Source organism: Lacerta agilis, chromosome 10 (assembly GCF_009819535.1).
Source record: "Lacerta agilis isolate rLacAgi1 chromosome 10, rLacAgi1.pri, whole genome shotgun sequence".
In the NCBI taxonomy this organism is placed as follows: domain Eukaryota; kingdom Metazoa; phylum Chordata; class Lepidosauria; order Squamata; family Lacertidae; genus Lacerta; species Lacerta agilis.
The window spans coordinates 56523911-56668089 of NC_046321.1; the positions used below are offsets into that span (position 1 = coordinate 56523911).

General features: G+C 43.8%; 1 protein-coding gene across 1 annotated transcript; it reads right to left on the reverse strand.

Moving 5' to 3' along the window:
* Positions 1 to 9939: 9939 nt before the first annotated feature.
* Positions 9940 to 113208, reverse strand: LOC117054565 (metabotropic glutamate receptor 8-like). Its single transcript, XM_033163523.1, has 3 exons — positions 112434 to 113208; positions 11191 to 11407; positions 9940 to 9965 (listed from the first exon to the last, which is right to left on the reverse strand). The coding sequence occupies exons 1-3, from the start codon at positions 112941 to 112943 to the stop codon at positions 9940 to 9942; spliced, it is 753 nt and encodes a 250-aa protein (XP_033019414.1). The 5' UTR covers positions 112944 to 113208.
* Positions 113209 to 144179: the final 30971 nt, after the last annotated feature.

Sequence of the window (144179 nt, forward strand, 5' to 3'; positions counted from 1 at the left end):
TCAACGGAATAAAAGTGGGAAGGCATTGCTATAAAGTCAGGGCATATGCTGATGACGTGATAATAACAACAGAATCACCATTAAAGAGCATCCCCAAAGCATTGGAAAGAATGAAAGAATTTGGTAAATGTTCAGGCTTCAAATTAAATAAAGAAAAATCGAAATTATTGATAAAAAATATGGGAGAGAAAGAGAAAGATGAATTGGAAAAGGTCACGGGAATAAGAATAGAGAATAAGGTAAAGTATTTAGGTCTATGGATAACGAACAAAAATACGAATTTATTTAAAGACAATTATATCAAGAAATGGAGAGAAATCAAACAAAATTTAGGGAAGTGGGATAAACTAAAATTATCTCTATTAGGTAGGATATCCATGATTAAAATGATGGTTCTTCCCAAAATTTTATTTCTCTTTCAAACAGCACCAATCATAATTGGAACAAAATACTTGAAGGAATGCCAAAAAGACCTTGCAAATTTCATCTGGCAAGGGAAAAAAGCTCGAATTAAATTTGAAATGATGATAAGCCCTAAAGAGATAGGAGGGTTCGCGGTCCCAGATCTGAAAACTTATTATGAAGCAGCAGGCTGGAGCTGGTTAAAAGAATGGATAAATCTAAAAAATAATGAGATCTTAGAATTAGAAGGTTGGGACAAGATCTATGGGTGGCACGGGTACCTAATGTACGGGAAATTACAGGTTAACAAAAGATTTACAAATCACTTAGTAAGAAAGGTCTTACTGGAGATTTGGGAAAGAACAAAAGACAAAATTATAGGCAAAACACCATGGTGGGTATCCCCAGTTGAAGCAACCTCAACACTTAGAAATGACGCAAGGAAATCATGGCCAACATACAAAGAACTAGTGGTAGAAATGAAAGAAAGTCCAACATTAAAACAATATGAAAATTTAAAAGAGAACGGAATGAGTTGGCTTGAATATTTTCAATTAAAGGCGACTTTTGAGAAGGATTTAAAAAACAGAGGGTTTGAAAATAAATCAGGGAAACTAGAGGAATTTCTACAGAGTAAGCAAAAAACATTAGCAAAAATATACAAAATATTAATCAATACCCAATTAGATCAAGAAAGTAAAGGGGAAAACATACTAAAGTGGGAAAGAGACTTTGGCTATGAAATCGAACATAATAAATGGAAGAGGTTCTGGACAAGGGATATTCTTTTTACAGCGTCTTATCAATTAAAAGAAAATTTTATGAAATTACACCACAGATGGTACATGTCACCGGATAGGATTGCAAAAATAAACAAATCAGAGAATGACAAGTGCTGGAGATGTAAAAATATGACCGGGACACTGTTCCATATGTGGTGGACGTGTCCCGCAATTAAAAAATATTGGAATATGATTCATGAAGAAATTAAAAAAGAAATTAAAAAAATAATAAAAACAGCACATAGTAAGAAAGCAGAATCATACTTATTAGGAATAGTTAATGGGGAAATACCCAAAGAGAAAGTGGATTTTTTCCTGTACGCGACAACCGCGGCGAGAACATTAATAGCCCAACATTGGAAGGATAACTACATCCCAACCAAGAAAGAGTGGCTGAGTAAGTTAGCGGAATATCTGGAATCGGCAAAGCTGACCAATATAATAAAACAAAAGCCAAAAAAGGTAATTCAAGACCAATGGAATTGTTTTAATGAATATTTGAATAAACAAGGATCTAGAGAAAGGTTTTGGTTATGTTTAGAATAGCATTTAAGTGGATTTATGGTAACTTTGATGTTAAAGGGAAGAATGGCAAAAATGTTCAGATAGTGTAGGCAGTGAAATGCAGCAATGGAAGTTGATTATTGTAACTTTAACAATAATTTACTTTTCTTTTTCTTTCTCTTTTCTGCTTTTCTTTCTTTCTTTCTTTCTTTGGCCTCTTACTTTTTTCTTTCTCTGTATTTTCCTCTTTCCTTCTTTTCCTTTATTGTTTGTAATGTAAACTGTTTTTTTTTATTGTGTGTAATGTGTATTTGTAAAACTTGTAAAAATTTGTAAACCATTTGGAAATAAAATAAAGATTTTCTATTTTTAAAAAAACAAAAAAATTAAAAAAAAAGACGCCCAACCTTTCTCCGCCTCTGGCCACATCTCTCAGTCTCCTCTTTCCCAGGCTAAGCATACCCAGCTCCTTCAACTATTCCTCATAAGGCTTGGTTTCCAGACCCTTTGTCATATTGGGAATTACTGACACAGGCTGCATCCACTGTCAGGATATTATTACAAGCCGAGCTGCAAAAGCTGCAGCAGCGAGGCCAGCATGACTGTGTCTGTTTTTATCCTGTGGGAAAGCTACCAGTTCTACCAGCTTTCTCACACACGTGATGTTTTTGTACTGTACTATTGTCTTTTACTTTCGTTTCTGGCTCAGAGATGCTGGACACCCTAATGCACAGCTCTGACTTACTGAGCTTGCAAGCAGAGACATACTCTGCATTTTATCTGCAATAAAGTAGTTTTTAGCCTTAATGGCTTGTGTGTGTTCTTCACTCTGGGGAACAATCGCATATTATCAATGTGCCCCTGGACTCGAGTAGCCAGGAGGGCACACAGGCTTCGTCCCTACCTGGGGGTCAGTCTCACAACTTGCCCCCGCGGGACGTTTCATAACATTTAAAGCACAAACACACACCACAAGAATCCTGATAACTGCAGTTTACCTGTCCCAGGGCTGCAACTGTCAGGATCCTAAACAAACTACAGTAATATATAGTGCTCACTTTAAATTTTATCAATTTTTTATTTAATATAATGCACATACCTATTGACTTGGGGGGGGGATGCACACATCAAAACTGTTTACAAAAAGAATTCAGCAATGAAAATAAACAGAAGCAAAGATAAGCCCCTAACCAGATTACAGAACATGTCAGCATTCTATATATCCGAATGTGCTCACCTGAACTGAAATGTTTTTAGCAGGTACCAAGAAGAGTAAGGTAAATGTGCTGGTCTGCTGTCAATAGGCAGTGAGTTCCAAAATGTGGTGCTTGCTGCCGCACCAAAAGTATCAATTCCTTACAAATGTGGAACGAGTACAGTCGTAACTTGGAAGTCGAATGGAATCCGTTCCGGAAGTCTGTTCGACTTCCAAAACATTCAGAAACCAAGGCAGTGAAGGAATTTCCGATGGTGCAACAGAACGTGTTCCCTCTCCTATACCTCTCTTTGCCCTGGGTCCTCCCCATATCTGGTCCGGAGGATTAGGGAAGACTTTGGAACAGATTTAGGGGGTGTCAAGGGGACACACTGGCAGAGGAGAAGGAGGGAAAGTTGTGTTGGGTAGACCAAAGCCTCTGCACTGAAAGAACAAGTGTGTTGAATATTGAATTTAAAAATTAAATTACCAGCTTAAAATAATGAAAAATTGGACAGTCCTAGCTACATCAACAGATTCTGCTGGCACAACAGCATTCATTGACTTGCTTTGTGACAGTGTAAGTAATAGTTTAACTTCAAATTCAAGCACAACAAATTCATTTACAACAGGGGGTAGCAAGGTAAATTGGTACCCGGGGGCAAAAAAAAAATGTCACCCCCCCAGAGGCGTAGGAAGGTCAGGTGGTACCCGGTGCGGAAAAATTCTTGTCACCCCTCCCCATTGATCCCCCCCTGCAAAAGTGGTTTTACGTTATTTCATATTTTCTTACAGAGGAATAATAACAAATAATAACAAAAAAACCTTTTATTTATATCCCGCCCTCCCCGGCTGAAGTCGGGCTCAGGGTGGCTAACATCAGATACACTCACCTCACAGTGTTTGTTGTGGGGGAGGAAGGGAAAAGGAGAATGTTAGCCACTTTGAGACTCCTTCGGGTAGTGATAAAGCGGGGTATCAAATCCAAACTCCTCCTCCTCCTCTTCCAGCACTCAACAGTTAGGTAATGGTGGTTCATGATGGGAAGAACCTGGTGGAATTGCCTCTTCCGAGAATCGCTAAGGTCTAGGATCTGTAGCACCCATGGATCGGAGTACATTGGATGTGTGAGACCTTGGACCATGAAGTGCTTCACTGGACATGAGTTTTGGCTGGGTATACTTGAGGGCACAAGGAGAAGGGGATGACAGAGGACGACATGGTTGGACAGTGTTCTTGAAGCTACCAACATGAGTCTGACCAAACTACGGGAGGCAGAGGAAGACAGGAATGCCTGGCGTGCTCTGGTCCATGGGGTCACGATGAGTCAGACATGACTAAATGACTAAACAACAACAACTTTACCTGAGATTTCCCTGCTATTCTAGCTTAAGCAACAAATAATCTCTAGGAGACTTGACCATGGTTTATTGCACCAGTAGTGCTGATTTTTTTAAAAAATGTTTTTATGGTTATTGCTGTTTTTCCCTTTGTTCCCCCTGTGAATGATACCATAGCGTAATAAAGTGAATGAATGGTGTGGCTGGGGAGAGGGTGTGGCTAGGGGACAGTCCCAAGAGTCAGATGGAAAGACATTCATCCTGCAGGCTTCAATTTCCTCACTCCTGTTCTAAATGCAGGTCGGGGTGGGGGGAGGAATGCCTGAAGGACAACGTGTTGAGCGTGAGATCTGGACTGGCTCGTCGTAACTGCAGAATAACCCCTTTCTCAAACAACTCTAAACTTTCCAAACCACGGAACAATTACACACGCACACCCCACTCAACCCCTTCCCACTGACAGATGATTCGGTTTCTTCGTATTATGAGCAGAGAGTAAGCGAGAGTTCAGAAGGTGCTAAATGTTTCCCCTCCATAATAAGCCACAGCGTTCTGCCTTGTCGTTTTTTATTCTCTCCCTTAACTGCCTGTCAAAAGAGGCAGCTACTTCCCATCAAGACTCGTGTTGATGCTTCACTGGCCACTAGCAGGGATAAAACCTGTCCTCCAGCATTCCACACATCCCATTAAGGGGACGGATTGGATTTTGTAATAAGAATGTTGCAATAACCGAACCAAGCAAAAAAAAAAGCCGGCACCCTAGAGAGACTTTGTTTAATCATTCTCCGCTGCCAGACTTTGAGAAATGAAAGGCCAGCCGCTGCTCTTTTCCCTGCTTGCGGCTCAGGCTCTCTGGCTGTCACTTCCTTGGGACACATGATGCTCAAACGAGGCACAAAAAAATATATATATGAGAAAGATTAGGGAGAAGGAAGCCTCAATTTACCAACAAACATTTTGATAAACCGGGGAAAGGGGGGAAATGCTGAAAAAGGAGCAGGGCCGGCAACCCAAGTGAGAGCTTGGTAAAAATGCCATTCGTCTTCAGGGATGTCTTGATCATGGCAACTCTTCCTTGTTCCCTTCATGTCAGTGGAAGAGAGATGGTCCTGATGTTGCAGATTGCTGCACGCTGAATCTTCCTCCTTTGGCAAGAGCCGTTGTGTGTGTTTCTGTGTGTAATTTCCCCCCCATAATGTAAGTTACTTTTGTTACTCAACCATTACATTCCAATTCAACAAAACTACTGTATTGACTTCCCAGCTCACCCAAAATCGATGTTTATAACTCAAATTACATACAATTGTGTTTTATGGTTCCGCCTTATCTAATTCCATCCTCTCTAACAAGTCTCTTGATATACTCTGCTGTTTTCTTACACTTCAAACCCCGCTGTAGTCTTCGCTTATGGGAAATAACTTTTTATATGGGCTAGAAAGGGTTTCCAGTCTTCTTTAAAAGATTCTAAATTTGTATCTTTTGTCAGTGCCATCCATTTCGCCATCTCTGCATATTCCAAGATTTTCACCAACCATTCTTCCTTTGAGGGTGTTCTCGCCTCCTTCCATTTCTGAGCATAGAGAATCTTTGCCGTTGTAGTCACATATATAAATACCGTTGAGGCATTCTTTGGGATTTCGCTGTATAGCAACCCCAGGAAGAAGTATTCTGGCCTCTTGGGAAAAGTCACTTACTTTTTATTCTTAATTTCATTAATGCTGATGGGCCCTGCTGCCCATTTTTACCCCCCACCCACTGGCCTGGCCCTCCAAGCATCACCAGAAAGCTCAGTCTAGTTCAGGGGTGAGGATCCTTTCTCACACCGAGGGCCACATTCCCATCTGAACAACCTTCTGAGGGCCACATGCCAGAGATGGGTGGGGCCAGAGGCAAAAGTGGGTGGAACAACCAATTTATATAAAAAAACATTCTTTGTACAGTACTGCGTAGTTTCTACACACACTCCTCCCAACCGTCTATCCAGAGAAGCAGGAACCATTATCAGAGTTCAAGGAGACATACCAGACAGGCAAAAAATGCCTAGGATGAGAAGCAATGTGCTCTATGTGGGGCTACCTTTGAAGGTGACTCAGAAACTACAACTAATCCAGAATGTGGCAGCTAGACTGGTGACTAGGAGCAGCCACCGGGACAACATAACATCAATCCCAAAGGATCTACACTGGCCCCCAGTATGTTTCCAAGCACAATTCAAAGTGATAGTGCTGACCTTAAAGCCCTAAACGGCCTTGGCCCAGTATAACTGAAGGAGCATCTCCATCCCCATCATTCAGCCTGGACACTGAGGTCCAGTGCCAAGGGCCTTCTGGCAGTTCCCTCCCTGCGAGAAGTGAAGTTACAGGGAACCAGGCAGAGGGCCTTCTCAGTAGTGGCACCCACCCTGTGGAACAGCCTCCTATCATATGTCCAGGAAATAAACAACTGTTTGTCTTTTAGAGGACACCTGATGTCAGCCCTGTTCGGGGAATTTTTTAGTGCTTGGTGTTGTATTGTGTTTTTCATATTTTGTTGGGAGCTGTCCAGAGTGCCTGGGGCAACCATATCAGAAAGGATTATTATTATTATTATTATTATTATTATTATTATTATTATTAGAGTTCTGAGGAGAGGAAATGTGGCCTGGGGAGAGGCCTAACACTCCACACCCCTGTTTTATTACAACTTCACATTTGGGCATTTTTAGAATCAGTACTTTCTCACTTCCGTTTGCCACCACTGTCTCAGGAAATATTAATATTCAGCTCAGATGTGTACTACATGTGATCTTTGCAGATGCCTAATATAAACCTGTGACATGTTATTGTGGTACTGCGTTGACCTTTTCATTATGCTGCGTTTCAGCCGACAGTCCTTTCCTTTTTCTCTTCCGCATAGTTAAGGAAGTGACAAGGAGAAAGGACAGTCAAATGCATTTGCAAAATGTTTAAAGGCTCGGATTATCATAACCTAAAGCAATACGGAATTTATTCATCTTTTACTAAGAGCTGGGTTTTTCCTTTAAGTCACCAGACCAGTCCTTCAAACAGTTCCCATTCTGTTCATCAGCAAGCTGTTAAATACCTGGAAGATCCCAAAATCTTTCCAAAAATTGCATAGTGTTAAAGTAGGGGTGAGGAACCTGTTTTAGCCTTAGCTCTGTCTTCCTTAGTAGGCAACTATCTGGAGCCTGTTGGGAAGAGGGGAAGGAGCAAAAAAAAAAAAAAGTGACTTTTGCCCTTGCACTGTAGCATTCCAGCCTTGCAAATGCCAGGTGTTTCTTTCTACATGCAGATAAATGCCTTTCCATCCTCTACCCAGAAATCATCAAAGGACACGTTGCAACCAGGCAAAAGCATGCACAGATGTCATTGGCTCAGAGATGGAAAGAAGATAAAGTCCCGACCAGAGAAGAATGGCAGATCAAGTTGATGGAATATGCCGAAATGGCCAAAAGGACCGGGAAAATCAGAAATCAGGAAGACCAAAATTTCAATAAGGAATGGGGAAAATTTATAACTTATCTTAAAGACCACTGTAAACAGTCAAAATCGTTAGTAGGATTGGAATATCATTTGTAGTTTAATGGTGAATTTTGCACACAATGGAGAGGGAAGAGATTTGGATTATCATAAAAGATGCAGGATGTTATGTACTGAGTTGAATAGGATCCAAAATGCAGCAGTCTGATTGGTCCTAGAACAACAGGATCCAGAATGCAGCAGTCTGGTTGGTCCGCAGGAGCCACCCAATCCAGCTCCAGGGCCCATTGTGTAAATAGTGTATATAAAGCAGACGTTTTGGGGAAACTCCCATTCCTCAGTACTATGAGCTGAATAAAGAGCATGAAATTTACACTTGACTCCAAGTATATTTCACAGGAAGAAATGATTAAAAATAGGACCCACAAAGGGGAGGAAGGTAAGTCCAGGGGATTCCTTGGAATCTTGTTTTTATGTTGTAAGATGGATAATGTGACTGTGGAATTTTGATTTGAAAAACCAAATAAATAAAATTTAAATAAATATATAAGCAAGTGAGAAAGGCGAAGGTAGAGTAAAGCCAGGGATGGGTGTACCTGATAGAGAAGGTGCTGCCTGGACAAAAGCCTGAGAGCCTGACCATAGAGTCCAGAGAGAGCTAAAGTTTCCAACCCTTGCTTTTAAAAAGCACACTTTTCCAATAAATATCCCGAGGAACGTCTGCATTAGTTGAGAGTATGCTAAGAATTGTGATGAGAGAACTGTGTTCTTAAATCTGCGTATGAAGAGGAATACAAGTGACTGGGCAATTGAGATCTCTGAGACACCACTTTTCCAGCTGCCGAACCACACTTCGGCTGACCTCGACTCCTGTTTCCTTTGCTCATGGCAACTTCAGTGATGCAGAGGCACCAACCAACCAACACCAACATTGCAGGGTGGTGGCAAGGTCTGAGCTGTGTGGGTGCAACCATGGGATCAGTGGATTGGCTCCACCAGTGCACTCGCATGGCCACAAGTTTGTTGCTCCCACACCACACCAGAAACGCCACAGTCTAGAGGGCAGCTTTGCACTCCTGCTACAAAACAACCAGCTGCTCTTGGTCACCTTTGTTGGACACGATTATCCAACATTTGCAGTCAGTCAGGTGACTGATACAGAACCTACTCAAATTGACAGGTGGACATATCATTTTCAAGCATACGCAGCATAGATATGATCGGTTCCTGGTGAGTCTGATATGGACCGTTTCAAGCATGTTCCACAGTCTACCTATTTGTGCTTGTATGCATTGAGCATAACCTATGGTTAGCTTTCGTGTAGAACTCTAATTCAAAATGTAGTATAACGTATTTTTCCATGTATAAGATGCCTCCATGTATAAGATGCCCCCTACTTTTGGGGACCCCAAATGTAGAAAATGGGCATCCATGTATAAGACTCCCCCAGATTTTTAACCTTATTTTAAAGTTGTTTTTTTTTAAAAAAAAAAACCTAGTCTTATACACGGAAAAGTACAGTAAGTCTCTGAGCATTCATAGATTCCCACCCCACCCATCTCTGCACCCCGCCCACCTCTTTCCCCCTTTTCTTCCTAATGTCTCAACAAAGGTAACTGATTTGTAAAAATGTTACATGGAAAAAAATATGAGAGAGACATTACACATACCTTTGTAAATCAAGAAAACCTTTAATAAAAAATATTTTTTTAAAAAAAAATGCATAGTCAGGATTACTCAAGGAGAAACACACTTAATTTCATCCAGTACTTCATCCGAATGAAATTGTTTCTATACAACTTTAAGACATACTGCCACCATAAGAACCATGATGGTATAGTTAATGGATAGTGGAGTTGGGCTAGGAGGTTGGGCTTCAAATGTCCACTCACCCATAAAGGTCACTAGGTAACCTTGGCCTCTGGGCTTTCTCAAATTGGTCCACCTCACAAGGGATCTCCAACACATGTCACCCTGAAGCAATTGGAAAAAGGGCAACTTGCCCAAGACTTCCCCCACCCAGTCAGGGGTGGCCCGTCCCATATTGGTATCTGAGGCAAAACAGGAAGGTGCCACCCTTCTCCACACACACACTGCCTAATTTACTTGAGTTACACAGTAGCAGCTTCCAGTGAGATCTTGCAAAACCATGCCAGAAGCAGTGATGGCAGCAGGGGTGTGTGGGGCACCCACGGGGACACTGCCCCATAGGATTCCACCACCCGAAGCAGGATGCTTCACTCCACCTCATAGGCCCTAGGTACTGCGGGTGGGAAAGTAGCAAGTATGTTGAGTGATTCTCTGTAGTGAGAGTTTCACAGAGAATAGGTTGCAAGAGTGACACTGAGCAAATTAAACTTCACGGCAGCATATTTCAGGATGCCGCAACCACCACACCCACCATTCCCTGTTCTCTTTCATCATTTAATGGAGACATTAAAAAATCCATTGTTCTTCAAGAAGACCCAATTTCCCAGACAAAAAGGAACAACTCTAATGAGCACAAGGTAAAGATCAAAGAGATGGCGGAAGCAGGGGGCGCCTCATGCTAATGACTTAAGAACTAGGGTATGTTAGGAGTTAGTCACGTAAGGGGGAAATGGATGGAGAATATTAAGAACTTCATAAAATGCCATGGAACAGGTATACCAACTGTAGAGCTTAAACAACTAAAACTCTTGATTATCACACAATGCATATTTTTCTTCCTCTCCTTGATGTGTGGTATTGCCCAAATAGTGTTTGAGGTACCATTTGCATTGAAAGGCAGGCTCACAGTGTGTGCTGAATGCGAGGCCTGCAAGGTGGTTGGGTGTAAGTTTTGCCACCTTATGGGATCTGCAGCCCACTGAAAGCTCAAGTTCAGAATCCAGAACACAACAAAATATAGTCAACATGTCATATATCCTCGAGAACACTACATTCTTACACCCACTCTCTGGTATAAAGGTACGTAATGGCCCTGTCTCATTGCACACTGAAGCAACAGGAGGAACATACACAGTCTACGTCAAGGCTGAGGAACCTGCGGTCCTTCAGGTTTTGTTGGACTACAGGTCCCATCATCCTTGACCACTGCCTGGGTTGATGAGAATTGGAGTCCAACAGAGAAATCGGAGACACCACAGCATCCTCATCTCTGCTGTATATCACTTGTTAACCATCAAAGATTTAACTACCACTGCTACCTTCCAAACCAGGCCTAGGAATTAGCTTGCCTTTTTTGATAGCCACTTTTAAATTACCTGGGTTCCTGGTCAAAACATTTCCTTCCTAACTGGTCACAAAAATGTCACACTGAGAGACAAATGAGAAACAAAACCAGCCACCACATGCACAGCTTCCCTCAAAAGGTATCTGCAGAGGCTAATTATTCCTTGCAGGTCTAAGCAGGCAGAACCAAGCTCAACAGTTTACCAACTTGTCAGCTCTAAACACATTTTTAAAAAACAACAAACAAACAAACAAACAAACTGATGTCCACTTACCAATTTCCCTCGAGATCTGTGTAAATGCTTCGACTCCGCTCTCTCCGTAGTTCCCCTCTGAAGCCAGCGTCGAAACATAGTTCCATCCAAGTGCTGTCACAATATCAACCATGGCTTGGGCTTGATAAGAGTCAGGTGGCACCACCCGAGAGAAAAAGTCATACCTGGTGTTATCACTTAACTCTGGTGCTGTAGATGCATAGCTGATTTGAGGTATCTGCAGGGGGAGGAACAGAACAAAGGTAGTTTTTACATCTCTGAAGCATAAATTTAAAACCAAGTGTGATCTCCAACGTAAGTCATCCACAAAGGAAGTGCCTTGATTTCAACAGGTCTACTCAGGGTATCACTGCCTTGTCATGGTGAAAAGGCTTGAATAACTCCAAGAAGCTATGAGCTATGCTGTGCAGGGTCACCCAAGATGGACAGGTCATAGCCAAGAGTTTAGACTAAATGTGATCCACCTGGAGAAGGAACTGGCAACCCACTCCAGTATTTTGCCATGAAAACTCCATGGACATAAAATAGGAGAAACTTTGAGAAGAAAGTGAGAGTTTCCAAGGAATGCTCTGGTTCATGGGGTCACAGAGAGCTGAACTCGACTAAGATGACTAAACAACAAACAACTCAGGGTATAAGGTAAAGATAAAAGATCCCTGGATGGTTAAGTCCAGTCAGACTTCATTATGGGGTGTGGCACCCAGCTCCTGTCAACCGAGCAGTTCGAAAGCATACCAATGTAAGTAGATAAATAGGTACCACTGCAGCAGGCGTTTCTGTGCACTCTGGCACTCATCACGGTGTCCTGTTGTGCCAGAAGCAGTTTAGGCATGCTGGCCACATGACCTATATTGTTCCCAAAGGGAATGACTAAGTACATTTCAAGAAGGGTTTTTTTTTGTCAATAATGTGTGCTGTCGGTAATGTTACTAAATAAAAATTACGACTTAAAAATTATGACTTTCGCTCGGAGCTGTAAATTTTATGAGTTTATCTTGACAGTAACAGTCCTATAGCCCCCTGCAAAATATTCCAGTGCATTAATCATGAACCTAAGGCAATCGAGGGACCCATGAAAGTATAACTGAGCACTGTCCAAACTGAGCCGTGTCCATAAATGAAATACAACAAACCTATATATGGTTCTTGATTTCTGGACCCCATAGCGCACAACAGGGCTGGGGCACGTCTGACCTGGCAGCTGATTTACAAAGCCCTCCCCCCCCCAACCCCCCCCCACATCCACCTACCCGACCCCGATATCACATGGGAAGTCAGGTGAAATGCAGGTAAAAGTTGTGACTACCATCACTTTGAGGTTTGTTTGTATTTAAACTACTTTCAAAAGGCAAAGCCCAGTCATCTGATCAGATGATTGGCAGGTGGGAAGCCTCATACAAATGTAAAGGTTGACATTCATGAGGGGAGGAGATCTGGCCCCACCCTAGTACAGAACCTGAAAAACCAGAAACCAGAGGCTAATATGCTACTAAACCCAAAGAGTTTGTAATATTTTTCGCGCATTCACATTTGTTCACTACCAAGGGAAGGCAATAAAGTTTCTCCCATTGGCTAGAAAGGAAACACCCATTCCAAACAGGCCAGGTGCGCAATTGCCCTAACACCTCCATAAGGCCTACTTAACTGTGTCACAACAAGGGAAAATAATAGGAGCAGAAATAAACTTTAGTAAGTCTGTTAGTCCCATACCTGCCATTGACATTGCATGACCTTAATCAAATCTTTCCTTTAGTGACTCATTTGTTTTCTATGCCATTCTATGGTCTAGTTTGCTGTGTCAGCTGTTGTTGGGAGATGATTGTGAAGGGCGTCAGGAGTCCACATTAAAAATATATATAGGATGCCCTCAAAGACCCGAACCCACATTAAAAGCATGGGATGGGAATCCATCATTAAGGATAAGTCATTTTAGGCTATCTCCTTAAGCCACAAATAACGATTCCTCCAGTTCAAACATTGGTTTATTACTTTATAGATTGATTACTTTATAGTTGACATTTTTAGTCTTTCTTCCGAATGTGGCATTTTTCCAAAGGAAGCAAAATTGTCCCCTAAATGCTAATTTCTGTCACGCTGGTCATGTCATCCTGCAGTTCCTTGGGGGATGCCGCTATCTGGAACGCTAGCCTGGTGACAATGGTCACGGCATCCATAGAAGCTTTTCCCTGTAGTTTTCATAATGGTTTTCCTTGTTACAGAGGATGAGGCTCGGATGAATGGTTCCCTATTCATTCAGACTCTGACTTGACTAGGAACAACAGGTCCACGCAGAGCCCCGCAAATAGGACTGAATCAGGTGCCTTATAGGGCCAATAATGTCCTATGCATATTCATTAACCCGTACGTCAAATGTTTTAAAACTGCCATCAAATGTCCTTGCCCTTGTAAGAAGCTGTTGCAGGTGAGGGCCTATGAGCAACATCATCGGTGAGGTGTTTCTAGGATTAAGGTGAAACCGTGAAGTCCCCTTGTTATTTTTGCCAATAGATGCTGCATGCTGTTTAAGTATTCCTAGCAAACTACAGTTCCCAAGATACATTGGAAGGAAGACATATTTGTTAAAGTGGTCATAGAGATCATTTAATTGTAGAGTTAGGGTCTGAGGATCATCTAGTCCATGGGTAGGCAAACAAAGGCCCGGGGGCTGGATCCGGCCCAATCGCCTTCTAAATCTGGCCCACGGATGGTCCAGGAATCAGCGTGTTTTTACATGAGTAGAATGTGTCCTTTTATTTAAAATGCATCTCTGGGTTATTTGTGGGGCCTGCCTGGTGTTTTTACATGAGTAGAATGTGTGTTTTTATTTAAATTTTATTTGTGGGGCATAGGAATTGGTTCATTTTTTCCCCAAAATATAGTCCAGCCCCCCACAAGGTCTGAAGGACAGTGGTCCGGCCCCCTGTTGGAAAAGTTTGCTGACCCCTGATTCTAATCCAACCACCTGCAATGCAGGAATATGCAGCTGTCCCATACCCTGATTGAACCTTCAACCTTGGCATTATCAGCACCATACTCTAACCAACTGAGCTATCTAGGCCGATATATGAGTGCTTTTAATGTATGGCATGAATGTGACCTTATATTCCTTATGATAGTGAAACCGAACCCAAAACATAGACAGAAAATAAGAGTGGCCCGGAAACAGATTGGATTAAAAATAATAATGCATGGATACAGATTCAAAGTGAATCTTGGGGCTGTGTACACCCTGAGTATAATATAACACAGGCATTAAATGCACATAGAGGTGAGTAGATGGCCTGATAGACCGTCCCCTATGTGCACTTGGCATAATGTCAATAAAAGCCTAGGCTTGCACAAATTGTGGATTCGTGAGCTCTTTCAATTGGGACCCTGCCTGTTCAAAAGTTGTCTGAACATTCATGGACAGAACCTATATGTGCAAGCTACTTGCACATATCTTTTCCGACTTCACACCAAACATAACATCAGCCGCAAGCAAAACCTATTTGTTCGGAAGAACATCTGAATAGTGTCCATCTCCTTATAAAATATAAACCTAACCAATGTGAAATCTGATAGCAATGAACTATCGGGGGAAGGGAGGGGGAAATAACCAAAAGAAAACAATACAACATTGTGCGCGTGTAAGATCAAAAGAGTTACTCTCCCTATTTTGTTACAGTTTTCTTCATTATTTTAGCAATTAATTGGATTGGAGTCTCTCAAGGAAACGCTTGGAGTGAAGGGCCTGAGGGAATGACAAAATAGCAATTTCTCCAGTTTTCAAAAAAGGGAGGGAGGGAGGGAGGGAGGGAGGGAGGGAGGGAGGGAGGGAGAGAGAGAGAGAGAGAGAGAGAGAGAGAGAGAGAGAGAGAGAGAGAGATTTCTAGAGAAATGGGAAATAAGTACAAAAGGAGATCTTGCATCTGAAATTATGCCATAACGATGCTGCTCAACTCAGATCTCCTGTAAGGTGCCATTCTAAGAGAATGAGGGAGGCATTCATGATGAGGTCTGGCACCTACTGTATTTTTCTAGAAAAATAGCACTGCTTATTAGATGGGTATGCTGTTCCACAGAGCACTAAATGAGTGCACCCAGAACAAGCAGCAGTGGGCGAGTGTTGAGGGTCATAGAATGACTTTTCTTATCTCTGCAGCTACAATCTTCTGGGTGACATGGACACAGTTAGGCAGTTGAATGTGCCTGTTTCCTCCATCTGTTTTCCCTCCCACCCTCTCTGCATGGCCCCGGATGTTGGCAACCCATGCTATGCCACCGGTTGCAGGGGCAAGCCTAAAATCACCCTTGAGCATAGCTGTCAGCTTTTCCCCTTTTTAAAGGGAAAATCCCTTATTTCGAATAGGATTCCTCGCAAGAAAAGGGAAAAGTTGACAGCTATGCCCTTGAGCACTTAGTGATTAGAGATAATGCACTTACTTGGCAGTGCTGGTAAAAAAATAAAGAAAGAAACCCTGACTGCTGGTCTTTCTCTATCAATATCAGTGCCTCCTCACCCAGAATGAGAGGAACAATAAAATCCTCAAGGCTTTCACACTCAGAGAGCTGCATCATCCAGTGCCGCATCCTCCAAAATGAGAGGCACGCCACAATCCTCAAGGCTTTCACACTCAGAGAGCAGGAAAAGCATATTGCTTCTTTCACTGACTGGCTAAAGGGAGACCTCTCTTGCATGCAGCTGCCTCTAAAAGAAGTGAAACTGATCTCTTGGCACTATCAGCAACACCTGCACCAGTTTCCCACCAAGGAGGGAGCCAAACACCCACCAATTTATTGGGAATCTTTTGTAGATGCTACTGTTTCCTCAGCCAGAGTCTGTAATCATCTATGTGTCACAGTCTCCAAATGCCATCGTTTGGATGACATCCCCTATCCTGTAACATGGGACAATAAATTAGGAGGGTTTTTTTAAGGGAGACAATTAATGCTCTATCCCAGTCTCTTTGCATACTTATCAGTTGGCACAAATACAGAGGAATCCTAAAGCAAAGCCTTCATAAGATTAAAAGAAGAACCTTTTTGGATCAGGGCAAAGACCCATCTTGTTGAGCATCCTATTCTCACAGTGCTCAAGCAGATTCTTATGGGAAGTCTGAAGACCTGAGTGCAACAGCAGGAGATAGATTATTTATTACCAGTAGGTGTCATAGAAAACCCTCACCTAACATTGCCAACAGGGAATTGGACTGACTGGTTTATACTTTCACTTTGGGTGGGAATGTCCATCAGTGTGGGTGTCCCAGAATACGGTTGCCAATTATGGCCAAGAATTGCCTCTGATTAGACTGTCTGTAAAAGGTAAAAGTGTATCTGAAGAAGTGTGCATGCACACGAAAGCTCATACCAAGAACTTTTTTTTTTTTAATAGAGAATTTATTGGTTTTTCAATACAAAGAACAATATAACACATACGGCTACACAACACATCAAACACAAACCCCACCATCAAAGCACAACAAAACAAAATACACCAACAATTCTTATTCTTGTTTCACACAAAAAAAACTTTTCTTGTTCACGTCACTACTTAGCGACTTCCCCCGTTTTCCTCTCCTTTGGTTCCAGATCAAATTTACTTTGGTAACTCCTCATCACTAAAATTAAATCATTAATAAATCTAAACTAAACAAGCTTCTTATAATCTTATTTTTACTCCAAAATAATCTATCACTTCTTATTTTATATCAGATCTATTCCAAATATTACTTCACAATAATTAATAACACAACTTTATAACATAACATATTACTTCTTATATCATATCAAACATCTTCTTTCACTTAGACTGCTGCTAATAACACAAATATTCAAATATCTCTTCTCTAGTTCAAAAGCTTAAAATCTTAACACGCCAACTTCAGGGTACCATAATAAACCATCCTAATTTTTATCCTTAATATATTTCACCCTATCCCTTTTCTGACCATTTTCTTACACCATCTCGGGACTTCCCCCCAGATGCTTCTCCAACTTATACCTCAACCAATTTCCAGAATGTCCTCTTTTCCTGTAGATCCACAAATCCAGACACAGTCTATTACAGTCTTTGCAGGGAGTATCAGGGTACACCGATCCTCATTTTCCAGCATCTCCGCTTCGAAATTCCATTCATCTTTTGATTGTAAGCGATATAAATTGTTTCCTAATCCTGGGACTCTCACTCCAACAGGACGTTCCATCTCTTCGGAGTTGCAAAAACAGTGTATTTTGTACTTCAATAATCCCCTTTAGCTCCCTGTCAAAGGTCTCTTCCAATTTAGCCATGTCCGCAATAGTCTGTTCTGTGGGATATAACTGTCTTGCCATATCCTGGTTCAACAAAGTTAATTTCTGGTTCAACAGTTCCAATTTCAAAATAAAAGTCCTTTGCTCATGCGTGAGACCAGAGTCCAAAACCAACTTGAAAACAAAGCCCAACATGGTAGAAATGGGCACAGGGTATCAGATTACAGTATTTGCCATCTTAGTCACAGTATTTTTCCATTTCTAACACTGATCTCCGCAGCCATTTTCCCTGAAGTCAGGGCGAAAAGATTACATTCCATCCTTTTTAAAAAGAAATATTTCCACCAACTTTGATCCCTTAAAGGGGTCTGACTGATCTTGCCTGTTAAGTTTGAAACATTTGTATCCTCCATTGTCACAGCAGTCGCCATTGATACAGTTACTTTCTCTTTCTCCAAAGGGAGTCAAAACGGGCTTCCTTTTCGTCATTTCTCCCGGAGAGCCATTATCAGGATAAATCCACTGTTAGAGTACTCACGGCCAACGGGCTTCCTCTGTCTTTCTTTACCAGGTAGAACGATATCGCTCACCGCGAGCGGCGGCCACCGCTTCGCCGGCCCGGTTGGGGCATTCCTCCTCAGCCCAGCTCCGTAGTCCCTTCACCCCCACTCCCCCTTTACAGGGGGAACGAGGGAAGGGTTCGGAGCTATAGTGGGCTCGCCGGAGGGCCCAAGCCGCGGGACGCTCGACCCGCGGCTTACCGGAGCCCCGCTTAGCGGTAGCGGGGCTCCAGCCCCCGGGTCGGCCTGAGTCGCTTCGCTGCCGAAGCGACCCACGACCGCCCACGATGGCGTGCTCGCCGGAAGTCAGCTCATACCAAGAACTAACTTAGTTGGTCTCTAAGGTGCTACTGGAAGGATTTTTTTTATTTTATTTTGATTGTAAAAGGTAAAGGTACCCCTGACCGTTAAAAAAAAACAAAAAACAACCCCTCATGGTAGAGTCACTCAGAATCTAGCTTTTTCTGTATTAGTCTATTCTGCAGTTTCCCCCCTAACAAATTAAGCCAATAGTATTAGCAAAGAACATCGCCACCCTAAGGAATCAGAGAGCACATCTTCCTAGATGGGACAAAGCTGCAAGCACATTTCACGACAGGCGGTCCTATACATAATAAATGTTCTTATTTATTTCAGGCTCAAAAGTAATCAGATGGATTAAACAGATGATGCAGTCTTCTTCCAGTGACAGACAATTAAACATTTGCACCATGTTTTGTCCATTCCCCCTTGTTTGATGTTATTCCGATAGACAAAGGGATTGCATGAACACGCCGCCCATGATTCCTTTGGTGTTTAATGTGAAAATGAGAGGAGAATGAGGAGGTTTTGGAATGGACAATCAAAGGACCTCAACTGAGTACACGTTGAGTAAGAAACCATGAAAGAAATTATGACTTTTATCAGAATTCCTGAAAATGTTTGGTTGGTAAAAGGGAAAAAACCTGTTATGGTTTACAAGCTCTGTTACATAAGGATAAGGAATTTAGGCATTCAATTTATGGCTTTTATATTACAAAAAAAACCACTAAGTGCATTTTTATGTTTATGGAATATAATGCTTCCTAAGTAGAGTAACTGCAACAATCTAGTAAATTCGGTAATGTGTATTTTATTTTACTTTTTAAAAACTCACTAAATTCTGGCTACATACCCAATATAGATCTTCAGCTACTGAGATATAAACTGGCACAGGATTTATTTATTTTTACTGTCATTTTGACAACCAAGTTTCACCATGACAGTGCTTTTACACAGTATGTTTCTCTTGCTCAGTGTTCCTGATTTCAGGGAGGTTTCCGGGCATTTTCAACTAAACATGCCTAGAAACTCTCTGAAGACCTCTGTGTTAAAGACATGAAGGTCAAAAGATGAAGCCAACACACCTGGGAATGTCGAGGGCAAGGCTTCTGTGCACACCTGTACGGTACCCCAATCCACCTTTATATTAAGCCCTCTGGTGTTCAAGTCATAATCTGAACAGGTCTTACACATCTACATTCTTAAAGGTGGCATCAAGGGATGTTGGAAAATATGGAAACGGGAGCAGCAATTGCCGGTGTTCGCAACATTTCTGTTCTGTCCAGAGCAGAAATCAATCCAGTGACTATGACTAGTAATTGCAGTTGCTGTCAGTCCATAAATGATATTCAATTGATCCTATCCAATCTTCTACCCAAGTTGCATTGTGTTTCCTTTACATTGAAACAAATGGGTTGGGACAATGTAATGACAATTTAATTTATGTTGCTTAATTGTGTAAATGATGCAATTTTGCTGCAGCACACCGTGAGATGAATAACGAAGTTTTTGGAGGAATATGAACTGTAGCAGAAAAGAAACAGTACTGCGTGTGAGGAATACAGAGAGTAAACAGTAGACAAACCCTAGTGACAGACATATTGACAAAGGGCTAACCTGGAAGAAGAAGAAGAAGAAGAAGAAGAAGAAGAAGAAGAAGAAGAAGAAGAAGAATAATAAGAAGAAGAGGAGGAGGAGGAGGAGGAGGATGAGGAGGATGAGGAGGAGGAGGAGTTTGGATTTGATATCCCGCTTTATCACTACCCGAAGGAGTCTCAAAGCGGCTAACATTCTCCTTTCCCTTCCTCCCCCACAACAAACACTCTGTGAGGTGAGTGGGGCTGAGAGACTTCAAAGAAGCGTGACTAGCCCAAGGTCACCCAGCAGCTGCATGTGGAAGAGCGGAGACGCGAACCCGGTTCCCCAGATTACGAGTCTACCGCTCTTAACCACTACACCACACTGGCTCTCACCAAGACACCTTTAAAACGTTCCCAATGTTTAGCCATTCTACCATTGTTTCTCTTTTTGTCTTTCTTACTCCTCTCACTCTTCCATCTTCTTTGGCCCAATTAATAGCTGTGAAATACCTCCGACCTTATTTTAGTCAAGCTCAAGCCGACACAGGTAAAGCCGACACAGGAGGCGGGGAGGAACCGTGCCTGAAGATTTACAGTACAATAGGCCTATGATAGAATTTTTATACTCAATTTTCTTTCTTGTCAGAGTTTTGTAGTAATTTACGGCAGATTTTGTTGGGAAAGTTCCTTGGTATTTTTCCGCTCCCGTGGTGTGGGGTAACACTTTAAAAGCCCTTAAAGAGTTGGGCTTGCATGGTTTGAAACATGTTTAATAACTCCCGGGGGGAGCAGGGCAATCTTGGCACCATATTAAAGGAAAGTCAAAGCAATAACTCCCTGACACCAGAAAAAGGCTTTTTAAAATAATAACATAAAACAAAACAAAACACTGAGCTTGCAGTTACCAGTGTTTCAAAGGGTGAGCAGGAGTTTAGGCAGGCATTAGCATTCACAAAACAGAGCACTGGGGAGGAGTTCTGGTGGTATAAATATCTGAGACAACCGAAGAAAACAAGAATGGGGAGTTATCTAGAATGGGGAAAGAGCTTTGTGTCACTTCAGAATTGTGGCACAAGCCAACTTCTCACATCCCCCACTGTCAGGTTTGTTTGTGTTCTCAGGGGGTACTCAGAGGTACGCAGTACCGGCACCTCTTTTTGTTGTTGCTAAAAAGTGTGGAACTTACTGTAACAACTTCATGGTGAGTAAAGGTAAAAGTAAAGGTACCCTTGACCGTTAGGTCCAGTCGCGGACGACTCGGGGGTTGCAGTGCTCATCTCGCTCTATAGGTGGAGGGAGCCAGTGTTTGTCCACAGACAGCTTCTGGTTCATGTGGCCAGCATGACTAAGCTGTGAACCAGAGCAGCGCACAGAAACGCTGTTTACCTTCCTGCTGGAGCGGTATCTATTTATCTACTTGCACTTTGATGTGCTTTCGAACTGCTAGGTGGGCAGGAGCTGGGACCAAGCAACAGGAGCTCACCCCATCACAGGGATTCGAACCATCGACCTTCTGATCGGCAAGCCCTAGGCTCAGTGGTTTAGACCACAGTGCCACCAGCGTCCCTTTCATGGTGAGTACCAACACCTATTTTTCTAGAGAGAAAAAAAGCATTGCCCACCATACATTGTATCACGGCAATGACGGGCATGCGATTGTAAAAACTGGCCTCACTCTTTGACCTCTCTGCTACCACCATCCCTGCCTTCCACACACTGGCTGCAATGTACAATGTAAAGCTTTATTGGGGGCATTTGAAGCCTCTACACAATTAGAATTGCATAAAGGAGCACAAGAATGAGTGGACAAGCTCCTCCTCCTTCGGCTGCTGTTCTTGTTGTCCTGCACAGGATGTAGCTTTGAGAAGAAAGTTGTTCCAGCACTATTTCATTTTCAATCTACGTTTCCACATTCAATCTAGGCATAAAGAGGCTGTCAAAATATCCTGCATGCTTCTCGGCAATGTTTTCTCCGCCCAAAGCTATAACAGACCAGATGTGAATTGCTAATAAGTCGTTCCGTATTTACGCTCGCCATCCTTGGCTATCTTTGGAGACCAGTGCTATCTCCTCATTCACGCAAGTACCTTTTGTCATCTGATGGTCCAAAAATGAAAATTGCTTTTTTCGTCAGAAAAAGCAGGAAACCAGCCAGTTTGGTTTTAATGTTTCAGGTCATGAATTTCCACTAGCAGGCCTTGGGGTAGAAGTACAGGCTTTTTCTCGTGTTGCTGAAATGTTGCCTTATTACATATTTATCACCAATTATTCAGAGCCTTAGTGTCCTGAGATATTTACCACCTCCTCTTGTACAACAGCAAGTTCTTTGTGAAGATGAGAGCTTCGCTGGAATCAAATGGATCCTAAGGGTCTTGAAATGAAACACTTCCATGGGGCAGAGCACAGGTCACCATTCCCAGCTGTTTGTTAGATCTCTAAAGTGCCATCTTTGTCTGCCTTCACCATATAGAGTTCTGTAAGTGAAGTGATGTTTTAGTGCATGTAACACAGATGGACAATGATCAAAGCAGGCTTCTGATGCTGTCATATTAGTGTTGTGGTTCTAAGCATTAAAAGCCTGTGCTATATTAACACTTTGCTTTTTTAAAAAAAAGATTTCAAATTAGATCTTTGGCACTGCAACAATTTGTACTGGTGGCACTAAGACTACCAGATTCAATACTCTTGCAATTAATAGTATATATCAAGAATGTATAACATGATCTATATGTTCCCTCACTAAAGTGAGAGAACACCCACTTTGGAATGGTAATATTGCTGAGATTTAGAATGGAAAGGGAGAAGTAGGATTTGACCAACGCCTTTGCATGACCACATTGCTTGCAAATAATGAACTCTTGACGATACAAGACAAAATCTTTCTGCATTTTGGCTAGTTTCATAAATAAGCTGTGGCCAATCCACAGCTGGTTCTGTTGCTTCCTTCCCCCAATATTTAACTTGCATGAGCAGCATGATGGATGGGCCAGGTTTTTCTGAACCTTTTCTGGGAATTCACTGGTAAAAGTTCAAGGAGGACTATTTTTAAATGGGACTTAAAGACCTGGGTGTTTCATGGCTACTTTTAAATAATAATAATAATAATAATAATAATAATAATAATAATAATAATAATAATAATTTATTTGTACCCCGCCCATCTGGCTGGGTCTCCCCAGCCACTCTGGGCGGCTTCCATCAAATATTAAAATACATTTAAAATATCACAGATTAAAAACTTCCCTAATTGATGCCAATATTCACTTATTTTTTATTTTACAGTTATGGTGTAATGCAATGGGTTGTACCTACCTGCAAATAGCTTGGCTCCCTCTGGAATGACAGGGAGAAGCTAATTGGGGTGGGAAACCAGAATTGTAGAAGGTTTCAGAAGTTTTACTCAGAGTAGACCCATTGCAATTAATGGGGCTAAATTAGTCCTGCCCATTAAATTAAATGGGTCTATTCTAAGTAGAAAGTACTTGGTGCATATATTTATTATGATTATGATTGTGATTATTATAGATTTTCTTGATTTGCAAAAGTACATGCCTTGTCTCTCTTTTCAAATCATACAATCTTCGCTACAGATCAGTTACATTTCTTATGAGACATTAGTGTTGAGTACAGTATAAGGTCAGGACGATGAGGGGGGAGAGGAGGGGTGGGGGTGAAATTTATATTTATTGCAGTGTACGTGTGGGGTTTTGTGTCAGTGTCAACTAGACAGGTTCTCTTTCCATTTGCTTGTTACGCTTCCTTAGTAGTGAGAAAGGTTGGGAGCACAGGGTATGGTGGGTTGTCTGTGGGTGGCTGCAATGGGGTTTGTTTGCCTTTGGGGGGGGCTGGGCTTGTTGGGTCAAGTAAGCCAGAGTCATCTGTATGCTGGTGGCAGGGTCTTATTGTCTTATTGGGCTGTGTATGTGATAAAGGGGAGCCATACTGGGCTGAAGGCATCCTCTTCTATTTGTCCCCATGCCACTTTCAGTTTATTGCAGGCTTCCTCAACATCGGCCCTCCAGATGTTTTTGGCCTACAACTCCCATGATCCCTAGCTAGCAGGACCAGTGGTCAGGAATGATGGGAATTGTAGTCTCAAAACATCTGGAGGGCCGAGGTTGAGGAAGCCTGGTTTATACTTGGTGCATATATAAAATAAAGAATGGGACCAAAAGAAAAATCACTTGAACTGACAAAATCTCTTTACCAAATCTTTGTAACCATAAAAAAGAAATTTAGCAACTGCTCCTGTTAATGTTTTGTACATGACCCAACAAGCAAGCCAAATGTCACTCTGTGGTCCTGCAGTTTCTGACCAGCCTCACCACCTTCTTTGTGGGATCCAGCATTGGACCCCAACACAACATTTCCTTAGACCAACACTTCCTGCCAGGACCCACTAATGATGCTTTCTCTGGGCACCCCATTCATCCCTGCCCCCCCAGTCCACTGTTATGATGACCCCCCCCCCAAGGTGGCTGAATCTAGCTTCCACACCTTCATTTTGCATATCTTGTTCAATGAGTGTAGGAGTTCCACAGAGTTGGTGCTTTGAAGTAGATTGCAGCAAATTTAATTCTGGCCCAAGAATAGAGACAACATTTATCGCCACATTCATTTTTATCAACATCATGTGTAACATAGGGAACTGTTAGGTATGCCGACACGTTCAGCAACCAAGTACAAAATCAGTCCACTCTTCTTCAAAGAAATGTTGCCCTCCATTTCCTTTTTTGCAATGGAAAAGGAAAACTGACAAAGGAATCCACGTTCAGTCTTAACTATCAAGTCAAAATACAGTAGCTGCAACGGGAGTTGAGGCAAACCAGAGTTCTTGCAAAGCTATCATCAGGTAGTGATTTAGGGCCAATTGACACAGCTTCTCATCTCAGATGGCTTACAAATTTCTACAGGCATGCAAGGCCCAAGTGTTCAGGAAATGTGCTATCACTGTATTCCTTATGTGACATTGCTTCTGCTCCACTAATATCATATTTGGAAGACAGAAAGGTGCAGATAACGCCTCTGTTTTCAGGTTCTCCAGTCTAGGTGAAATGGACACAGCTCTTCTCAAAGAACTAGGTGATGACCCTATGAGCAATCCTAGGCTTTCCACCACAACCACCCCAGGAAAGGCAGGGCTTTATGAGTACCGCCTCTGCAGCCATGCCACTCATGGCAGCCAGGGCAGGAGGTGTGAGGGCAGGCAGTTCGCTGTACTAAGCCAGATCTGGTGCACTGATCAGGACCAAACTCGATCAGATGCCAGAGGGCCATGACTCCAGAATTACCTGCATTCCACGGGCAGAAGGGGATGTGCCAGTAGGGTGACACTGGCATCACTCTGCAGCCAGCAGCTAGGGGAGACTGACAGAGGTGGACAGAGGGACATCTCAGCCCAATCTCCCGACTCCAGTCTGGTTCAAAGGGTGCTTTGATTGCTCCGTCCAATGCTGTTTATCCAAAGGAAAAATAATACTTTTCATTCCTGGCTCATGGGGTGTATTCCCAGTGTTCCAAAATGAAATTCAGAAGCAATTGGAAGCACACATGAGTTTCCTCCTGTAGAGACTGCTGTAACTCCTTGCTTATGTACTGAGTGGAATAGGATCCAAAATGCAGCAGTCTGATTGGTCCTAGAACAATAGGATTGAGATTGCAGCAGTCTGACTGGTCCCAGAACAATAGGATTGAGATTGCAGCAGTCTGATTGGTCCGCAGGAGCCACCCAATCCAGCTCCAGGTGGAAGTGAATCCGCACTCCGATTGGCATACAGGAGTATCCCGGAATTAGCCAATCACGTGGGGCCCATTTTGTAATAGTGTATATAAAGCAAACGTTTTGGGGGAACTGCATTCCTCACTACTATGAGCTAAATAAAGAGCATGAAATTCATACTTGACTTCGAGTATATTTCATCCTTGCTTATTGATGCAACTTCTTGCTTATCAAGAATCAATTTGGTGGTTCATTTCCACCAAACCCTGAACCAAGTTTTGTGCAGGAACCTGGCACAAAATGATTTCGCAAGGCATGTGCATCACAGAATAAGACACCACTTGCTTTTCAGTATTCACCAGCTTGGAACATTTTTATTATCATACTGCATGAAAAAGAGAAAGCACAGATGCATATTGGGCTAGTTTAGCGACAATGCTAAGCCATGGTTTAGCATTACAATATGAAACCTAGCATTTCCCCGGCTTCCGCATTTCTCTTTCCTCCTCCTCCTCCTCCTCCATTTTAACCACAGTCATGTCATCCAAACCCAACAATCTGTGGCCTTAGTAAAGCTAAGCAGGGTCCGGTATGGTTTCAAATTGGATGGGGGACCACTTGTTGAAATTCCTGCATTTCAATGACCCTCAGGGTACCTTCAAATTCTACAAATCTATGATTCCATGAACCTAACATGGGATTATTAGGACAAAACAGGGGAATCTTAAGATCCTTGGAGGAAAGGTGGGATATGAATGCCATGAATGGATGGATGGAAGGATGGATGTTCGGCTAGATGGATAAACAAGTTTGAGCATAATTGGGTACTAAAATGTGGAAGCTTCTGAACATGCAGAAGATAATTCTACTGCAGTAACCAACATCTCTCGAAGATGCTTGTCAGCAGCTGTGTTTTACTCCAATCAGTTCTTAAGTGCTAATGAACAGACACTTCTCTAATCCAATAAGTGATCGGTCTCTATCACAGTATGTTAGTTTGCATCCTCTCTTGTGTCAATATACCAGTGTAAATATACTAGATTTTTTTAAAAAAAGATATTGCACACTGTGGGGTACTAGAAATTCAGTGTTGGTGCTTCTTCTTTTTTAATAGGGTAAGGGCATGTGAAAGTCTCATTAAAAAGTCCTTTTTTAATGAGAGCTGTTGCAAAGGAATGTAATCTTTGATTGCAGAATTTAGAATCTCATGTTAAGATGTGGGGTGAATGGAACAAAACGGAAGAAACATTCCGCTCCATACCCTGCAATGCTACACTTTATGGCAAAAAGACATTAAAAGGCACTGTATGCATTATGCAATATTTTGCATTTAACACTCATCTTGTCACACTGTGCACTGCTTTGGAAGTCTGGGAAGATGAGGCTGCACCTAAGGACAGCTTGGGCTGTCGGCACGGTTTTTCTCCACAAGGCAGCCAACTGATAAATGTTTAACAGTTGCCTTTTCCCAACAAGGGAGCTATGCTATAATACTTCCATCACTTTTAAATCCAGCTTCTTGCTTCTCTCTTTTTAAAAAAAAATTAAATAAGCCAAACCAAACCAACTACATTAAAACTGCTGCACATTAAATTTCCCACCATCTGTAAGCAACTTTTATCTAAATATTTTAAATCCAGGCAAGGTCCACATTCTGCAGTGGAAGATGAAGGAGCTGAAGATCAAATGAATGATATTCATGGGAAGAGTGGAGAAAAAGAGAGTGGAAAGTTGAGTTTGTGAAGAGCTTTTGGACTCTTCCTTTATAGTTTTAGAGCTCTCCCAATCAGCAGATCAAAAGGAGAGCAAAGATGATCAGGCAGCCTAAGGGATTTCTTGAACCATTAAAATTCTGTTTCTACTTATTGTGGGGGAACTCTGATATCATGACATCACTCGCTTTGCCTGGACTTCGAATCTTACTCAGTCTGTGCATGTGTGTACAAAGGTTCTAAAACACACCTGTAACTTCACCGCTTGAACAAAACAGGCTTTCCATTTAACTTGGCCTTTCAGGATCAGTTTGTAAGCTTCTTCATTAGTTGGTTGAAAGTTGACAGCTGAAGCAGCCCACCAGGTAAGGCGCAGCTGCTATACTAGTTTCTCAGCAACTGGCAGAGAGAGGGGAAGGGTATTGGAGAGGGCAGCATGGTGCAACTGCAATGCAATGGCAGGAGCACTGGGTGGATTGCCTCTACCAGTGCACTTGCACACATTGGAATGAAATCTGGTGCATACATTCTAAATTTTCAGTTTGAACACCAGCACCTATTTCATAACTCACCATTTTACTATTAGCTGTCTCTTCAAATTTGATCCTCCCCAATACTAGGCACATTTAAAGCACATAAAAAGGTAAAGGACCTCTGACAGTTAAGTCCAGTCGCAGACAACTCTGGGGTTGCGACGCTCATCTCGCTTTACAGGCCGAGGGAGCCGGCGTTTGTCCACAGACAGTTTTTCCAGGTCATGCTGCCAGCATGACTAAGCCGTTTCTGGCACAACGGAACACCGAAACCAGACCGACACACGAAAATGCCGTTTACCTTCCCGCCGGAGCGGTACCTATTTATCTACTTGCACTTTGATGTGCTTTCGAACTGCTAGGTTGGCAGGAGCAGGGACCGAGCAACGGGAGCTCACCCCGTCGCGGGGATTCGAACCGCCAACCTTCTGATCGGCAAACCCAAGAGGCTCAGTGGTTTAGAATCTTGAGAACTCTAGTTTACCCATCACAGAGCACCATTAACAAACTATGCTTCCCAAGTTTCTATGTACTTTAAATATATGGTATGCATGCAGTCAGCGTCTTACATAGAGCTTTAACCAAAGTACATGAAACCAGGGTCACTCGCTACTGAAGAAGGGTTTGGATTTGATATCCCGCTTTTCACTACCCAAAGGAGTCTCAAAGTGGCTAACATTCTCCTTTCCCTTCCTCCCCCACAACAAACACTCTGTGAGGTGAGTGGGGCTGAGAGACTTCAAAGAAGTGTGACTAGCCCAAGGTCACCCAGCAGCTGCATGTGGAGGAGTGGAGACACGAACCCGGTTCCCCAGATTACGAGTCTACCGCTCCTAACCACTACACCACACTGGCTCTCACTGAATGCCAATTTCAGTCACTGATTTTGAGTTCAGGGGAAGTCCTTTCTTGTACCCTTTTTTAAAACAACAACAACAGTAATAGTTTCATTAGAAGTAAACAATGACTTCACTTGAAACAACTGGAATGAACAGCTGTCAGGTGTGCAGTACATAATTTCCCATCTTTCCTGTGCTTACACGAAAGCCCAGCTGAGGATGCCATGGAGATTTCAGGAAAGGCAAGCACCCAGGAAGCCTGCAGAGTACTGGAGAGGTGATTTGTAAAACTGAAGAACGGTTCCTCACAAACACTCCGTGGCCAGATGAAAATAAGCTAAGTGCAACAACAGCAACAACCAAACCCTCATTGCATCCAACACATGAGAATTTCTTCACTGTTTTGGCACAGAGCTAAGAAAAGGGGTAGAGCTTTTCTTCTCTACTCTAGGGTAAAAATAGCTAGTTACTTCAACCTCAATGAACCTAAATTAATCCTTTCAGTTCCTGATCCTTTTTTCCTACCATTTTTAGCAGCCTTTGCCTGCCAGTTGTGAATCCACTCCTGCAGTAAAGCATTTTGCTACCTTAAAAAATCCAGTGGCAGGCATTGTATTCCTGCTGTGGAATACCGAAGTAGGCTTTTCTAGCAAGTGAGTCAAGGAAGACCCCTGACTGTGTATCTGCAACAATTACTGCAGCTAACCTCCTTGTTTTCTCAGTTGGGTGATACGAAAAGGTACTGCCCACCGCAAATGACTGTGTTATTCTGTGTATCCTCTTGCATACAACTACTACCTTTTTCTTGGTTGCCAGGATCATAGAGTCCACGTTCAGGAGTAGCAAGAGATTGAAGGAATCTGGCTCAGAATGATGAGGTTGCAGAGTCCTTGTATGCTACTTTTCAAGGGGGAGGAAAATGTTAAGGCTTTGTTAATTTGATATCGTCTCCCGCAGTAAGCTCTCTACTATTGCTCTAACATGGATCAGTTGGTAGAGCATGAGACTCTTAATCTCAGGGTAATGGGTTCAATCCCCATATTAGGCAAAAGATTCCTGCATTGCAGGGGGTTGGACTAGATGACCCTCAAAGTCCCTGCCAACTCTACAATACTATGATTCTATTCTTCCACCTAGAAATGATAAGAAGCAGAGAAGATCCATCTCTTTGCACTTCAGAGATGACTACACACTTCTATTTCCCACTGAAGTTTTTAGCTATGGGCGGATGCAGAACCTCCCGGTGGTTTTTGCAGGATTTTGCTACCATTATTACATTGAATTGAATTGAATGTGCAAAAACCAGCGTCTTGCTTGAATTCCTCAACATTCTAAATAGAAGCGCAATTGATAAGAATCATAATAAGCTGGACATACTGACTCCCACAAATAAAATGACACAGTGCCGCCACAACTATATAAAATAAAATGGTTCAGACACAAATGCAGTAATCAGCCTTCTTCAACTTGCTGCCCTTCAGGTGTTTTAGACAACAGCTCCCATCATCTCTGACTATTGGCCATGGTGGTTTTGGCTGATGGGAGTTGTAGTCCATGAGAAGGCTGCCCTATTTTATGCTAAATTTCCAAATGAGATCCGGTCGCAGGGGGAAATGGATTAATTTGCAACTGACATTGTTACAAATACGTGCATTGCTCCAAATCTTTACAAATCCACATGACTGCTGATTCAAAGCTTTTCACTTAAAAAAAAATCCCACACAATTATAATAATACCTATCCTTTGAAGGGACTTAATTTGCCTGCAATACAGTGAAGCAACGATTAACACGAAATTGCTAAGAGAAGATTGAAATGCTGGCTTTATATGCACAGATGTCACAACAGTCGGAAGCTAACAAAAAGGCTGGTTGGCTTTAAACATACATCTTAGCATTCAAGCTAACAGATGAACACAGTGTGCAGCGTGGGAGCATAAAAACAGGGCGATGTGGCACTAATCTCATTCCATTCACTGAACTGCCTACCCAGGATTACCTGCAAGAGATGAATAAGTCACTATTATGCATTGCGGACATTTAAACTATATTTCCTTGTGTATAATTAAACCTACATATTGAGGTCATTATGAGATTTGCCTCCTACTGGAGCAATTTTTTTTTTTTTGCACCAAGTTCCTTGAGACATCTTATCCAGACAGGAAGGTCTCCATATTCTTTTTATTCAGATCCATGGTAACCTTTTAATTACTGTATTTTTCGCTCCATAAGACGCACTTTTTTCCTCCTGAAAAGTAAGGGGAAATACCTGTGCGTCTTATGGAGCGAATGGTGGTCCCTGGATCTGAATTGCCCAGGGGCCAAAAGCAGATTGTGTTTTTTATTTTACAAAGAGAAAAGGGAGTGTTGAAAGGGCTCAGCAGCTGATCAGCAAGAGATCGGGAGAGAGATAAGAGTCCCGGCTCCCTTTCAGCCCCGCCCTCCATTGTTGAATGTGCTGCAGAGGGAGGCTGTTTGTTTCCCCAGGACATGTGACTGGCTGATTAGATTATCTGTCTGGAAACAGTAGAAATGGCTCCCTTTCCTTTAGCAGCTGCAGAAATGTGAGTTAAACCCCATAAAAATGGGGCTTTCCCTCTTTGCTTTTCCCCCTTTGCAAAAAAAAGCTGCAAAACCTTTAGCTGATCCTCAAAAAACAACAACAACCCAGGGCTTTTCCCTTTGCAAAAAAAGCTGCAAAACCTTTAGCTGATCCTCAAAAAAAGGCCTTTTGCCTTTGCAAAAAAGCTGCAAAACTTTTAGCTGATCCTCAAAAAAGCCAGGGCTTTTCCCTTTGCAAAAAAGCTGCAAAACTTTTAGCTGATCATCAAAAAAACAAAAAAAACCAGGGCTTTTAGAGGAGGAAAACCAGAAAAATATTTTTTTTCTTGTTTCCTCCTCTAAAAATGAGGTGCGCCCTATGGTCCGGTGCGTCCTATGGAGCAAAAAATACGGTGCTTGCCTGGGTCTTATAATAGTCAGATTTCAAGTATCTATTAGAATGCATTGCATCAGTCTACCCAGTAGCAGCTCCCATGTCACCTCTTTAAGCTGCCAGATAAGGGGAGGAGGGAAGAGTTTTCCCAGCTAGGGGTGAAGGATGAATTCATCCAGTTCACATTTTAATGGAAACCTGCCAAATTTGCACATCCCACTGTGCAAACTGAAAAACGCAGCTCTCCTCTGAAATTCACACTATTTCCGAATCTTGTGGTACAGTTCCCCAACCCAAGAATGCATAGAAAAATACATAAATGAGTGAAGAGTGATCAAATGGGGAATCTGTGCTCTCCCCCCCCCCCGGAATGCTGTTGGACTCCAACTCCCATCATCCACTGCCAGCAGGATTGGCCGGAGTTGTATTCCAACAGCATCTCCAGGGCCATAGGTGACCCAAACGTATAGTAAAAAAAACTTTTACCCATAATAGCTCCTTACAAGAAAGCATTACAATCAAGCCTATTCTTGAAACTTGGAGGTTGCACAGTGTTTAATGTAAAAATTCTCTAAGACTTCGCATGGCAGTAACGAGTTACCCATGTCTAAACTCTTAAATGAGTGTGATCATATTTGTTCCAATCAGCGTTACTTTTCTAGAAAAAGAGGTGCCGGAACCAGTGGTGTGCGGCGAAATTTTTTTTGTAGGGGAACAGTTAAGGCCAGAGGTGCCAGCTTGCTAGGGCAATTGGGGGAGCTGATGTTACATGCGTAACGTCCTGCCATTGAGCGTGTGAGCATCACATCTCCCTCCCTAAGCCAGCCAGAAGCTTCCTGGACTTTGGGAAGCAGGTGTCAGGGCTCTAGCAATATTCTGGAGCCAGGGGAGCTTTGGAAAGGTGGCAGGAGGGCTCTTGGACTCTTGTCAGAGCATCATGCCTCCCTCCCTAAACCAGGCTTTGGGAAGGAAGTGCCAGGGGAACATTTAGGAGACTAGCCTTGCCCCCTAGTCCACTAACTGCACACCACTGGTCAAAACTCACCATGAATGCCTCCCTCGTTTCTTATAATGGTAATGGCACCCACCTGAGCTGTGCCGGAATTGTTCTTTGTCGAGTTCCAGCTGAAAAAAAAGCCCTGGTTCCAGTGCTCGAAATCTATCCAAACCAAACTTTAGTTTATACTTCACAACATATTAAAGTACACGGGCTTCTGAAACTAAACTTCTCATTTTACTTTTGTGTTCCAAAAAATGTGAATTTTAAGTGCATGCTGTGTTTTGTTCAGATAAAACATACTGTATTTGCATATCATCAAACAAGCCACATTCCCACTAGAGCAATTGCAAAATGTGCTTCCTACCATCATGAGAATTTGTAAACATTTTGGTTTCAAATGCTTTTTAGAAACAACAATTGTGGCATTTGAAAAAATGTCCATGTAAAACTGGGCCATCTGTAATTGTAACGAAATCCAAATGAACCAATTCAACTTTCATGTTTCCCATTTTATATAAACCATAGAATTGGGAGCCTAGAACAACCTGGCATTGTATCAAGAATATGTTAGTAATGATATATTACTTTCCTAAGACCATTCATCAAGGGGGTATCGTAAAAAACAAACAAAAACAAACAAACATTTTTTACTTCTGTGATTCCTTGGGGTTATGCAGCAATTACCGTATTTTTCACTCCATAAGACGCACTTTTCCCCTCCTAAAAAGGAAGGGGGAAAGTCTGTGTGTCTTATGGAGTGAAGGCACTGGACGGCAGCGGGATCCCTCGGCTGCCGCTACAGTCGCAAGCGGAGGGATGCCTCTGCCGCCGGAGCCATAGCTCCTGTCAGCTTTTGGGCTGCTCATTCCTCCTCCGCAGCCACCACCAGCAGCAAAGGAGTGGGGGACGAGTAGCCCGAAAGCAGCCCTTTCGGGCTGCACGTTCCTCCTCCGCAGCCTAGATTTACTACGGCCTGGTTCAACCACAATGCTAAGCCATGATGCGCTTCGTTTATAACTATCATTTGTTTCAACTTGTGAACCCAGCCCAGCGGACTAATCATGGTTTATTTTCCACTAACAAACCATGATGTGAAGCCCAGTTTTGCTGCAGGTTTTCAAACCATGGTTTGTATTGCTGGCATTATGACAAACTTCAAAATCCTTGCTTAACCATGGTTTTTTTTCATCATCCCCAGACACCTGCCAAACTACAAAGCGCAAAACAAGAACAGATAGGAAACAAACCAAACTTTGGAGGAACAAGCCATGGTTAAAATAAACCATGGCTTGGCATTACGTATGAACGCTGGCGATAAATGTCACTTGTGACTACCTGCATCATCTCACCACGGATACAGCCTAATTCAAATGGAATCTGCAAAGGATGTAGATACAATATCAACATTTTCATCAAAGCTACCATTTCTATTAAGAGGGATAACTGGCTAAACAGCACATCATGTTTCAGATAAAGGGAATTAAAACTACCATAGAGCAAAATAACATTCTTGTTAATTGGTTTTGGATACATGTAAACTGTGAGTTTTCCATTTTGACTGGGCACCATTAAAATCATATCTAAAAAAGAAATGGGTAATCTCAGATGGCTAGACTGAATTGATCCACCTAAAAAAAAAATGTCATTTATTTGTATAACCCATGAAAAAAGACCAAAAGGTCATCTGCAGTTTACTGTAGTAAACTACAATATCATGTTACAGGTGGGTAGCCGTGTTGGTCTGCCATAGTCAAAACAAAATAGAAAATTCTTTCCAGTAGCACCTTAGAAACCAACTGAGTTTGTTCTTGGTATGAGCTTTCATGTGCATGCACACGATCTGAAGAAGTGGTCTCTAAGGTGCTACTGGAAAGAATTTTCTATTTTGTTACAATATCATGTGTCATGACTCATCACCTAAAACTTGTAGTGTGTAGTGAGAGCTGTGACGAGGACAGTGCTCAGGCTATGTCCTTGAGGAGTAGGGGAGAAGAGAACCACCAGAACATTTTGGGGGGTCCTCCTGGCCAGAGGATACAGCCCTGCTATCATACCCTGAATCAGTGGGTGACTGATTCGGTGTCCCCCCCCCAGCCTCACAAAAGCCAAAGACTACAAAATCAAGCAGGGGGCCTTTAAGCAGGTGGAACCCAGCACACTCCAGTTCTTGGAAGCTTACACGAAGCTTCAGTTTGTTCCAGCTCCTTGCAGAGCATCTTCTCTGGTTGCAGCAGAAGGACAATGCTTCAGCCAGCAGGGTCCCTTTAGAGCCACCCAAGTGCCTTTTCTTGTCTGAGCTCCACTTTGACTTGATGCAGACTAGATGATGCCCACTTTCCCTGAGAGCCTCAAGCTCCCATCATTGCATCATGGTGTTAGAAGGTACTTCATCTTGTCCAAACCCCACTTGCCTCATTTCACTGATTGGTAGATGTCCTTATTATGAAGCACCCCCAACCCCCATGAATAATTTGCAACATTTAGGATGAAAGCTAGCTGGTTGCTTTTATTGATAGCCTATGGAGTATCAGTCTCTAAAATAACTCAACCTGCAATACATTAAAGCTCATTTCTCCTGCTATGACGTTTAGATTTGCTCTCTGTTGTATCCTTGACATTTTGTTTTATACATACATTTGAGCCATCTAATAAAAATAAACACAGGCAAAACTGAACCATTCAGCAATTCAATAAAACCAGAAATCAATGGTTTTATGGGGCAAAAGTGGTCTACGCAAGGACTGTGGCATTACCACCAGATCTCAACTTTTTCCATCAGTAAGGCCAATCTCATCAAAGCTCATCGCATATTGTCAGTGGAAGATTCCATTGAAGAAAGGGAGTTGCACTCATAGAGAAGAGGAGGAGATATCATCCCACCCCTTTGAGTTGTAGGTTAATGTTGAAATCTGTGTCCTTTGAAGAGAATGTTGTTTCCTTCAACTGGCTCAGTATTTCCTATTTGAATATCAATGTTTGACCAGCTGAGAACAATCTGGGTTAGTGTCCATGCATCAGACACACACACACACACACACACACACAAGCTGTCTTTTGCTATTTACCAGATTGGCACAAAGACTAGCTAAGTACCCAGTGCCATCCATTTCTTTTTCACTTCTAAAACACACTCGCACAATATTCTCAGGAAATGAAAGTCACTTGAGAGCCTCCTCAAACTGCATCAAGCACTTAATTGCATCGATTTCCACACTTCATCCCCCCCATCACCACCACTTCTTCATATCTGTGATAGGAACAAACCAAAGAATAAATAAAATGTGTCAAAACTGTCCATGTAATAACCAGTCCTGACTGCATTTATTCATTTTATGCAAGATATTTCAGGCTGAGATGGCATCAGGCAAAATGATGTCAAATACATTCTTTTGATAAAGTCAGAATATTGCAATTATATATATATATATTCCCCTTACCAACTATTAAAATTGTCTCCAGGGGAATTGTGAAATTGCAATATTCACCCTGACATGAACCATGGGAGAGCCCAATGTGTTTTTCTCCTGATCTTTGATAGCTGGTGCCAGTAACTGGAATAAAATATACATAGCTCGTGTCAGTAATTCTGAAACCACTCCCTCTGTAGATCAAAGCCTTTTACATCTAGGGATCATTCAAAGGATCATTTCATCATTGCAGCCCACAGATCTCACCAATCCCAGGCACCATAGTTAAAAAACAAACAAACCCAAAATTGATTTTAGTAGAAAATTGAGTGCGTTTCACTTTCTCTGGGAAGAATCTGCATTCTCCTACACCCAATAATTGAAATAAATTAAACAGCATGTGGCAATTTCCCTAATGTGTGTTAATTTGCATGCATTCTGTAAACGTGGGCACTTTGGAAGATGTAGAATGCTTACACAAGGGTGTAGATAGCAGAGACGGGGGGGGGGGAAGCTGGATGGGATTCACAGGACATTAGTAGGCATGAAGTATGTAAGTGGGGAGTGACAAACACTACCTGAAAGGAGATTAAGGAGCTACGCGCTAACTATCAGAATTGTAGTAAAGTCAGTTGTTCATTTAGTTAATTTCAGACTCTGGACTTAATGTTCTTATGCAGGGTGGAGGAAGGTGTTCTTTAGATGTTTCACTTCAGCTACTTCAATGTGCTGTGAGTCAACCCTGTGGCATTTAGAGACCATCCTGATCAATGGGGACTCATCCTGATCAATGGGGGCTGTAATGATCTCAGACAGGCAAGCAAGCTCCGATAAGAATTAATGGGTCTCTGGCAGTTTTATGGACGTTTATTTACAATTTATATCCAGAGAACGGCTCCGAGCCTGCCGCCATTGCTACAAGTTGGTCACTCTGAGTCTCCGCCCCATTCACAGCACAAAGGGCACCAGAGTCCAGTCCTTCCTCTCTTGTACTGCCATTGCATTTTAACCCCTTCAGCTCTTCTAGTTTGGAGAGAAGGTGGATTAACTCTCCCTCCCCCACTATGAAAAGAAGGACCCTCTAAATGCTGCCTTTCTCCTGGTTGCATAGCAACCCCCTCAGTGCCACCTATCTCCTCCCCTCCCTCTGTCTGTGACAGTGGTACCTCAGTTTACGAACTTAATCCATTCCTGAAGTCCGTTCTTAAACTAAATCCATTCTTAAACCGAGGCATGCTTTCCCTGATGAGGCCTCCCACTGCCAGTGCCCTTCCACTGTTTGGCTTCCATTCATAGACCGAGGTAAAATTCGCAAACCGGAACACTACTTCTGGTTTTGCGGACTTCGCAAACCGAATAGTTCGTAAACAGGACTGTTTGTAAACCGAGGTACCTCTGTATATATATTTAATATTCAATCTTTATTCATTTATAAATGGCATACTCACAAAAAGCACACAACATAATTCACAAATAAAAAGAAGGAGGGGACAAAAAAAACACAAAACAATACAACTCGAAAACACAGAAAAAATTCAGCCACTGACTTCTGAACAGCTTAGTGTGGGTTCTTTGTTTCCATATTACTTGCCTCTATTTTTCAATAAACTTGACCTGTATTAAATCTTATTTGTGTTCTTTTTACCTTATGTCATTCCAAGAGTTATTCAAAGCATTCAAAAGTTTTGATATGGGGACAATGTTCTGTTAAATATTGTCTATAAATCTCCCGTTCCTTTTTAAACTTTTGGGTCGGTCGATCCCTGATCTTCCCCGTCATATCTACCAATTCCGAGTATTCAAACAGTTTAACCTGCCACTCCTCTTTTGTTGGAATTTTATCTCCTTTCCATCCCTTGTCTGTCAGTGTTCTCACTGCAGTTGTTGCATACATAGAAACCCTTTATGGCACGGAGTTCCACAGTTTAGGGGCTGCTATAGAGAACGTCCTCCCCTGTGCTGCCATCCCCAACAAAGTTTCTGAGTGCAACTGAACTACCAGGAGAGCTTCCTTGGGATGGAGGTGAGCTTTCCAATATTTGGGGCCTAGTCATTTCTGGCTTTCAATGCCAATGTGAGCAAATGCAGTTCTTTGTCTTCCACCTCCCAAGGAAGACTTCAAAGGCTCTTACGTCACACAGCTGGCACAAAAGCAATTTAAGATGCCTGGTTCTGTTCATTTCCAATCATTACCCTGGATTTTTAACACAGGTACCTCGGGACCTGTAATGAAGCTGAATCAATAGATCTCTTGTTTTCCTAACACAACATCTCATACTTGCTCTCTTACAACAGGAACATATGCCTCAATCAATAATGCGTCCTTAGGAGACATATTTATATTGAATGATTGTGTTAATACACATCCTCAATGGAGCAGGAAGAAACACATTTCTCAAAGCAGCTCTGGAATATATATGTAGTAATAGTAACAACAGCACTTAGAATTTATATAGTGCTTTAGTGAGATCAAAGGTAAGGTTTGGTCACACCGCTCTCCACCTCACCTGCACACTCACATCACAACAGATTCAGATTTTCTGAGATCCCTGGGATAATTCTTGGTAAATGTTCAAGACTTTCCAAGGAAAACCAATACAGGGTGGTCCTCCTTTGACCTTTCTGCCATTGCTTTCGTTTTCATGAGTCAAGTTATCCCTGTAAAGTGGGTGAATCAATTTCCTGGAGAACTTTCTGGAGACAGGAGAGGCTTTGTATGTCTCTTCTGAATTTGCCTGGGTCCTTTGGTGCATGAGCTTATTTCTTGCCAAGCAACATGAGAGATATAGTTGTTGTTTTGATGTTTACTTGTACCATTCCTCCTGGTCCTTTGCTTCTACAACAGGGATGGGGGACATGTGCCCTTCCTGGTGTTGTTGGGCTACAACTCCCATCATCCCTGGCTGTTGAGGCTGATGGATGTTGGAGTCCCACAATAGCTGGCGAGCTACATGTTCCCCATCCCTAATCTACAGAATATAAAGATTGACAGCACAAGTATGCTTAGAAGAGGAGACCTGCTGAATGGATCTTCCAAGTATGTGTGTGTAGAATTGCAGCCTTAATCCTGGTCTGTAAATAGGAGAATTATCATGCTTATTGGATACTTTGGGCAAATTAACCTCTAAAAGTCAGCTTCTAAAATGTGCTACAAAGCACTATCAAGCTCAAGTAGCCACAACTAATGGCGAAAATCATGAGGATGTGAGAAACACACTGAAAAAGAGGGGACCTCTACTTCTCATGGCAGCAAACATATCAGCTGCATCCACACCATCCATTTAAAGCACATTTAACCACAAACAAGTCTGGGAACAGTAGTTAACCTCTCACAGAGATACAATTCCCATCACCCTTAACAAATTACAGTTCCCAGCATTCTTTGGGGGTGCTTTAAATAGATGGAGTGTATGCAGGCATAGTTTCTGATCTATATATCTATTTAAAGAGGAACTTTACTATGCAATGGTGGCCACTCACACAAATATTCATTAACGCCGCCAGCTGTTATTTAAGACCACTTATTGTTGTCCAAAGCTGATTTCAGTTCTCACTGACTTTGCTGGCATTCCAGTGCAAAGCAGATCTGCTCAGGGAACTGGGGTCAGTTTAGCTATGCTTAGCTGCAGCCCTAAATCCATTGACCTAGAATTAAACCACGGTGAACACAGCCAGAAACATACAGTGGTACCTTGGTTCAAACTTAATCCGTTCCGGAAGTCTGTTCCAAAACCAAAGCGTTCCAAAACCAAGGTGCGCTATCCCATAGAAAGTAATGCAAAATGGATTCATCCATTCCAGGCTTTTAAAAACAACCCCTAAAACAGCAATTTAACATGAATTTTACTATCTAACGAAACCACTGGTCCATAAAATGAAAGAAATAAACCATGTACTGCAGTCACACAATCAATCCATCAATCAGTAGCTGAACTGGGTTCCACACAGTCACAAAAACGAAACAAAAAGAGCCACAAAAACAAAAATGCAAAATAAATAGCAAAAACAGATAGACCTCAGTGTAACACTCAAAACGGAAGTGTGGCACTCAAAAGAGAAGTGTGGCATTCAAAACGGAGCACGTTTGGCTTCCGAAAAAAGTATGCAAACCAGAAAAGTTGCTTCCGGGTTTGCAGTGTTTGGTTCCAAGTTTTTTTTAGTACCAAGGAGTTTGAGAAGCAAGGTACCACTAACTGTATATGACATATATACAGTTGGGCTGCCTATGGGTGTTTTGTTGAAGAAAAAATAAAATCCTTGCTTCATTTTCCCATTTCAGCTAAAACCAACTACTAAATAGTTCCTTTCCTTTGTTCAAATGCACCAATTAAAAACATTAGAAAGCCTACATAACTGTAAGGCTTGTGCACAATTTCCTCCCAGAATTAAGGGTGAAAGTGGAATAAGAAACAGAAACCATAGAGAAATACAACTCAGTGGTTCCAGAAGGCAGGTGGTAGGTGATTCATTTCATGTAATTCTCTCCCATGTTTGACCATTAGTGCACAAGGCAAATGATAGCACCAGATGATTAATCCTTCGCAATTTCCGCAGCAGCACCAAACCGGAGCAAGTTCACCTGAAGTTCAGGCATGACTTGACAAACTAGAATAAGTGTTTCATAGAAAACCCTCTGGATTCACAAGCAGAAAAGGAGTACACAACAGGAAAGATAGGAAGTCTATTTATGTATCTATTTATGTATTTGTATTTGTTAGTGATGTAAGTATTAATTTGGATTTGGGTTATGCGTAGATTTATGTAAATAATTGAGGTTTATAAATTTATTTATCTTTTGTTTAGTTATTACTTTTCCCTATATATATGGATTATATACTGGCTACAATACTAGTATGATACTGTTGATGGAGAAATATGGCACCAAAAAGTTTTGTACAAAGAGGCACACAATTATGTAACTGAATAATTTATTTGTATGAAATGGGAGAAAGTTAAAATATGTAAAACGTGTTAAGTTATGTAAATGATTGTAAAAAGATGAATATCTATAATGACAATAAAGCAAAATTTAAAGAAGAAAAAAAAGAAAACCCTCTGGAGGGGCAAAAAAAAAAGAAGCCCCACAGCTTGTCGTAACTTCCTTGCAGCTTCCCAAACCAACAACTGCATGACGTTCATTACCATGGTTCAGCAAAGTAGATACATATTCAGAAGCAGACTTAGACATGGAGATGTAGTTGTGAACTTGGATTTGTTTTCAGGATAATACACATTCAGATGCAACTTGTTGGATGGGGCCGAGCTGCTGGGCCAGCTTCCCGGCAGGTTAGTCACTGTTGCTTGCTGAGAGGGAGATGGGTGAGGCAACAAGGATGCATGCATGGTGCAAATGCACTAGCAGGGGAACAGAATTGGCTCCACCACTGTTTTCACTGTGCTGACTTCCTGCCTCCTCCCTCCCTCTCTGTAAACAACTGCGACTCACCTGCCAGGAAGCCAGCATAACAAGCCACTTCTGTTCACATTGCAATATTCAGTACGTTTCCGAGCACAATCGGTGCTGACCTGTCATGCCCTAAATGGCCTTGGCCCGGTATACCTGAAGGAGCATCTCCACCCCCATCGTTCAGCCCGGACACTGAGGTCCAGCTTCGAGGGCTTTCTGGAGGTTCCCTCACTGCGAGAAGTGAGGTTACAGGGAACCAGGCAGAAGGCCTTCCCGGTAGTGGCACCCGCCCTGTGGAATGCCCTCCCATCAGGTGTCAAGGGAAAAAACAACGGCCTGACATTTAGAAGACATCTGAAGGCATCTGTTTAGAAAAGTTTTTAATGACTGGTGTTTTAATGTACTTTTAATCTTTTGCTGGAAGCTGCCCAAAGTGGCTGGGGAAGAAATAATAAATTATTATTATTATTATTATTATTATTACCACCACCACCCAGATTGGTATAAATAATAAAATATTCATTCATTCATTCATTCATTCATTCATACCCCACCCATCTGGCTGGGTTTCCCCAGCCACTCTGGGTAGCTTCCAGCAGAATATTAAAATACAATGATTCATCAAATGATTCCTCAAATGTTAAAAGCTGCCCTAAACAGGGCTGCCTTCAGATGTCTTCCGAAAGTCAGATATTATTATTATTATTATTATTATTATTATTATTATTATTATTATTATTATTATTATCATCATCATCATCATCATCTAGGTCCCACTGAGCTGGCAGAATGCAATGCCTCTTTCAATGGGGACAAAGATTCAAATCCTGACCCAAGGTCGCTAGCCATGGCTAGAGCTGGACCATCGTGACTGAATTTATTGAGCTTCATTCTTGGCTTTTATAACCCACTCAGTTCCTCCAAGCCTCTGAAGGTTACTCTTAAATAGAAAATATAAATGAAATTAAACACTGTTAAATCAACCCCATACTTACTCACAGCTATTATATTCCTAGCCAAGGAAGAGAAGAAGCTACGCCCGACATGAGCAATTAAATCTGCACAGAAGCACCTGGCTTTGTGTTTTGCCCTTCTCCGAGTCTTTTGCAATGGTAAGTGCATATGACTGGATCTTCCATCTGCCCGCAAAACCGCTGACCCTCTGCAAGCTGCAGGTGTGTCATCCTTTACGACTGCACACTCAGGACTTTAATCCAAAAGGGCATTTTCCTCCCAAGTTCTTCCAGCGAGGCAGGAGTAAGTCAAATACGATTCAACAAGACATAATAGTTCTGGAAAGGGAGGGGGGGAAGGAAGCGTAGCAGGTGCATTATAGCATGAATAGATCTCTAGATGAGACAGAAATCCGAGCTCTGCAGCCGTTTGCATGCGGCACTTAGCCACCCTGAACGAAATGTGCTTGTCAAAGGGAATCCACACACAGAGGGATTCGGAGGGGGTGGGGAAGGGAGACCTGCCATTACTGTACTAGTCAAAGTGCCACCATTGCGACAGGGGCTCAGAGAAGGCCAAATGCATTGCATTTGGGTTGCTGGGGGGGGGGAGTTGTAGCCACCACAATGGTGCCCCTAGCTGCAGAGTTTCTTCTTCTTCTTCTTCCTCCCCTCCAATTCCGTAAGAGCAAATGACAGCCTCCAAAGACCCAAACTTGCACCCTCATTTGCAGCCTGTTCTCCACACACAGCATGCAATGTCTTTTCTTTAAGATCTGTAGGATAAACTAGAAGAGCTGCTTTCACAAAAAAGGGTCACAGAGGGAGGTGGGGTGAACCCTCTCAGACACGGAAGCAGTCTACCTCCTCGGCAAAGGCTGGAAGCGGTTTTCCACAGGCAGAAGCTGCAACGGCTTTTGGATGTAAGGTAAAAAGGTAAAGGGCCCCTGGACAGTTAAGTCCAGTCAAAGGCCACTATGGGGTTGCGGCGCTCATCTCGCTTTCAGGTCGAGGAAGCTGGCGTTTGTCCACAGACGGCTTTCCGGGTCATGCTGCCAGCATGACTAAGCCACTTCTGGCACAACGGAACACCCTGACAGAAGCCAGAGCACACGGAAAAGCCGTTTACCTTCCTGCCGCAGCGGTACCTATTTATCTACTTGCACTGGCGCACTTTCGAACTGCTAGGTGGGCAGGAGCTGGGACAGAGCAACGGGAGCTCAGTCCATCGCAGGGATTCGAACTGCCAACCTTCTGATCAGCAAGCCCAAGAGGCTCAGTGGTTTAGACCACAGCGCCACCCGTGTCCTTGGGTACACACACACACACACATACACACACACACACACACACACAGAGCATCTTTTCCTTAAGGACTACCAGATGTAGTTACATCTAATGTGTGCTCCTAACAAATCTGCTAGGCCAGGGGTGGCCAACTCCCAAGGCACTGGCAGTGATCCACCCCCTTTTTGGGGGTTCAGGTCAAAGTTGTTGAGCTTTTTTTAGGAAGGAGGAAGGCCCATTTTGGGGGGGTTCGGAAGGGGGTAAAATGTTGATTTTTTTTTTTTTAGGGGAGCCACAGTTGTTCAACTTCTTGGGGGGGGGAACCAGTGATCTACCGCAGATGTCCTGTGATCTACCGGTAGATCACGATCTCGATCTACCTGTTGGACATGCCTGTGCTGTGCTAGGCCAATGAATCAGTGCAATGAGATTAGCCAAAGGGAACGGAAGTTCGTGATGCCCCATTCTTCCCAACCCCAGTGCTTTTTTTCCTGGCGATACACGCCAGTACACAGTACCGGCACCATTTCCCCCCCCCCTAGAAAGTTTATCATGTTCATGTTTCATTAGTATTCTGTCCCTTTCGATGAACTGAGTCCTGCCACAGTCACCCCCCAGGTTCAATTTTCAACCCTGACACTGTTCCGCTATTGCACACAATTATCCCAAATCTTTCTTATGCCCAGTCCTATCTGACTCTAGTGCAAGCACAATGGAGAAAAAACAGACAGTCTGAATGCACTTCCAGGGACAAATTGGAATACAGATCTGAGCTCATGTGCACATCCGAAGCACATGAGCTCTGGCTTGTTAATATTGCGTGAATCAGTTGCTACAACTGCTTTCTAAGGGGGAAATGAGACCCTGCTTCGAAAACAACTCTGCAGAAACAACACTGCAATGTTTGGCCTGCCTGTCAGTTCATTTTGCTGGCTAATTCTGTGGCTCTGTTTAACTTTTATCCGCTGCTTGTTTGTTAAGGTTTTTTATTTATCTGATTTGATTGTGTTGGTAGTTTTTTGTTTGTTCTCTACCTTGAGCAAATTGCTTTTATGTTAGAAAGGCAGGCTATAAACGTTTGAACGAAAAGGAAAAGAGCATGAGGAGGCATAGCAGAAATCGCTGTAAAAATAAGGGACGGGCTTATGCATATCTTTACATGTTTTACCGTGAACTGAAGGTGTTATCAAAGCAGAGCTGAACCTGGCAACCTCTACCTCTGATCTTTCCCCCTCTTCTTCTTTTATGTTACAGCTGGTCTGCTCAAAGGACACAGCAGCCATAGCCATAAAGGTTTTTCCACAGCCCTTTTGGCTGCTTTGGTCTACCTGTGCTGCCATCAGCCTTGGGTAACAGTACTTAGGTGGCTTTTGAGATGGTGAAACCTGAATTATGAGGCCCCTGATTGACCAACATGAACTCCTGTATTTGCCTAAGTACCATATTTTTCCGTGTATAAGACGATGCTTTTTTGCTTTAAAAAAAGAAGGCAAAAATTGGGTGTTGTCTTATACACGGATAGTGAATGCAGAGGGGGGGGGGTGTGCGATCAATGGCAGCAGCAAGCAGGAGATTGGCAGCAGCGATTGGGCGGGTGATTGGTGGCTGCGGCAAGGCCTGCTGGCGATTGGCTGTGGCTGCGGCAATTGGGCAGGCGATTGGCGGCTGCGGCGAGGTGTGCGATCGGCGGTGGCTGTGGCAAGCGATCGGCAGTGGCGGGCAGGCGGGTGAACGATTGGCGGGAGTGACCTCCCCCACCCCAACCCCAAAAGCTAAACAACTTAATTTCTTAATTTTGGGTTAACCCCCCCCCCCCCCGTGGTCGTCTTATACATGGGTCGTCTTATACACGGAAAAATATGGTGTACTTTGGGATGACACTGTGTTGGTGCAGTTTGCATTACTGGTCTTGCAACCTTTAGATGGCAACACAGAGCACTCAGTGTTTCTCTGTATACTGTTGCACACCACCCCCAATCTCTGAGCGGTGCAAGATTCCAGGCACTTACCCAAAGTTGAGGTTCCTTGGAATGAGGGGCAGTGGAGTCTGTGGTTTATTTACGCATATATACAACCTGAGCCTGTGATAGAGTGTATTGCTTCTTCCATAGCCACAGCCTTGGGTTCAAGCAGAAATCAGGAACGCCTCTGACCCTCTGCCTTCCCAGCCTTACATCTAGCATCTACTTCTATAAACAGCTCTGGCCTTTGTCTTTCTAACTTCCAGCCAGTTGAAGGAAAGGACCGCACCCTCGTGTTCTGGCACAGAGCCACTTCCTCTGTTACTTTAATGGCTCATACTTACAAAGCCATTACATCACCAGGAAGCTAGCCTGGCTATTCCAGAAATTGAATCCATGCTGGATCCAGGAATTAGAAGGGTGCTCAGGCATATTGCCTATTTGTTGTTGTTCAGTCGTTCAGTCGTGTCCGACTCTTCGTGACCCCATGGACCAGAGCACGCCAGGCACGCCTATCCTTCACTGCAAAAAGATCAAACTTATCCATCCTTAAAGAAATCAGCCCTGAGTGCTCACTGGAAGGGCAGACCCTGAAGTTGAGGCTCCAGTACTTTGGCCACCTCATGAGAAGAGAAGACTCCCTGGAAAAGACCCTGATGTTGGGAAAGATGGAGGGCACAAGGAGAAGGAGACGACAGAGGATGAGATGGTTGGACAGTGTTCTCGAAACGACTGGCATGAGTTTGGCCAAACTGCGGGAGGCAGTAGAGGATAGGGGTGCCTGGCGTGCTCTGGTCCATGGGGTCACGAAGAGTCAGACACAACTGAACGACTGAACAACAACAGCTAGGCTACTTTAAACAGTCATGGCTTCACCAAGGGGAATTCTGGGAGCTGCAGTTTGTCAAAGGGGCTGAGAGTTGCCAGGAGACCTCTGTTGCCCTCCCAGAACTACAATTCCCAGAGTTCCCAGTGAAGAGGGATTGATCTGGGTTAAACCACTGTGAAAATTGTAACTCTGGGAGGGTGCAAGAGGGAGTCTCCTAGCAACTCTCAGCACCCTTAACCAACTACAGTTCCCAGAATTCTTTGGGGGAAGCTATGACTGTTTTAAGTGGTATCCTAGTGCTTTAAATGCATGGTTCGAACGGGGCCTAAAACCAACAACCAGAAATATATGTGCAAAGATCTGCAGGGTGCATACATGGTTCCAAGCTTTGTTGTGTGTTTGTGTCACATACATTGTAAGTAGGGAGGGAGCAGGCAGAGTTCTTGAATTCCCAGACATCTTTGAAGTTCTACTAATCTTTTTGAGGACCCAGAGTATTATCAATGCCATTTGATAGTGGCATTGAGGCCAAAAGGGGAGGGGGGGTGAGGGGTGGGAGGTTGAGAGAAACTTAGTAAATTGCAAATCCTGCCATAAAATTGATTGCTGGGGGAGAAAAATGAAGGGAAATTGAAACATTATCCACTAATGTGCTAGCACAGAAGGTCAAGCTTTTTGAAGGAGCAGTCAGATTGCCAGTCTGAAAAATCAACAAAGATTTCAGCTATTTCCATTCCTTGAGGAAATTCCATTAAAATGTCAAGTGTTAATTATTGTTGGTTATGCCTAATTAAAAGAGTAATTTATTAACATGTGGATTTACTGGTGCATAGTATATAGATTTTTTAATTTTTTTAAAAAAAATTGCCAGCCATGGAACTGGACTTTGGCTTATCCCAATAGTGAATGCTACTGGGCCATTTTATTTAGTTTTGAGAATGCCCTTCAACTCAAATTATTACCCTGGATAATTTGTCATTTATTATCCTGAAAGAGGTAATAAATACCCTATTAAGCGGCCATGGTGGCTGCATTTACACATCTCAGGTTCTCAATACCAGAAGAAGACGAAGACGAAGAAGAAGAAGAAGAAGAAGAAGAAGAAGAATTTGGATTTTATATCCCACTTTATCACTACCCTAAGGAGTCTCAAAGTGGCTAACATTCTCCTTTCCCTTCCTCCCCCACAACAAACACTCTGTGAGGTGAGTGAGGCTGAGAGACTTCAGAGAAGTGTGACTAGCCCAAGGTCACCCAGCAGCTGCATGTGAAGGAGCGGGGATGTGAACCCAGTTCACCAGATTATGAGTCCACTGCTCTTAACTACTACACCACACTGGATATCCCCATACAAAACAACCCTGACTCTGCATGTTTTTCATTATTGATGTTCTGTAATGTGAGTGAGGAGATTGCTGTTGTGTGGACTTCCTATTGTCATCTGAGGCCCTTCTCTATGTTCTCCATCCCAGAGAGGTTCAGACTGTGGCAACATGAAAATGGGCCTTTTCTGTGGTGGCTCCCCGACTGTGGAATGCTCTCCTCAGAGAGGCTCACCTGGCGCCATCACTACATGTCTTTAAGCACCAGGCAAAAACATTTCTCTTTACCCAGGCCTATTGCTACTAAATAATCTATGGCCTGTGAAAGTGAAAGGGGAAGAGGACTATTATTTTGTTATTTGTCTATCTGTCAGTATGCTTTTTATTATGTTTTTCATTATTGATGTTCTGTAATGTGAGTGAGGAGATTGCTGTTGTGTGGACTTCCTATTGACATCTGGGCTGGATCTGCACAGCTATAAAACAACACTGTGGGGAAAACCCGTTTTAAAGCCCACAATGGAAATTATCATTGACTTTGGATTTCAGCTCTACATCGCCATCTGGTGTTACATTGTTATAATGCATTTATAACGTTATAAATAGACTAACGTAGCTGAGTCCCTGGGCTGTATGCTGTGAAAACAGAGAGCTGAACTAGATGACTCTTTCCCATGCTCCAGAAGGGCTCTTCCTGTGTTCTGATGAGGGTTGTTTAAGTCCCTCCAAGTGATTGTGCTGCCTTGCGAAGCCTCCACTTACTCTCTTCAATAGGGAGAGAAGCTCTGAAGGCTTATTATGCAACGTGCAACAGACTGATCTTTTAGATATCTGAATCATTCAAATATAAGCAATGCAGGAACCAATCATATGTCTGGCCGTCGTGTAAAGGGGACAGTTCATAACATATAGCATGCAACCAGTTTCCACACGGGGACAGCCTTGTCTCCCACCCCCACCCCATACAATATCCACTGAGAGCTATACAATGTCCCCCAGGCCTGTTTTCCAAAAACCCAGCACCAGACTGCCCCAGGCTGTGGGTGGTTGGATGACTTCCTTTCCAGATTTCTAAATAGAAAAGGGTTTTTATTTTTACCAGACAGAAGCAGCACTACAGCCCTTGAACACCTTGTAAAGGGATCTGCAGGAAGCAGAATGGCATGCCATTTATTCATATAGGGCAGGGGTATCCAACAGGTCGATTGCAATCTACCTGTTGATAGTGGGATGTACCTGATCCCCTCCCCGAAGCTCAACAACATTGGTTGATTCTTCCCCCAAAAAAGCTCAACAACTTTGGCTGGTCCTACCTCCCCACCACCACCACCAAACTATGGGATGCGGGTGCCGCTGTAGGTTAAACCATTTGGGCTTGCCATGACTGGGTGAGCTCCCGTTGTTTGGTCCCAGCTCCTGCCAACCTAGCAGTTCGAAAGCACACAGTGTAAGTAGATAAATAGGTACTGCTCCGGCAGGAAGGTAAAGGACATTTCCGTGCGCTGCTCTGGCTTTGCCAGAAGCGGCTTAGTCATACTGGCCACATGATCCGGAAAAACTGTCTGCGGAAGTGGACAAATGCCAGCTCCCTTGGCCTGTAAATTGAGATGAGCACTGCAACCCCAGAGTCGTTCGTGACTGGACTTAACTGTCAGGGGTACCTTTACCTTTACCTGTACCCCAAGAAAGCTCAACAACTCCGGTCAATCCAATACGTAGATCATTGTCAGTTTATTTATAGTGGGAGTAGATCGCAGTCTCTTAGAAGTTGGGACACCCCTGATATAGGGGAAAGTCAAGTGCTGTACTTGGGAACCGCACTGTGCTGATAGTCAAATCCACCCCAAAGCCCTGGACTGGTGGGCACAAGCAACACTCAGAGACAGAAGCAATGGACTGGGTGGAGCAGAGCTGCTACATTAGCTTCTCAGCACGTGGGCTGCTGTAGCTTACTAGGAGAGAGAGGCAGAGGAGCCAGGCAGCAGGAAGGTCAGTGCGGTGCAAACACACTGACAGGAGCATCAGATTGACTCCACCAATGTGTTTGCATTGTGCTTGTCTCTCCCGGTAAGCAAAAACACCCCACCTTTTAGAATAGCAACTACACATCACCCAGCAAGCCACTTCTGTTCGCAGACCCCCAACAGGTATGGAGAGAGATGCACTGCAACAGGCAGTGGCATGGGTCCTGTTTTCAGCCATCGGTGATACTACTTCCCTTTATTTAGCATCAAACCCATTATTTAGTACCAAGTCGTTGCCATTTGCATTGGTTCGGTTCATTTCTTTTGTGGCTGCGAGGATACAGAGGCTGAAATAAAGTACTGTACAGAAAAGCTTTGCAATTACAAACCCAGCAGATGACACTTAAAGGCAATAATTAAATGATCCCTGAAGGTGAAAAAAAAATCCACTTGAAGTAATGAATTAAATATTTTCAAGCATATGTTTGTAATATAAGTACACATGTTCTGATTACACCGTCCTTCTGTTGACTCAATGCATTTTATATTTCTTAATTTGCAGGAATTATTCATTCATCTATCTTGCCAGCAATTTTAACCTGTATTCCTAGTACGCATCAAACTAAATTAGAAACAGTCAACTTTAGTGACTCACATTAATGGCATTTCTCTTTATAGTTTTTCTAACCTTAAAAAAAAAAGTGGGGATTAATTTATTTGAGAGCCCATAGCCATTATCTCAATATAAACACCAGACCACAATAATCACAAAGCAAATACCAACTTATTAAAAGCGTATGTCGTTAAAAGTCAGAGACTAATATATACCTTAGTAGAAAACACTGCATACTTAAGCTACCCATTAGGCAAACATTTCTAAAACCACTTTATGTTTTGCTGTTTCATTAAATTATTAACTATATAATAAACGTAAAGCTTCATACTTTGGACCTCATGTGGTTTGCTCATACTGGAATCAGATCTCTTTCGTGCCAGATATGGGAAAATTAAGCGCTGTAATCTATTTGCAGTGTGTGCCAACTACATGGATACCCTTGGTATGTGGAAACTGTCAAAAACCTCAAGCAGCTTTCTATAAATCCCAGCACTTTATTGTGGCATTTACAAGAAAGAACAGAGCAAACAGCTATTGCAATCGGCAAGAGAAGTCGAGAGGGAAATGCAAAGCCTCTGTGTATCTTCACACTTAACAGCGGCAGTATGGGCCATACTGACTCATGCTGCAACTCTTCAGCATAAAACTCTTCAGAAAAAAATTCTAATAAATTTCCCCCAGTTACTCTCTTCATCGCAATAACCAGGTTCACTTGTCATGCTCAGTCAAACCCATGGCTTAGCATAAACAAGCAAGAACGTGGAGATCACTGTCACTTCACGGTTGCTCCACTGCTGCGCTATATTGCATTAAGCCATACTACGACTGCAATGCCATCCAAACCTTTGCTCTTTTCTGACTAACCATGAGCCATAACCAAGGTTTGTCCTTGGCTTGTGATTAGCTTAGAGAGAGCTACATCAGGTTAGCACAATGCGGCACAGCAACACAACAGCTTCCCCAAACTAGTGTTTCCAAAGAACGGAGAGCAAACATATACATGTGTGCATAGATGTAATGAAGATGTGTTGAAGCAATGATTATTCAACATCAACTTTGTTGGACTGGACATGTGCGGATGCCTGATTATCGTCTTCCAAAGCAACTAAAGGTAAATATAAAGGGACCCCTGACCATTAGGTCAAGTCGTGTCCGACTCTGGGGTTGCAGCGCTCATCTCATGTTACTGGCCGAGGGAGCCGGCGTACAGCTTCCGGGTCATGTGGTCAGCATGACAAAGCCACTTCTGGCAAACCAGAGCAGCACACGGAAACGCTGTTTACCTTCCCGCCGGAGTGGTACCTATTTATCTACTTGCACTTTGACATGCTTTCGAACTGCTAGTTGGGCAGGAGCTGGGACTGAGCGACAGGAGCTCTCCCCGTCGCGGGGATTCGAACTGCTGACCTTCTGATCAGCAAGCCCTAGGCTCTGTGGTTTAACCCACAGCGCTACCCATGTCTGTTCCAAACTTAAAAATGGAAAGCGTAATGCTGTTGGTCAACGAAAGAGGTTTAAAGACAGTCTCAAGGCAAATCTAAAAAAATGTAGTATAAACACCAACAATCGGAATAAATAAAAAAATTGTCCAGTAGCACCTTAGAGACCAACTAATTTTGTTCTGGGTATAAGCTTCCGTGTGCATGCACACTTCTTCAGATACCCTCTTCAGCACATGAAAGCTTATACCCAGAACAAACTTAGTTGGTCTCTAAGGTGCTACTGGACAATTTAATTTTTTAATTTATTTCGACTGCGTCAGACCAACACAGCTACCTACCTGAACCAACAATTGGGCAGCACTTGCCTGCGAGCGCTCCAATTGGAGAACAGCCTTTACCAAAGGTGTCATGGGCTTTGAACACAAACTCAGGACGCAAGGGAGAAACGCGCTAAGAGGAAGGCACGCTTGGCAAATCCACACTGTGATCAACTCTCACCCGGAAACCAATGTCCCCACTGTGGAAGGACATGTGGATCCAGAATTGGCCTCCACAGTCACTTACGGACTCATTGTTAAAACCGTGTTTATGGAAGACAATCTTACTCGGCTAGAAGAAGAAGAAGAAGAAGAAGTAATGAAAGCATTAAACACATTTGTTCTGGATATTGGTAGGATGCACTCAATCACTGAAACCTGATATTTATTGCAGTGACTAAGAAAACAAACATCTTAAATTCTTATAGCAAAATGTCTTGGCTTCTGCCTTCATCAGTTGCTCGGATAAAAATGATGCTGTTTGCAAGGCGGCAGTCACAGGGCTTTGAGGATCGAATGGTCAGAAAGCCTTCATTCTCTGAAGCTAAGTGATGCTGGTTTCTGTTTTGTTAGTCTCTGTAACACACACACACACACACACACACACACACACACTTTAAGGCAAGACACCATACCTTATTCCGCCGAGCACATTATTTGGAGTAGGTTCTTACCCCCACACCCCACCCCACCCCAAAAAACCTCAAAGATCACAGAGGCCATCAGAAAACAACTCAACATTACTCTTCCAAGTTCGGCTTCAGTACCCTAATCATTATTATACCTTGCCTCTTTCTGGCTGAGGACTTACATTAACACCTTTCCATGTTCATGAAACAGTCAGTGGTTACACTTTTACTTGCCAATGTCTTTACACAAAAGACTAATCCTGGCAAGGGAAGCTTAACAGCACCTGGTCCCGCTGTGTGTGCACCTGTGTCCCACTGTGGGGACTTAATAAAAGCACAGTGGCATAGAGATGCATACTGAAGCACAATAATGCACCGCCCCAAACAGCACAGAACACAAACACACACCCAGGTTGATGTAGACAATAGCAATGTGGCAAGCCGAGAGACATGGGATGAAGGGAAGCCGCAGTAGAGGGTCTACATGCTATGAGAGACAACACCAACTGTAGATGTGGAACTTCCATTTCATGCAGCTCAGTGTGGTGCCTTCCATAGTTCCAGTTACAGGTAGGTAGCCGTGTTGGTCTGCCATAGTCAAAACAAAAAAAAATAAAAAAAAAATCCTTCCAGTAGCACCTTAGAGAACAACTAAGTTTGTTCTTGACGGGAATTCACTTTGGAACGTGCAGATATATGCACAAATGTACATACTCTTTTCCAACAAACACACAAAGAAACATATTCCAGGTTTTTTTATTGGGGGGAAAAATCTAGTTTATAAACCTTCAAAATTCTAAGATACGTAAAACAGGTAAAATACAAAATCCACATTTGTCCCTGCTGCTCTGCTAAGAGTAACTATCTGGTCTTTTATAAACTTTTTTCTAATGCACATGGCAACTGCTAAAATATATATATATATATATATTTCCTGTAACCTGGTTATCTGCCAGTAACAATGATATACAGAATGCTGAAGACCCCTGTAAAGAGTTAGCCAAAAGATTATGAATCACCATCGTAAATCCTTATAGATTTACATCTGAAGGCAGCCCTGTTTAGGGGAGTTTTTAATGTTTAATGCTGCATTGTGTTTTTAACATTCGGTTGTGAGCCGCCCAGGGTGGCTGGGGAAACCCAGCCAGATGGGCGGGGTATAAATTATTATTATTATTATTATTATTATTATTATTATTACTAGTAGTAGTAGCCTGATAAATCATGTGCCACTCTTCCGAGGCAACACTCTTCAGTAAATTTCACAAATTAATTGCACAATAAATTATACAAATATTCAGCTGCCTGATAACGCAACAGGCAGCTGTCCAGACTGAGACAAGTAACTGAATTTTGTCAATCAACAAACACCTTTGATTCTTTGGACAAGGCCTAACTAGGCCATAACGAGACCTTTCATCCCAATTTATTGCATCGAAAAGCCAAGGGTGAAAATCTGACCATGTACTGTTTTCATCCATTTATTTGTACATGATTGCAACATAACCAAAGGTAGTGAATCACGTGAAACATGGAAGAAGTTTGCCCCAAACCAGTATATAACCAGCCATCCATTGCTTCCATTGAAATCGTACCAATTTCAATTCACAGGTGAGATGACAAACTAAAGACCAAACTAGATATTGGCTTAATTTGAACGAGGGTTCAAATCCTGACTCAGCCATGAAGCTCAGTGGATGACCTTGGGCCAGGCACTATCTCTTAGGCTGACTTACCTCAAAGTGTTGTTGTAAAGATAAAATGAGTGAGCAAAGAAGTGTGCTCATCTCCTAGGAGGAAAAGTGTAATAGAAATGTGGGAGATTAACCTATTTGGGGGGGGGGGGCTGTGTGTAAGATCAGGATGACTTAATAGTGACATATCATAACTTTGTGGGAATAGCGCCCTCAGTAATTTTCCAGAATCACCAAACTATCCCCTTCTCATTTCTCCGATTCGGTTACGTATATAGGCTGCAATAATTTGATAGCATGAGGAATAAGGCACACTTGCTATGGATCAAACAACATTCATATGAACTATGAAAATTCATTTGCTCCACATAACAAAATTAATCAGTCCTCTAGACTGACAAGAGCGTCCTGATCCTAAGGACATGGGGGGAAAGATTTGAAGTGTCTGACTTCAAACGCTTTGAAGTGCATCTGAAAAGACTGTAAGTAGATTTGCTGACCATCGTTCCCACTGCTATCTCTAAGAGCTCAGTTGTGGTAGCTTGTTGGCTAAATCTTGATTCTAGAATGTAAGTTGCTTTAATCGGAACACGCATTAACAGCCTTGCGTTATTTCCACTGGAAATCAAGATGTTCTACATCTTGCCACTCGAAAAATAAAACGGAGACCGGAACATTCGCTCAGTACATCGGAATGATACGGGTTTTTTGATATAGTCAGTTAGGCAGCGCATATAGAACTAGGCATCCCCTGCTGTAAAGGAATCTGTAAGAGGAAAATGTAGATGATAACCTTGTAACGAACCAGGATCTAAGTTAAGGGATGTTCAGAAACCCACGGTGTTTTATGAGTTAATGGGCACTACAGTTTGAGTGGCAGGTATCTCATGGGAGGCGGGACATTCCGCTCTTTAAAAGGAGGGAGCAGCCGTTAGTGAGAGTGTGTGGTGACTACAAGAAGGAGGGCGTGGGGCCAGGATAGTGGTGGGTAGGTTAGGATAGGTTAGGATCGTTGAAGATGTGTATTTGATGCTGAAAGAAAGAGTTTACACTGTTATGAAACAAAGCTTATAAACCATTACTGAAACCGTTATGTTCGGAAAGAAATAAAGACTTCTTCTTGTTGAGCTAAGAAAATATCGTCATTCATTTGGTCCAGCGAGTTATGTATGCTCATGAGGAGCTGAACTCAGGGAAAGGACAAAACTGACCTGCAGGGTGATAGTTTGTGTCTTAGAGTTCCCTCAGGAGGGGCTAGTGGGCGGAAACCTTGGCATTGCCACAGAGTTGCTAAGAGGGCTTAGCTAACTGATATAGTGAGGGATCTAATGAAAGAGAGACCCCGAACTGTAGGCAAAGGAGAGGTTAACCCCTGAAGCCCAGAGCAGAGGATATAACCGGCCACGGCCGCTGGACAGGAAAACTCCCGTTACTAAGAGATTCCCAGATTATTAATAAAAGGGGATTGAAATAACAGACGGAGCTCAGAGGGACAGGTGGGGTGGATTGAAATTTGACCCAGAACACCTGATCAGAAATTCACTTAGTAACAAGGGGAGAGTGGGAAGTGGAGGTTCGTCGCAAACCTTCTAACCCTACAACTGTATGATTCTATAATTCTACTTGCAGGAAGCATGTTTCACCTAGATAGATATTGCACACACTGACAAAACAGCCTCCATGCTGCCACACTTTGTCCTGGCCTTTCAACTTGGACATTGGGTGGGACTGTGTCTTGGCAGGAATTAAACAGGTGTAGCTTTCCCTCACACTCCTTAATGCATATACTGTATAGAGAATTTCTGCCTGAGACATCTGTAAAAGCCACAGTGCCCCCCAAAACAAGAGACTGCAACAAGGACACTGAATGTCCTGCTAGAAATTCAGTGGTGCAACAGCTTCCTCAGTCCCTTGTGCATAGCCTCCTAAGATCTGCAAATGTTGATTTCCATATAATCACTAAGATACACACCAAGCAGCTCGTGGTGTCTAGAGTGAACCTTGCTCTTTTCTGATGAGTGCTCTACTTTTGAATTTCTTAGCATGGAAGTTAATATCTCATAGATATGTACTAATCTTACTGAATGTTCATTTCTCAGTACCCACCATTCTAATTATCATCCTCCTAGTTTCGTTCAATTTCAGAACTATATTTTCCCTCTCTCCTTTTGAGGCATTCAATCTGGTTTATGCATGCCATCAATCCATCACCCTGTTTCAAAATGATACATCCGTTTTCTCATTTCCTCGCTCCCCACTCCCCAATCTGATCAGCAATCCCACAGAGACATTCCCACTGCTTTCCATTTCAGTTACTGGTGTCTGTGGTAACACAGACCTGTATTCTTGCTTTTTCTTACTAAGCTTAGGTTACAAAACAACAGACTTCCCCCAAGAGGAGGGACTTCAGGGATTGCAGAGAGTTTCATAAAGGAACCCATTAACGCACAAACCCAAAAATAAAACTCCAAGGATTGCAACAGAGTTCTGTCAGCACAAACAAATCCATCGGCTCACCGTAAGGTATTATGACTTAGAATGGCTTCATAGAAAATTTGGTTATTGCATCTAACCATAAAAGCCATTTCCCAGTTGTGCTCACATTCCATCAATCCAGCATACAGAACGATGCCAGGATTGTCACACTCTTGATGGTAGGGTGGGGAATAAGGGAATGTTTCCAAATACCGATCCAAATACTAGCCTGCCCCTTAACATCTTGGGCTTCTAGTGCAGTATGCCTTACTCAATGGACACCACTCATTTCTATGAACAAAAGTAATTTATACCAGTCCTACTAAAGGGCACTTTGCTACTCATAAGATATCACAACATCGCAGTCCCCTCTAACAGCAAACTTCAATGATCAAATGCCATTCAGTTTGGAAAGAAGGCTTGCTTATGTAGTGATTTCGACATATTCAGGGGATTCTCTAGATACACAAAATAATATAAAATTGTTCCATCTAACTTGGCTCTTATTTTATGTGAAAAAAGGACCTGGAAGTTCCATAGAGGGCTACCAGACTCCTGTTCCATGCTGACCAAGGCCCTGGGAGCTAATAATAATAATAATAATAATAATAATAATAATAATAATAATAATAATAATAATTTATACCCCGCCCATCTGGCTGGGTATCCCCAGCCACTCTGGGCGGCTTCCAACAGAATGTTAAAATACAATAATCTATTAAACATTAAAAGCTTCCCTAAACAGGGCTGCCTTCAGATGTCTTCTAAAAGTCTGGTAGTTGTTTTTCTCTTTGACATCTGGTGGGAGGGCGTTCCACAGGGCAGGTGCCACTACCGAGAAGGCCCCTGCCTGGTTCCCTGTTACTTGGCTTCTCGCAGCGAGGGAACCGCCAGAAGGCCCTCGGAGCTGGACCTCAGTGTCCAGGTAGAACAATGGGGGTGGAGACGCTCCTTCAGGTGTACTGGACCGAGGCCGTTTAGGGCTACTCTGCACCATGCTGTTGCATTTCTCTCCTTCTCGCCTTAGTTACATGTCTTTAAGCACCACCACAACAACAACCATCACCCCCCTGCCCGGATCTAGAATTCAAGCAGCATTCCAACCATGACAATCTCCACTTTGGTAAGATTTGGCACTGATATGTGGCAGTGGGCTCCAATGACAGCATAAATGTGCGAATGCAATCACCGTTTCTAACAGGTGCTGCCGAACGAAGTGAGAGCAGGTAAATCATTCCAACATCCTGTTGTCTGTAATAAACTAAACAAGCATGCCATTACTAAAACAGGCACTGGAAAATTTGCAAAAATTATCACCGCGCACCGGAAAAATGACAACCCAATCTCCTTTTTTCAAAGGCTATGTAGTATATTACAGCTGGGGAAGCTCCATTACTTGAGTTGGTCGTTCCAGGAAGGGGGGCAAAAAAGGAAACAGAGGGGGGGTGTGGAATCCATATGTACTCAGATGAACATGCCATCAAAAATACTGGCCTTTGTGCAACAGCTTACAAGAGTGAGCTGTGACAGTTAGTCAGAAATGAACATCCATGTACGTAGCTCCGTCTAACGCAGAAATTCAGCCCTGCCATCCCGTGGCTATTGGCCTGTTAATCAGAAGAGCAGGATGCCAGAACTGATAGAGCAAAAATAAGTACACAGATCAGCCAGACAGAAAATGAAGCAAAGCAAACAAATCATTTATGTTACTGAAATCGTTGTTACATTATGACACACTGGTTTAGTACTGGAGCAAGATCACTTCAAGTACAGCTTTCCCCCCTTGCATACCAAAAAGGTATACGATGCTTCTAAAGTGAAGCTCTAGCCCCATGTAGTTCACTTGACGAGATTTCAGCCAAAGGTTCGAACAATGCATCTCTAGCTCAGAGACGATGGCAACCAGAAGTTTAAAAAAGAGTGGGAATCATTTTAGAAGACATCTGAAGGCAGCCCTGTTTAGGGAAGCTTTTAATGTTTGACGCACTATCGTATTTTAATATTTTGTTGGAAACCGCCCAGAGTGGATGGGGAAACCCAGCCAGATAGGCAGGGTATACATAATAAAGTTATCATTATTATTATTATTATTATTAGCAAAAATACTGTAAACAGGTTGATACATTGGCAGGGTTTTAAGTAAACCCTTGCAACTAGCAGAAAATTAGATAAAATTAAGGGAAATAATAATTTGAAAAGTGTAAGTATGGAAATGCAGCAGAACTTTGTTTATACAGTGGTACCTCTGGTTAAGAACTTAATTCGTTCTGGAGGTCCGTTCTTAACCTGAAACTGTTCTTAACATGAGGTACCACTTTAGCTAATGGGGCCTCCTGCTGTAACTGCATGATTTCTTTTCTCATCATGAGGTAAAGTTCTTAACCCGAGGTACTATTTCTGGCTTAGCAGAGTCTGTAACCTGAAGCATTTGTAACCCAAAGCATTTGAAACCCGAGGTACCACTGTATAAGGAACCCGAAGAGGGTATGGAGGGAAGTCTAGAGATTCAAAGAATCAAGAAAGGGAAGGTTTGTGACACTGTATTTGTATAAATCTAGATCTGGTAGAAATGTGAGTTTTTACTTGTGAAAACGTAATTGTGGAAAATTAATAAAAAATTATTCACAAAACAAACAAATAAACAATGCATCTCTAAGCAGTTGAATTCATTGGGGCTTGCTTGGCATCAATCCCTCGCGAGAGGAACATAGGAAACTGCCTTGAACTGAGTCAAACCACTGGTCCATGTAGCTCAGTATTGCCTTCACTTAGTCATAGAAGCTCTGAAGTTCCTCATGCAAGGCAGATGCTCTTCTCCTGAGCTACAGGCCTTAAAACTCAGTAAAAATGAAGTGCCTCGCCACATCAAACAAAGAATAAAAAACTTTGTGGTGCGAGGTAGTGTTCCAGTGGGTTCCTGTCTATGGATTAATTCCAGTGGAAGAAACGAATTTGATGGTCCACATTTGTCCTAGTAAATTAAACTGATTGCAACATACGTCTTTAAAGTAAATCTCAAACAGCCTAGAGGTCAGTTAGGCCTATTTTTTTTAATGAATATTAATTCTGACTTCCAATTTGTGTTCTTTCCTAATTAGGTTTTGTTTTCCAAAAGTGAGGGAAGTGGAATGGACAGATTAGAGTATTAAGGTTTGCTTAGAAGTGCCTACAACCTTACCACAAATAACTTCCGTGTATGCAAGCGGCAAGGGTTGCCCGTTCGCAGCAAAATGTTCTAAGATGGCTCAACCTATTTGGACCAACAGATTGTCATCCATGGTACAATGCGTATTCTGTTTAATTGAGTACATTTTCTAATGTGCTGCAGAATTCAGATTTTAAGGCTTCCCCGTTCTCTCTAAATGGCAGACTTCATGTCCCTGGCCTTGTTTTCGATGCCACCACTGGGGACTGTCTACTTGGTTGTGAGAAAATCTCCCTGCTGAAGTGCGCTGGTCTCCATCATCAGTAACTTTTGGGAGGATCTTGAAAAGGTTTCTGTTTACCCAGGCATTTGATGGCTGAAGAATACTGTTCCCGGCAACCCTGTGATCATTAGAATGTGTTGATATGCATGGATTAAGTATGTAAAGTATAGATGAGAACAATAATTAGAAAGGGTTATAAGAGATGCATTATCCAAAGAATGCAATGACAATATTCAAATTTGAACCAAAGGAAGTCGAGTAGTGGTGGAGGGAAGCCACAGGGGTATGTAGGATTTGTGTTTGTACTATAGGGGATATATGTAATTTTTTTTCTTTTTGTATCAGTATATGTTAGTTTATTTTATTTTCATTTTTTGTATCATTTATTAAGAATAAAAAAAATAAAAATGAACTTTTTAACTGTAATGGCTTTCAGGTGTATTTGATTGTAATTGTTCTCAGAATGTTTCGACTGTTTTAGATTGTTTCTGCTTTGCTTTTAAGTTGTCAGTTTGTTTGCTACTCTGGGCTCCTTGGGGAGGAAAGACGGAGTATAAATTCAATAAATAATAATAATTGGTGCCTGGCTTAAATGTCAACTCTATAAAAATATGAGTCACTTCTAGGGCAGGGCAATATATTGATATATCATCCAAAACTGGATTTGAAATTTTTCCATTCTTTTTCCACTGCGCCGTCCCTCTGGTCACGGAGTTTCCCGGTCATTTCTGCGAGCTCCATATAATCCATCATTTTCATCTGCCATTCTTCTATTGTTGGTAATTCTTCTGTCTTCCAGTTCTTAGCTATCAAAACTCTAGCCTATCACTTTTACTAATATCCTGGCCTAGGATGCCCAGTAAAAAGGCTTCTTGGTTTCTTCTTAAATGTGTTTTTCAACACTTTTTAAATTTCATTGTATATCTTTTCCCAGAAGTCTTTCACCTTAGGGCACCTGAAGAAACTAGCCTGAAGAAGAAGTGTGCATGCACACTTCTGAAGAAGTGTGCATGCACACGAAAGCTCATACCAGGAACAAACTCAGTTGGTCTCTAAGGTGCTACTGGAAAGAATTTTTGATTTTGTTTTGACCTTAGGGCACGTCCACCACATATGGAAGAAGGTTCCTTCTGTTAGTTTGCATTTCCAGCATTTATTACTCTGACCATGGTATATTTTGGCTAGTTTCACAGGGGTTAAATACCACCTGTACATCATCTTCATAATATTCGAATGTTAGCTGCTTTGAGACTCCTTCGGGTAGTGATAAAGCGGGATATCAAATCCAAACTCCTCCTCCTCCTCCTCCTCCTCCTCTTCTTCTTCTTCTTCTTCTTCTTCTTCTTCTTCTTCTTCTTCTTCTTCGATGCTGTCATGCAAAGGGCTGTGAAGGGGCCATTGCTTGGTGATGGAACAGACATTTAGCCTGCAAAAAGTGCTTTGCAGAGCTGGAAAAGACCCTTCCTAGCCACTTCCAGTAGATGGAGCAATCACTGAACTCAGCACAAGGCAATGTTTGGTGAGTGCATCAGGTGGGTGTGTCCAGTGGATGCCCCTATAGTGAAAAACAGAGTTCTCAAGAGAGATGCTTCTTTCATCACTTAGCACAGAAAAGCTTACATGACGAACAGGCTTTAAAACAGCCTGATTGTTTTTTTCCACACCTCCCTCCTTCCCTTTCTCTCTCCAGCTCACTCTGCTTTCAGTTAAGAGTCTGCTGGGAAGGCAAATATATCTTATCTGAACTAAACCACTTGAAGGAGAATATAATTCAATGGCTTGCATACAATTTCCCTTCCGTTTCAGTCCCAGAGGGAAAGTCAAGTCAGTATTTGATTTGGAAAAGTTTGAGAGGCACAGTAAGAAGAAAGACTATAAATATAGACTCAGGGAGAAAGGAGACATATTTCCCAGCAAAGAAAAGATCCTTGATTTTGAGACAGCAGGTGCTTTCGTTGTGCGGGGGGTGGGGGGAGCTTAAGCAATTGGCACTTAGAGGAGTTTTTCATCTTCCAGCCTTGGCATTTCTTCTTGTGATCAATTGCAAAGTTTCTATTTGCATCTACTCCCTTTCTTTAGCTTTTTATTTTGCATTGAGAGGCAGGAGCCGATTAGGCAACTTAAATGGTTTAGGAATTAACTTCTTAAGAATTAAGTTCTTAAGATTTAACTTCCTAAGACCACACAAATTTAGAGTCTCTCTGCTTTGACGTTCCCCCGATAACTCTCTGAAACACAAACCATTTCATCATTATACAAAGGTGCACTCATCACCATCCACTATATATTTGTAGTTAGGAATCTAAAAGAAAAAAGACCAGGCATGTAATTCTTTCCCAAATCTCACTTGAGATATTTCATTCAGAATCTCCTTCTTATTAGCAAAAAATAACAGAGAGCCAAGAAAATGAGTTGTAAGACTATCCCATCCTTGTTTCAGCCAAGCTCTAGACACTGGGTCATTAAATAATGAGAAGTGCAGAGTCAACAGACCCTTTCACTTCATCAGAAGTCACAAATTCTCTTTTAATCTGCCACTAGCATGCATATACCTTTGGCATGGAACTCCTTTAGATTTCTTACTAGACTATAAAAAAAATGCAAGCTCAGCAGAGGCTTGGATGCTCCCGAATGATAAATTATCCCATGCTGAGTTGTTTTCAGTTGCAAATGCATCCAGCAAATTATATATTTTTGTAAAGAAGTGCTTTAATTTCTTTTAGAGTCTGATTTGAAATTTGGTTTTTATTGCCCTGTGGATACATCTCCTACATAAGAAAAAAAAAATCTGCTAAGCTTTCTTGGGGAGCTGCCATCAGCTCAATGGAAGTGCAAACATCTTGTTCAATCCCTGGCACTGCTAGCAAAGGAAAAAAGAGCCCAGGCAGCAATGGGTTTGGAGAGTCTCTACCAGTCAGAAGGCAATACTGGGATAGGTGAACCAATGAACAGTTATCAGAGGGTAACTTCTAACTTAGAGTTAGAAATTAAAGCTATCTTGGGGTGCAGCTGAACATGGATTTTGCCTCCATTCGATGGTCATTTGTTGGCTTATATGATAAGCCAATTTCAGGGATGGCAAGTCCTAATGAAATATGGCTTTATTTGGTATACAGAACATGTGTTCTGTATTCTTCCCATCTCAGGCCAGTTTTATTGTCTCATGAAAATGCAGTTTATTTTATCAGGTAACAGCTGTGAACCTGTTGTTGCTGTCATCTTATACACAGTTTTCATCTGTTTGTTTGTTTGTTTGTTTGTTTGTTTGTTTCTACCCCGTGCATCTGGCTGGGTTTCTCCAGCCACTCTGGGTGGCTTCCAACAGAAGGTTAAAAATATGTTAAAACATCAGTCATTAAAAACATCCCTATTTTACTTTGTATTTCTCTCTGGATTGTTATTTTGACTTCATAATAAAGTCTTGAAAATTTTAAAAAGCAGGGAGGGTTACCAGAGCATGCATTAAAGCAGTCAAATTTCAGTGTTCGAGGAAGGGGCATATTTCATGTACTAATTGAAGTTGGTAGGCCATGTTTCTGGCCACTGGCTCATCCTAGGAATTTGGAGTGAATCCTGGAACCAGAAGCACTTCCCAATGATAACTGTGTTTCTTCTGACACACTGTGGTGACCACATGTAGATAGATATCCACCACATCACCAGAACTGACATTGCCCACCATGCATAACTCCCTCTGGTCGCCATTGAGTTCCAACTTATACATCCTCAGCTAGTCTACTAGAGACTTCAGACACAAAATCACCATGCCTGAGCCAGATAGCAAGGGGGAAAAGATCTAGGTTTCTCATTCCAAAGCTCTGGATGATTTCCTCCAGCAGTTCGTGTGATGCTGAAATGCATTAGAAACAGAATAGCCCCTAGGGGGCACAGAAGAGAACTTCTCCTGGGAACAACTGTTGTTGCTGATATGGTTTTTATGATGCTGTTTTCCTGCTGTTGTTTGTTTTATTTTATTGCTAGGAGCATTTAATTGTGCTGTGATTTATATATATTTTTTATTTGCAGGCTGCCTTGAGTTTGATTTCATAATAGAAAGGTATAAATGTTCAACAAACTAAATAAAACCATTCTCCAGCATCATCTTTCAAAACTTCCCAGTGAGAGACTTTAACCACTGGAAAACACAGTGCCAGCAACCCCACAACCTTACTCTTCAGTCAATGGACAATGAGCTACACCAGGGTTGTGAAATCCTTTCTCAGCCCAAAGGTTGCAATCCCTTATATGACAGCCTCTCTCAAAACCTCGGGCCCCCAGATGTTGTTGGACTACAACTCCCATCATCCCTGACTACTGGCCCTGCTAGCTAAGAATGATGGGAGTTGTAGTCCAGCAACGTCTGAGAACCCAAGGTTGAGAAGGATGCCTTACGTACAACCTTCCAGAGACCACATACCAGCGAAAGATGGGTCCTGAGGCAAAAGCAAAAGTGTACAATAGACTAGTTTCTACCCCATCCTCCATCCAAGCAATCCATCCATCCTCCATCCAAGCAAGCAAACAGCACTATCAGAGTTCAAGGACCAATAAGGTTGCAGAACAGGGCTGGTGAAGAGTGTGGCTTGGGATAGTCCCAAGGGCCATGTAAAGTGGCTCTGAGGGGTCTGAGCTTCCCAATCCACAATTTTTATCTGCTAAAGGGTTCAGGATTCCTTTTGCTCCTGGCAGGAGAACAAGTATCTTCCTTCTAGTTCCAATGGGATCCATTTTGTCTGTTAGGATAGCTTAAGCAGAGCCTGGGCTGTATAGGACAAAGCTCATGGTCTCTCTCTGCCAAATGAAGAGATAAGAGAATGATCCCGACCCACCATGCAACTAGCATGGGACCTCTTCAGACTGTAAACAATCTACGTGTCTCCAGTTCCACTCTCGTCAAGCATCATAGGAAGCTGCATTATACTGAGTCAGATCATTGGTCCATCTACTGTAGCTCAATAGTGACTATCCAGGGTTTCAGGGAGAGGACATTCCCATCTCTACCATGTTGACAGCAACTTTACGATACAAAGCTTCTTGGATTTGCTAAGGTATTAATAGAAAGGCATCCATCAGAAAGGGTGAGAAAGAGCTTTCGCGTTTTTTAGAAAAAATCAGAGAGTTAAAAATAATTGGCTTATTTAGTAATACACATACCAGATGACTGAGCTCGCAGTTATGTGTGGAATAGTAATATAAATGAGAAAAGAAATCCCTTTTATAAAAAAGAAGGCTAAATATTTCAGTGATTAACTCTGAAATTCAAGTGACACCCCACCACCACTACAATATATTTCCAAATGTGTTATGTTTCATCTACAATTTTACTTTTTTAAAGAAGAGTGTAGTTTGAAAAGCACTTTGGGGAGGGAATTATCCATTTCTATCAGACCAATTTCTAAGCAATTCTTTAACCTGCTAAAGAATCTTAGAGGCATCTCAAAAACTGACAAGAAATGTACGTATTATGATATGATGATCAGGCAGAAAGAAATTCTCTATCATTTCTACTTGAGTTCTAAATTTCAAATTATTATTCCGTGCCCTTATATTGGTCCCATTATTCCCGTATGCCCTGGATTTCTTTCTAATTATCTTACTTAGGCCTTCCCAGGTCTTCCCTTGTGACTTTCATCAGTCAACATGTAAGTTAATATGAAACAGACAGGATTTCAAACATTGCCCCCTTTCACATCTTAAAGCCCTGGGGAGTCTCGTGCCACTAAATAGGGAAAGCTGTCTTTGACTTATGTGCCCTCTTGGACATTATCCTAAGCATGGTTCACTTAAGAGCTGAGGCTCACCAGAGCTTACTCCATGTAGCTGGTTTTCATGCCAACACATGCAAACAGTAATCCATCTCCAATCAAGTAAATGACTCAGTACACTCGATACCCTCCGATATTTGATAAACAAAATTAGACCCCCCCATCACTAACTAAAAGATAATAGTTTTTTTTTTATACACACCCCTCATATACACAGAGTTGTGGGGAACGTCTCTGAAGAGTTTCAAACTTGTAAATGACATTTGCGTGTTGAGGTCCCCAAGACACCCCCCAAGAACTCAGACTAGAGACATAATATTTGTTTGGGTTTTTGGCAATGATTTAGGCCACAACTTTATTCAAATACAAGTTATGTGAGTGGTTGCGTAGGCATTGGTTCAGACTAGCTGTCCGCCAGGACAGAGCTGATTTTCGGTCAGCGTTGGGAGAATGCCACCTGGGGAGCATTAAGGAGACCGGGAGCAGGGCCCTCCCTCTCCCCAGGGGTCCCAGGGGCTCTTGCGTGGCCCTGTCCCCCTACCGGGGGTTCGGACAAAAGCATCTCGAGCCCCTGGATTCCTTTAACGGAATTCCCTGCACCATCATCATTCTGGAAGGGGGGGGGGGCACCCTTCCAGTAACCAACACAAGAACCAATGCCTAACCGCCAACCTTACAAGTTGTGACTAGTTGCTACTGCAGTAGGCAAAAACCAAATGGCAACAGCCAATCAGCCAAATGGACAAAATTCCTACTGGTCCCCTGCCCCAAAAGCAGACGACCCCATGACAGGCAGTTGCAAGGTCAAATGCAGAGGCCTAAATAAAGGGAGGGAGGGTGGGTGATCCGAAGCACATAGCCAAGAGGAGGATCTCCCTGCATGCAGGGCAATATAAAGGACGCTGGGCTGTCCATCACAACATTGATACATTCAGTTCTACTCAGCAACTCACAGGGACCTATAGGAACTGTGGCCAGCAAGCCAGCCCGTCCAGCTACCAGGGAGGTGTTTCTCTGACCCCCCACCACAACGCGTGCTCTCACAAGTGAGAACCCAATTTATCACAATAATTGTCCCACCTGCAGCTGATATAAGTAAAATCGAGTGAGCTTTATCCCAATATACTCAAAGGTCATTGTTTGATGTGCCCTTACAGAAATTGCAAATCATTAGCAACCTCACCTTTTTATTTTATATTTAGGGAAGTCTAAAATGGAGAGCTGGATTCATGTATCCCTTTATTTATGAAGCTTACAGGGTCACCATGGACCAGTCGCTATTGCTCAGTCTACCCTACCTCATAGGGTTGGTGTGAGCATAAAAAGGAACTTATTGTTGTAGGAAAGATGGAATACAGGTATATCCAATATGCTTCCAGACTTCTTTCTCCTTCAGCTCATAGTCTTAAATTATGTAATTTTCTAAAATGATTATGCTCTACAGTGATTTTCATACATGATTAAACTCTTATGGTTCAATCTAATGTTTAAATCAAAGGTCACTGAGAGTGGAAAAATACTACTACAGCTACTGCGGTTAACTGGGCCCATAAAAGAAGCCTTTAATAACCCTATGTTTCATTTAGGAAGACTGATGGAACTCGATGTGTGAATCAAAAGATTAGGCTGCCAAAAACATACATCTACAAATGAAAAAAGGTTATTTTGTATTTGAAAAATTCCCACAATGGTGAAATGTAAAGCAAATAAAGAAACCTACTTCTTTATTTAAATAATAATAATCTGGGACTTAATATGAAGTATGTACATTTAGTTACAGGTGGGTAGCCGTGTTGGTCTGCCATAGTCAAAACAAAATAAACAAACAAAATAAAAATTTATTTCCAGTAGCACCTTAGAGACCAACTACTGTAAGTTTGTTCTTGGTATGAGCTTTCGTGTGCATGCATGGTATCTGAAGAAGTGTGCATGCACACGAAAGCTCATACCAAGAACAAACTTAGTTGGTCTCTAAGGTGCTACTGGAAAGAAATTTTTATTTTGTTTTGACTATGTACATTTAGGTACAGTTAGCTCCACAAAATAGGGGCACAGGTGGCGCTGTGGGTTAAACCACAGAGCCTAGGGCTTTCGAACTGCTAGGTTGGCAGGAGCTGGGACAGAACAACGGGAGCTCACCCCGTTGTGTGGATTCAAACCGTCAACCTTCCAATCAGCAAGCCCAAGAGGCTCAGTGGTCTAGACCACAACGCCACCTGCTTGCCGAGGGAAAGGACATACAACAACTAAAGTCCCTATTGCTCTTATTGTCTCCATTATCAGAATCAGTGTTGTCTGGAGAGCTAATGTGGAAGTATAAAAAGCACATTGGAAACACTAGGAAGACCAGAGTTCAAATTCCCACTAAGCAAGGCATGAACTGCCTGGGGTTCATGGGAGGATGCAACAGGTTAATTCGATGTAAACTTTATCTGAGTTCCTAGGAGAAGAAAGGCTGGCTAAAGATGTAGAACACATTCACCAGTTGTGGCAAAGAGAGTGGTTTCCTTTTAGACAAGCCAAGTGGTTTAAACTATAGCTCCTATCAGCTGGCTGGGACTGATGGGAGTTGCAACCTGGTGCCACGAGGTTGGAGAAGGTTCCTTTGGACCTTTATTTACTTACTGTCTGAGAGCAGCCTCTTAAATCTTCTTATCAGTGCTGTTTCTCATAAGCTACTGCCAGTCCCAAATGCTGCCAATTGTCAGACACCTTGTTTATGTAGCCAGTGATTCATTGCCCAAATCCAGAAATCACTTGATTGATATTTAGCCAAAGGAAAAAGGGGCATCATTATATTCAAGTTAATGGGAACTTGTGACTTTGGGATCTAACTTTCTGTGATGTGTCTGATTTGTTGTTGCTGCTGTTTAATCTACATCCATATGTAACCTGTAGGCAAGCACCCTTAAATAGGTTAAGGGGGAAGAGCGGAGGTCACATTTGGCCTTAACTTCTGCTGACAGCCCTGACTAGGTGCTTGCTGTTAGCCAATGAAATGGTTCAGATACAGTCATCAATATGAATAGGCTTTTTTGCAGCTACTTAGCAGGTCAAGACACCTGTCAAGGTGGTTAGTTTAGGTTTCTTCATCATGCAGCAGAATCAGAAGCTCTCTTTGGCTCCCTGCATTTTTTTTTATTTTTTAAAGCAAACCTTGCACAGTCAAGAATAGAAGACTGAAATCAAAATCTGATGCTTGCGAAAGGGACTGGGGGAGGAATATAGCTACTTCCTTCTCTTTTCTTCATTCATGCAAGGCGAGCTGTAATCCATCTTTCAGATCAGATGAAAACAGCAGTAGTTGAAATATGGTAAGATTTTCATATGAAGCCGGAGTGAGTCAACAGTGTGCAGCTCATGTTTTAATCATATTTTTTTTTTGCAAAGGCGCCCGCTATATTACTGGATAAAGCACTTTGCATTTTTTGTACCTGCGGCAGGGGTTTAGGCGTTGCCCTCCAGTCTCGGGTTGATATGGTTAGTCTAAAACCAAACCTTTGTAAAGATCAATGCAAGGATACAGTAGGGCAGACAAACCAAGCTAGGATGGAAAGGAACAGCCAGTGGCTAAACAAAAGGAAAGAGTGTGTTAGATCTGGTTTCTCTCTCTCACCTGTCTGGTGCCTTTAAAACTCTCTCTCTCTCTCTCTCTCTCTCTCTCTCTCTCTCTATATATATATATATATATATATATATATATATATACAGTGGTACCCCGCTAGACGAATGCTTCGCTAGACGAAAAACTCGCTAGACGAAAGCATTCGTCTAGCGGGAGGCTGCCCCGCTAGACGAAAAAGTCTATGGGGCTGCCTCGCAAGACGAAAAAATTTCGTCTTTTTTTTTTTTCGTTTTTGCGGAGCGCGGCTCCCATTGCCGCTCCGCAAGACGAAAACCCCGCTAGACGAAAATTTTCGCGGGACGAATTATTTTCGTCTAGCGGGGCACCACTGTGTGTATATATATATATTCCTATGAATAACTGAGGAATACAGCCTTTCATGCCTCTACAGGAGGGATTGCTAAAGATGAATCACAAATTAAGGCCTCTCCAGAGGCCTTAAGAGAGAACGTAAGGAGAGCTTTGCTGGCTCAGAGTAACAGTTCTTCAAGACCAGCCTTCTGTTTCCAACAGTGGATAGCAAGATGCTCATAAGAAGCCTACAAGCAAGGGGGGGGGGGTGTAACAGTCCTCTCCCATTGTTTGTACTCCAGCAATTTCCCATAAACATTAAAACTACATTGAAAGCCATAGCTAACAGCTGTTGGATGGCCTATACTCAGAAACTGTTCTAGACCACCATTCCCTGAAACCATCTAAGCAATTGAGCATCCCCACATCTTCACAGAAATCATAGAGTCGTAGAGTTGGAAGGGGCCCTGTTCAACTCCCTGCAATGCAGGAATATGCGGCTGTCCCATATGGGGCTTGAACCTGCAACCTTGGCATTACCAGCACACGCTCTAACCAACTGAGCTATCTTGTGACAGATAACTCCATAGGTAAATTGTGTGTTGTGTGAAGAAACGCTTCCCTTTATCAGCCCTGAATCTTGTGTCAATCAATTTCATTGGGTGACCCTGAGTTTAAGTATTATGAAAGAGATAATGCATCTATTCTCTCCATTTCTAATGTTTTCCCCCACTTAGTCATTCACCTCCTACACGAAACAAGCCCAGCTTAAATGCTTTCGCCTTCCCTCGTAGGGAGCATGCATAATTCCCTGATCGTTTTGTATTCGGTGAGATCCTCTGTGAGATGGGAAATCAGAATTACACCAAGTATTCCAAATGTGGCTGCATCAGAGATTTCTATAAAGACATTAGGATGCTTGGCCATTTAGTTTTCAGCCCATTTCCCAGTAATCCCCAACATGGGAGCTACCTATTTTCATTGCCATTGCACATTGACTTGAGATTTTTAATTTGAGCTCCCTGTCCACCATGGTCACAGAGCTCTTTCCTAGATGGCCTCAGATCTCATTAGCGTACATATGAATATGAGCTTGTAACTATGTGCATTTTCAAAATCTCTTTTGCCATTTTGTTGTCCATTCACCCAGTTTAGAAATGTTGTTTTGGAGCACTGCACATTCAGCTTGAGTTTTCTCCATCCTGGATACAGATCCTTTGGTGATCGCATTGCTTGCATCTCTCATTTGTGAAAATTACTGCTACTTTTGGCTTACTTTCAAACAAATTGGGTCTGCTACCTTTCAAACAAATTGGGTCTGCTACCTAAATTTCAGCAGTGGGGCCAAATCAGTACAATCGATTCACCTTCAAGAGGAGCATGCTCATTTTCACAAAACCCATAAGTGATATAGTGACAGCAGCTATGGAGATATTAGGGGGAGGGCATTCAGGCATTCAAACATCATGTGATCAGGGCAAATGGGAACGAGACCATTGTCCCCACCCCTTCCATCCGCATCACTGTTACTGGCCTTATCACATTCCATGTGTTGGGAAGGTGAACTTCTGCAATGGGGAGTCAATATGAGTATAGGGCCGGCCCATCCATGAGGCAAATTGAAGCAGCCAACTCAAGGGGAAGAATCTGTGGGCATGCCGCCGCTGCCATGCATGCAAAACCCACTCGGGCTCAGAGGACCAGGGGGTTGGATTGCTCTGCTCATGCCTACCATTCAGGAAGCTTTGAAAGGTTCTCACTCAAGTCATATTATGCGACTGGACAGTTGCTACCTATGTGGCTGGACATTTGCTACGTTTGAATACAATTACTGTAACCTGTTAACGCAAGCTCCTAAGAGTGGTGCCATCATTACGAAGATTTATGAGCAGACCATGAAACATAAAACTGTGGTAATTGCTTCCAAACTGCTGGGCTATTCTCCCAGTTAATATACATTATATAATTCCCAGAGTAAGCCACCAGAAAGGCATTATGCTTAATTCAACTCCTCACCTGCCTCTCTTGAATATTTCCACTATAAACATGATGAAGAATATGTTGTTCAGCAATACATATGAGCACATATTTCTGGGAGGAGGTAGGATTCTGTTACCTCCAGCAGCCGGAACAATCTGTTATTTTGCTTTGTTGCCACATTACATTGATTTAGGACTGCAATTTTCAACTCTTTTATAGAACAGAAACTGATAATTTATTAATTTCCCCCACTACTAAAATTCCCACTTGTTCAAAATTCTGAAGAGAGTTAATCAAACTTGTGCTTATTTTACTTGAGTTTTTTTTTTTTTAAAAAAAAGATACGAATAAGCAAGAAATTAAACAGTTGTAAACGGGGGGGGGGGGAGAATGCAGAGTTCCAAACCCACATGGATTATGTCTTGAAATAAAATAGCTGTAACTATTGTAAGAGGTTTAGAAGCATTAAGAACATAAGAGTATAAGAAATTATTATAAGCAAAAGTTATCGTTGGCATCCCTATCTGAGTGCTGGGCAGAGATGTTTAAACCTTTCTTCCCACCCTAGAGTTGTGAATACAGTGGTACCTCGAAAGTCGAACAGAATCCATTCCGGAAGTCGCTTTGACTTCTAAAACATTCGGAAACGAAGGCACGCCTTCCGATTGGCTACAGGAAGCTCCTGCAGCCAATCAGAAGCCACGGAGGTTGCGTCGGATGTTCAGGTTCAAAAAACGTTTGCAAACCGCAACACTCACTTCTGGGTTTGCAGCATTTGGGAGCCAAAACGTTTGACTCGCAAAGCATTCGGGATCCAAGTTGTGACTGTACTTGGATTTATTTTTTTCTGCCAGATCAGGCCCCTAGGTTACAGCTTAACCACTCCCATATTATGCTACATTTTATCACAACTTCTCATTGTGGGTGCTGGAAGCAATGGGGCAGATCCAAACCAAGGGTAAGTGAGGGGTAAGTGAGATCAAACTTATCCATCCTTAAAGAAATCAGCCCTGAGTGCTCACTGGAAGGACAGATCCTGAAGTTGAGGCTCCAGTACTTTGGCCACCTCATGAGAAGAGAAGACTCCCTGGAAAAGACCCTGATGTTGGGAAAGATGGAGGGCACAAGGAGAAGGGGACGACAGAGAGTGAGATGGTTGGACGGTGTTCTCGAAGCGACTAGTATGAGTTTGGCCAAACTGTGGGAGGCAGTGGAGGATGGGGGTGCCTGGCGTGCTCTGGTCCATGGGATCACGAAGAGTCGGACACGACTGAACGACTGAACAACAACAACAAGTGAGGGGTGGGCACTTTGCTCACCATAAGAGATTCAGTCCCAGCTTTGGGGTCCAACTCAGATGCAACAATTCCAGGTTGCATGATGGGCCCACCATATCAGTTTGCACCATGGTTTATGCAACTCACACCAAAGGTTCATGCAACTTTCATAAATTGCGTTTCCGTACTGGCCATCATTTGGACTGCCTGGTGACAGTTGTGGCCATGTTGACCCCACTACATCTTCCATGACATTATTTCCTCCATCCATCCACATGACACAAGTCTAGTACCCACATATACATGTGTGGACATATTTCCAATATCCCTCCCCCAAGACAAAAGCAGGGAGCACAACATTTTACCAGGGGCAGGCAGGAGAAACTAAGAACTGTATTTGGTAAACAGGAACAGTTGGAGTGCCAAAGATTCAGAAAGCTTTGATTCAATCAGAGATTTGCCTAGAATTGCACAATACCATTCAAGTGCTTTTTGCGTTCAAGGCAAATGGTGCTCGGATACTCTAAAATAAAGTACACTGCTCCAAGACTGCATATTGAATGGAGATTCTAGGCACGCTTCATTGTGTTGGTTCAAGTTTAGTCAGCTCATTGACAATATGAGCTTCGAAAGCGTCAGAGGCCCCCTCAGCACTTTAACTACAACCTTATACCATTTCTCATGCTGAAGTGTTTATCACCTGAAACGTATCATTTTGAAATGTTTCAAGTGTCACTCAGAATGTTTACTCATTCAGCGATCAAGGCCAGACGTAGGACTTGTGCTTGAAAAACAACAGCGCTGCCAATTCATTGTTCCGTGAGGGGGAATGGGTGATACACAATTGTGGCACTGGAGATACGTGTCCAGGAAATGTGCATCTAAAGTGCTGGTACATGCTTTCACATTATTCACTCAAAAATACATCATTTCAATGTGACACCTTTGCTTTTGTTCATATGCACTCCCATACAGCCTGTAGTAGTAGTATATTTAACAAACAACAGCAACAGCAACAGCAACAGCAGCAACAACAACAACAACAACAACAACAACAACAACAATAATAATAATAATAATAATAATAATAATAATAATAATAATAATAATAATAATATATTATTTATACCCTGCCCATCTGGCTGGATTTCCCCAGCCACTCTGGGTGACTTCCAACAGAATATTAAAATACAATAGTATATTAAACATTAAAAGCTTCCCTAAACAGGGCTGCTTTATTAATTGGGAAATAAAATAATAACAATAGCAATAATAATAATAATAATAATAATAATAATAATAATAATAATAAATTAATTAATAATATGCTGCCCATCGGTCTGGGTTTCCCCCATCCACTCTGGGTGGCTTCCAGCAAATTAAAACATCAAACACAGTAAATCATTGAACATTAAAAACTACCCTATACAGTGGTACCTCCGGTTGCGAACGGAATCTGTTCCGGAGCCCCGTTCGCAACCTGAAAGGTCTGCACATGTGTGCGGCACGATTCGGTGCTTGTGTGCATGTGCAAAGCGCAATTTAGCGCTTCTGCGCATGCGCGTGTGCCGAAACCCAGAAGTAACCCATTCTGGTACTTCCGGGTTTGGCGCGTTCGTAACCTGCAGCGGACGCAACCTGTAGCGAATGCAACCCGAGGTATGACTGTATAGGGCTGCCTTCAGATGTCTTCTAAAAGTCAGATAGTTGTTTATTTCCTTGACATCTGATGGGAGGGTGTTCCACAGGGAGGGTACGACTACCAAGAAGGCCCTCTGCCTGGCTCGCTGTAACCTCACTTCTCAGAGTGAGAGAAGAACCAGAAGGCCCTTGGAGCTGGACCTCGGTGTCTGGCCTGAACGATGGGGGTAGAGACACTACTTCAGGTATACAGGGCTGAATCCAAAATAAAGTAAATCCCAGTGCTCCCGGTGAGAAATCAGGGAGAGATGATGGGATGTTAGACTCCAGGCCAGGAGGTTGCTCCTCTAAAGCCCTGAATACTTCAAAAGGTATGTGGAGAGAAGTAGCCAAAATAGCCCCAGAAGTGTGAAGGTGCTCAAGCCTGAGGGCTGAACTACATGCTATGTGGACCAGCATGGAGGCCCTTAGTTGTCACCAGGCATACAGCTGACACCTGAACAAAAATCATCCTTCCAGATAGAATTAGCTGAGGCAACTTCTACTGGGAGATTGTTGCAAGTGACGGAAGGGTTAACCTGTGGTTTGCCCAATGAAGATTAGGGCAACTAGGAAAACCTGTGCCTTTACTACTAGTTGTGTAATTAATTGCAATAAACAGAGCATATTGTTTGATCCTCTGAGCGCTCATAGGAAGCATTCATCTGCTCCATGAGCTCTGTCCAAGGTTCTGAAAGGCCATGCTCTGACAGGTCTTGTTTACTGGTGTTCTGATCGGAGATTTCACCCTCTGTACCAGATTTCCTCTCCCTCTGCCCCAGGCTGGTGTGACTGGACCTGTAACCTCCTGATCCATCCATGGGATTCACCCCATGAGATCTGGGCCCTGGAAAAAGCCTGAGAGTCTCTCAAAAGCAGATTGTGTCATGGTAAAAGGAGTCTCTTGCTTTTTACAAACCATAAATCCCACTAGCTGTGCCCCCCCTCTTTACAGTATCTGAAGTAGCTCTCTGGATCTTAGCCAGTGCTTGTTCCATGATACTACATTCCAAATCCTAATTCATATTGGTCTCATGGAAACATAAGTACTCTCAACTATAAACCATTGTTCTCTAGATCTGAGGTGGACTACCTGTAGTCCAGGAGTTATATACAATCACTGACAACATTTTGTGTGGCCACTGATATCCCCTGAATCTTCTACATTATTCCATCAGTGCTCCTTTTCCCTGTTCTTCTCTTTGTTATTTTTCCTGTCATTTTAAAAACATTCCTTTCCTTTTATGTAGTTTCAGAACAATTGGAAGTGGCAGTATTATTTGATGGAAATAAATCTATGATGGTGGTTTTTAAAAAAGAAAGAAAGAAATCCTAGTTTTATGACTTAGGGGAAAGAAGTTTTCACACAAAGATGACAGAGAACAATTTGATAGATATTTGCACACTGACATCAGAAAGTGATTGCTTTATCTTGCTTTCCAGAATAATAGCTGCATTGGTTTAGTCTACTTTTTAAAAAAGATCCTCTGTCTATGAGTAACCCCATCAATCCTAGTGGGACTTACTTCTGAGCAGACCTTGCTAGGATTAGGAATTCTGCCCTGGTGAAAATTGAAGCAGGGCAGTCTTTAATTCTGGATTACTTAATCCATAATACTTTTATCTCTTGCTTTGCCTGTTATTAGTTCAAGCTTTGGCCATGCCTGACATTTGACTCCCAACAGATTACCCCGAAGGAATGTGCCCTCCCCACATGACAAAAAAGTCTGCCCCTGCTTTAGACATATTATGAATATGAATTTGTGACTCTCATAAAGAGTGATCCAATTCAGGCAGTATACCTGTAGCTATTTCACATACTATGAACAAAAGGACCCAGGGGCATAACATGCCGGGGGGGGGCTGCCAGGGCAATGGTCCTGGCACATTTTTGGGGGGAGTGCTGCTCACTCCACTCTGCCAACCCTGTGCTACTTTACGAGGCTGGAATCTGATCTGAATGATTCGCCTCATCATTCAGAGCGAATCATTCAGATCAGATCCCAGCCTCACAAAGTGGCTCAGGGCTGGCCGGGTGGCATGAGAAGGATGCAACAGCCATGAGCTCTTTGATCCCAGCGAGGGTGAGGTTGGGATTGAAAGGTGCATGGCTGTTGCATCCTTCTCACGTTGCTCTGCCAGCTCCAAGTCACTTTGTGAGGCTGGGATCATTCTAGCCTCACAAAGTGGTTCGGGGCTGGCGTTGTTCTGTCAGCGGCGGCAGTGAGGGCTGGGCTCTGTTCACCCTCCGTGCTAGCCCTGGGCACCAGCAAACCATGCTACGCCACTGAAAAGACCCCATTATCCTGACAAATAAGCAGGTGCGCCTGGTGGTAGAAAATTCTCTCTCTCTCTACTTCAAGGGTGGGTGTTTTTTTTTTTAAAGGAATAGAAATGCAGTGGGTAATTCCAAAATAACTATAAATCTGCTATCATTATTTTGACATGAAGGAAAGGAAAACAAGGCCAATTCATCAAACTTTCATAAACTGATTGCCCAAAAGCAAAACAAAATCTGTGTTGAAGTTCATAGGATTATTTTTATATAGAAAAAAATCACCATGACAATATAATTTTAACAAGGAATATTCCATCCCATTCAAACTTGTGGTGTGTGTAATTTCTTCATTAAGGACTGGGCAGATAGTGACATTGATAGATGATGCCCTTAGCTCTTGTGCACTGGTGGGAGTTGATTGCATAGATTACAGGAGATAGGAAATGAGCATGTTTTAAAATGAATGGTTATGCTGAGCTAAATTCCAGGAGTTTGGAGCTTTTTCAAAGTTAACTTTGTGCTGTGCAAACTGAACTACTACAGATAACCAGAAAATGTATCCCTGTTAGATGTACCATTCATAGAAAAAGGGAGATATATATCTTCCTCCTTTCTATATTTCAAAGGTTCTTTTGTTCCTACCATCTTCAGCAGAACTGGAATGCCCATTTACTCCCATGTTTTGAATCGTGCAGACAAGCCACTCCAGTCCCCAGAGTCCTCTAATGGAGCATCCCTAGGCAAAGCAAGTAAGATTGTAGGCTACTCTGAAGATGGGATGAGGGAATCTTTGTGGACTGAAAAAGAAACACCGGGGGGGGGGCAACAACATCTGACAGTCCCGAGAGCCTTTTCATTTAGTAAATATTGTCTGCAAGTGTTTAATATAGTGGAACCTCGACTTAAGTATGGCTCTACTTACGTACGATTCCAGTTACGACCTTCAGTAGGTGCTTCGACTTACGAACTTTCCTCTAGATATGAACAGAGGCCTTGTCGGCTGCCCGGAGCTTGCCCGGCCAGCTGAGGAGCAGTGCTGGGGCCTCCGCTGCTGGGGAGAGGGCCCCCATCCCACCCATGAAGCCGTGGAAGAGGTGCCACCTGCAAGAGGCACAGCAGGGCACACAGCAGCCCCAAACCCCGCCAAGGAACTAGCCTGAGGAAGTCCATAGAAGAACCTGGCCTGGCAAGGAAAAAAAAGTGACCCTGGCCAAAGTGAATCAGCTCTTTACTGACCCTTGCCTCCCGCCAGCTTGTAGCCAGGTATGCCCACCCAACCTCAGTGCACGTAAGGGGGGGGGAAATGTTTAAAAAATTCATCTACAATACCTTCTTATCAGTCCCGTATACCTGAAGGAGTGTCTCCACCCCCATCGTTCAGCCCGGACACTGAGATCCAGCGCTGAGGGCCTTCTGGCAGTTCCCTCATTGCGAGATGTGAGGTTACAGGGAACCAGACAGAGGGCCTTTTCGGTAGTAGCGCCCACCCTGTGGAACATGCTTCCATCAGATGTCAAAGAAATAAGCAGCTATCTTATTTTTAAGAGACATATGAGACAAACGTTTAGGGACGTTTTTAATATCTAACGCTGTATTGTTTTAACATTCGTTTGGGAGCCACCCAGAGTGGCTGGGGAAACCCAGCCAGATGGGCGGGGTACAAATAAATTATTATTATTATTATTATTATTATTATTATTATTATTATTATTATTATTTTATAGTACAGTACATTGATTATTGCCTTCATTTTATGGATCTATGGTCTTGTTAGACAGAAAAATCTGTGTTAAATTGCTGTTTTAGGGGGTGTTTTTCATCGTCTAGAAAGGATCAATTCACTTTTCCATTACTTTCTATGGAAAAGTGTGCCTCTACTTATGTACGTTTCTAGTTATGACCGGACCTCCGGAACGGATTATGGTTGTAAGTAGAGCTTCCACTGTATTAAAACTACAGTTCTACAGTCTGGAAACTTGATTTTTTTTTCCCTTAAGGACCTTGCATTTTCTTTGGAATCTGGTTAATACTAATCTGTAAACTAAATCCCACAATTTGTGGCTTGACAGGAGTCCCACAATACACGAAAGGCATACGGCCCCATTGATAATCAAATTACCTCTGTGCAATGGCATGCCCACTTTTCTTCTCTCTTCAAACGGTCTACCTTGGAACCTCCTTGAATTCCCATTATTACATAGATACACACGTGCTATCTTGCTGCCCTGAATGGGACCCAGTAAACTGGTGGTGAAATAAATGTCTTGATTAATTCCCTCCCTACCAAAAAAAAAAAAGCTCCTGGAGAAGATATGCTCCCTGGAGAATTATTCAAATCAAATCCCACTTGGTGGTCCCCAGTCCTTGCTTCATCGTTTACCCATATCAATCATCATGGGAAGATTCCCCAAAGATGGGGACTCGTACAGTTGTCTCCACTCACGAAAAAGGTTCCAAGGCTGTCCCAAAGAATTTCAGACCAATTAGCCTACTGAGTATCGTGTCAAAATTATACTCAAAGTATCTATTGGGAGTCCCGCAATGAAATTGTGTGTGTGTGTGTGTGTGTGTGTGTGTGTTTGTGAAAATAAAAGCCAGTCCCAGGGGGATTCATGCAGTGCTATCCTACACATGTTTACTCAGAAGTCTCACCATGTTTGGTAAGGAACAAGTATGCACAGGATTGTGTCCTTAGCAAGAATATAGATAAATTTAGTGACATTTGTTATAAGAAAGAAAGATATTCCTAGATATTGTTTAAAACGATGCTAAGTGATAAAATGTGTGCCATGAGCACACCCAAAGGAGAGCATCAACAATATTTATGTTCCACATCACTCATCACTGCTGGGCAATAAAAATGCAAGAGAACGGCTTGTATGATTACATCTACAAAGCACAATTGAAATCTAAGTGCACAAATCACAATTGCGATCTTGCAGCTAGTTATTAGCTTTGACTAACTGAAGGTGGGGTTGTACTCTGTGATTGAAAGCCTACTCCTTCCCCATAAAAATGTGCAATAATTGACCGCTATCTACATATGCTTTATGTTGCGCTAATTTATACAGCTGCACCTAAGAATGCCCCTACTGTGCATGTGGAAGAACATTGCTAATATTATAAACGTCAAAATGATTGCTGGTGTGTCGGTTCATGCTATGATCGGAGCTCTGGGTTGCATTGCTTAATATTTCTAAGTTAACAGCATAAGGTTGAGAAGCAGATCATTATACCCATTGCTCTTGGTTCTAAACTCACTGCTACAGCACCTGCATGACAGATGTTCAGTTGGCAAAAGCTAAATTGCTTTTGGGTACGAAACGAACGCCTGTAGCTTTAAGGAACAATCCTGAGGTATAGGAAACAGCTGCTGCTGCTGCTGCTCTGAATTCATAGCCAAAGTTGGAGATTGTGTTTATTAAAACAAAAACAAAAGAGCATTATTTAGCTAAGATCAGGGCATGGGTCAAGGCCAGAAATTTGCATGCACTTATTTATGTGTATAGGTGCCTCTGGGTAAAGTAAGATGGTAGACAGTAGGGAGAATCTCCACCCCCATTGTTCAGCTCACTGAGGTCCAGCTCCGATGGCCTTCTGGCAGTTCCCTCACTGCAAGAAGTGAGGTTAAAGGGAATCAGGCAGAGTGCCTTCTCGGTAGTGGCGCCCGCCTTGTGGAATGCCCTCCCACCAGATGTCAAGGAAATAAACAAGTACCTCACTTTTAGAAGACATCTGAAGGCGGCCTTGTTTAGGGAAGATTTTAATGTCTGGTGTTTTATTGTGTTTTTAATATCCTGTTGGAAGCCGCCCAGAGTGGCTGGGGAGGCCTGGACAGATGGGCAGGGTATAAGTAATAAATTATTATTATTATTATTATTATTATTATTATTAGGACCTCCCCAAACTACTGCCAGCACATGACAGTGGGGCTTCAAAGGATGCACCGGCTGCCCATAGGTTACCAGGTCAAGGTTCTTGTATTAATTTTCAAGACTTTAACAACTTGGGTCAAAGATAACTTATAGCCCAGGCTTCCTCAGCCTCGGCCCTCCAGATGTTTTGAGACCACAATTCCCATCATCCCTGACCACTGGTCCTGCTAGCTAGGGAACATGGGAGTTGTAGGCAAAAACATCTGGAGGGCCAAGGTTAAGGAAGTCTGTTATAGCCCTTTCCAACCACTAAGATCTTTGAGGGAGTCTCTGTTAGTGGTCTCCCATGGCTCAGATGCACTTCCCAGTAGCTGGGAATTCAGTATTATGAGCCCAATTCTGTAGAACTCTCTCTCAGCTAAGATCAGACAGGGCCCCTCTCTATCCAGAGTCCTGCTGGGTCAGGCCAATGGTCCATCTAGTCCAACATCCTGTTCTCACAGTGGTCAACCATAGAATTGTAGAAGCTGGAAGGGACCCAAGGGCCATCTAGTCCAACGCCCTGCAATGCAGGAATCTCAGCTAAAGCATCCATGACAGACGGCCAACCAACTTCTGTTCAGAAGCCTCCAAAGAAGGAGATGCAACCATGGAGGCAGAGTCTAACCATTCTGGCCAATAGCTGTTATTATATTCTTGATGGCTTCATCATCCAGGAATTGACCACCAGACACTTGATGGGTGCTGTACTGTATGCAAGCTGCGCAGGACAGAGGCGACTGCATGTTAACAACCTTTCTGTTTCATTGGGCATTTCAAGGGAGTTTTCTGCATTTCATGATTAATCTGTATTGATTTTTACCCACTGTATGTGCTTTCTAATCTTTATGAACACCACTTAGAAGCTTGGGTAATTAAGCGGTATAGAAGCAGTTTAAAAATAAACAAACAAACTCCCCTTTGCAGTGTGCCTAGGCATGCTAATCAAAGGAGAGAAACGAATAGGAGGTCCAGAGTTTGACGCAAAGCACCAGTGGCTTGGGCCCCCTGGAGCATGTCTACAAAAGTGGTCAGAGGCTCTGCATTTTGAGTCTGCCATCTGCCTGCCCCAACAGGAACTGAAAGGGAGATAACGTCTCATACTTGGCTTCGGAAGCTCTTGGGGAGCAGCTGGGAGCCTTACAGCTGCCACAAGCAATGGCAGAAGACTGTGTTGGAAGCATTGGCTCATCTCTGATCTGAGTGCTGGGCTTTGGGGGCATTCAGAAGCCAGATGTCTTGCTGCCTCCCAAACTCAGCGCAATTTAAAAACAAGGCAAGAACCTAAAGCCAGGCGAAGCATGCATCTTCATCTGCTGGGCTTTGCAAAGAGAAAAATAAACATCTTAGAATAACAGAACAATAGAATTGTAGAGATGGAAGGGACTCCAAGGAGTCATCTACCTCAACCCCCTGCAATGCAGGAATCTCAACTAAATCATGCATGACAGATGGCCATCCAACCTGTGCTTAAAAGCCTCCAATGAAGTAGAGCCTGCCATCTTACTGTGTGGTGTGGTGGTTAAGAGCGGTGGTCTCGTAATCTGGTGAACCGGGTTCGCGTCTCTGCTTCTCACATGCAGCTGCTGGGTGACCTTGGGCTAGTCACACTTCTCTGAAGTCTCTCAGCCCCACTCACCTCACAGAATGTTTGTTGTGGGGGAGGAAGGGAAAGGAGAATGTTAGCCGCTTTGAGACACCTTCAGGTAGCGATAAAGCAGAATATCAAATCCAAACTCTTCTTCTTCTTCTTTCTGAGTGCCTCCACAATTCAGCAAACTACATTTGCAGAAATTCACTCTTACTAAAAACACAAGGGATCTACACCTGTCCTCTTTTGCCTCTGACCACCCGAGTTTACACTTTCCTCAGTGGAACACAATTCTGAGTAAGCATGCAAAGGACTGGGATTTGCAGCTCAATTTCACTGAAGTATCATAAATTTCAGTGGGAATTAAAGTTGCAGCTAACCTTTACTGGATTCCATCTATGAAATTTCTCCTTCTTTTTGCCAATCCACACTCCATGTGATTTCACTTGCTGTAACATACACTTAAACAATGTCTTGTTTTTCTGTCACTGGGTCTGAAAGGCATCCCTGGTTGATGCCGTAAATGTTATATACTTTCATTAAGACCTTCAAGAATGTGGGAGTTTTGGTTTTCCCCTCCAGTCTTTTGGAAGCAAAGGGGTTCCCTGGACTTCAGTTACAAAGGCCTGGTCACTTCTGCTACAGAGGAGGCTTATGAAACTGCCCATTCACTTTGTTTTATCTGTCCATGTGACAGTAAATACTATGGCTCATTTTGTCCATGTTTCAATATCTCCGTGGTTTTAACTTTGTTCCAGTAAGGTGCCTACAGGGCTGCAGCCGATAAGTGTCATAAAATGGAAAGTTATTTTCTATTATAATATGGGCACCAAGCTCAAGTAATGAATACCATTCATAATGACTACCAAGAAAGCCAACAATAAATGTCATTCTTAATCCCCGGGATATAAAACATTATAAGTTATCACGTACTAGAGAACTACTTATGGTTAAACAAAAACACAGCATATGTACATTCTCTCCCTCCAGACAAAAACTTATGACTCATTCCAAGATGCAGAAAACATTACAAATGTCTACGTTTCTTTACGTGAACCGATTAGACGTTCCTTAAATTTATCCCCCACAATGCTTAAGCATGAATTTCATTATGGTCTTCACAAATACGGCCACAAACATCTTGCATCAAAGTGAAGGGCTTTTTAGAAAAAGTATTTTTATTAAAGATTTCTTGATTTACAAAAGTTTGTGCAACGTCTCCCTCTCATATTTTTACATGTATCATTTTTACAAATCAGTTTCATTTTCTGAGACATTGGGAAGAAAAGGCTTTTTTTTAATATACACCCACGTTGACCCCGACTGCCAATGCTGTGAACAAGTTCAGGACTATTAAAAGAAACTTCAATGTATGGAACGTAGGGTTGCTACCTTTGTTCTGGTAAAATACAGGATGGAGTGGGGTGGGGCGGTTGGGGGCAGGTTATTTTCATCTGGCGCTGAAGTGACTTCAAAGCAGTATCTGTTGCACCCTAAAAGGATGGCCCCTCTAGAATTTGTCATGCACGCACACACATACAAATGAATTTGTAAATCTGTCTGTGCTTGGCTACCCAGAGCTTAAATACATGACCTTTCATAGACCCTTTCAAACACATGCATTTGGAGAGGATCCTTAACTTGGCAGAGAGATAAAGATAGAGAAGACCTGAAACACAGGACAAAACTGTATCGATACAGGATGCAGCATTTTACATTGAAATACAGGACAATCATGTGTTATACAAGACAGGTGGCAACCCTACATGGAAGTGTCAGGGAGAGAGGCTATGTCCCGCAACTGGACCCTGAAAGGAATGGCTGTGCCATCCTGGAGCCAAAATCTGGGGCTTTTTGATCCCTGATCACTGAAATACCGGTACCCTTCATCGCAAAAGACAAAGGCCAACATTGATGCCAAAATCCAGCATCGCCTGAGCTCTGCGAGTGGAGCTTTCTTCCATTTGAAGTGCACAGTGTTTGAGGAACGGGACATTCACAGGGAAACAAAAATGCTTGTTTGCAAAGCTATTGTATTACCAACCTTACTGCATGCTTGTGAAACGTGGACCACTTATAAACGCCATCTCCAACTCCTCGAAAGATTACATCAACGGTTTCTCTGAAAAAAGTTACACATCACTTGGGAAGACAGGTGAACTAATGCCAGTGTACTGGAAGAAGCAAAGATTGCCAGTGTTGAAGCAATGATTCTTCAACATCAACTTTGTTGGACTGGTCATGTTGTGCGGATGCCTGATTATCGTCTTCCAAAGCAACTACTCTATTCCAAACTAAAAATGGAAAGGGTAATGCTGCTGGTCAATAAAAGAGATTTAAAGATTCTCTCAAGGCAAATATAAAAACATGTAGTATAAACACCGACAACTGGGAAACACTGACCTGCAAGTGCTCCAATTGGAGAACAGCCTTCGCCAAAGGTGTCATGGGCTTTGAAGATGCTCAAACTCAGGACAAAAGGGAGAAACGCACTAAGAGGAAGGCATGCTTGGCAAACCCTCGCCGTGATCACCTCACACCCAGAAACCTATGCCCCCACTGTGGAAGGACATGTGGACACAGAATTGGCCTCCACAGTCACTTACGGACTCACTGTTAAGACCGTGTTTATGGAAGACAATTTTATTCGGCCATGAGTGATCGCCAAACAAGAAGACATTTCGCTATTCAGTAATTTGATGGGATTGACATTATCTCTCACCCATGACAGTCCTAGTCAGGCATTTGCCCATATATGTGTGGGCTAGAGGTGGGTAGGAAAAGGAGTATACACACAAACGCTGCCTCCAGCATCCACAAGGTTTCTAGATCCGCTTCAGACATTCCCACCCTGAGAGGCTGTGCTTGAGGGCTTCTGGCTTAGTAGCCTCCCTGTCAGGAATGGGAAGCCAGTGCAGAGTTTTTTTAAACCAGAGTAAGTATGTTCAGAACAGTGAGTCCTGGTTAAAAACAAGAAAACAAAAAACCTGGCTGCTGTATTCTATGGGAGGTGATTATGTGAGTCATTGTATAGTTTTATCATGCAAGTTATCAGATGCTCTAGAGCAAGTTCTGAAGCCCTGCCTAAACAGTAATTACAGATTGTGTATCCTCAAGAGAACAGCATGACAGTCAAAGCAAAAGAACTCCACATCCATCCATCCATCCATCCAGGAGGAGGGGGAGTCAAAACTATATCCAGATTACCATCCCTTCAAGATTAAGACTGTTAAAAGTGGAAGCCCAAATCCATAGGAAAATGACTGAAGAAACAAACGGCTGTCATTATTGCAACAAAAGCCTGGTATTAAATAGTGGGTGATAAAAGAAGATTAAGAGGGGTGTGCTGGAAATTACATTAATTCTATCTAGGTGAGGGGATTATTTCCTCCCCCTTTAAATGCTTGAGAAAAATGACAGCCAAATGAGATTGGAAAATGACTTGCAGGAGGACAATTATTCGTTTTCCTTAATGCTTCAGGGAAACTTTTTACATTGAATCGTATTAAAGGTTTACTGCTGCTCTTGTGTGCCTGGGAAATTAACTCCTGAAGAGAACTGAAAGGTATGGCATATGAAGGTCAGTCAATTATCCCCTATCACATGCACACACACCCCAATAATTTGTCAGAATGAATTGCAGCAATCATGGAGATTTATTTTTTAAGGATTGTTTTATTGGTTGTTTCTGTCATACCTAAAGTGTTCAACCGGCGTTACATGACTTCCCCCTTCCCCTATTTTGTCCTCACTGCAACCCTGTTAGGTGGAGCTAGACCAAGGTTATTCGTGTCCTGTCTAAGAGGGGATTCCCTGCCACCACTCCCACAAACCCAGGCCTTGCCAGTCATACTCCAGCTATTGGGGAGAATCAGGCGGATATCTAACAGAAGATATGATCTGGCAACTTTGCCATGAATGATTAAAGAAGTTTCAGTAGGCCATGTGACTTTTTTAGCCCTCAACTGTTCAACCCTCCAGCCTTGGAACAGTGATAATTGACCCTTGTGGACAAATGTGATAGGCAGCAAGTCTAGCCCTGTCATGGGACCCTTTTGTTATTCAGTCGTTCAGTCATTCAGTCGTGTCTGACTCTTTGTGACCCCACGGACCAGAGCATGCCAGGCACCCCTATCCTCCACTGCCTCCCGCAGTTTGGCCAAACTCATGCTAGTCGCTTCGAGAACACTGTCCAACCATCTCATCCTCTGTCGTCCCCTTCTCCTTGTGCCCTCCATCTTTCCCAACATCAGGGTCTTTTCCAGGGAGTCTTCTCTTCTCATGAGGTGGCCAAAGTACTGGAGCCTCAACTTCAGGATGTGTCCTTCCAGTGAGCACTCAGGGCTGATTTCTTTAAGGGTGGATAAGTTTGATCTTTTTGCAGTCCATGGGACTCTCAAGAGTCTCCTCCAGCACCATAATTCATGGGACCCTAGTAAATGGTAAATCAGAGGACAGGTTGATGCATCTCCATGTGATAAGGCGAGTGTGAATTTGCCTGGGCAAAGTAGGCACTGTCACAAAGATGGCTATCCATATATATTGCATTCCACTTTTTTCCCCACAACCATTTCCCCATAAGGTCATGCATGTGATTGCATGAAGACATTGAGTAGTGGCAAGTGTAGCCAACATGGTCACTTCCAGATGTTTTTTGGACTTCGCTCTCATCAGCCCCATCCAGCACGACCCATGGCCAGAGATTATTGGAGCTATAGTTCAGCAATATCTGGAGGACCCCACATTGGCTGTCTGTGATGTAGTGTGATCCAGACTTTAGATAGACAGCTTTGAGGACAGCAGCTTCAATACAGCCAGTCTGAGCATGTCTTTCTCCATGGTGGCTCCATGAATTCAATCTCCAAAAAAACAGCACATTTCAGAAAGGCCCTGGATACACACACACACACACACACACACACACACACACACACACATATATAATTGCCAGTTTTGTTAACGTTTTGAGCTTTACAGAAGGTTTTTGTATTCTAGTTTATTATTGTTGGGGGAAGTTTATTTTTATCTGTCATTTTGTACATAGCCGTGAATGGGTTCTACTCATAAAAGTGGCCTATAAATATTTTAAATAAATACAGAGTGATAAAAAAAAAACATGTTGCCAGAGTAGTGGCAAGGAGTGGATGAGGTTCTGTTTCTAGGCAACCACACTGTGATTATTTCCTCACTTAACTGATATGGCAAAATAGACCACTAAAACAGAAGAAAACAAGCCACAGCAGGTGGAGCAGGAGAGCGTGAACTACAACAGAACTGGAGCTTAGCTAGCGGGGGCCACAAAACTGAAGAGGTCCCAAACCTTGGAGGAAATAGCTGTTTCTCTAATACTTAGGAATAGCACTGAACAGTGTGCTACCTTCTTTTCTTTGCTTAGGCAGGCTCTTAAGAATCTCTCCCTTGCAATAAACCTCTAGAATGTATTGAAATTTTCAATCTCTAGGACTGCCAGTGTGGCATTTTTCGCAGGCGTGGAATTCCTCTTGCATTAAAAGACAGAAAGCGGGTGGGGGGAGGACTGTATTGATGAACTGCAACTTGGGGGGGGGGGAATACAGTGCATCAATTTCACCATATAAATAACATGATACAGTCAATTTACTGGGCTTTGTAAATAATTGCAATTAAATGCACCCCCCACCAAAAAACAACAACAACAACACCGTACTGTGAATGATCTGCTCTTGGGGCAATGCCATACCTGTGAACTGCCCCGGGAAAACCGGGACCTCCCATTTTTCCCCAAAATACCACAATGGCAATTTTAGTTTACAGTTCAAGCTTAGTTAAAGTTGTCTTTGCGTGCTCCGTCGTCAGAAATATACGACACAACCTATCTCCATTTGGTCCTCTCTTTTTTAGTAGAGGTAGTTACCCCCCCTTCAAGGGCAGGAAGCAGGTAGTGGCGCCCGCCCTGTGGAACGCCCTCCCATCAGAGGTCAAGGATATAAACAACTACCTGACATTCAGAAAATACCTGAAGGCAGCCCTGTTTAGGGAAGTTTTTAAATCTGTGATATTTTAATGTATTTTAATATTTGTTGGAAGCCGCCCAGAGTGGCTGGGGAGACCCAGCCAGATGGGCGGGGTACAAAAAAATTATTATTATTATTATTATTATTATTATTATTATTACTCCCATCACAACGGTACCCCAAGGGCAGCAATCTACTTTACATCGCAGAACCGAATGGCAATCTTTCAGTGAGATGGGATTAAAAGAATGGTTTACGCACTGCAGGAAATGGATAAGAGTACCACCCAAACCTGCCCTCTGCTTATTATATTCCCAGTTTCTTGGAGAAGTATATTTTGCCCCTTAACTCTGTTGCAAGCTTCATCCTGTCAGCTTTATCCTCTGGCACTGCTGACAACCAAGCTCACAGTTACCTGCAACATTCAGTCCCTTTCTCTACCTCTGTCGTGGGGAACCTCGCTGGCCTTGGGCCAAATGCAGCCCTCAAGGTCTCTCTAGCTCAACCATTGAACACTCCCAGCCAACACCCTCTTGAACACTCCCAGCCAACACCCTCTTGGTTCTGGCCTCACCCTGTTTTTGTCTGGCCATAGTGTGTCTGCGAACTCTGGCAATGCCTCTGGGTTGCCAAAAAAAACAGAATCCGGTGTGAGAGCGTGTGTAGGATCTAACCTATTCTACAATGGTAAAATTAAATTAGGCGATCTACCCAGTTTTGCCTCTGGCCTCACCAGAAGGAAGCGCAACCCTCAGGCTGGAAAAATGTTTCCCACCCCTGTTCTATATATAGCCCCCTCCTGGTTCACATCTCCCAATCACACTGATGAGTGATTTTGCAGGGGTGGGGTGGGGATACTGATTGTTAAATTTCATAGAATCATAGAGTTGGAAGGGGCTGTGACAGTCCTGCAATGCAGGAATATTTTGCTCAACATGGAGCTCAAACCCTCGACCCTGAAGAGTCTCATGCTCACTGAGCTATCCAAACCAGGGAACTAGGCAGAGGGCCTTCTTGGTAGTGGCTCCCGCCCTGTGGAACGCCCTCCCACCAGATGCCAAAGAGAAAAACAACTACCAGACTTTTAGAAGACATCTGAAGGCAGCCCTGTTTAGGGAAGCTTTTAATGCTTGACGGACTATTGTATTTTGATATTTTGTTGGAAGCTGCTGAGAGTGGCTGGGGAAACCCAGCCAGATGGGCAGGGTATAAATAAATTACTACTACTACTACTACTACTACTACTATTGTTGTTGTTGTTGTTGTTAACTACCAGTTAGTGAAGCAGAAGCAAATGATATGTAATTGGGGGCATTAACCCTCTCCTGCTCTCGCTTGTGCATGAGCTCAGAGGAATAGTTGCTGGACAAAACAGATCCTCTTTAAAAAGGAGCAGTGTGACATGCAACACAGTTTGGTGCTGGGATCTCTCCTCATAGAGAGCTAGCATTACACTTAACCTTGAAAAGCCTTTTGCTGATGGATGGGTATTGGATAGGAGAATGTCACAGGGCAAGTTCCCCAGGTCAGATGGAACGCTTCCAAACTGAGGCGACATTTTTAGAAAAGCAGGGCAGCATGAGTGCTTTAAATACATATTGAAAAGGCGCTGAAATGTCATCTCACATCCCCCCCCATAAATGCAGAACAGTGCTATACTGCTTGAGAAAGCAACTCCACCACATTTCTTTAAAAATGTAATGCGTGGCTAAAAGCTACAGAAGTCCCCAGACACAGTTTCACATCCAAATCATTCTATGCTCTAGCGGCAGCTCTGTAGCAAAAGTGGGGCAAATGGGTACAGCATCCCCCTAGAGCTGGGCTTTGCTCAACCATCACCCCCATATTTTTAATGTGTGTGTGTGTGTGTGAGAGAGAGAGAGAGAGAGACAGACAGACAGACAGACAGACAGACAGACAGACAGACAGACAGACATGGCAGGCAATTATCACCTCCTTAAAAGAATAGGTTGTTTTAAGAACTGGAGCAAATTCAGTGAATAAGGCAGGGTAAATGCCTCTTTCCCTCACCCACCCAATCAGCAAACTCTGCTCATATAAGACTTTCCCTGATTGAATGGGTGGGAGAATTGGCTGGCACTGAACACGGGTGGCGCTGTGGGTTAAACCACTGTACTGCTTGGGCTTGCCGATCAGAAGGTTGGCGGTTCAAATCCCCGTGACGGGGTGAGCTCTTGTTGCTTGGTCCCAGCACCTGCCCACCTAACAATTCGAAAGCACGTCAAAGTGCAAGTAGATAAATAGGTACCGCTCTGGCGGGAAGGTAAACGGCGTTTCCGTGCACTGCTCTGGTTTGCCAGAAGTGGCTTAGTCATGCTGGCCACATGACCCGGAAGCTGTATGCCGGCTCCCTTGGCCAATAAAGCGAGATGAGTGCCGCAACCCCAGAGTCATCTGCGACTGGACCTAAGGGTCAGGGGTATCTTTACCTTTACTTTTATGCAACACTACACCCACCCCCTGAAATGCCCCATCTAGAAATGTGACTGCCCCACCTAACAAGGAAGGCTGGCTACAGGGCTGTCTAGTACGCTAGATGTTTATGATCATGAGTTTCCTCATGTCATGGCCAGGTAAGGACTTTAAGGTACAATACTGGTGCATGCCACCCCAATCTCAAAATGGTGCAAGATTCCAGGGTTCCAGGCGCTTACCCAGGGTTCACAGAAATGCGGCACAACAGAAACTCTGGTGTTTATATGATATGTTTCTTTACACATATATGAAACCTGAGCCTAAAAATGGAGGGGTTCACAAGCATCAAACCCCCCCCCCCAAAGGGTCTTGTTTCTCCTACATGCTCTCTGCCCCTTTGGATTTCCAGCTTGTTGTTTTCCTTCTGGTTCACATCACAGCTTACTAACCTCTAAACTCTGGCTTTGTCCTTCCAACTAACTAAGAGCCAGATATATATACCATATATCATAAACACACCACAGTCTCCACTGTGCCTCATTTTCAAAATGAAACACGAACCCTGGGTAAGTATCCATTTACCATTTGGCACAGAGCCCCATCTCCTTTGTTTCTTAATGGCTCATTACCTTACTTTTGTTCTCCTAATGGCCCTTCACCCAGGCAATTACCTGAACATAGGAAACTAGCCTGGCCTAATTGGCTTCTAACACTTGCTGGGTCCAGGGAATAGGTGTCAGGCACCCAGTTGAACTCCCAAGCTTTGATTAATCGGGTCCTCCATTAAAAGAGGGCATGTGTTGTGGTGCGAACTGCAACCCGATCAGTGTTATGGGGTAATTGGAAATCAAGGCCACAACCCCTGATAGGTCGGTCCCGCATTGCTGGAGTGAAATCTGGCCGATGGGGCATCATATAATGCAGCAACGCGGGACCTATTTAAGCCCATGCAAGGCTGCTGAGCTTCCTCTTTGGGACCTAACGCATCAGAACACCCACCCACCACTCCCTATATTTAGGGCTTGTGTTCAGCTTGCTATGCCGTCGTGTGTCGTCTGTCGTTGGGACAGGGGCATGGTAGGAATTTTCCCCACTTGGCTGATTGGCTGGTGCCATTTGGGTTTTGCCTGCCGCGTAGCAACTAGTCACAACTTGTAAATTGCGGATAGGCTCTGGTTCAGGCCACGCCTATGGAAATGCAGGATATTCTTGTACAGGAATCCAGGGACTCAATGGTTTGTTGGTCCCCGAAAGGGGTCCAGCCAGTGGCCAAGTCCCGGGGACATCAGAACGGCTGTTTGGTGAACCTTCCATCAGCTGTCCCTGGTGTTCATCCTTGGCTGTCCTTAGAACGTGGCTCTGGGACAGGGCTGCCTGCAAGGGTGCAGGGAGATAGTCGAACCAGAACCTATGCAACCACTCACTTGGTTGTAATCAATAAAGTTGTGGCCTAAATTCTGCCAAAAACCAAACCAAATATCTGAGTCATGTGTGAATTTATTTTGGGGAAGCTTAAAGGTCTAAACACGCAAAATTGTAACACTTGCTAGATCCAGGAATTTATAGTGGTCTGACACCCACAAATTCATAACAATACACAAATTTAGACCTAGGGGAGTGTGTTCCTCAAAATCAGAGTCCTGGAAGTCACCACTCAATGAGGTGGAAGGAGAAAAGCAAGCAGGGAATACCAGGAGGAATCAAGAGGCCAGGTTCCTAATACTGACTCTAATGAGACTGACTGATCTAGAGCCTTCATGCTACCTGCCAATCACAGAGGGGAACATTACGCACCATCATTCCCTCTTTGGAGTTCTTGTCCCAGGCCTGAACACCAAGGAGGCAACACCATGTTGGAAGCTATTGTGCCTTTAGAAGGATTTGAAAAAAATGGATCCTGATCATCCATTATCAAACGTGTGATGCCACAGATGAGGTCTTTCTGAACAGCCGGTCCAGTACAGGTGCCTTGAGCTATTTTAACCCAGGCTGTTGCCATGGGTGCAGAATCGCTGCTCATCATGTGCTACAGACACAGTCCCAAAATGAAGCAGTTCACATTTCCACAATCTCATTGACAGGGCCACACTCCACATTTATACATAGCGCTGCCCTCCCACTGCACAGCCGACCTATTTTAAACTTGTTTTACCCGTCAAGACCAAAGGAACACTGTGAACTGCGGTTATGTGATGATGCCATCCTTCAAAGATGAGAAGCCTCCCCATGAATTCCTGTATCATGGTTGGGTGGTGGGGTGGGATGGGGCAAGCCATGGGTGGCAATTAAACCAGATCAGCTTTAGACAGACCCTCCAAGTGTCCCTATTTTCCAGAGATTTACAGAAGCCGTCTCAGTTTTTGATTTGATCCCAGAATGTCCCGCTTTTCCTAAGGATGTCCCTATTTTCCTCAGAGAAATGTTGGTGGGTATGCTACTCCTGAGCCAAGGAGATAAGTAACTATACAGTGGTACCTCAGTTTAAGAACAGTCCTGTTTACGAACGATTTGGTTTACGAACTCCACAAAACTGGTAGCGTCCCGGTTTGAGAACTTTACCTCGGTCTAAGAACAGAATCCGAATGGTGAAAGGGCACTGGTGGTGGAAGGCCTCATTAGGGAAATCACGCCTCGGTTTAAGAATGGTTTTGGTTTAAGAACACACTTCCAGAACAGATAAAGTTCGTAAACCGAGGTACCACTTGTCGCGGGCCCTTCCACCCTGTACAGCCACCCCCGGACGTTTCACGGTCTATGAGTGCTGCACCAACGACAAACGGTCCCCAGCTGCAACCCACCAGACTGCTAGCTGGAACCTGCTTGCTTCATATACCACCGACGAGGATAACGTGAACAAATAAGTTGTTTATTGAGTACAAAAGCTTGTGGTTGCTGATACATAAAAGGTTGTTCAATAAGCTTATAACAGTTGTCCTATACCGGCCTATTACCTCTAAATGATACCGGCCTATTACCTCTAACAGTTAACTAAATACCAATAACAACACGTTTCACAATCTGTTTATCCTCTCTGCTAACTTCCACCTCAGACTCTTAAACTCCCAGCTCTCACTCCTGACTTACGCTGCTCAACTCTCCTTCTAACTCTCCACACTTCTAACTCCCCGTCTATCTCTCCTTCTAACTCACTCCCTGACCACTGGGAGGGGTGTTTTATACCCAGGCTGAGCCCGCCCCTGAGGGTTCTAACTGTCAGAAAATTTAACCCCTACCAGGCATTGGGCTAGTTCTCCACACCACTATACAACTTTTAGAAGGTATCTGAAGCCAGCCCTGTATAGGGAAGTTTTTTTATGTGTAATGTTTAATTATGTTTTTATATATGTTGGAAGGTGCCCAGAGTGGAATTATTATAGAATAGGATGTCCCTATTTTTAATGGAGAAATGTTGGAGGGTATGCTTTAGAGTGTACTGCAAATGCAATATTCAGTACAAATAAGGACTGAATGTCTAAACGTGCAGATATAAATTAAATTATAGTGTTAGGTTGCAATCCTAATGCCACTGGACCTGGCAGTAAGCGCCACTAAATTCTATAGGAATTACTTCTGAGTAGACCTGGTGAGGCTAGCACTGGTAATGGTTGCCGTGCTCTCGCTCTCTCCCCAGCTCAATCTTTCTTTGCCTTGCTGGAGAGAAAGATTGGGAATTCAAGCCCAAGGAGTCAAATGCCAGCTTGCATAGTCCCACAAATTGGACTCCGTGGGCCACTTATTCCCCGCTCGGTGCAAACTGAGTATACACAAATGTAATTCAATTGCATTTTGTGGAGCAAGTGCCAGTTAACAGTGCAGAAAGCCTCAGAAGCGTCAGGCTTCAAATTTACTGTGACGGGCTGAAATGAACATATATATATATAATTTTTGCCAGAGACAGGAGCTTGGGGGAAGCTCCCTGCTGTGCTTCACTTATCGTAGTCAACGGGCAGATTTTGCATGGTAGGATAGCCCTACCAGTATAGGATAGTAATATAGCCCTAGGACACTATTAAAAGGTAAAGGTCCATTAGGTCCAGTCATGGATGACTCTGGGGTTACAGCACTCATCTTTCTCTATAGACCGAGGGAGCCAGCATTTGTCCGCAGACAGCTTCTGGGTCATGTGGCCAGCATGACTAAGCTGCTTCTGGCGAACCAGAGCAGCACACGGAAATGCCGTTTACCTTCCCACCAGAGTGGTACCTATTTATCTACTTGCACTTTGACATGCTTTTGAACTGCTAGGTGGGCAGGAGCTGGGACCGAACAATGGGAGCTCACCCCATCCCGGGGTTTCGAACCGCCAACCTTCTGATTGGCAAGCCCTAGGCTCAGTGGTTTAGACCACAGCGCCACCCACATCCCATATTAGCCTGTACTAAATCCAGAAGCACCTGCATACATGAGCTTTATGGGCCCCTCTTCTCTTTGCCTTTCTCCCACAGATAACGACTCATCTGTTGCTATGCATTTGTAAGCCAGTATCTCAGCCAGACTCAGGTTGACTTTTCCCAAATGGAGAGAGGAACCATTGCTTCCTGGCTCCAAGTCAGGATTCTAGAGTCTGTTTTCTTTGAGCCAGGAGGGAGGACTCCCAATCCCTACATTTCTCAATCAAATTAACTGATGGTCAGATATGCTGCTGTACTCCAAAGACTCACAAACATTTCCTGAATGAGGGCTGCAAGCACATGGAGAGGAAGTGATCTATAGTCCATGGCCACATGGTTTCATGGCAGACTTTTCCTTTCTGTATGGCCTAGGAGCCTAATGCATATTGCACACCTGACAAGGATCTTATTTCCTGGATGGGGGGGAAAGAGCAAAATAATTGATGTGCTGCTAGACTATGTGAATTTACTGGTTGGAGGAGAAGTTAAAAACAAAACAAAACAAACAAACCAGGGCTTCCATGTCAGGACAGCTTACGAACCTAGCAGTGTTCATTATGGAAAGAATGATGGAGAGCAGAAGTGAACATACAATCTCCCCCCCCTTTTTTTGTCAAAAGTAAGGTATGCACAGGGTAACCAATGTGGTCCTCCTCAGATGTGGCTGGGATCCAGTTCCCATCAGTCCAAGCCAGCATGGCCAATGGACAAAATGATGTGTGTTCTAGTCCTACAAAATCTGGAGAGCAGCGCCCTTTTGGCTATCCCTGCTCAAGCCAGCTGAACAGTTCATTTCAGGGTACAATGGTCCTGGCTTTCAAGAACAAGCATCAGACCAGCACACTCCTTCCTTTGTCCGGTAACTTGGGAATTACTCTGGAGTTCCCTTTTACATTCAAAATCAGAAACTCTGAGGAACAAAGTGTGGTTTAAGGTATACCAGCATTAGAATCATAGAATTGTAGAGTTGGAAAGAACCCCAAGAATCTCAGTTGAACATCCATGACAGATGAGCATCCAACCTCTGCCTTAAAACCTCCAAGGATGGAGAGTCCACAACCTCCCAATAGAGACCATTCCACTGTGAAACAGCTCTTACTGTTAGAAAGCTTTCCTAAACTAGGGCTGAAACCAGGATTTCAAAGGCATCCAGGATCTTAGGCAAGGCAATCAAAAAATCGTCGGTTTTGGGGAGGGTTCCCTAAAAAGCTCGATAACTTTTGGGGTGACCTGGCAACCCTATCTAAACCAGAGTTTCCCATTTCAAATAATAAATTCTTAGGCAAACCAGGACTAAAGAACATAAGTTGGTGCATGAAGGCACCTGGAGGACAGGAGGAAGAGGAGGAGGAGGTGTGCAGGCCTGACGTTAATTATCATTACAGGTAACTTGTGCTCATTTAACTTTTGCGCATTCAGTTTTACCCACTCGGGGGGTGGGGTGGGGTGTTTTAATGAAAAAGTGGGTGGGAAGGGGGCAGGCATCGAGGGAGAAGACTTCGGCAATCCCACCCATCATGGAACCCAATGTGTTTTGTCTAAACGCAATTTTGGCTTCCATGTGCTATCCCCGGAACGTAACCCCTGCATAAATAGAGTCGCCTGTGTTGCAAAACCAGCGCTTGTTGTCATTAGGAGAGCAAAGCTTGTGGTTCAAATTATGCTCGTGTATCTGAGACAACTTCCCCAGATGCTGCGTGTCCTGTTGCTATCATAATCTTTGCTAAAGAGGTAAATGACACGGGGCACCCTCTGAGATCTGAAAGCAAGAGCCACACTTTTTGTCGCCTGTCACCTTTGTCCAGCTGACAGATTGCTCCTCTTCTGCTGTGGAGGTGGGGGGAGAGAAATCTGCTTTGCTTCTACTGTGCCATGCTGGGCTAGGAGGAAAGGGTGGAGGAATGAACATAAGGCAATGGGAGGAGAAGCTATTTTAGTTACAATGCGCTCGCCAGGGACCTGGTGTGGCATCTGTGGCTCTCTGCAGCACCAGCAAACAGAAGTTTACTTCAGACGAACATTACACTTAGATGAATGCAGAGCATTTTCATCTTAAACTGCAACCCAATATAGGTGCTATTGGTGGTTGGCTGTATGATGTGCAGAACTGGAGACTATGGGACATTAAACGGTTTGGAGGTGAGCACCAGCAACACCCAAAGTCCAGAATATTGCTACATGCCAACCCAATCTCTGAGCAGTGCAATATTCCAGGAATTCCAGGATCCTACCTGGGTCTGTGTTTCCCTTGGAATGAGGCGCGGCAGAGACATTAGTGTTTCTATGATACGTGCATATATGCAACTTGAACCTATGGTGGAGGGGTTCGCCGCATTAACACCCCCAAGAGGGCATTGCTTCCCCCATAACCCCAACCTTGGATTCAAACGGAAACATCCCTCTTACTCTCCATGGCTTCTCAGTCTGAAACTTTGCTTCTACCTGTAGCATCTAGCTCACATCACTCAGCTCTCAGTTCTGGCTTTTTGTCTTTCTAACCGCCAGCCCATAGAGGGAGGGGGGCCCACTCGTTTGCTCTCTGGTACAAACCACTCACTTTGTTCCCATATTGGCCCATTAACCAGGCTATCACCTCACCAGGAAGCTACCCTGGTTATTCCAAGAGTTAGAAGGGGGTGCAGACATAAATTTCCCAGTGGGGGGGGGGAGTGTCATTAAAGTCATTTAAAAAATAAGAAAAACCCTGCCAAATTAAACCAAATGTCCATCTAGTCCTATATCCTCCTAGCAGCCAACCAGATGCCTATGATCAACTTGCAAACAGGTCCTGACTACAACAGTATTGTATGATGGGGTTTCATTTAAGCAATATTATGGTATGTCCCCAAATCACTCTGTGCTCGCTCTGCTTTAATCTGCCACAGGGTTCCACGCTGCTTCGTATAATATGAAATTCTGTGTTCCCCGTTCCCTATCATGGGGAATCTAAAATTGCTAATAACCTCTTCCACTTTGGGCCAAAGTTGGTAAAATTTACGGGCACAGGAGCTCGCCTAGAGTAGATTAAGCCCGCCAAAATACAGACAAATAGGTTCGTGGGCTTTTAAAAGTAAAATGGATTCACTCTGTGGTAAATAATTATATAGTTCAGCTCTGTGCTGATCTTTTGTCTGCCCAGATCTTCCAACATTCTGCTTTATTGGATGACTCCAGGTTCTAGCTTTAAGATGTTGTTGTTGTTGTTCAGTCGTTCAGTTGTGTCCGACTCTTCGTGACCCCATGGACCAGAGCACGCCAGGCACTCCTGTCTTCCACTGCCTCCTGCAGTTTGGTCAGACTCATGTTAGTAGCTTCGAGAACACTGTCCAACCATCTCATCCTGTCATCCCCTTCTCCTTGTGCCCTCCATCTTTCCCAACATCAGGGTCTTTTCCAGGGAGTCTTCTCTTCTCATGAGGTGGCCAGCACCATAATTCAAAAGCATCAATTCTTCGGCGATCAGCCTTCTTGATGGTCCAGCTCTCACTTCCATACATTACTACTGGGAAAACCATAGCTTTTATGGATCCCTTGTCATGGCGAAGGGGCTTGAATTACTCAGGGAAGCTATGGACAGGTCAAGATGGACAGGTCATAGTGGAGAGTTTGGACGAAATGTGATCCACCTGGAGTAGGAACTGGCAAGCCACTCCAGTATCCCTGCCAAGAAAACTCCATGGACAAAGACAACAGGCTTTAAGATGTAGGAAGAACAAATTACCGGGTATGCCTACTCACTTTTTTCACACTGTGCATAATTCCATACACCTCTATCAATACACCCTTATTCAATTTTCCCCTAAACTAAGCTTAAAAGCCCCAAATGCTGTAACTTTTACTCATCCATTGATGTCTGCTGATTGGCAGGTGGGTGCTCATCCGCCAACATTTCTCCGATGAAAATAGGGGCATCCTATTCCATAATGCCAACCTAGCAGTTCGAAAGCACGTCAAAGTGGAAGTAGATAAATAGGTACCACTCCAGCGGGAAGGTAAACGGTGTTTCCGTGCACTGCTCTGGTTTGCCAGAAGCGGCTTAGTCATGCTGGCCACATGACCCGGGATCTGTACGTCAGCTCCCTCGGCCAATAAAGCAAGATGAGCGCCGCAACCCCAGAGTCGTCTGCGGTCAGGGGTCCCTTTACCTTTACCTTTATTCTATAATAAGATGGGCAGCTTCCAACTCATATAAAAGTACAATACAATATTGAACATTAATAATAATAATAATAATAATAATAATAATAATAATAATAATAATAATAATAATATTTATTATTTGTACCCCGCCCATCTGGCTGGATTTCCCCAGCCACTCTGGGCGGCTTCCAACAGAAACCAAATACAAAAATATCAAACATTAAAAACTTCCCTAAAAAGGGCTGCCTTCAGGTTTTTTCTGAATGTCAGGTAGTTGTTTATTTCCCTGACCTGTGATGGGAGGGCGTTCCACAGGGCGGGCGCCACTACCGAGAAGGCCCTCTGCCTGGTTCCCTGTAGTTTTGCTTCTCGCAGTGAGGGAACCGACAGAAGGCCCTCGGTGCTGGATCTCAGTGTCCGGGCTGAATGATGGGGGTGGAGACGCTCCTTCAGGTATACAGGACCGAGGCCGTTATACAGACCTGTCTTGAGATGTCTTCTAAAGGTTGTGTAGTTACTTATCTCCTTGGCTTGGGGGACACATAATTCCATACCCTCCACATTTCTTCCATGAAAATAGGGAGGTACTAAGGAAAAGCAGGACATTTCAGGATCAAATCAGAAATTGGGGCGGCTTCTGTAAATCCAGGACTGTCCCTGGAAAATTGGGACACATGCAAAATAACCAATGCAGTTGATAGCCGTCAAATAACCTATGCATGTAGATACATGAAATTCCCCATTGTGCCTAACAAGTGTTCCCTGATTCACACAGTCTGATCCTCACAAAGAGCAGATGTGGTGGGAAACCCATGGCTGGCCTATGGCGCTTCAGAATGCAGGTTTGAGTTCCTGTTACTGCACACTCTTTCTCGCACAAAGGGAGACAAATTCCTATGTACAGAAAACCAAATGTCAAGGAGAAGTTTTGCTGCAGCAAGCATGCCACATAGCTAATGCATAAACTGGGCCTCAGCCAGAGGAAATCAAGTTTCTCCTCTCCATTTGTGCATCTCCTTATACAGGGCAGAGTTTATTCTGCACTAAATAAATAAATTCAGCACCAAATCAATAACAATTCTGTGCCGAAGGAAGCTGAGTTCTGTGACCTGCATTGCAAACTGAGTGCATTTCCAGAGTCCCTCTTATTTTGCATAAGCTATTTTGCATAACATATTCTGGTTTTGCTAGTATTGTAGAGGAACAAGGAGCTAGGATAAGCCCTAGTCCTGCCCCCAACCAGGCAAAATTATATTCAAGCACCCTTCTAGTTTCTGAAATTGTTGCAGGCCTTGCCCACACACTTTCAAGAATAGCTTTGCAGCTGCTAAGGACTACAAACTTGATCTTTTTACATTTAAAAAAAAAAATACAAGACATATGAAATGAGAGTTTGGGGTCATTGTGTCCCATTGTCTTGAACGCATGCTTCAACCAGGATTTTAAGTGGCTCCATCTCCTCCTAGTGAAACCTTCAAATTAAAGCAAAATAAAACCACAGAGCCTAGGGCTTGCTGATCAGAAAGTTGGTGGTTCGAATCCCCGCAACGGGGTGAGCTCCCGTTGCTCGGTCCCAGCTCCTGCCCACCTAGCAGTTCGAAAGCATGTCAAAGTGCAAGTAGATAAATAGGTACCACTCTGGTGGGAAGGTAAACGGCATTTCCGTGTGCTGCTCTGGTTCACCAGAAGCGGCTTTGTCATGCTGGCCACATGACCCGGAAGCTGCACGCCGGCTCCCTCGGCCACTAACGTGAGATGAGTGCCACAACCCCAGAGTCGGACACGACTGGACCTAATGGTCAGGGGTCCCTTTACCTTTACCTTAAAACCACTAAGAAGAATGGGATACACTGGTTCAAGGGAAAGAAGTGTAATATAATATATAACACTTCAGGATTAGTTATGACGCTAGATACACATAAGAGTTAATTCTGGAGTTGGAGATAAGTTGTGCCGTTTCCAATTCCATGCATTCTTTCAATTTTTCACACAATTTCACACTATAACAGTTTGGGGACACATCTGGATGTTTAACTTTCCTCTAAGTTTAAGTGTACAATAAAATCTGTTCACATCATTATGGTAAATTATCAAGCATCAGTTGCATCTGCCTTTACGTTGAAGCTCCATCAATACTGCCGTGAGCTGAGCAGAATCATATCACCACAGACCTCTACAAAAAAGGAGCAACTGGGGCAAGACAAACGATCACTCACGCTGTGACTACAGTGCAGGTTGTGTGCTACAGCTGTGCATGCGATGTGCAACTAATATATGGTGCTACTGTTGTACAACAAGCATGGGGAACCGTTTGCCCTCCAGATGTTGTGATATTGTAACTCCCATTAGCCCCAACAAGCATGGCCAATGGCCAGGAATGATGGGAGGAGGAGTTCAGCAACATCTGGAGGATCAAAGTTTCCCCAGACCTGTTGTAAAGGCTCAAACCAAACTCAAAAATAAGACTATAGGAAGCATTAGCCTATCCCCTTCCTCTGCATATCTCACCTGTGGCTGTAATCAGATTCTGAACCTGAGAATGTGTTTTTTCACTCCCACTCATAGCACAGAAACGCCCTCTGACACCTAGCAGACACCAGAAAGGGTGAATCATGTTCATGACACCTAGGGTGTAAAAGTCTGCAATCTCCTGCAAAACCCCAAATTAATGCACTGTTAAGTTGACACTCCTTTAGCTCAAGAAAATTAACACAAATTAATGTTGATGCTAATCAATCCAAGCAATGTACATGGAATTTGAAAATCAATTATCTCTTCCAAGTGCGGTAAAATATTTAGCGCAGTGTTTTGGTACTGGGAGTTGGGTTGTGCTTCCTGAACCCTTCGCTGTGTGCTGACATCTCCAGATAGAGAACATCAGTCTGCAAAACTAGTCATATCTTGTTTGCAGTAAGTCACAGGGAACTGACTGGACGTATTTCTGAGTATTCATGCAAAGGAATGAGCTAGCTATTGGACCCAAGGCCCAGGGCTTTTTTCTCAGCCACAACTCGCTGGAACTCAGTTCCAGCTCCTCTCAAGTGGGCACCATTGCCATTGTAAGAGAACAAGGGAGGCATTCACGGTGAGTTTTGGCACCTCTTTTTTTAAGAAAAATACCACATTTTTCGCTCCATAAGACACACTTTTCCCCTCCTAAAAAGTAAGGGAAACTGTCTGTGCGTCTTATGGAGCGGAGGCTCCCTGTCAAGCCTGCTTTTGCAAGTGGCAGGCAGCGGCGGTGAGGGGGGTGAGGAACGAGTAGCATCTCCTCCGCTGCTCGCAAAAACAGGCTTTTGCAAGCGGGGAGCGGTGGGGAGGAGCGAGAAACATCCCCTCTGCTACAGCAGAGGAGATGTTTCTCGCTCCTCCCCACTGCCCCCCGCTCGCAAAAGCCTTCTTTTGCAGGTGGCGGGTGGCGGGGGGTGGTGGAGGAGCAAGCAGCATCCCCTCCGCTACAGTGTCAAGGCGGCTCTCCCCCCACTTGCTATAAAGCCAGCTGGGGATAAGGGGAGGGTGCATATGCTATAAAAAATGTTTTTTTCTTGTTTTCCCCCCTCAAGAAAATGTGCATCTTATGGTCCGGTGCATCTTATGGTGCGAAAATACGGTAGCACTGTCAAGGCCCATTGAAGTTCATGGGGTGAAAAGTAATCACAAGTAACTTACAGCACTGGTTACAGTAGAACCTTAGAACAATAACTTTCCATTGGCTTTGGATCACTGCACCTCTGATAGATCACTGATTGGATTATTGTTTGTGATATTTAAATGTGGCACTGCCAAAATAACGAGCACTGAAGTGACTGGTGTCAGTCAGCCTTCTCTCTCATACAAAGAACAAATGCTCCTACTTGCTAAAAAGAAAAAGGAAAGTCAGTTGCGATATACCAAAATCAGCAGCACGCAAATACCCAAATACTGTACCGCTTCCAGGTCACGCAATGCAAAACTTGCATATCCATTTTCACATCGAAAGATGTGTTCAAAATAGGGCCAATGAACATTGTAATGTGGGTGGAGATACGTAGCTGGATTTACATCTTTGGCCCAATACACAGGATTCTTTTGTGACCAAGAGGAAGCTTTACTGTTGAGCAGTTCAACCTGGGCTTCAGTTTGTACAGATCCTCTGACATGGCACTTGACACTTTCTCAATGATTACAAAAAGGATTTTGAATTATCAACACGCACATACATTAAGATCATCTCAGACCAAGCTCTCGGCGTCCCCGTTTTGGGTGGTTACATGGGGTGTCTAGTGAGAACAGTACATTCTCTATGGTGGCACCCCAACAATGAAGGTACCTTCACCTGGTGCCTTCTTTGTTATCTTTCGGGTATCAGATGAAAACTCATTTTTGCAAGCCGCCTTGCCCATGATGTCAGAAAGACGGAGCATTAGTTTCTTAACAAAAATAAATAAATATCTGCAACATGTCTCTCACTTAGGTTGAGTGAGGAATTAAATGTACACATCAGCTGAGGAAAACAATGGCAGGCTAGATTAGAAGGAAGGGGATTCAAAAGCCCTGTAAAGATCCTTACTGATGCCAAAGAGTTGCCATCAAGTTAAAAAGGTACCCCTGAACGTTAGGTCCAGTCGCTAACGACTCTGGGGTTGCGGCGCTCATCTCGCTCTATAGGCTGAGGGAGCCGGCGTTTGTTCACAGACAGCTTCCGGGTCATGTGGCCAGCATGACTAAGCCACATCTGGCGAACCAGAGCAGTGCACGGAAATGCTGTTTACCTTTCCGCCAGAGCAGTACCTATTTATCTACTTGCACTTTGATGTGCTTTCGAACTGCTAGGTGGGCAGGAGCTGGGACCGAGCAACGGGAGCTCAGCCCGTCACAGGGATTTGAACCGCCGACTTTCTGATCAGCAAGCCCTAGGCTCAGTGGTTTGGACCACAGCGCCACCCGTGTCCCTGCCATCAAGTTAGCAAGTCTAAATTAGCAGCCTTTGCAACAGCATCCGTCTCCCCAAGATCATGTAAACACACTGTTTGGAGACAAATTCATACTAGGTACAATGTGGGCATACAAGAAAGAGGCAAAATGAACAATTCCCCGCACTAATTGGAATGATTACAATCTCTTTCATGTGGATAGTAGGAGGACTGACTGATAAGAAAGGCGTCTTCAGGAGAAACCAGAATGCAGCTCCTTTCCCCATGAACTCCAGTGTGTATATAGATTATTCACAGGATTTAATCATTACTGGGCGGAGTAGGGAGTTCCCTGTTGCTGTTATGTTCTTGTTTAACAAAGATAGTACAGTTCTTGCCTAGCTGTGAGATTGGTGTATCTTCTAAGCCTTCAGGGACCCTTGAGAAAGATCAAGGAAGCCTATACATTTTTGCCCATCTCAGCTGGAGCAATGCATTAATTTGCTTATACCTACTTTTGAATCAAGTGATCCTCAAGGCAGCTTACATCAGGATGCAATAAATCAACACATGCACACGCTCCCGAAAACACTCACAAAGAGAGGCATAGCATGCATTGCTTGTGTGATCAAGAGATGCAGGGAAAATCTTAGGCATCAAGAGTGAGGGGTGCCAAGTTTTCACCTTGTTATTAGGATGCCCCTAAAAAGGTTGTTCCATGAGTGGCTGTGGCTTAGGAGACGGGTCTGCGCGATACACAGCAAGCAATAAAAACATAGAGCAGCAGTCATTATGTTTTATCCCTCTAAGAGCAGGACTACAGAACGACTATATGTGAACAGGTGTTATGCAAACAGCCACTTCTTGCAGAAGTGAGAAAAAGCAGCTTCAGAAAAGAGTGATTTGGAGTGGGAAAGCAGCAGTAGGCAGGTTTAATTTGTCTCTGCTCCTCCCCACCCCACAAAAAACCCTTCCTGCTTCCAGCTGCTCATCCTCCCCATGGTTGGGTAGAGAGGGGGGAATATGTATCTGTGTAGCCTTGGGAGAGGTGGTCAGAGGTGGTTTTCAGCAGAAAATTGGCAGGCAGGCAGAATCATTAAACATCTTAGAGACACCATTTCCCCACAGACCCAGTTGTTGGAAATCACAAGTGAGGAGAGTGCTATTGCATTCAGGTCCTGCCTGCAGGATTCTCATAAGAACCGGTTGGCCACTGGGGGAACAGGATGCTAGACTAGATGGGCCATTAGCCTAAACCAGCAGGGGTCTCCTTGCATTCTTATGACCCTAGCCATTGCCTGCATCCACACTCTGGGTGGCTTCCAACATATATAAAAACATAATAAAGCATGAAACATTTAAAAAAACAACAACACAATAAACCTTCCCTATACAGGGCTGCCTTCAGATGTCTTCCAAAGATTGTATAGTTACATAGCTCCTTGGTTCAGAGGTTGCGTAACTCCATACCTGCCAACATTTCTCCAGTGAAAATAGGCACACCCTACCATACCCTCCAACATTTATCCGAGCAAAATAGGGACATTCTAGGATCAAATGAGAAACCAGGATGGCTTCTGTAAATCCTGGAAAATAGGGACACTTGGAGGGTCTGTTTATTCCCCTTTTGTTCTTCTTATAGATCAGGCTTCCTCAACCTTGGCCTACAACTCCCATGATCCCTAGCTAGCAGGACCAGTGGTCAGGGATGGTGCGAATTGTAGTCTCAAAACATTTGGAGGGCCAAGGTTGAGGAAGCCTGTTATAGATCTTCACTCGTCCCTTCTTCCCTGGTAGGGGTCTGCCATTTTGCGGTTTGCCTCAGGTGACCAAACTATGCATTGCGTTTGGCTAGGGATTGTGGCTTGTAAGGGATAAATAAACACGATATTGGGTTTGGATGTGATGCTAAGCTCTCTTTTTACTAATTTCTTTACACACTTCTGCTACAATTGAATCTGGATATCAATCTTGCTCCTACTGGTATGCGAAGTGCCAGATTTATTATTGGCTAGAGCAGAGTGTGACAGTATGTTGGGAAATGGCTTTGGGAGAGTGTGAGGGATGAGGTAGTTCTTGAGGAAGAGGAGGCTGAGATAGTGAACTGCCCCAGGTCTTTCAGGGAGTCTGGGCTTCAGCTGGAACTCATGTGATAAGATTCGCCAATGACAATATTGTGAAGAACAGAACGTTGATTTCTTCCATTCCAAAGCAATTTTGTGTACTTCTCAGGGATTAACCCTCAAACACCTATATAAGCCCTAAAATACAAGTCCTTTCAAATATCTGGGTTCTCCCCCACCCCACTCTCATTAAAGTTATTTGCATGATCTATAATTAAAACCTGAAAGAGATGTCGCCTCTTTTTGCCAGCTACTGTGTTACATCAATTAAATGGGTAAGTAGGAAATTTCCCGGGGGGGGGGGGGCACCACGTGACTCTATATTGATTAAGACTGCAGTGGAATGTTATTTGCAATCTCATTGCATAATGGAAATCAGGAAGTAGCTGTCATGCTTTCAGAAGACAAATTGCTGCTATCGGAGACAATTCATAGGCTTTTCTCCTTCTCGCTGTTCTCAATGTGCAGCTAATGCATGTTCTACAGGGATTAGTTTCTAAAATCAGTCGACTTTGCTGTCTCCAATAGTAAAAATGAGGGAGAGCTGTAATCTAGGTGGCCCTGCATTAAGTGACCAAGATGTCTATCACTACTTCTGATTTTATGTATTATTTAACCAGGGTAGAAAAGACTTGAGAAAAAGGAGCGGGCAATTAAAAAAGAGATGCATACAGAAGGCAGTATGATAGCTACCTGCAAAGACAGGAATGTAATCAAGAGTGACTCAGATTTTTTTTTGGGGGGGGGTTAAACTACCACCTAGACAGAACATTTTCCAACACTCATTTCTATAGCAGCATTTTAAAGGTATGAAATAGTAATTCCCCACAAACCTCTGAGCCAATACTTACAACCAATGCTATAAAGAAATGAGTGTTTTGAGCGTGCTTAGATGCTTTTATTCTATGCTACATTCTCAGCCATTTAAATATAAAAATGATTTCCACGATTCTAAGCACTCTATAACATAAGGTGTCAGCAAACTTTTTTCAGCAGGGGGCCGGTCCACCATCCCTCAGACCTTGTGGGGGGCCGGACTATATTTTGAAAAGAAGAAGAAGAACGAATTCCTATGCCCTACAAATAACCCAGAGATGCATTTCAAATAAAAGGACACATTCTACTCATGCAAAAACACCAGGCAGGCCCCACAAATAACCCAGAGATGCATTTTAAATAAAAGGACACATTCTACTCATGTAAAAACACCAGGCAGGCCCCACAAATAACCCAGAGATGCATTTTGAATAAAAGGACACATTCTACTCATGTAAAAACACCAGGCAGGCCCCACAAATAACCCAGAGATGCATTTTGAATAAAAGGACACATTCTACTCATGTAAAAACACCAGGCAGGCCCCACAAATAACCCAGAGGTGCATTTTAAATAAAAGGACACATTCTACTCATGTAAAAACACCAGGCAGGCCCCACAAATAACCCAGAGATGCATTTTAAATAAAAGGACACATTCTACTCATGTAAAAACACCAGGCAGGCCCCACAAATAACCCAGAGATGCATTTTGAATAAAAGGACACATTCTACTCATGTAAAAACATGCTGATTCCCGGACCGTCCGTGGGCCCGATTTAGAAGGCGATTGGGCCGGATCCAGCCCCCGAGCCTTAGTTTGCCTACCCATGACATAAGGATTCGGGAGGGAAGAGAAATGTGTCTCACATCTTTACTAAGCTATACTGTTTGCTGGTTGAGCCAGGAAAGTCCCATTTCCTTCACCCCAATCTACTTCATAGGATTGCTGTATTCTCTATTGCCCAAGAGGGTTAAAGTTATAAGATTTAGCTACAGGGCATTTGAAAAAAATGACTTGATGGTAAAAGCAGCTCAACAACGGCAACCAGTGCCCTAAAGGGGTGGTGAGTTTTCTCTTGCTAGAGGTCTATAAGCAGAGGCTAGTTAGGTGTGTTCTCATTCTGAGTTTCCGGCATTAAGCAGGTGGCGTTATTCAGGTCCCTTCCAATTCTATCATTCTAAAGCCACTTTCCAGAAGTGTGGGCAATGGCACGATACAAATATGAACAATATTTCTTATAAGCTTTCACTGATCTGATCCTTTTCACTCATCATGTCTGGCAGCAGCTGGAAAATTGCAGGCAAGTGAATTCACACCAGATGTGTTACTGCATCTCCAAGGAATGCCATGAGGAATGGCTGGGGGAAAAGCATCTCTTTCAAAACCATGTGTCTCAGTTAGGGATGTTAGATATAGTCTGCATTTAAAGGCACATTTACCGAATCTGCACTTCCTGAACCAAAAACGCAGCAGACCTTCAAATTTTGCAATGAAGTTCTCCAGTCAAGTGATGTGTACAAAATATGCATATACTGGGTAATGTATGCATAAAGATGCACGTATTAGTGAAGGCAGCACAGAACAATGCATTAAATTAAGGGAACCTGCTTTGCAAAAACATGCACTGGGCAAAAGTACAAGACGTGCATTTTAGAAGAAATTTGGTGAATTTTTATGACTTACAAAAATTGCAAACTTGATGTGGAAATGTGGAGAACGGAACTTTAGTGTGGAAAAATGAAAAAACGAATTTGACAGATTTGTCCATCTCTGATCTCCGTGGAGTAAATATTCCTTTGGGTGACCTAGGACAGTTGCCAATGGAGAGTCAAACTCCTTCCTTGCCTTCTATAGGTGGACCATCCCTAAATGCTTAGAGCCATGCTGACCGCCTGTGTGGAGGCTCCATGAGACAACTGCGCCATCCTCCGAAAGGAGAGCTTAAGGAACCTTGGCAACTTAAGGAAGCATTCAGCACTGTCCCCAATCTCTTGTTTGAATCTTGTGGCTGAACTGCTGGCACCGCTGATCACTGCTAGCCAAATGCTAACTCCGGTTGTCCGACATTTTCATGTGTGAATGAAAAAGATAGAACTTTCACAACACTCAGCTCAGATACAGTGCTTTGCAAATGGAAGCGGTTCACACATCTGTGTTTGTGTGTGTGTGTTATGTAGGCTTTGTTATAAGCATGATCATTCCCAACAGAAGATGAGAAGAGAACCGGGATAATAAGTGTCACTCCAGATAATAAGTATCAATAAGAGGCAGCATCCATGGTATGTACTGAAACCATCTAATGCACCATTATCTATCTACCATCCTGCAGGATTTAAAATTAAATGGTAGCTGCCTAATCAGTTCCAACTGAGTTTATTGATTAGGACTCTGTCATCTGTCCACTGTGCTTGATGAGTCTAGAAGTGGCAGGTTTACCTTCCCACTGTTTATGCTCTAGGGCATAATAAAGTATATGATGAAGGTAATCAATTACACGTCAACACAATTGTTGTTCTGAAGCAATCTGCTGGGACTCGTCTGGGAAAAATTATAACCTTGCGAAAATTAAGGAAGAGGCTAAGTTTCTCAGAGAAGTAATGACACTTCATTATATTTAATTTGGTTAGACATACAGATCGATATTTCCAGCATTCCAGGCATATTTGCCCATTTAAAAGATCCTCCTGTTACAAGCAGATTTGTGTGTAAGACTTGCATCTGATTGTCCTGTAATTGTGTTGTCAGACAGAGGTAGTCTAGAAGAATGTACAATTAAATACAGAAATAGCCTGAGCCACAACAGTGAATACACTTAAGTATTGATAGCTGCATCTACCTCAATTAAATGATCCATTAAGTTCACAGGTGCATAACCAAAGTTCTGCAAGGCAAAAGTCTGCGCTAGCAATTGTTAAGCACACAATGGCTTCTGTTCTGCGCAGTGATCCCGTTCTGGATTCCCCCAAGCCAAGCACACTTCAGAGGACTGTCCTTAACCTTTTTTTCAGGCCGAGGGCCAAATTGTCTTCTGGACCACCTTCCAGGGGCCACATAACAGTGGAGTGCAGAGACAGAGGTAAAAATGGTTAGAGTGATGGATGCAACTTTTATCTTTGTATATAGACTTGCTTCTATATTCACACATTCATGTGAACCCCTCTGTCCCCCATCCAGACAAACAAGAGTCCAAGACACACTCTAGCCAGGCTAAAGAAGAAGAAGAAGAAGAGTTTGGATTTGATATCCCGCTTTATCACTACCCGAAGGAGTCTCAAAGCAGCTAACATTCTCCTTTCCCTTCCTTCCCCATAACAAACACTCTGTGAGGTGAGTGGGGCTGAGAGACTTCAGAGAAGTGTGACTAGCCCAAGGTCACCCAGCAGCTGCATGTGGAAGAGCAGAGACACGAACCCGGTTCCCCAGATTACGAGTCCACCACTCTTAACCACTACACCACACTGGCTGAGGAAGGTGTGTGCTCTGGGGAGAGTCCTAAAGGCCAGACAGAGAAGTGCAAAAGGCCACATTTGCCCCCCCCCCCCGACCTAAGGTTCCCCACCCCTGCCTTAAAGCAAAAATAGCTAGGGGTCTAAATGATTGCTTTTCCTCCCACACAAATCTGTCTGAGTAATAAGGTAATCCTCTTAGGCCTGTCTGCAAGTCTGCATGCCATCAGGAGCAAGGTGGGTGGTGACCAGAGAGAGAGAGCTGTTTCAGTTGTGACATCCCATCTTTGGTTTGGAACTTCTTCCCCAGGAAGGTTTCCCTGGCACCATCTCTGTTTTATTTTTATAGTTAAGGGAATGCCCTTTTTTTAATGCCAAAGCCATTTAGATTTATTAGTCTGTAACAGTATTTTTTTAACTGGGAATTTAATCTGCCCTGCTGCATTGGGACATTACTTCCTACCCCCATGTTGTTGTATTTTGTTATTATCTCATCTAGGCCACTCTTAAAGTTGTTTGAATGGACTTCTGCTTCAAAGGTTTTGAAATAATATAACATTACAACATATTCACACACTCATGTCTAAGCAAAAACTCCACATATGACCTGTAATGTGATCTTAAACTACTGAGCCTCTTGGGCTTCTCGGTCGGAAGGTCGGCAGTTCGAATATCCGTGACAGAGTGAGCTCCCGTTGCTCTGTCCCAGCTCCTGCCAACCTAGCAGTTCCAAAGCACACCAGTACAAGTAGATAAATAGGTACAGCTGCGGCAGGAAGGTAAACAGCGTTTCCATGCGCTCTGGTCTCCATCATGGTGTTCTGTTGTGCCAGAAGCAGTTTAGTCATGCTAGCCACATGACCCAGAAAGCTGTCTGTGGACAAACGCCAGCTCCCTCGGCCTGAAAGCAAGATGAGCGTTGCAACCCCATAGTCGCCTTTGACTGGACTTAACCACCCAGGGGTCCTTTACCTTTTTACCTTATTTTAACTATGGTAATAGTAATAAACATAGTGAAGTGTATTCATCCCCTACCCCAAGTCTACAAGCCTACACTGTCATTCAACTCTCATCACTCTTCTCCATCATCTCCCCAAAGGGAGATATTTGACTGTAAGATTCTCGGGGCAGGGACATTAGCATGTCCTGTGAAGTTCCATGCGCATTTCTATATAGCACTTGTTGATAATAATATACAGTCTACAACAATCTTCATTTTTTTCCCATTAGACTTTTCCTTTTTCACACACACACACATTTAAGATATGAAATATTTTCCAACACATACCACATATATGAATGGGGGGGGGGGTTACAAATTAATTTCCCCTAATATTTGAACTATTGTTTGTATTATATTGGGGAAATGTTCTTGCTGAGATACCCCAAACCACAGCTGGATTGCTTCTTACTTGCGTTCATTACATTTCGCATATTAGATGAAGAGTTAAAAGCACACCTACCTTAAAAAGTCTTAAAATATTAGCCACCATAATGGACACTGAACTTGCAGCTGCACCTATAACCCCCGTTATCTTGTCCGGCTTTGTGAAAATAGGTGGGTCTCCATTAGCACACTTCACATCAGACCCGTCTTTCTCTATCAAGGCTTGCACAAATGTTAAAGACTGCTCCAAAGCGTAGGTGTCCCTGGAGCAAGTGTCTAGTATCCGGACTCCTAAAGTGACATTGGCAAGGAGGTCAGGGTCCTTGTTGATCTGATCGATTGCATATAGCATTGCCTCGAGCCGGTGGATCCCCTTTTCCTTCTTGAGCTCCCCACAAGGTACTCCTCTTTCCCCCTTTGCGTGGACAGGGAAGAGTCCCCCCAAGATGATATCTCCATCGAGTCGGATGGAGTGGGCATATTCCTGGCCATGAGTTCCTCGCATCATCGGGAGCATCCAACAGAATTTGGCTGCGAGTAGGAAGAAACAGTGGCCGGAGACTAGATGCTTGTCCTCGTATACCATTTTTCCGGAAGGTGTTGTTGCAATCCAAGACCCAGGTTCTTCTCTGGCTAGAGGTGAAAGTGGACGATTTGAAACTGCCCCTTCTGAAGGCTACCATCAGTGCCCAATGAATCAGAAGATAGGACCATGCAGTAGGTAGAAAAGGAGGACAGCGGGGTGGTGGTTGCTTCTCAACAAAAGTCCTCAAGAAGCCTTGCACAAAAGGAATCCATTGGGATTAACTTTTCCATGTGTTACCTTTGCTTGTGGAGTATTTTCAGTGGTGGCAGACATGCATCTGATGCTGGGAGGAGATCAGCAGTTCACATCCTTGGATGACGTCCTGAGATGGAGACACTCCTGAAATATCAAGAAAAAATACAGAAAAGTGCTTAGTTCAGCTATCTTAATTTTGCTATTATCATTTTTTGGAGCAGAGTTTACTGCTGAGGTTTTACCCTTCATTTCCTCCAGAGATATTAACTTGTTGCTCTTTGTCAATATACACACATTCCATTACTTGGAAACATTAGTTTCAGGAGACAACTGAAGGGGTGACTCAAACATCTCCTCTGCGGGAAGAATTTCAAGCGCAGATGCACTTTCAGCTCACGTGTCTCAGAGGGGAATGAAGGGAAATCTGCCGCTTCAGATTCCACCCAGTATTGTGGAAAGTCATTCACAAGTCTACCCAGTATTGTGCAACTCTTTCACAAGTCTCCTTTTGGCACTGTCCTACGATGTCTGACATTACAATTCTAAGATTCTAGGATTACCCCTGAGTGAGGAAGGCAGCAATTACATAAGCAGAGCTGAATAGACAAAAATCCCAACCCAACAGCGTATGAACCGACGGTTCCACTGCATTCTGTTCCTTGCATTCTATTCCTTTGGGCTGCAGGTATATAAGCCTTGAAACATGGCGCTCGTGCTGTTGAGATAATGCACATCCTTTATGTTTGCAAAACTGCATCAGCATAAGGGAATTTCTGCCCGATCATGTTCCTAAGGAAAGGACTGTATAATCTTATTGCTATTCCACCACATTGTCATATATTTTCATTCTTCTGCCCACATCTGGTTTTTTTTGTGAGGCAAAAAAAATGGCAAACATATCTATTTCCCAAAGCTGGAATGATGATTACTTGAACTCATAGTGAATTTTTTTTATTGTATATTTAATTGGGGGAGGTGTTAAAATGGTTTTGTATTCAGTTTTTGTTTTTTACTGCACACGCCCTTAGTATTATTTTAATGATAATATTTATTATTAGTGTGGATTACAGAGCCAGTGCAGCATAATAGTTAAGATTACAGGTGGGTAGCCGTGTTAGTCTGCCATAGTCAAAACAAAATAAAAAATTCTTTCCAGTAGCACCTTAGATAGTTAAGAGTATAGGATGAGGAGCCAGAAGACCAAAGTTCAAACCTCCACCCAGCCATGGAGCTCACTGGGAGGCCTTGGGCTAGTCACTCAATCTCAGCCTGACCTACCTCACAGGTTTGCTGTGAGGATAAAGTAGGGGTGAGGAGAATTATGTGTTCCACCTTGAGCTCCTTGGAGGAAAGGTGAGGTACAATTGTAATAAATGAATGAATGAATGAATGAATGAATGAATGAAAATTACCAAAAGAAAAAAGAAGAAATTAATTTCACCAGTGCTGCTCCACTGACCCAAGCTATTTCACTCATTCCTGCTAGGAAATCTGTAGAAACGGCGTTAACTCCAGGACTTTCAACACTGCCATAAAAACAGTACTTGATCCTGTCCTGCATGACAGATTAGAGGATGAAGCTCCATAAAAGCTAAATCTTCCATCAGGTTTGGGTTTTATGTTCACACAGCTGAAAACTAAAAGCTACTTTTGGGTTGCTGTAAAGAATTAACTGTATATCGTATGAAATTGTATTTGTGGTATAAGTGGATTGGACAAATTCCTGGAGGATAAGGCTTTCAGCAGCCACCAGCTATTTGTTCCATCTCCCCTGTCAGAGCCTCCAGATGCCATTTGCTGCAAATCACAGGTCCCACCTGGCCATCTTTGCTGGCCACTGTGAGAACATGATGCTGGAGACTGGCTGAGCCACTGGCTTGATCCAGCAAGCTCATCTTATGTCTACCTCAAGGGTTTGGAAAGGGTACTGACTGTGTAAAGAAACCATATTGAAACCACTGCAATACTATGGCTTCCCACGTGGACGGAAATGCAACATGGCTGAACGAAAATGGAAGCCATCTTGTATACAGTATGTTACCTCTATAGGTGATCTATAGTTCTTTGAGAGATGTCACTCTCCTCACTTTACAGATAGAGAACTTAAGGTTGTGTTCTTCCACTGCCTTATTAAGATTGATGTACTATTTCCGGTGGGTGAGCAGCACAGACATATGAAGAAATCATGCTATCACATACCCTCGAATATTTCTCTGATGAAAATAAGGAGATCCTATTCCATAACAACAACAACAACAACAAACAACAAACAACAACAGCAGCAGCAGCAGCTTCTTTACTATTTGTACCCGGCCCATCTGACTGGATTGCCCCAGCCACTCTGGGCAGCTTCCAACATATATAAAAACATAATAAAACATTAAACATTAAAAACGCTTTTCTATACAGGGCTGCCTTCAGATGGCTCAGGGTTTGAATAACTCCATGCCCTCCAACATTTCTCTGATGAAAATAGGGGCGCCCTAAGGAAAGGCAAGATATTCTGGAATCAAATCAGAAACCGGAAAGGCTTCTGTAAATCTGGGACTGTCCCTGGAAAAGAGAGAAACTTGGAGGGTCTGCTATCAGGGGCATCGTACCCATAGAGGCTAGTGGCGCGGGGTGCCAGGGCGCCAAGTTCTGGAGGGCGCCAGGGAAGAGGCGGAGGCTGGACACGGTGCCTCCCAGGATCAGCTCACTGCCCTTGCCTGCCTCCGCCAAAGCAGAGCTGCGCCCGGAGCCTCCATCTGCCATGGCCACTGCAGCACAAAGCGGACAGCTGAGCCGGGAGGCGCCGTGTCCAGCCTCCGCCTCTTCCCTGCTGGAGGAGCCGCCCTCCAGCCGCTGGCCGCCTCCTCAAGCCCCGCCGGCAGCGCCGTCCTCCCTAAAAAACTCTGGGAAATGGGAGGGGCGCTGGAGGGAGTTTTGCACCACGGCGCCAGATATGCTTAAGACGGCCCTGTCTGCTATCCATCTCTCTCGCATCACTTCTCATGTTCTAGCATTACTGCAGTGGCATGATAAGGCGCTGCGTGGAAGCAACAGCAGACCCACTTGCAGCGACCCCTCGCCAGGGCACAAGGCCTCAACTAAGGAAGGTGAACAAACTGGCCAATACAACGCTCTGGGATTTTAAAACTGGCCAGAACTTTATTGATTCCAGCTGTAGGTAGGATTTGGCTTAGGCATTGGGTATATATGCTTCTCAGCCTCCTGATGGAGGGGCTGAGGCATGACAGGATCAAGCCTAGGATTAATGGGTTTTCCACAAGATGCAAAGTCACCAGCCAGGGGAATCCCCCAACTGCTGGCTAACTGTCCAGGGATTGGGGCCTCCTGCAATTGGCCACAACCACCGCCCACCTCAAGATTGGGTAAGCAGTCCTTTTTGCACTTCTTAGGACTCTAAGAACGACACCCAAATTTCAGAGCCATAGCCCAGTTGATAGCCAAACCCACCTAAAGTATGAGCCAAACATCCTTTCCAACGGACAACCAAAATGTGATTTGACTTCTTACCAAAACAATGGGATTCCATGCCCCAGCCCCACAGTTTAACCACCCACATGACCTTTTTCCATGCTACCACGCTATCCTGCTTGGGTTTCTAATATTCCACCAGCTAAAACTTAATAGGGCATAGACCTAACAGGAGAATTATAAACGGATGAGCGTTTCAAAGCCTGTGAAAATGAGTCAGGCTGAAATCTCCTGTGTTCGCGGTAAAAATATCTCACTGCGATGCCAATATAAAGACTTGAAAATGAAACATATAGAAGCAGTGTGAACGAGAGAGTGTACCTATTAGAAACGTCAGGGATCAGGGTTGTGTGAAGCACAAGGCTTTTTTATTTTTTATTTTTTTATTTTATTTTTAATGATAGCACCATTCTCCCTCCTGTTATTTGGCTTAGGTTAAGCCTCTGTGAGTCCAAGATTTACAGGACACCAGATACCATCAAACTGGCCTTCTTGGCACATCTGAAGGTATAAATCTGTACAGATTCTGTTCTATTCAGGTTCCTCGAGACAAGCGACTAGGACACTCTCTGCTCTTAGTTCCATATAAGTAAGTCTAAAGTAGCTTCAGTGGCTTAAATATATATCCATCTAGATTTATAGCTGTGTAACTCAGAAAGAAGAATTTGGCCCCGCTGATTATGAGTCACCCTTAACCTCAAAACACTGGACATCAGCTTTACATTTATTGGATAGTGTCTCCAGGTAGAAAACACTCCAATAAAAACAGTATCTACAGTTAACAGTAATTCCCAGGTATTAGATTATTGCATATGCTGAGTCATTGGTTCCCATTATAAACAGGGCATATGCCTGCTTCAGAATTTTAACGCAGCTCTTGAAGAATGGCAAAAGTGGGTCTTTCTATACACATCATTTAATGCACCTCATATTTAAATGTCAAAATCTAAAATTAAAGATGCAAGAGTATGGATGATGATGATGATGATGATGATGCATGTTTTGGAGTGATGCACAAGATCATGCCCCTCCCCCAAGCGGCATGAAATCATGCGAGATCACAATGCCCAAAATGGCTGCCATGCTCTCGCGAGAAAAAAAAGGGGATATCCTGGTTTTTCTGGAACTGTTGATAGGTATGCAAGTATGCCCTGAGCAGCAAAATATGATGGGTTGCCCATACTGGGCAAATGAAAGCTCTTGTACTATTTTTTCAGTGAATGAACTTAAAAATAACTGGACAGAGGAACTTGGAGGAAGGAGATTATTTTTCTAGCACACTGAAAGCAAGAAGCCTGTGACTTTGTGATCTCCCCTATTCCTTCAAGCACCCCCGTTTTCTGTATGAATGTTAGGAACCAGGTGTAGGGCCCTGTATTGGCATGAGGAGTGTAAAAACCAGCAATAAATTTGAAGGGCCTCCTACACCCCTATGAATATTAGAGCCAGGCCTTAATACTGTATCAGCCTCAGAGGCCCTTGTTTGTAGGCCCTTCGTCATGATCAATGAGACTGGTAGGAATTTTACACAAAACCACCTCAGTGATACTTGCATACTTGTCAACAGTCCCAGAAAAACCAGGACATCTCGTTTTTTCCTCACGAGACCATGGCAGCCATTTTGGACATTGTGATCTCACACGATTTTGGGCATTGTAATCTCGCACGATTTCACGTCGCTTTTTGGGGGGGCATGATCTTGTGCATCACCCCAAAACATGCATTTTGGGGCCAAAAGCACTTTGGGGTGAATTGTGGGGTGAAATTGTGCAAGAACACGCGTCCCAAAAGACTGCCGTGCTCCCATGATGGGGGGGAAACTGGAAGATGGCATCACGGAAAATTGAGTCTCGGTTTCTGCCTTCAACATGGCGGAGGGTATGTTAGCTTGTGGAACTCACCTCTGAGGAAATGCACATTCAGCCCCTTCCTTACCAATGTTTAGATGAGCCTTGAAAACCATTTTGCCTTGCTCTACTTCTCGTTAAAAGGCACTGTGCCGGTTCCTTTATTGTTTATACTGTTGTCCTCTCGGTTTTAAATTGTTTCAAAGTGTTTTATTGGACTTGCTGTGCTGGGCTATGGAGTGGTTTTAGACCGCTGCCTTCGGGCACAAAGCAAACCCCAACTGGGCTATGGCGGAGACACCGCTGCTTCCACAGCCTCATCACTCACGCCAAGCCATGAAAAAACAGGCTGCTCTGCTACTCCAGCTCCAGAGCTGGAAATGCAAACGGGTCTGAATCCCACAAACACCACAACTTGCAGCTCACTGGGCCCATTTAGGATGCAAGCGTGTTGCTCCACCTATGCAACACCCCATATTGGGGCTTTGAGCTGCTCCCACCAGTGAGGATACTGCCAATGGGAGCATCCATCCATCCGTATTTTCAGCAGGTGGAGTGGCAATCTCTGCAGGACCAGAGCCTGAACAGCAACAGAGCCCAGCACATGTGAACAGAGGTAGCTGGAGAACGAGCCTCTGCTTCTTGCAAACACCCTCCAACATGTGGTATGGTGGATCAGGGTTCTTGGTTGCATAATCTTAATGAGTTTGATATTTATCTATATTCAAAGCTGTACATGCATGTTGCTGGGGGAGGGCTTTGGTCTTGAAAGCCAGCATAGCACAAACACAAACACAAACACACACACACACACACACACACACACACACCTGTTGCTGCTTTGCTACAACTGATTCTTTGCAGCGCCACCTTGACCGAATAGCTCCATAGGCTCCGCATTTTTCTGAAAGATTACTCAGAAGTAAATCCCATGGAACTTATTCCCAAGTAAGCATGCATAGGCTTGTAGGCCAAGTTGCACTTTTTTTCTGAATTAAAGGAACACTCTATTTCAAAGGTACGCTATTCTACATGCCAAAAAGTTGGTTTTCAGAGTGTGTAAAAGTCAGAACTAGCTCCCTGCCTTCAAAGGAGTCCACACACTGTTTCTGTTTGAGTCATGGTTCTAATAGTGCTTTCTCTGGGGACAGGAAACCCCCAGAGAAGCTGCCCCCCACACACACTATGCATTTAAATCACATGACTTCCCACCCCCCAAGAATCCTAGGAATTGTAGTTTATCTCACACAAAGCAACAATTCTCAGCATCCTTAACTACAGTTCACAGGATTTGGAGGGGAAGTGAAGTAATTTAAATATTATATATGGTATAGTATTGCAGCTTGAATAATCAAATCAGTGCAGAGGTGTGGCAGAAGCGCCCTCCTCAAGTGAATTCTGGTTGGTCAGAGCCAGTGAAGTCAATCATACAGAACCACATCAAACTGCCCGCTTGTGGGTTGATACTTTGGGCTTGTAGACAACTTTCATGCATACTGGTAAACTCTAGCAAGGAGTTTGGAAATAAACTATGAAGGCAGGTGGAGGGGGATGAGATTGATGGGCAAAGGAAGTTGGGCTATGAATCATATAATCATCGAATTGTAGAGTTGGAAGGGACCACCAGAGTCATCTAGTTCAACTCCCTGCAATGCAGAAATCTTTTGCCCAGCGTTGGGCTCGAACCCATGACCCTGGGATTAAGAGGCTCGTGCTTTACCAACTGAGCTATTAATGAAGCTACTGAGCTCCTCTGCATATTTATGTCTTTACTGTGTGGGGGGGTGGGGGGGTTGTAAGGTGTTGTTGTTGTTGTTGTTGTTGTTATCACTGTTGTGTGGTTTCACATTATGTATGCCACCCTACTTTTTTTTTTGGACAAAGAGTGGTTTGTGAATAACTAATAATAACATGTATTAGCCAGCTAGCCCAGGTGACTGTACGATGTTTATTGGATGGATTTCCCCCAAACTGATTTTTTGACCTTTGAATTTTATTGTTATTCGTGCTTTTATACTGTATTTTATGCTGCTTTTATGTTGTATTACAATTGTTTTAAATTTGTTGTTAGCCGCCCTGAGCCCGGGTTTCTCAACCAGGAAGGGCGGGGTATAAATAAATTATTATTATTATTATTATTATTATTATTATTATTATTATTATTATGTAAAGTTGTGATTAGGATCAGTTTACTTCCAAAGACTTGCTCTGCATTCAGTTTTATTTATTATTTCTCTATTCCACCTTTACATGGCTCTCCTCCTCCCCATATTTTTCCTCACAACAGCCCCTATCCTGCCAGGTAGGTTAGGCTGAGAGACTAACGACTGGCCCAAGGCAACCTTGTGAGCTTGGTGGCCGAGTGAGGATTTGAACTGTGGTCTACCAGGGCCTCCTAGCCTGGCACTCTGTAACTACACTGGGGAAGCATGGGCGTACCCAAGGGTGGGCAGGAGGGGGCACCTGCCCCCCTAGAAGCAAATAATAATAATAATTAAATGGTTATCGGCAGCCTAAAAGGGGAAAAGCTCTCCTAAAAAGCTCAACTACCGGTCTTTCTCCCCCTCCCAAAATCTAAATAACAATTGAGCTCTGCCGACCGGCAGCCGGCCACTGCGTGCATGTGTGTGTGTGTGTGTTGCGCTGCCTGATCGTTGCAAAGGACCTTTGGAAACAGTTCCCTTGCATGGTGAGTTGCGATGGCTGAGGATCCTAGGAAACTGAGTTTTTCAGCCATTTTGGGGCTTTCTGTTTGGGGGGGGAAGTTTTTCTGTTTTTTTAAGCTGTTTTTGTTTGCTGTTTACATAATATGGTCAGTAATCTAAAAACGAACCGAACCCCTAAAAAACGGGGCAATCCTCATCCCCAAAAAAGGTCAACAACTTTGAGCTGAACCCCAAAAAACGGGGGTAGATCACTGCTGAAAGTAGATCACAGTCTCTTGGGAGTTGGCCACCCCTGGTATAAGACATGTAACTAGAATAAAAAATTTAAAAAATTTCAAGCAAATAATTGTAATAACTACCGTAATAAAGCACTGCTATATTTATATATAATTTTCCTAAAATTTTGGTTTCATTCGCCTTTCCGTGCTGAAATGTCACAACCTGAACGACCATGGCTTGCACCCCCCCCCCCTAGTTTTGATCCTGGGTACACCCCTGTGGGGAAGTATAACAAGCTAATCTCCAGCAGCTATTTCAGGGATTCCATAATATGACAATGTTGTCATACAGCCAGGATGGCCATGTGATCAAAGCTTTTACTTGTTTAATGACATAAGGGAGCTAAGAGTAATTCAGAGGAATGTGATTTTCATTGCACCTGACTGTGACGTATTCCCAGAAACAATGCATTGTAAGCAATTCATTTTCTGTATTCTATACAGGTTTTAACCATCAGCAACAATGAATCACATGTCCCGTCTTCGACAGCAGACAGTCATCTAACTCTTTGATGCGTGAGCATCAAAATGTGTATGTAGCACTTTATTCTGCTTGTGGGACTTCTTTATGCTTCCACACGCTATAAACGTAGGGGCATTTATAGCGTGTGGAAGCATAAAGAAATCCCACAAGCAGAATGAAGTACTACATACACGTTTGATGCTGGTGTATCAAAGGGTTAGATCACTCTCCACTGCCTAAAACAAGGGGACACCTGATTCATTGCTGTTAATGGCTAAAACCTGTCTGGGAAACAGAAAATGAATTGCTTATAATGCATTATTTTTTAGACTACGTCACAGCCCAATGCAATGAAAATTACATTGCACTGAATTACTTTTAGGCTCTTTATGTCATTGGATAAGTAAAAGCTCTCATTATACTCCCTGGCTTATTCAAACCACATCACTTTTGCTCTATTGATTAATATTAAATATTACAGCAATACAAATGCAGTCGTCTGAACTCCTGCAGCTAACAGCGAAATAATTTCATAAACATTTGTTTTCATTGTTATCAATGCACTTTAGACAAATGAAAAAATATTGACCTGCTGTGCTATAAATCCAGACAGCCTCCTTTCATAGTCAGAATTCTTATTCAAAATAAAACCTCACTCCTGTGGCTATAAATCTGAATTAATCTAACTGTATTCCCAAGTTATCAGAGTTGTGTGGGTTGTTGTTGTTGTTTTTATATAGTTTCAGCCAGTGTCCACATGTTAAATACAAATAACTACAGAAAGGGCATGCCTAGATTTGCATGTCACTTACTGAATGTGCAATGCATAATCAGGTAGAAGAATATTGTAAAACAAACCTTGAATCCACATAATGGATCTAAATTACATTGTGTTGAATAAGCACTCAGATGCCCTAATGCATTAATCTTCAGCTGCTATGTTGTGACCTATGGGCAAGAAGTGTCACCTAGGCATAGCTGTCAACTTTTCCCTTTTCTTGCGAGGAATCCTATTCGCAATAAGGGAATTTCCCTTTAAAAGGGGGGGGGGAGTTGACAGCTATGCACGTAGGCCACATTCACACTATACCTTTAAAGCTCTATGATGCCCCTTTTAAAAATCATGGTTCCTCCCAAAGAATTCTGGGAACTGTAGTTTGTTAAGGGTGCTGAGAGCTCAGGGAGCTCCAAGAATTACAGTAATAGCTCTCCAAGAGGAAGCAGACTCTCCTGACAGCTCAACAGACTACAGCTCCCAGAATTCCTTGGGGGAAGAAGCTATGACTGTTTAAAGTGGTATCACAGTGCTTATATTGTACGGTGCAAACATTGCCCTGGAGTGTAGTAGTTGAACCACTGGCAGGCAAGCATTTTAAGTTTGTTTCAGAAACAAAAGAGGAAGACTATAAGTGGGAGGAGAAAAAACTCACAGAGATGTCCTAATCCAACAGAATACAGGTGCTCCTCCTACACAAACAAGCTTCTGTATTAGGAACCACAAGCATAAATCAGAGGCACATGGGATCATGCATATAGCTTGGTGCATGGCATTGCTTTCAATGAGATGCGGATTCAAATGCACAGAACCACTCTGGAGAAATCTATTCATTTGTAAATGCCCTTTTAAGTAGTAGCAATGGACAACCAGCCTAGGATATTTTTGCAGTTTGAGTGAAAGGTGGGCCTTTCCCCAAAAAAAGATTACAGGCTGTTGCTCTAATGCTAGAAAAGCCATTGCTGTATATGAACAAAGGAAGAAACTAAATGGCGTTCTGCTGGAAGGTAAGAATGGGTAGTAGCTTCTGCAAATCTTGCTCTCACTGGTTACTGTGGACTGCAGTCCTCATTGAAGTTCAACGTCTACAAGTTGTGCTTGGTGTCAGTTGGACTTAGGAGTCACTAGCGATGCGCAGGAATGGCTGCATCTTCCCATACATGGCCAGAGTTAAGTTCATGCTCAGCATGTGATTCCATGTTGACAATAGAAATAGTAGGGAGAAAGAAGAGGCTAATGGGACTAGTCATTATTCTTATTACAAGCTCATTACTTCTTAGAGAAGTCGCCAGTGTCAGCTCTAGTGTACTTTATATTAATGAACTCTAAATAATGCATCACAATGCTCGTTCCGTGCAAAGTACCGGGTTCATTTTTGTAAGAAGACTGCTGGGAGTTTTGTTTATAGCGACTGCACTCAGATGAATGCAAATAGGAAGCATTTGGCCCTTGCACAACTTGATTTGAGAAAACTCTGCACTCCCATATGAGGGCTGTGTGATGGCCTGGGACTCAGGCTCGGACTCGGACCCGAAGGAGTCTCAGCCTGCACCGGATCCTCTGCCTCGGACATCAGCTGAACCAAGTCTGGGGCCTGATTCTGATGAGCCTCAGTCTGCACAACCTCCCCTGCAACAAGCACCAGCTGAGCCAAATCTGGGGCCTGAGCCTGCCCTGGTTCCAGATGTGGGGAATACCTCGTTGCCGTCAGCCGGGTCATCACCAGCAGCTGGCCCACTACCAGCTGAGGCTGAGGAAGCTCCTGGGTCCAGTAACCCACCGGCGTCTCCTGAGCTGCAGAGACTCAGGGCCGATAGAAGGAGAGACCTGAGTACTCGCAGGAGGCGAGGCGGGGTGATGAGTCACCAGGGGATCGGGACCAACCGTTACCCCGTCTAAGATAAAAGGTGGTCAGACCCTGCCCCAGCTTGTGGGAGCAATATTGTTGGTTGCTAGATCCTGCCAGTGTTCCTGCTTCTGACCTGTCATGGTTTCCTGCCTGCGTACCTGTTCCTGACCTGGCCTGACTCCCTGCCCTGCACCCAGCTTTGGCTACATCGGTCTGTCTCTTCGCTGAACCTTTGGACCACGGACTGGACTTGGACCTCGCCTCTCGGGTAACCCACGGGACCAGCACAGGCTGTTAAAGAGGATTTGTTTGCTCATGTCTGTATTACTTGATCCCCCCAAGATGCTGCAAATCAAGTCTCCCCTTTGCTGGAGGTCTTTAAGGAGAGGGTGGGCAGCCATCTCTCAAGGATGCTGCAGTTGCAGATCCTGCACTGAGCAGGGGTTGGACCAATGACCTCCAAGGTCCCTTCCAATTTGACAATTCTATTATTTATTAAAATGGTATACTGCCTTTCATTTGAAGATCAGAGGACAGTTCACAGCGTAAAAATACAGGATAGAAACACCCCCAAAAAACCCCAACATAAAAAACCACAACAAACCATAAGCACCTGCTTCCCCCCCCCCAAAAAAAACATTTTAAAGGCCATAGACTATTTAACCATCCAAGGATCTGGTGATGGAGAAATGTTTTTGCCTAGCACCTAAAGATATGCAATGAAGGCCCCAGGCGAGCCTCCCTGGGGAAAACATTCCACAAACAGGGAACCCCAGCAGAAAAGTTCTCAAGTTGCCACCCTCTGAAACGCTCACATACCCTGGCCGCTGAATTCTGCACCAGCTGAAGTTTCTGAACTTTTCTTCAAAGGCAGCACCACATATTTAAGCAACCACACCCACCTTATCCAACTCCAAACAGATATGATTTCATATCTTTATTCTGTAAGTTATCTGGCACACTACTGCTGCTAAATGAAAGTAAGGTAGAGACAAGAGTTACAAACCACTTCACACACATTATTTTTTATTCTGTTTCAAAGCAAGGTCAAGTCTGTTTGGGCAACACAGTTCAGTGATCCATTCTGTTTCTATACAGAATACTGAAACTGGTCATATTCTGACAGCTGATCTCTACTGGTTTTTTAAAAAATAGAATATTGGGGCATTAAAACAACAACACAATTGTATTGTCATTTTAAATGAGATGCATAGAAGAGGACATAAAATGTAAATGTTTTGTTTTAAGAATGCCATTGCCCAGCACATTCTTATTTTGCTATCTCTGAGGCAAAGAGATAATGGCTTAAATGAGGAAAACATATGTAAAAATACAACAAAATCTCAATGTATCAAATGATGCAAGGAGACACAAGATTTGTCCCAGCTTCGGAGACTGTTGTTGATGTGTGTGTGTGTGTGTGTGTGTGTGTAAAGAAACCATGTGGGGAGTACTAATAGTATTCAGAATAAGAAAATAATTCAGATTTTAATTGTCCATATGAACTGAGACTTAATTCTTAAGTCACACTGATCTTCCTATAGAAACAGCTATAGAAAGCCCTATAGAAATTGGGCTGATTGCATAGATGAGACATGAAATATGTGAATAAATACACTTTGAGGTTTTAATTATAATGTGGTGATACAGTATTTTTTTTTCTAAAGATCTTGTTATATTTTATGTAAACTGCTTAGCAATCTCAATTAAGCAGTTTATAATTTTTGTTAATTAATAAACAAGTACAGCCAAGCATGGTGTGCTGGAATAAGCAAATCCTGAAAGACCAGTTTAGTGGTGACCAAAAGGTTTTTTTAAAAAAAAAATTAATGTTCTGGGTGATTCAAGTATAATTCCATTGCAGTTCAAAAACTTTATAGATACAGAATTGGAAGGAAAAACCTGCAATGTCTGTGTGTATTAGGGGCACAATTTTTAAAATACAAACTCTTCCCATTCCCCCTCCAGGCACATCCTGTCAACACATCCATATACCGGTAGGTAGCTGAACGCACTTTAGCTCAGAGAATCTAGTGCACAATTGACACTGCAGAAAGTACTTCTCAAGGCAACACAGATACTGTAACTTTTTTTGCAACAGTCGCAACAGAAAGTCAAATATGCAAGCCTTGGTGTCCAAAGGGGTACTGTAATACCCCACAGAAATGTGGGCTGATGTGACTAACTTAGGCTGAAGGACAAATACGCCGGTCAGTCATGGACACTTAGACAACAAATCTACCCAAGCTCCTTAAATTAGTCCCCAAATACTGCTTGCTTCTGGGAGAGTATCATGGCAGTGGTAGCAGTGTTATCTGAGAGGATTCACTACTCAGCCTGGATTTGTCATCTAAATATACACCGCAAGCGGGAATGGTTGATTCCCCTTCCCCAAGCTCTGCAAAGAGAGAGAGATGTGAATTATTCATCCTATTTCTAACTGCGTAGTTCACCAATATTTTACCAGCTCTGTTGCTAAAAAACTTGGTGAATGCCAAATGACATGTTATATGGGTGTCTCAATAGCTGTGTGAGCTCCACATTTGATCAAAGCAATGCTACTAAACATAAGAACATATTGTTGCATGCCACCCCAGTCTCCAAGTGTTGAAAGATACCAGGGGTTCCAGGGTCCGTGCTCTCTTTTGGGGGAAAGGCACAGTGGGGGCCTGTGGTATCTTTATGATGTGTATGATGTGAGGAGGAATTAAAGAACCTTTTAATGAGGGTGAAAGAGGAGAGTGCAAAATATGGTTTGAAGCTCAACATCAAGAAAACAAAGATCATGGCCACTGGTCCCATCACCACCTGGCAAATAGAAGGGGAAGAAATGGAAGCAGTGAGAGATTTTACTTTCTTGGGCTCCATGATCACTGCAGATGGTGACAGCAGTCACGAAATTAGAAGACGCCTGCTTCTTGGGAGGAAAGCAATGACAAACCTAGACAGCATCTTAAAAAGCAGAGACATCACCTTGCCGACAAAGGTCCGTAGAGTTAAAGCTATGGTTTTCCCAGTAGTAATGTATGGAAGTGAGAGCTGGACCATAAAGAAGACTGGTCGCCGAAGAATTGATGCTTTTGAATTACGGTGCTGGAGGAGACTCTTGAGAGTCCCATGGACTGCAAAAAGATCAAACTTATCCATCCTTAAAGAAATCAGCCCTGAGTGCCCACTGGAAGGACAGATCCTGAAGCTGAGGCTCCAGTACTTTGGCCACCTCATGAGAAGAGAAGACTCCCTGGAAAAGACCCTGGTGCTGGGAAAGATGGAGGGCACAAGGAGAAGGGGACGACAGAGGAGGAGATTGTTGGACAGTGTTCTCGAAGCGACTGGCATGAGTTTGGCCAAACTGCGGGAGGCAGTAGAGGATAGGGGTGCCTGGCGTGCTAAGATCCATGGGGTAATGAAGAGTCGGACATGACTGAACAAGTGAACAACAACAAAGATATAGACACATATACAACCTGACCCTACGATGGAGGGGCTCACGGCACTGACACCCCAAGAGGGTCTTGCTTCTCCCATAGCTGCAGCCCTGGATTCAAACACACCTCAGCCTCCAGCTCACATGGCTTCTGTTGCTGCTACCCGTCTCCACACTAAGCTCTTGGCTTTAACTGTAGGGAGAAGCCCCACACACTGGGCTTCTCATGCAGAGTTCCTTGGATCTTTGCTTGTCCTAATGGTGCATTACCCCAGGCTAAATCACAGGAGTGAATAGCTTTTAACACATGCTGATTCCAGGGGATTAGAGGGGTGTCTAGCACACAGCTTAATACACACGGGTCTGGCAATTTCCTGGTGTTAACTCCCGAAGCATTTATTAAATTCTGACACTTGCTCAATCATAGCGGTCTGCCACCCACAAACATAAAAAGAACTCTGCTGGATCAGGCTAAAAGCCAGACTTATCCAGCACTTTGTTCTCCCAGTGGCCAACCAGATGCCTTTGGAAAACATGCAAGCAGGAGATGAGTGCAGCAGAGGAGAGGATGCTTAACCTTTTCCACATATCTAGATTGCTACCTGGGTGCTTTTATCCTGGCGAAGTATCTCTCTTTTTCCTCCCTGTGGTACTGCCAACAACTCTGAACGGGGAAGGGGATTTTGATTAGTACAGGGGAAAGGGTTGCTTTTGGGAGCAATGGGACACCCACTGTCATGAAAGGCTGTACGGGGTGGGGGGGAGGTAGGTTTCTAAGAAAGCTGTTTTGGACAAATGGTGGCAACAGGTTTTTGTGGACAGTAGTGGGTGTTGCTGAAAGCTTCTGCTAACAGGCTGTAAAAATTGTCAGCAGGAAGAGTGGGGCACCTTCAGCAGTGAATGTAGCAAACCTTGCATCTCTTGGCTACATTAAGAATTTTGGCTGTTGCTACATCTAATAAACGTTAGTCCCTGTGGTCTAATGCCTGAAGTCAGCCAAGGTGTGTACTGCAGGTACAGTTAACTTGCTATTACCAATCTCTCCATCTCCTTTCTTCACACTGTGCTTATAACATCACCCGCCTTATCATTATTATTTTTTCTGAATTACAGCTCTCCAGACATTGCAGCCTTTCTTCCTGGGGAACATACTCCAGCCCCTTCTCAATCATTTTGGGTGCCATTTACTGTCCTGTTTGAGGTCCCACAAGGAAAAAGAATCCAGAGTTGTATCCAGAAGAGACCCATTTATTTCAATGGCTCAGCTCTAAGCCTGACCCAAGTCTGAGAATTCAACTGCTGGCTAATACAGTTTCGTACCTCCGCACACACCACAATAAAAGGCAAGTGATAAGTTGCTGGCAAGATCCAGTCCTGGGACTAGCAGAAGGCAGGTCCCTTTATCTCACAACTTATCACTACAGGACCAGGTCTTTCTCAAAACCACCCTTCCTTATCCAGGCACATAACGATTTGCAAGGCCAAACTCTCCCTCGCTGAGCAAACTCAAAGTGAGTAAACATCTGGAGAAGCTTCCTAATGGCAAGAGTTATTTGATAGCAGGAAAGACTGACTTGGGAGGTGGTGAGCTCTGTTTTGCTGGAGATAATGAAGCAGAGAGGTCAGACAGCGATAGCTCAGGGTTTTAGTAGTTGTACCCTGTATTTTAAACCCAGCACTAGGCAGGGAGCAAGACTAAACAGATGTGCTTCTCCCAAGTTCGTGGTCCTAGTCAAAAACCTGGTGCCATGCTGACAGCTGAGAGTGTGATCTGGGAAGCCCCCAATTCACATATCAGCTGCCATCCATTTAGTGGGTGACTGGAGGCAAATCACTGTCTCTAAGCCCCCCACTGACAATGCATTGAGAATTTAACTATCCTACATAATTCTTGTAAGGAATGCTAAAAGCAGTGTACTGTAAATGCTAACAGACACTCTTACCCATTATTCTACCAGCATCAGTTCCCGTTGGGGGGGGGGGGACTCTTAAAATGCATCTACAGTATTTCAAATAAGCCTATTCCAACACTATCTGAGTAAATCAGCTCCTCACTGGAACACAGCTGCATTCTCTTTTTAAAATATTTTGCACTGATCCTCCGCTCCTCTGGTTTTTGTTAAATTAAAGACAGCCACATTCTTGTGCCAGAAAAGGGGAGAAATCTCCCCAACCAGTTGAGAAACTGGGGTTACAGAAAGAGAGCTACAATGCTCCTCTCTGTGTTTCACTGATCCTTCAACTGCAGCATCTTCCCACCCCCAGTCTCCTTTGTGAAATGCAAGCAGACTTTCCAAATCAGCCCGGAGGAGGCATTGCTCTGGCCAACAGATTGCTGCAGCTCCAGTTTATCGGAAGTTCCTGTTCTGCATCAGTGACCCAAAATACTCCGATCGGAAGAGTGGAGAACAAACGTGGAAAAACAGAGGAGGAGTTTCCTCGCGCTTTGCTGTCATAAATGCATTTGTTGGAGAAACGTGAAAGCGGGGGGGGGGGGGCGGAATGGAACAGGGCACCAATCTAATCTCAGAAGGCTGGGCCTCCTTTCACCTAACGCACTGGAGATGCTCGAGATCTGTTTGTCCAAAAGTGAGCATTAATGCCCTAATGCTGCCAAGGTCACTGTCTGATCAGGCTACTGCCTGTCTGGCTGCCAATATCACCCAGGAAAAGTTGCCAAAGAGCAGCTTTCACTGGCTCTGCCAACTCTCCATACATTCAGCTGAATCAAACATTGCCTGCCATTGTATTCAAGCTCCCCTTCCTCTCACCTCTCAGAGTCAGCTTCATCCCAGACAATTGGCCGCACTTTCATTATCAGCACTTATACACATCTTCCATTCATATTTGCAGTGCATTCTAACTGTACCCGTTCGGTGCAGGGGGTCAAGTTGAATTCCGCTGACATCTGTGGGGTGTCCTTCCAAGCAAATAGCTTTAAGACTGGGAGGCCCAGAAGTTCAATCAGCAAGCAGGATTTCACCACTTTGTTACATTTAAATAAAAATCCCACAAAAACCTGCTGTTACCTGGATAGTAAATGCACTCACATGGGTGCCCTCTATTGACGGCTGAGTTCTGTTTGTTTTTTTTACTTGTCCCCATACAATTTCCTTCTGCTCCTAAGGAATTTGAACCCTAGCCGGAAGACTGCCAAGGGGAGTTGGAGTATTTTGCCGCCAGAGGGTCCTGTGTGTGCATATGTGCTCAGATGCAAATGACACGGCCCTGTCTCCCTGAAAAGAACGGAAGGGCTGCAATTTCTTCCCTCTGCATAGAAATCCCTCTGTGGAAATGTAACATCCTTTTTAAGTGAGGAATTTCAACCCCCAAGCTCGCTTGCAATGGCAAATGTCAGTGTGCCGGCTTGGCCTTACTGCTGTCCCAAATCCATAATTGCTCTTGATAGTTTGAAATGGTTATTGGGGGCATGTGTTTTCAATGTGATCCATTTACCTACTCGTCTTTAGAATACCTGCCTTTAAAAAAAGGACAGATTAGACATCTCCAAAAGGGATGAGATTCCATTAGCAGACATCTCATATGATATTCTTTTCTATAAATAGCTTTCTTTCTTTCTTTCTTTTTCGGAGAGACATCAAGAGAGCTTCCTCTCTTTCCCCCTCCTCTGAAATACAAGTCTGGGGAATCAATTGGTGAGGGTTCTCAGGGGCTCCTGTCATGTCCTGCACAATCTGACAGCTAGGATAACCAACCACCCCCTCCGCCACCAAGGGGCACACGGGTCAATCCTGCGCGATTTTACCAGCTTGAACAAGCCTCAATGGACCTTCCCCCCCCCCCGCCTCTCTCCACAGTAGGGTGGGCTTGCAGATCTCCAAGAGCCGTAAAAGCTCCACTTCCTTCCTCCGGGCAGTGGTGGAGGTTCAAGGAGGAAGTGGATCAAGCTGCTTAAATTTAAATCCTGAGATCAGAGGAAGAAATCGCGTTGGGAGGACTTTCGCCAAGCTCCGCTTTGCATAGCTTTCAAAGGAAAGTTCGGGGCAGCCCCCAAGTGCTCCCGCGCCCCCTAGGAATGGTTTATAACTCCGGATTAAGCCCAGGGGAACAGGCGCGTTTAAAAAAGCATTTAAAAAAAAAAAGTCTTCAGGACTGAAAGCCATATGCATTTTTTTAAAAAATCAGCAGAGGGGGGTGAGGAGCCATAAATAAAAAGGGGGTCAAAACTGGGGTGTAAGCTCTGTGTGTGTGTGTGTGTGGATTTCATCCCTGCACCTGGCACAAGACGCCTGTTTGATTACTGCCCCTTCACGCTGACAATTCCCTTCCCAGCTCCCCATCAGGTGTCTTTCCAGATCCGAAAGCTCCACCAAGTGCTACAGAAACAAACCCCGGCAGCTCATCTGGCGAGCAAGTCGGATTTCTCTGAACACCCCCCCCCCCCAAAAAAAAAACCACACACACAACTTGCATTCACGCATCACTCTTCTTCCTGCCCCTCCTGGATTGCACCCCCCTCCCATTTCCCCTGATATCATCCCTCTCATCTCCCCCCCCCCACATACACACTGCATTCAGCCTAATAAATAATAATAATAATAATGCTACCTCGATTCCCCCAATCGCTCGGCAAGACTTGCAGCTCCATCGCGCGGGGAGCGGCGGGGGTCAGTGGTGGAATTAATAGACGGCGGCGGCGGCAGCGGCGCCCGGGTTGGGAGAGAGGATTAGGTAATTTCAGCCCACCAGCCTCTCTCACTCTCTCCAAGCGACTCCCCGCCCCCTCGGCCCGCTCCCCGCCCCCCGCGGGAGATCCGGCGATCCCGGCAGGGCTGCAAAGCGCCGGGGCAGCGGTGCCAGCCTCCTCCATCGCCGCGCCCTCGAACTTCTCGGGAAGGAGCCGGAGAGAGACTCCGGGGCTTCCGGGGCGCCTCGGCCCCCGGGTGGCTTTTGGCAGAGCGATCAAAGCAGCCGGGGATCCAGTCCCCTGGCTCCCAACTCCGGGTCAACTTGATGCATGCGCTCCCGTCGCGAAGTTGCAGACGGGGTGGGGTGTGGGGTCTCGGCTCGCTCACTCACCCGGGCTGGAGAGGAGCCCTCGGGGCGCCTTCTTGCGGCTCCATTTGCGCGCACGTTGCCAGGCTTTTTCCGAGGAGGGGGAAGCAAAAGCAAGCGAGCGAGCGAGGAGCTGCACTTGTAGCTGTTCTTGGTGCTGAAAGAAAGGAGGAGGCAGCGATTCCCGAGCCTCTTACATGTGAATCACAAAATACTCCCACTGGCAGCAGCTATTGGTCTGTCTCTCAACTCCCCTCCTAATCCACCTCTTATCAGACGTTCAGCCTGGCCACGGGCAAAAGGAAAGAGGTGGTGGTGGGGAGGCTCCGTCGCTCTCACAACACCCCCCCCACACACACCCCCACCGCAGCCCAGCCCAATCCCGGCCAATTCTGCTCCCCGCCTCTTCTCTCTCTCGCACAGACACTCGGGGGTAGTTTTCGAGCGCCCAAACCGAAGTCACTCCTGAAATGCCGCAGCCTTCCCAACACAACGAAAAGCTCCCAGAGCCCGTTGCATCGGAGAATCCTTCCTCTTTCTTCCGCGCTCTCTTCGCCCCCAATATATATAATATATATATTAAATAATGCGGATCGGAAAGATCACAGCAAGATCTAGTCTTTCCCCCGCCCCCTCTCCCCTGCAAAGCTTTCCAGCGCACACGCTATCTCCCCCCCCCCTTATCTGGCACCACAAACGCTCAGGACAAGAACTATTTCCACCAGATTTTATTGGAAAGGAAGAGCCAGTGAGGGCTCGGCTGCGGGGTGGGGGGCTAATCACGAATGTGTGGGTATGAACTGCGGCTTCTCTTGAACGAAGGCGAGTCAGTCAAGGGAAGCGGGGCGGGAGGAGCAAGCGAGCCTCCCTTTCCCCGAGTTGTGTGTCTATGTGTGAGCGCGCGCGAGTGCACTCATTAAGCGACGCGCGTCGCTAGAGCTCCAGGCGTCACGCCGCGCCCAGGTCTTAAGTAGTCCCTTCTAGAACTCGCTCGGGCCCCTTCCGACGGGGGAAACCCGACAGCGGGCATAGGCTGTCCATCAAAGTTCGCGAGGCCTCCTTTTCGCTGCCTGGAGTTGCCTCAGGCTGGCTGCCCAACCGTCCGAGGAAGGGGCGCTCGCCTTCCAGCGCCGCGCGTCGGAGCCTTCTGCTCCGATGGCGCCCCCTCTCGTCGGAGTCCAGCCGCCGGGTCGCCTCTTCCCTCCTGAATAGGATGTTTCTTTCTCTGGTCTCTCCGGAAAGCGGCCCTGGAGGGAATCCGCCACCGCGTCCGTTTCCCATGGTTCCCGATGCGCTGCGCTTCCCTCTCCCTCTTCTGGATGCATTGCTGCCTTGGTGAACAGGTTCCATCTGCAGGCATCTGCTTGCAACTGCAGGCTCGCCCATGTCGCCCGGGCAGGATTTTTTCTCCCCACACCACATTCTCGCTTCGGGTGACAGGATGAGTCACCGACGACGTCGCCCTGTCGCAAGTAGAGCGGCGACGCAAGCGGGAGGGAGAGAGGGAAGACGGAGAGGGCGAAGGAGGCGCCCTGCGTTGGAGACTGGAGAGGAAAGGGGAAGGACGCGGCAGGTGCGGCGAGGTAGGAAGGAGTGTGGCCGGAGTCTGGACCGTCCAGGGTTACGGGGACGTCGCGGAACAGCTGGAGAGGGGAATCCAGAACCTGCCACTCGCAGCTTTTATTACGCGGAGCAGCGATCAATCGGTTGGGCGAACTGATTTTAAAGCTGTGGATTAATTTAAAAGCGCTCCTCCCCTCCCGTCGCTCAGAAATTATTTTCTGCACAAATGTATGATTGCCAAACCCACAAGTTTACAGCTGCCACCTTCAAAGAGGCATTCCTCGAACCTCTGCCCCAAATTCCTCTGGTAAGAAGCTACCTACTTCTGGGACTCATCCTCGAAAAACAGAGAATTATTATTGTTTTGTTTTTAGCTGCGCGTTTCTGCAGATTTGGGCTGCGTAGCCACACGATTCTTTTCCAGAATCAATGGAGACCGCGTTGTCGACACACGATCTAAAATCAGCGTTGCCTGAACTTGGGTCTCCAGCCGTTTCTGGACTACAATTCCCATCATCCCTAGCCAGCAGGAGCAATAATCAGGGACGATGGGAATTGTGGTCCCAATTGGCTGGAGATCCAAGTTTGGGAAACACTGGTTTTTCCAAATCTACTGCGTATGATTCGCCCCTGAAAAGTGCTTCTTGTGAAACTGGTTTAGCTCTGAAGATGAAAGGTTATCGCAGGTCGATTCTGCAGGGCCCCGCTGTGTGTTCATTTGAAAACTGTTGAAAACTCAGGACCAAACCTGAGTTCAAACTCAAGTCAGACAAAAACCTACTATTGACTCCCCTCTTCCCCCGCTAATTTATGTTCATGTCAGCATCCTAATTTAGAAGTGGGCAGGGAGCCTTTCCGCTGCTGCTATTGTTAAACATTTGAGGGGGGGGGGTCAGTCAGCTGTTAAACAATTCTTGCTGATCCCTCAGAAGTCTGCCAAGAGATCTATCTGTGCCTACTATAGTATACACAAATTTAATATACTGTGGTCATTTCTACAGCATACATGTAGAGCACATGCCTTCCCCCAAAGTATTCTGGAAACAGTAGTTTACCTCTGAGAAACTACAGTTCCAAGCACTATGGTTCCCTTGTTTTGTTTTGTTTTGTTTTGTTTTGGAAGCCATGTGCTGTAAATGTGACCTGTGGCTGACAGCCAGCATAGCAAATGAGACAGCAAGAAATGAGGCGTACTACTACCCCCCTTGGTGTCATGCACGCTCTGCATACACACTCTGCATTTTTTCAAGTGCCAACTTGAATAAATTAGGGGGAGCAGGTAAGTTCCACCCACATAATCAATCACATGGTGCAACACACAGACACCATCAATGGCAATGCCCATCAACTTGAGGAGGTGGCCCCCTCAAATATTCTATTGGGGGGAGCAAAGGGACCTCAGCCTGTAGGAGCTGGCGCTTATGACTGCATGGCTGTGTTAAGCATAAACTCATAGCATGGCCTTGGGTATTTAAGACAGTAGAACACTTGATTACCAGTTTAGGTAGCCCAAGATTTATTGGGAAATGGGGCTCTTATGTTATATTGTTCAAGAAAGGGTTAGCATTCAATTGCAAACATTAAGAAACCCTCTACCACATATGCAGAGATGAACAGAAAGGGCCATGGCACCCTGGGGGGAAATGCCCTAAAAATCTGGGATTCTGGATGGAAGTCTTCCCCATTCATGACTAGTTCTCCCACCAGTTACATTGTTAATTTTGCACAGCCATGGTTTGCTCTGTGCAGGCAGAGGTGCAGTAGCAACCTTCAATGGGTCCCTCAAGCCCGCCATTCTTATTACAACCCTTTTTATAACAATCATGAGATCATTTACTCTTGTAAAAGTACTGCACATTTCCTACTGTGAAACTTGCCACAAGGAGAGGGCTTAGTCTTAGATGTCTTTAAATGCGATGGAAGACAAATGTATGGAAGACAGGTCTATCAGTGGAGACAGACAGATACACTTGGAATACCAGTTGCTGGTAGAAGGGGACAGGCAACAGCGGAGGAACGTTTATTTGTTTTATTCTTCGTTTACCTCATCTTTCTTCTGAGGAGCTCAAAGTGGCATACATTTGATCTTCTCCCCTCAATTAAATCCTCACAGCATCCCTGTGAGGTAGGTGAGGGTTGGAGAAGGAAAGGGAGAGGGAAAGGGAGGGACAGACAGACAGAGAGACTCACTCTGAGACTGGCTGGCTGGCTGGCTGAAGTTCACCCAGAAGGCTTCGGGAATGAGTGGTGGAGATTGGAACCTGGGTCTCTCCAGCGCTAGTCAAACACTCTGTCCCTGTTGCCTTTATGTCCTGCTGTGGACTAACCACAGCAATTCAAAGTGCTGGTTTTGGCCTATAAAGCCTTAAACGGCTCAGGACCACATTACCTCAAGGTCCACCTCTCTCCATATGAACTGACCTGGACCCTGTGAGGCCCTTCTTCATGTGCCTCCTCCATGAGAGGCCCAAAATGTGGGAACACAAGAACAGGCCTTTTTTGGGGGGGGCAGTGTCTCCCTGTTTGTGGAATGCTCTCACTAGAGAGGTTTGGCTGGCGTCTTCATCATACACCCTTTAGGCCCCAAGTGAAATTCTTCTTCAACCAGACCTTTAGGGGATTAACATCTGATACCCTATTACCGGTAAATGTGTCATTGGATAGGAGGAATAGCTAGGGCATCGCAGTCAGATGGCAGGGTACAAGTAATTATTATTACTATTATTATTGAGGGGGTGTTCTCTTTTATTATGGTTCTTATCATGTATTTTTATGTTGTGAACTGCCCTATAGTGAAAGGCGCTGTACAAATTTAATAAATAAAAATAATAAATAAATCACCAATTCTGGATGGCCACGGGTGCAAACAGAATGCCGAGTGAAAATGCCCCCATATACAGCAGGGCTTTTTTCTTATTACTTTTGTCTCCTGACAATTTTCCAAGTTCCAAACAACAGCCGGGCAAAATACATGAGTGTGTATATGCTTTACCTTCACACCACCTTCATCTCGTTCTGCGTTTTCTTTCAATGACCTCTAGTTTGTCGTTTTGCTGCGTATCATTTTATAGTCCACTATTCCCCCCCCCACCCAAAAAAATTCCTGCCTTTATTCAGTTCTTTCCACTTTGATCCACCTGACAAGAAACCTCTGTGGACGTGCCAAGGAACCCTTGATTGCTGTGAAGGATTCTGGGAAGTGCACTCTCAGGATCTGTTGGGTCTTGGCATTGCAGTAAAACAAGATGGGATGCCGGGGATCTGTGACGGCATCTGCGTCGTCAATGACATCAAAGCTGCAGGCACAGGTAAGCAGCTGAAGGATACAGGGCACAGACATTTGAAAGTGGCATGTGGCTACATCTCCAGCATTGTTTTATCATTGCCAAAGCCACATCAGATCTCAACTTAAATACAACTTGAAATATCTCTTTGATGCAACAGTGAGGACATTAAGCATATGTTGCACCATATGCTTCAAATCTGTAAGAATGACCCATTCCAGAGTGCAACACGATGGCTAGAAGAAGCTGGATTTAGAGCAAAAGGCATACGCTAGCCATGGATCTGAAATCACGGTAGCTTTACTAACTGTTGTTGCTGTTATTAATTGCCCTAGCCACTCTAGGTGGCTTCCAACAAATTAAAACATTGAACATTAAAATCTTCCCTATACAGGGCTGCCTTCAGATGACTTCTAAAAGTCAGATTGTTGTTTATTTCCTTCACATCTGACGGGAAGGCGTGACTACAAAGAAGGCCCTCTGCCTGGTTCCCTGTAACCTCACATATTGCAATCAGGGAACCACCAGAAGGCCCTTGGAGCTGGATCTCAATGTCTGGACTCAACGATGGGGGTAGAGATGCTCGTTTAGAATTTAGAATTGTCTATAAAAATATAAAAAAAACTTGTACACTAGTGGCCAAAATTGTGGAATCTTTTTGGGAAAGGTGTGTTTCTGAGGTCTGATGGCTCATAACACCCGATTGGCTCTCTAAACCCACGTGCTCATTGGCTACATTCAAATGAAGTGAAGCTACTGCATATCAACCTAAGCAAGTTGTGCTTCCTTTTTCTGGTTATTTGGCGATAACTTTCGAAGGAATACAGATAATTGAACAAACCTTGTTGCATTACATTCTTCATTACATTATCTTTCCACTTATATATCATTTTATGGTATTACTCCCAAAACAGTGGTGTTATGAGCCATCAAACCTCAGAAACACTTTCCCCAAAAGGCTTCCACAATTTTGGCCACTAGTGTACTGTATATCGCAATTTCATAAAATTATCAGTAGTTTACAACTACATGCACACAATAAAAAACCTTTTAAAGAATTATACAAGATGCTTTCTTGACTGTCTGCCTAAACCTGGGGACATAGGAAGGTTTTCACTAAAGGATTAAAGCTGAATCTCTATTGGAAAAGCATTCCACAGGACTGGGTCAATAAAACTAGAAGTTCAATTTTGTGTTGACGTCAGATGAGCTTCACTAACTCCAGGGATGATTACTGATGCCCCTGCAGATGATCTCAGTGATCAAGGGTTTGGGCAGTCCATAAGGTATTCTCAATCTAAATTGTTTGGGGAGCATGCACATTAATGCAAGGACTTTGAACCTGTCATAGTAATAGACGGGCAGCCAGTGCAGATGTTTTAACATTGGTGTCACATGTTGCCTACCACCTGCAATCTGACCGCCACATTCTGCACCAGTTGCAGATCCTGGACCAGGCCCAAGGGCAGCCCCACATAGAGCGTCTTACAGTAATCAAGCCTAGAGGTTACCAAAGCATGGACTACAGTGGTCAGACTAAGGTAAAAGGTAATGGACCCCTGGACAGTTAAGTCCAATCAAAGGTGACTATGGGGTGCGGCACTCATCTCACTTTTCAGGCCAAGGGAGCCGGCGTTTGTCTGCAGACAGCTTTCCGGGTCATATGGCCAGCATGACTAAGCCGCTTCTGGTGCAACGGGACACCGTGACGGAAGCCAGAGCACATAGAAATGCCGTTTCCCTTCCTGCTGGAGTGGTACCAATTTATCTACTTGCACTGGTGTGCTTTCGAACTGCTAGGTTGGCAGCAGCTGGTACAGAGCACTGGGAGCTCACCCCGTTCTGTGGATTCGAACCGCCGACCTTCTGATCGGCAAGCCCAAGAGGCTCTTAAGATTTAGTGTCAGGAGTATATAACGTATTCCTGGACACCGCAGAGTTAGACGCAGACTTTTCTGGAAGCTTCTGGCTGTTGTGAAATTGACTAGACAGCTCAACGCAGGAACTCAGCAACTCACTGGATAACTATATACAGTATTTATTGATTGAAGCAACTAGCATCCATAAGTTACTATTTACAGACTTTACAAAATAAAAGAAACAAAACATAAAATCTTTTCCTCTGTCTCTCTCTCTCTACACTGACCACTTTCTTCACACACTAACCACACTAACCACCAACCACAAAGCTCTCACACAGAGCTCAGTTCTTTAGGAACTCAATTGACCAATCACAGGCCATTGCTAAGGGTCTGAGAGAGAGCAGATCTGGGCTTTCTGCCAACTAGTTAATTGCTTGTAAGAAAGACAGCTGCATTTCTGCACGTAGGCAACTCTGAAATCTCTAACAGTTTAGACCACAGCACCACCTGTGTCTGGTCAGACTATAGCTAGTTAAACGGCTATAGCTAGTGAGCCAGACAAAGCTGGTAAAAGACACTCCTAATAACAGAGGATTCTTGGGCCTCTACTGACAGAGGTGTGTCCAGGAATACTTCCAAGCTAAGCACCTTCTTCTTCAGAGGGAGCATAACCTCATCCCAAACAGGTACCTTGTCTACCTCCTAGACATGGGGACTCACCTCCCAAGTGTCTTGGGACCAGATGTCATGGGTAATTAATACATGCTACACACAATCTATGTCCATCTTGATCTCCAGCCAAGGTAGCTCATAACAGCCGCATGCTAATCACAGATGTATTAGAATTTGGGGTGCTCCCTTCCACAGAGCCTTAGGTGCAGAGCAATGGCACGGCATATGTAGAAAAACAGGCAAGCTATGATAAATGGTGCTGGCAGACTGAGGGCATTTCCAAGCCACTCGAGTCTCGTGTCTGGTATTAGGGTTAATGAGTCTTGCCTTATTGTAGCTCACTCTTGTAGCCTAATGACTAGCAATCATAGATGGTGTAATTAGATCGGGTTTTATTCCAGAGATTTATTGAAGAGGCAGAACAATTCTTATGCAATTGCAGAATTTATTATTATTAACTGCCACCTCATCTGTCATCGTAATGGGATGGTAGCAAAATAATAATACTAATAAAAATTCCCCTGTTTCCTGTCTGATAACCAAGATAAATCCTGTTGTAGCAGTGTAGGAGAGTTTTTGCAAGCCTTCCCACCCCCCCCAGCAGAGCAGATGTTAATATTTGAGGCAAGATACACACACACACACACACACACACACACACACACACAAATATTTGGTTTTGCTGCTCACTAACATGCTAACCATTTCCCCCAAGTAGGGCATTCCTATCCTCACATCCACATGAGGAGGAGTGGGATATTGGGGGGGGGAGGAGAGGGAGAGAGGGAGAGAGAGAGAGAGAGACTCCAAAGAATTAAGAGTTAGTTCTTCAGAGCCAGGAGATTCAATTTGTCTGCACATAATTCAATATCCTCTTAAAGCTTTTCTTCCTTGTGTAAGTTCAAAGAAGTACCAGATATTTTGACATGGTTGTGCAATTCAAATTATTTTCCTTTCCCCCTTTTTGGGGGGAGTTGCAGTCAAAACCAATCCCTCAAGCGCCTATTCCCATTGAATTTACACGGCTTCCTCTGACTGTTTGAGGGAGCTCGGATACACAGGAATTCCAAAGTAATCAGGTCTAAGGATTTGTTAAGGAAAGGCACAAACTTACAGCAAAGCTCCGACAGATTCCTGCTTGCCCTGGGCTCACAGCATTCCATGGGACAGACTCCACAGCAAGGAGACAGCTTTTCCACACCCAAGCAAAGATGCAATCTTTTTTAGGCCCAGGTGGCTCCTATTAACCATTGCCTGGGATCCCTTGGGAACCCAGGTGGCTGGTATTAACCATTGCCTGTCCCTCTAGCTATGCCTGGGGCCTGTGGATGCATCAAGGCATGTGGAACACAAATGAGCTCAGTGCTACAGCTGCAGGGGTCATCGTGACCATCAATATGCTGCAAACGGGGCTTCCGAATCCAGACCAGCTCACCTTTAGGGTCAGCAGCACACATAGGAAGCTACCTTATACTGACCCAAGCTATCAGTCCCTCAAGTTTGGTCTACACCTGCCTTCTTCAGCCTGGTGCCCTCTAGAGCAGTGTTTCCCAAACTTGGGTCGCCAGCTGTTTTTGGACTACGACTCCCATCATCCCTAGCTAGCAGGACCAGTGGTCAGGGATGATGGGAGCTGTAGTCCCAAAACAGCCGGAGACCCAAATTTGGGAAACACTGCTCCAGAGGTTGTTGGGCTCCAATTCCCATCAGCCTCAGCCAGCATGACCTGTAGTCAGTTATTATGTGAGCTGTAGTCCAACCACATAAGGAGGAAATTGGATTGAAGAAGATTGATCTAGTAGCTCCCCAGATTTTCAGAGAGGAGTCTTTCTCCGTCCTGCCAGATGTGATGGGTTGAGTTCCAGACATTTGGGTTTCAAAGCAGGTGCTCCACCAAAAACCTTCCCCTAAGGTTATAGGTTATCTACCAAGAAAGTGACAGGAATGCACTTTAGATGCATCCAAGTCTTTGGGTACACTGAATGGAATTTTTATTTTATTTTTACTTTGATTAATAGCCTCTCTATCAGATCACTATCTGCTCTGCCTTGCCAAAATGATTTAGCACATGACTAGAGGTGGCTATTGTACAAGACACACAAGCCCAAAGCGTCCTTTGGTATTATTATTCATTAAATTTCTACACTGCCCTTCATCCAATGATCACGGGGCACCTTAAAAAACACAAAAATACGTAACATAGTACCCTCCAACATTTCTCCGATGAAACTAGGAACAGCCTATTCTACATCAGAAAGCATCTCCCACACACACAGATGTCATATACACATCTACATTGGTCACCTCGAGCAAACTGCAACCTCCCCGCCTTACCTACCTACCTCACAGGGTTGTTGTAAAGCAAAAATGTGGGAGGGAAGGGACCCTGTACAACACCTTCCACGGATAAATGCAATGAAATAAAACTGTAGTGGTGATATGCCTTGAGTCCCTGTCAGGGAAAAAGGCAGGTAACAACAACAACAACAACAACAACAACAACAACAACAACAACAACAACAGTGAGAATGATCAGGAACATACCAGAGAGTAAATCCTATTGAATTCAGTGGGGCTGAGGAAAAATGTTTTGGACTGCAGTGTAAGGCTGCCCAGTCTTGAGCCAGTTACCTTGGAGAAATGTCCATTGAATACCATGGGGTTTACTTCTGAGTAGACAGTGTAAGGCTCTATTTACAATAAAGGAATAAACACTCCCCACATTACCAGACTCGTAATCTGGGGAACCGGGTTCGTGTGTCCGCTCCTCCACATGCAGCTGCTGGGTGACCTTGGGCTAGTCACGCTTCTTTGAAGTCTCTCAGCCCCACTCACCTCACAGAGTGTTTGTTGTGGGGGAGGAAGGGAAAGGAGAATGTTAGCCACTTTGAGACTCCTTCGGGTAGTGATAAAGCGGGATATCAAATCCAAACTCTTCTTCTTCTTCTTCTTCTTCTTCTTCTTCTTCTTCTTCTTCTTCTTCTTCTTCTAAATGTCTGGATGCAAAAGTGTTGCAATTAAAGAACTTAAAGTGGATTTTCCATCAAAATTATAGGAAGGGCTTTGTAGGCCAGCTTCACTATTATCTTCATTTGGTGTAGGGATTTTATTTTCCATAAAAACAGGACTCCTTTCTTCTACACACCACCCACCCACCCACTCAAACCACTTTAAATTGTTCTCTGAGGTGTGGAGGGGGGGAAGGGAAAAATGGGACATTCCAGGATCAAATCAGAAACCAGGATGGCTTCTGTAATTCCAGGACTGTCCCTGGAAAATCGGGACCTGTGGAGGGTGTTATTGTCATTATTAATGTCAGAATATATTGACACGGCAGGCACCAAGAAGGATCATGCTTGGGCTGGGCATTGTTGAAACACACAGCTTTCAACTGTATCCATGCTTACATTCATTCTTTCTTCCCGGAAAAAAGTATCCCAGAACATACCTGCTTAATTTTTTTTTACCAAGCCAAGTTGGGTGGCTAAGGGATTAACACTGCTTCAGTGGGAAACCAATTTTCTGCTAGCATTACAGTGGCTCAAAGACAGAAAAGACCTATTGTAGCCCTGGCATGGTTGACTTTCCAGAAGAGATGTGAACTGCATAAAATTTAGGAAATTTTGTCTGACTTCCCAGGCACTTTTAAGCTAAGCACCGGCCTGAGTTCAAAGACATCGCCCCAGCCATCACTGCGCCTCCTTACTCTTCAAACTGACCTCTATTTTTATATTTGCTCCCATAATCTCTTATAGCTTGCTGCTCTGTTTTGCTATTTCAACTGCAATCCCTTTTCTAGTTCCTACCTCTTCTTTAGCTTTCATTCTTGGAAGTCACTGAATTTAGTCCTAAGGTGAAT

What these genes read in the sequence shown, in the direction of transcription:
- LOC117054565 (XM_033163523.1), bottom strand. Translation starts at nt 112,943, where the DNA reads ATGGTATACGAGGACAAGCATCTAGTCTCCGGCCACTGTTTCTTCCTA. An exon ending in ATATTTTAAGACTTTTTAAG is followed by an intron (nt 11,408 to 112,433) that starts GTAGGTGTGCTT and finishes CTCCCCCTGCAG; the next exon opens with ATACCTCAAATCAGCTATGC. An exon ending in ACAGATCTCGAGGGAAATTG is followed by an intron (nt 9,966 to 11,190) that starts GTAAGTGGACAT and finishes TCCCACCCGCAG; the next exon opens with TACCTAGGGCCTATGAGGTG.